Genomic DNA, 129,668 nt, shown 5'->3' on the forward strand with positions numbered 1-129,668 from the left:
GGGCAGGGCTTGTGAAGCAAAGGTTAGGGGAGTAGCCAAGATGTAACCTGTAACAGGGCCAAGCAACACCCCTTCTCCTACTCCTGGTGCCCAAAGACTCTAGTTGCTGGCAGCTTTTCTTCATTGTTCAATGTTACAAGCTGAGCTTTCCTACAACATTGTCCTAAAAGTCACCCAAGAAAGCATCAAATTTAGAAATTATTTCGGATTCTCTGCCTGTGTTCTGCTGCCTCCCAGACTCTTGGGTTACTCAAGCACCGGCCCCAACATAGCAAGGTGTTCAGAAGTACCTTTTTCTCAGTATCAACACCCGCTCCTTTCGAAGGGAAGTTTTAGGTGTGACACTGGTCCCCAAGGCCACCAGGAAGCTCAGAGCAGATCCAGAAGCTTTCTTCACTCCAGAATAGTGAGACCAACAGGGGTCACATCTTGTAATACAAATGAATGTGGGTAATAACATTAATGTGGAAACAATGGTCTTACTCACTTTCCTGTAGCCTTTGACCCTCTGTGCCCTAATCAACTATGTAAAGATTACCAAAATAAAAGAATTTTATTTATTTTTTTAAAGATTTATTTATTTTTCTTACAAAGTCAGATATATAGAGAGGAGAGACAGAGAGGAAGATCTTCCATCCAATGATTCACTCCCCAAGTGACCACAACAGCCGGTGTTATGCCAATCCGAAGCCGGGTACCAGAAACCTCCTCCGGGTCTCCCATGCGGGTGCAGGGTCCCAAAGCTTTGGGCCGTCCTCCACTGCCTTCCCAGGCCACAAGCAGGGAGCTGGCTGGGAAGTGGAACTGCCGGGATTAGAACCGGCGCCCATATGGGATCCTGGCGCGTTCAAGGCGAGGACTTTAGCTGCTAGGCCACACAGCCTAGCCCAATAAAAGAATTTAAAAAAATGAATGTGGCAGAGCACATAAAGCCACCACCCGTGATATTAGCACCCTATTATGGCTTCAGGTTTAAGTCCCAGCTTCTCCACTTTCCACTCAGCTCTCGGCTCGTATGCCTAGCAAAGCAAAAGAGGGTACCTGGCCTCTGTACCCACATGGGAGACTGCAAAGAAGCTCTTGATTCTTGACTGTGTCCCTATCCAGACCTGGTTGTTGCAGCCATTAGGAGAGTGAACCAGCAGATGTAAGATCTCTCTCTCTTTCTCTTCCTATAACTCTGCCTTCCAAATAAATAAATAAACCTTTTAAACGAAAAGAAGATGTGTTTAGCAGAACCCAGTGTAGTTCTGTCCAGATGGGATTTAGCCATCTCCAAGTCTTGAAGTGAACCAACCAATTGGTGCCTGTGGGAGGAACTTCACTGCAGCAGAGGAGGTGGATTCCTGTTTGCCTATCAGGTAAAGCAGTTCCCACCCATTTCGGCTGTATCATATGGCTTATTGTTGTATATCCCCACATTTGGGCAGGTCCAGGGGCCAGCCGTGTTGGGCATGGTCTTCCATACCACAGCTGCAAAAGCTAATTTTCTGTTTTGGCTGCTTCAACACCCATTTGAGAAATAGGAAGAGCTTCAACCAATTGTCATGATTTTCCTGGCCCATTTTAGCTAAGGTTATCTTAATGGTTTGATTATTTTTTCTTTGTTTGTTTGTTTTGTCCCTCTCCCCCCCACCCCCAGCTCTCCAAACAACCAGGGACTCCACGAGTGTGTCATTTCTGACTTACCCCTAGGGCTTGGGACAGGATCTGTTATCACCTGGTACAGTCCCAGGCAGAGCAGCCAGGCCTAGGTCAGACTAAAGCCAGGAACTTCCTGCAGGTCTCCAACAACGGAGACCTTGTCGCAGGCGCGCAAGAACCTGGGACATCCTCTACTGTCTTCCCAGAAGCATTAGAAGCGAGCTGGATCAGAAGTGGGGTAGCCAAGACTTGTGTTAGCCTAACCTGCTGCACCACAAAGCTGGTCTCTTAAAAGCTTTTTTAATTAATTGAGAGGCAGAGTGACAGAGAGAGGGGGATATACAAAAAATCACATTATGTTCCATCCACTAGTTCAGCTCCTCAGAGGCCCACAACAGTCAGGGTTGGCCTGGCCAAAGCCAAGAGCCCAGATTCCTTTCCAGGTCTCCCATAGAGGTGACAGGAGTTCAAGTACTTGAAACATCTTCTGGAGCCTTCCCAGGCACATTAACTAGAAGATGGATCAGAACCAAAGCAGCTGGACTGTGAATCAGCTCATCGATAGGGAATACAATGTCCCTAGCAACAGGATAACCCACTGTGCTTCATCACTGGCTTTGTACATCTTTAGGGCAATAAGTGCATTGTTTTCTATTTTATCTGACCTCGAGTCACCATATATACATTTTCTCTTTACTGTGCCATCCTCTGCCGTCTCCTAGGGTGCTCAGTAGTAGGAAGCTAGAATGGGAAGAGGGGCCCAAGCACTTCTTGGAAAGTTCTGAACTTTCCCAGGTGCATCAGCAGGGAGCTGGATAGGAAGTGGAACAGCCAGGACTCTAATGGGTACACTTATGGCATACTGGCACCACAGGTGGAAACTTTACTCTCTCTGCCACAATGCTGACACTTGAAGAATATTTTAATCAGAGACCTTCTTTTTGGAAAAAAAAAATATATATATATATTTATATATATCAATCACATATTCTAAGATGGTCCCTTTTTCTAATTATAATACCCTCAAGTATTTGTTCATACTTTTCCCCATATGTTTTTTTAGATTTATTTATTTTATTGAAAATAAAAGAGGCAGAGAGGAAGATCTTCCCTCCGATGATTCACTTCCCAAGTGACCACAACAGCTGGTGCTGCGCCGATCCGAAGCCAGGGGCCAGGAACTTCTTTCCAGGTCTCCCACACGGGTGCAGGGTCCCAAGGCTTTGGGCCATCCTTGACTGCTTTCCTAGGCCACAAGCAGGGAGCTGGATGGGAAGTGGAGCTGCCGGGATTAGAACTGACGCCCATATGGGATCCCAGCACGTTCAAGGTGAGGACCTTAACCATTACGCTATTGCGCTGGGCCCGAAAGGTTTTTTTTGTTTGTTTGTTTTTTGTTTTTTTACTTTAAAGTCTTTTAAAAGACAGTTATGGGGCCTGGCACGGTAGCCTAGTGGCTAAAGTCTTCGTCTTGAATGCACCAGGATCCCATATGGACACAAGTTCCAATCCCAATGGAATCGGATGAAAGAGGTACACTCCTCTGCTACACTTCCAGCATGGCCCAGGTGGTGCTGAGCATCCTTCTCCTGCTGGGAAAGTTAACTATGGAAGCAATGGTGAGGGTGGAGGGCTTCGAGGCTCCTCTGTGCCAGCAGCTGAGAGTTCAGGCTCCAGGCTTGGTGCCAGAAGTGGCCCCACTCTGTCCCCATGACTCCTGCAGGTTTAAGAGGTCCGCTTCCATAAGAGGACCCTCAGGTCTCCTTTGGGTTCAGGAGCATGAACACTGTTTGTTTTTTAAGATTTATTTATTTATTTTTAAAGATTTATTCATTTTATTACAGCCAGATATACACAGAGGAGGAGAGACAGAGAGGAAGATCTTCTGTCCGATGATTCACTCCCCAAGTGAGCCGCAATGGGCTGATGCTGCGCCGATCCGAAGCCGGGAACCTGGAACCTCTTCCAGGTCTCACACGCGGGTGCAGGGTCCCAATGCATTGGGCCGTCCTCAACTGCTTTCCCAGGCCACAAGCAGGGAGCTGGATGGAAAGTGGGGCTGCCGGGATTAGAACCAGCGTCCATATGGGATTCCAACGTGTTCAAGGCGAGGATTTTAGCTGCTAGGCCACCACTTTGGGCCCTAGATTCACTCATTTATTTATTTTTAATTTGAAAGGTGGAGTTACAGAGAGAGAGATACCTAAATGGCTGCAACAGCCAAAACTGGGCCAGTCTGAAGCCAGAAGTCATGTGGGTGCTGGGACCAAGCACTTGGACCATCTACCACTGTTTTCCCAGGCTTACTAGCCAGGGAGCTGGATCAGAAGTAAAGCAGTGGCGCCTGGTGCAGTGGCCTGGCGGCTCAAGTCCTCTCCTGGAATGCACCGGGATCCCATATGAGCAGTGGTTCTAATTCCGGCTGCCCTGCTTCGCATCCAGCTCCCTGGCTGTGGCCTGGGAAAGCAGTCAAGGACAACCCAAAGCCTTGGGACCCTGCATCACCATGAGAGACCCAGAAGAGCTCCTGGCTTCAGATTGGTTCAGCTCCAGTGACGAGTTGCAGTTACTTGGAGAGTGAATAATTGGACAGGAGATCTTCCTCTCTGTCTCTCCTCCTCTCGCTATATATCTGACTTTGCAATAAAAATAAAAATCTTAGGAAAAAAAAAGAAATAGAGCAGTAAGGACTCGAACTGCTGCCCATTCGGGATGCTGGCGATGCAAGTGGAAGCTTAGCCTAGCATTCCATGCTTTGTTTGTTTTACTTTTCATTTGGTTTTAATTTTTTTTTGTTTTAAAACTGTGTTAGTGATGACGTTTACAGAATTGATCAGGGTGGAAAACATCGAGTATCAGGGGATAGTAAGTGAAACCCCTGTTTACACATTTTCTTCTTCTTGTATATGGGGGAGAGGAGGATACAAGAGGAAAAACCACACCCAGTTCCCAACCGCTGCATTAGCCCGGGGATTGGGGAACTGCCACCTGACATCATCCCAGGTTACCCACTGTGGAGCATTTTCTGGGGGTTCTGTTCAGGTGTTTCCGGTAGTTCTGCGGATATTGCCGCTCCTCAGGTGCAGAAATCTTTCCAAGTCGATTGGCTGTCATAGTCTGCCTCTGAGTCTTCACTAGCCCAGAAATTTGTGTTAAGTTTCACTGGAGTAGTTGATGAATTTGTTCTGTCCTCCATCCTGGTTTTAATATTTATTAATTTATTTTCGCCTGTTCGAAAGGTAGCATGACAGAGCAACAGCAAGAGACAGTGCATTTGTGGGTTCACTTCCCAAGGCCCACAATAGCTAGGGTTGGGCCAGGCTGAAGCCAGGAACAAGGAGTGCTTTCCAGAAGTTCCATCCACATCTCCCATGTGGGTGACAGGAGCCCAAGGACTTGGACCATCATCTGCTGCCTCCCAGGCAAGTTAGCAGAGAGATGGACAGGAAGCGTGAAGTAGCCAGGCACTTCAATATTAACCAAGGGTGTCTCCAACAGGGGCTGCATCTGTTGTACCATAAGGCCTGCCACCTGCTGTTCATTTTTATCAGGTGTTACACAACTCAGAATTAGAGCAGTGAACTCAAGCCAATTACCTCTCCACTAAACAAGGTGTTCCGCGAAACAGTCCCCAGCTGGCCACTTCAGCTTTTAGGTCAGCAGCTGAGGGGCGCCAGGCACCAAGCAACACTGCCCCCACTGAATGGACAAAGCAAATAAGGGGGCAGTGAGAGGCTTTAGTTCCCCAAAAGAAAGTGTCTTCCCTTAGGTGGAGTTAAATGAGGGTCTAAGATGGACCCAGGCAAGAGGGGGAAGCCCCTCCCACTCCTACAGCGCAAGCGACGCACATTTGCATACAAGACACGCCCCCAACACGTGGCGGCAATCTCCTGCCCTGGGCAGAGCAGTTAGTATCAGCACAAGGAAAGTGCAGCTGAAGTCATGAAAATCTCACTCCTTACAGCTTTAATCTACTCCGTTTGTTCATGTTTGTGGTGGTCTGGCCCTCTCCACGATGCAAAGTTGCATCATAAACTTTGCCGGAACATTCTCTGAAAGTCGAGCTCAAAGAGAACATATGTTTAGCACATTGTTTCCAATTCTTTGCCTGTGTTCCACGTCCTCTTTTTGTCTCCATCCTGTGCTCTTGGTTACAAGATCGCTGGGGAAGTTGTGGGGGGTGGGAGGCTGAGACCAGGGCTGCGGCCTGTGGTGTGGGATGGGCAGTGGGGAGTCGGAATGGAAACTACAAGGACTCTAGGTGACTGTGAGAGCCGCACAGATGGCCTTGACAGCAGAAAGCACAAGGAGAGTGACAGACACTGCACATGCCACATGAGCAGCCGTGTTCAAATGTCCACTTAGAAAGCAGGTGGGACAAAAGCGATGTTCCTGCCTCAGTGGGAAGAAAAGTGATGTGATTCATTCCAGCTCATAGCACCTGAAGCAGTCGTTCTTGGGTAAGCCCAGACTTCCAGGGTCTTTCCTGGTTTGCCTCCCTTCCTCTTCTGACCTGGTATTGGTGATGAGGCTGGCCTAAGTGGCCCAGGAGGTAGAGCCAGAGCACTGCCCTCCCCCTCCCCCCCAGGCTACAAGAGTCCACCTTGCCCCACTTCTTTAAGCTTTCCCTCTGGCTTCTCCGCCCCTCACAGGTCGCATCTTTCCTGGCTCACAGGTTGCCAACTAGAACTACTAGAGCTACTCAGGGGTTTTGTAATTTTTGTTAAAGATTTGGTTATTTTTGTTGGAAAGGTAGATTTACAAGAGAGGGACAGAGACAGCTCTAACATCCATTGGTTCACTCCCTAAGTGGCTACAACAGCCAGAGTTGAGCTGATTCGAAGCCAGGAGCCAGGAGCTTCTTCCTGATCTCCCACTAGGGTGCAAGGTCCCAAGGCTTTGGTCCATCCTTTACTGCTTTCCTAGACCACAAGCAGGGAGCTAGATGGGACAGCTAGGACACAAACAAGGAACCATATGGAATCTTGGCGCTTGAAGGGGGAAGACTAGTCAATTGAGCCATTGCACTGGACCCACTACTTAGCTTTTGAGGGTGCAAATGACTGCCCAGGAATTCACATGGGAGTGGGAGAGTGTAGAGGAACAGAGTGCCAAGATGGCGGGAGGGTTGTAATTCTTCACCTACCCCTCCAAACATGGAGTGGGGATGAAGAAAAGGAGGGAGTTCCAGTAGCCACAGGGAGAACGGTTAGGGTAGAAATGGAATGGACAAATGACCCCCAAACACGACAGATGGAAAGCTCCCCATTGGACTCCAGGGAGGTGGAACTCTGGATGTCGAGTGAGAAGCAGGAGAAGAAGGAGGAGGAGCGTGCAATTAGCTTAAGATTATAGTCATGATCTTGCGAGGTTCTAGCGTCTTCCTGGCAACACAGAGGCCGGGTGGCAATGAGTGGCAATCTATTTGTGTTCTATTTGCATTTCATTTGCATGTAAGTTATTTCCCCTTCAATTGTCCCCTTCCCCCTTCTCAGTTTCTTACTCGGGAGTCTTGGTCAGCCTCGAAGCGTACCCCAATTCCTCCAGCCATTCTCTGACATCTCAGACCTGCCTCTGCACCCCACTTCAGTACTTTTCCATCAGTCTCCCCAGCCCTTAACGCGCCCCAGTTTCACTGTAGCGCCCCTAACTCAATTCTGGCCGGCTGCGTTCGAGGAGCCGCGAGGTCTGCGCCGCCTAGTGGTGGGTCAGAAGGAGGCTGAGGGCGCAAGAGGCTCTGCTTCGCCTTCTCCGGGACGTGGAGTTTTGGAAAATGTTCCCCGGAGCTTCCTGAAGCTAAATTTACCTCCCCCGGTCCTGGGGGGCGCAGAGATCCCGGCGGCGATTAGCGCCGCGCCGCAGCCGGCTGCAGCCCAGAGGCCCGGAATAGGCGCGCAGTTATAAATAGTGCCGCCCGCAGGTGTGGGGGGGAGTCGGCGAGAGGGGGGTACCCCAGGCAGCCACGGTCCCTTCAGGTGGGTTGGGCGGTCGCTGTGGGGGCGCTGGGGGGCGGCAGGTGGGGGGAGGCTGCGGTCTCAGCGCCCCCAGTGGTTTCCTGGGCGGCGGGTTTTTCGAGGGAAGCGGAGGCAGCCGAGGGGAAGGGGGGGAGCGGAGCAGAGGAGGGCGCCTGGTGCAGCCCTGCGCTCCGCCGGCAGCTCAGCGACTCCTCCTTCTGAGAAAGGCCCCCCGACCCAATCCGGCAGGAGGTACTCTGTGCAGAAGTTCTCCTCTCTCTCCGCTGGGATCCCTCCCTTACCCCTGGCGGCTCTGCAGGCATCTCCCTCTGGCGCACGTGGCCCAGCCAATCCGGGAACCTGGCCGCCACTCCAGGTCGCTGTCCCCCCACCCCAGCCCTCTCAGCCGGGGCGCTTTCTCTCTCTCTCTCTCTCTCTCTCTCGGGGTGAACACCTCACACTCTTTCTGGATAGTTGCACACCTTGTGCTAATCTCCCCAAATATTCAGGGCCATATGGTCAGGGGGCAGCTCCGGGACGCACCCCTGCCTATCCCCCCCCCCCCCCCCGCAGGCCCCACACCGGTCCTCCGGCTCTCGGTTCCAGGCGCGCCTGGTGGTGGGGGCGGCGGCCGCCGCAGGCCCCTGGGGCCCGGCCGGGGTTTCGTGAGAGGGGGCGGGGCCGCAGCTGGCGATTTTCGGCCGCGGCAGTCTCAGTGGTTTGGCGTGATAAAGGGTTGGGAGTTGGGGCGGGGGAGAGGTGGGAATTTCAAGTCGGGGATCCCCCCCCACCTATGACCTGTGAGCGGGGAAGAGCTACTTTGCACCCTTAGAAAAGAAGGAACAGGGTAGGGGGGGTCACACTGCGGAACTAGCAATAGTGTTCCAGGACTTGGAAGTGACATGGGGAGTGGCAGGTTGTGTTCCCGCCAGACCCTCACACTGACCCCCAGGCACGGCCAGCCTAAGGAGACTCCATACCTCAGGGCCGGTGCCAAGGCTGCTGCCCTTACATTGCCACTGGAGGCTCTGGGTCCCTCTCCCGCCACCCATCCTAGTCCTCCCCTTTCCATTTCCCTTGCGCATCTGACACTGCCACCTGGCCGCCACCGGGGGGGCCTCTCCCAAGACCAGCGCGACCCTTACGACGACCGGAGGAAGAAGGGTGGTGGAAACCTCAGCCAGGACCCCACCCGCTCGGGCCCTCAGGACCAGAATCTGACCAGCGGGGCCGAGCAGAAAACCCGGAGCAGCGATCAGACTGGGACCCAAGGGGGACAGGGAGTGTAAGAAAACCAGGAGCGGAATCTCCCAGTCGGAGCGCCCCCAAGCCTGCCACTTGCCCCCTCCTTCCTCCTGTAGCCCCCCTAATTCTCCAGTGAGATAATGTCTGGGGTGGGGGGCTGTTTGGTTTGGCCTGGGCCCTCAGGGGCGCCTCACACTTTCCGCCCCTGGCTGGGGCGCAGGGCAGCGGCCCCGAGGCTGAGTCACGGCCCGGGAGAGAGGGAGAAAGAGGGAGGGAGGGACCCGGACTCCGCCCCTCCCCCTGCGCGGGGATCCCGGGTCAGTCCGGGTGAGGGCCAGGGCCCCCCTGGCGCCGCCCATTGTGGTCCAACAGGTTGAGCTGGTGTCCCGCGGAGCCACCTGCTGGAAAGGGAGGGAGGCCCCCTGCGGAGGGGGTGGGGGGTGGGGAGGGAAAAGCGAGTCCGACCCGGTTCGGCCTGGCCCGCGACTGGGGCGCAGAATCCAGCCTGAGGGAGCTGGACACGCGTGGGAGGGGCCCTCCGGGGTATGCAGCGCCGCGGGCCCAGCTGGAAGCCTCCCCTCGCTGGATACTTTTCTCCCAGTTGGGGGACGCTGGAATAGGAATCCTGCTGGCCGTCCACTTCGCACACCCACACGCACAGACATCCTAAAGCAGCCGGGTTTCTCAGGAATCCCTGTCAAGAAGTCCCTGCTGCTGCGTGCAGACTCAGTTTCTCCACTTCGGGAGCAGGCGAGCCGGAGGCGTGGAGCGGGGCGCACGCCTCCCCCACCCCAGCGCGGGCCGGGCCCCGCCCCTCCGACAATGCCAAGGCCGCAGCGGGCACCGGCTGGAGCGCGCGGCGCGGGCTGCCTGCCCAGGGCTCGGGTCCCTCCCCGCGGGGCGCCGTCACGCGTGGAGAGCGACGCTGGGTGCTCGGAGCCTCAACTCTGCTCCCTCTGAGGAGGAGGGGGCGGGGGGGCGAGCTGATGGCCTGCTGCCCCCTCCCCCTCCCCCCTGGGGCCCTGACCTGATTATAGCCCCTCCCGGGACCCCTTCCTTTCAGACCCCACGTCCCCATTTCACCCTCACTGAACCTATCCCGAGCCGCTCCTAGCCTTCCCTCCTGAGGTGCTGACTCTACAGAAGCCCCTCTAGAAGGAGACGGAGCCCCGCAGGCAGGCGGGTGTGTGTGGGGGGGTGCGTCGTTCCCTGGCCGCTGCGGACACTGCTTCCTCCACCCCCCCCCGTCCACCCGCCCCCTCCAGGTTCCAGGCCAGCCCCCGGCTCCGCCCCCTCCCCAGACGGACGCGAGGCGGGCCCCACTTGGGATGGGCGGGCGGTCAGGCCAATGGGCGGGCAGGGCGGTGGAGTGCAGGAGGCGGGGCGGAGCAGCAGCAGCAGAGGGCTGGATGGGGGTCGGGGGCGGAGCTCAAGTTAAGGTGGACTGGGAGAGATAGGGGCAGGAGAAGACAGAGAAGGGGCGAGGGACCGCGGCAGGTGAAGGGAGAGAAGAGAGAGAAAGGAGGAAAGAAAAGAGGGAAAGGAGGAGGGTGGGAAAAGCTCGGAGAGCGAAGTAAGAGCTCGGAGAAAGGGAGAGGAAAAAAAAGGAGGGAGGGACCCATGTGTTCCCTGCGGGGACTGGCTGGACGAAGGGGTTGAAGTTTATGTCCTTATTGGGCGGAGGGAGGGGGGCCTGGGGGGGCGGGTGAAAAACCAGGAAGTGACAGAGGGTGTTGCTAAGGGCTGGGGGGGAGTTTGGGGGGTGGCAGGGGGCGGGGGGAGGGAGGGGAGGGATGGGGGGAAAGCAAGCAGGAGGACAGGTGAGACAGCAGGACAGGTGAGGCGGGCCCCGAGGGGGGGGCGGGTGGGAGCCAGGTGAATGTACGGCTCTCGGCGGCCGAGGGGGGGCGGGCGGCAGGAGGAGGCAGAGGGCGGCGGAGGAGGAGCCCCCCAGCAGCGAGAGGCTAGCGACTGACCGCGGCCTTCTGACCAGGACCGGAGCAGGGCCCCAAGCCCCCGGGCCTGGCGGGGGACGCGCTTCTCCCAACATTCTGTGCTCGAGCAGCTCCAGCCTGCGGAACCCGACGGCTGAGAGGTGAGTGTACCCCACTTTTGCCTGCTAGCTTGTGGGGTCCCCACGCCTGGAAAACGACTGCAGTGTCCTTCCAGCGTCCTAACCGTGGGACCCCCACAGACGCACGCATGCAGTCCATATTCCCACCACTGCCTCTCCCCCTCACACGCACACACTCCTGGGGGCTCGTGGGATTGGGTCTGAACTGGGAGGAAAGGTAAAGAAGGAACTTAGGGCCGTTCTCCAACCCTGGGCGGAGGGTCCCCAGAAACTTTGGCTGCACTTGTAGAGGTCAGACCCGTGGGCTCCGGGATGGCAAGGGGTTAGAGGCAGCCCCGAGCGTTCCCCTCCAAAGTCTTCCCTTCGTGACTTGCGAGGGAGACCCCAGGCTCGGCCGAGCGGAGGGAATGGAAACGCTGACCGACTCAATCTAGGACAGCGCCGCACCCCACTCCCGGCTCCGCGCCCCCTTGCGCGGTGGGTTGGACCCGGGCCAGTCGCAGGGTGTGGGGGGGTGCGGAGGAGCCGTGGCTTGGGGGAAAGTTACCGGCTGGACTATTCGGTTTCTTGCGCTTCCAGAGCCGCACGTTCTCGCTCCGGCGGCGCCTGCGAACGACCCCTCTCCTCCGCCTCTCAGTCACACTGCCCCTCTCCGCCTTCAGGCTCCAATCCGGCCGCCACCTTTTCCAAGCCGGTTTATGCCCCCCCCTCCACCCCGAGAGCGAGGCTGGGTGACTAGGAAGAATTTTTCCGACCTACCACGCGTCCCCCACCGGCGCCGGCGCACCTGCCCCTATCGGAGTGGGGGGTCGCTGCGGTGTGGTGCGGAACCTAGTGTGCGCCGCCGGCCGCTGCCGGTTACCATTCAAATGGGTGGGGGGCGTCGCTTTCCATTCCCAGCTTTCCTCTCCCCTCCTCCCACCCCACCCCAAGTAAGAGAGCGACGTGTCCCGGCCAGAGCGAAGCGAGGCGGGCGGGGGGGGAGTGTGCCGGGAGTGGGGGGGCAGCGTGGGCAGCGGGTTGTGCCCGGACACGTGCCTGCCCAGGCGCCCCGGCCCTGCTGGTGTTTGGAGAGAGGGCGGGTCCTCTGCCCCCCCCCCCCGCTCCGGACAACCCCCATGTATCAAAGGGCGGCTGAGACGTGGTGAGACCTCGGGGCGCCCTGGAGGGTGGGGTGGGGGACCCGAGAGCCTGGGTCCGGAGCTGGGGAGGGGCAGAGGCGCCGGTGCTAGCTGACCCACAGGAAACGAGCGCTGCTGACCTAGTTTGGGACACCGGAAGTGGGTGCTGGGGAGAGGGGGAGACGGGCAGGCTGGCCTGGCTTCCGGGCCAGGTGGAGGGCGTTCTTGAATTGACCCCCGCCTGAATGCCTCGGAGACCCCTAGCTGCAGCTGAGCATGGGGATGAGTCAGCGCCACGATTCCCCCTTCCCCCAACTTATTCCTGAAGGAGGGAGACCGTTTATCAGAGAGGGGCTAGTGTGTGTGTGTGTGTGTGTGTGTGTGTGTGTGTGTGTGTGTTGGGGGGGAGGTCAGATTGGGCAGTGAGGGGTTAAAGCAAGCTAGGAACTCTGTGTTCCCCCAGAGAGAGAGAGAGAGAGAGAGAGAGACTGTGTGTGTGTGTGTGTGTGTGTGTGTTTGGGGGGTTGAGGCCTGGCAGATGATGGGGACTCCTGCTGGCCCCCCTCCACACACATACATACACCAACTGGTTTGGTCACCCCTGTACTCTTCTGACACAGGCAGCGGAGGTGGCATGGGGTGGGCACCAGGTTGAGAAGAGAGAGTGGGCATGAGGAATGTGGTGTTGGGCTGGAAAGAAACCTATTTGTGACGCGGTGCGGGTGCGGTGGTAGTTACTGTTCCTCCTTAGTGGTGACTGGGGACAAGGACAGGGGGCTCCCCCTGGAGCAGCTGATGAAACCAGGAGAAATCTCTGTCAGGGCTTCTGGCCCCCGGGACCCCAGCTCCCGCAGCGTGCCTCTGTGCCATGGTTGCTGTGGGCACCACACAGCCTGCTGGCACCCCCAGACACTGTCCTCTCTCCCTCGGGTACCACATTCACCTCACCCCCCAGCTGGAGAGCGGGGGTCAGGAAGGGGTTAATACCGGCAGAAAGGGGCTCTAGGGGGCAGAATGAAGGCAGTGCCCACTGGACACAGGTGTCAGGAGAGAGGCCTGCTGTCATGGGGCACACTCATCACCCACTCAGTCCTGGGTAGCAGACAGGTGCTGCACTCTTCTGCCCTTCCCCATGGTGCCCCCTGGCACCCAGGGCCCCCAGCTTCTCCTTGGCCTGGTGCCCGCCTCGGGAGGGCGCGGCGGGCAGCGGGGGCTGGGCTAACAATGCACCATCGGGCCCTTTGTGTGCTTGCACTTGGCACCCTGGGGAAGGGTGGGGGAGGGGGCCCAGCGGGCATGGGGGGGGCGGAGCGCCTCTGGGGTGGGGACAGTGAAGGCTAGGGGAGAGAGAAGCAGAGAATGAAAGCAGGTGGGGAGGAAAGGGAAGTAGGTCAGATAGGGGTGCCAGCCCCCCATCCCAGGCTACCACCGAGAGCACCAGTGGGCCCCTGATCCTATGGCTGTGTGGATGCCATCAGGCTGGGACTCAGCACAACCTTCCCTGGGCATTGGGCTCAGGAGTCAGCTCCCAGGGGACTGCTCAGATGGAAGAGGTCCGGGCCCCCAGGACTGCCCCCTGCTCTTAATGGCTGTGAGACCGAGTTCTTGTGGCCCCAGGCTGAGGCCCCGAGATGGGGAGGAGTGAATGGACTGCAGGCAGGGCACTGTCTACTGCTAGAAGCCTCTAGGCCTGCTCTGGAGCCTCCTGCCTCCGGCTGCTTGGCTCTCTGACCTCCCTGGCGTGAGTGTTAAGGCTAGTCCCTGCCACTGGGCCTTGGGGCCTAGGCCTGCTTTGGCCTAGGGCTGGAAAAGGAGGGTGGGGGAGGAAAGTGGGAACAGCATACGGATAGGACCCTGGCATGGGGTGTGCCCGCCCTGGCCTCTCCCCCCTCCTTCTGCTGAGTAAACTCGTGAGTAAACTTGACGTTTTGCCCGGACAGTTTGAAGTTGCCTCGCCATTCCCCCCCCACCAGTCCTGCCAACACATAAGTGGCTGGGCGCCAAGGCGGGCCTGGGGGGACTGGGGGGAAGGGGATGGAGCTGCTGTCCTCCACCCTCAAGGACTCTGAATGGGTCAAGGAGAACGACCTCCCACCCAGCCATGCCTGGGTCTTACTTAGTGCAAATCTTGGTTGCTGCCTGGCAGCATGTCCCAGAACTGAGGGAGCCTCCTCTGCCCACTTCAGATCTCTATCCCCAGCTGCCACCTGCGCCCCTAAATAACTATCTTTGCTGTTCACATGACACCTGGCACAGAGGTCGGAGGTCGGGGGGGCAGGAAACTACCTTTGGCAAACCCGTCCCCTTCCCCATGAGGTAGGAGAGGCCTGTCCTCCTTTCTGTGTCCTGTAGCCTCTCAGCTGCCGTGGCCTCTGCCCTGGAAGACCACACAGCCCCCTCTCCCAGCTGCTTCCCTTGACTTTGCACCTGGGCCTAGCCCCACATAAGCCCTCTACTCACCTCAGGCTTGACCCTGAACTCCCCCAGGCCCTTTCTCTGCCTGCCAGCCTCCCTGGATCAGGTCAGCCTTCGGAGCCTCCCAGCCAATAGATAACCTTGGCCAGATCCAGGGGGCTGGGAATGCCACAGGTGGCTTGGAGTCGCTGACCCCACAGATACTTGACATCACTGATTCCTCCCCATGCCTCCCCCAGGTAACCAAAATGGCACCGGGAAACGCCTTCCCTGTTCCTGTCAGACCTCAGAGTGGGGCTCCCCTAGGCCCTCGCTTTCGACCTCACGTCTCTGGCTTCAGTTTCCTTCCTGTTTCCACCCCCCCCCAACTCCTCCCCACCCATATGCCCCTTTCAACAGACATCCTCTCCTTCCTTCCTCCTTTCTGCTCCCTTTGCTTGGGATCAGAGGGTCTTCTCTACCACCCCCCTCCCTGACCATGGACCTCTGAGCCTTTAACCTCTTCTGAAATCCAGTCCTCTTGCAGATTTGTGACTAAGTTCCTCTGACCACTCCACTCTTGTCTGCAACGCTTTGGGGAAGAGGAGAACCCTGGGCTGCTGAAGGGAACTACAACTCCCAAGAGACAGAGTGCAGCTGTGGTGCACCCTGGGAGTTGTAGTTCTCCAAGAACTCTCAACCTGTCCAGAGTTTGGAACTAATTCTTGAGGAGGGTAAAAAGCCAGGGCTGGGATGGATTTGTAAAACAAATACCCTATGGGGCTCGGCAGTGTGGCCTAGTGGCTAAGGTCCTCGCCTTGATCCCATATGGCCGCTGGTTTTAATGCCGGCACCTCCACTTCCTCTCTATCTCTCCTCCTCTCGGTATATCTGACTTTGTAATAAAAATAAAAATAAATCTTAAAAAAAAAAAAACAAACAAGTACCCTATGCACCTCTGCGTCACATCCCCCCATACACTTGGTTCTTGTCATAGAGTTCCTGTGTGACACCACAGTTCATCTCCCTTGCTGAGACATGCTAGCCATCCTCACCTAATGGCCCCACCCAAGAGATGCCCACACCCTGCCCTGCTGCCCCTGGCAGAGGTGGAATGAGGGGCCCCTGTGAACTCCCTCCCTGCCCCCTGCCCTCTAGGCCAGTTCCCTCCCTTTATGGGGATCAAAGGGCAGAGAGGAGCTCCACCCCGCTGCTTCGCAGGCTACAGGCTCTGGGGCTCTCAGCAATGGCTGGGACTTTGGTGCCCAGCCATTGGCTTGGGCAGGGGGAATGCCGGGAGCTTGGCGCCGGGTGGCAAGGAGACACCGTCCCCCACCCTGGGGTGTGGAGCCTCCGGTGACTGCTCACAGGCCGTCTGCAGCCTTGCCTTCTCGCTTCGTGCAGGCCTGGACCGACCCGGTGCGCCCTCCTTCTAAGAAGGTGGCTTGGGGACAGGGTCTTGGGGGCCTTATCTACAGGGCCACGGGGGAGTCAGGGAAAGGAGGAGCCTGAGCCCGCCTGGCTGGCACCACGGTTCAGGGTGACCCTCCCCCACCCGAGGCCCACAGTTGGCATGGGGCGCTGGGAGCAAGGGGGGGGTGTAGAAGGGAGAGGAGGCAGGACTGCCAGCATCCTGGTGGGTAGGTGCCAACCGGGCCGGGAGCTGGTGAGGGGCAGCAGGCCAGCGGCATGGAGCCAGCAGCTGTTGGGGGGAAGAGGGGAGGGGACACTGCAGGGGGCATTTCTGTTGTCCCCACCCTTTGCCAAGCAGGACTTGGGACAGCCAGTGTCTAGGAGACACTAGGTTGCCCCTCCCTTCAGGAACAGAGGACCCCAGGAACTGTCGGAGAGGAACTTTGTGGCCCACCCAATTCTGGGCTCCAAGCCCTCCTGAGTTGCCCCTCAGGCCCAGGCGGGTCCCACCCAACCGGCCAGGGTGGCAGAGGCTTGCGCAAGGGGTGGGGCTAGGCGCTTCCCAGCAGATGCCCCCTCCTGACTCCTTCCTCTTTCGGTGCCCACAGCTCCCCCCATCCATCCTCCCCCACCACACACACACACACACTCGCATGTGCTCTGGCCAGCTCTGTCCCCCTGATCCCCCTGGCCACTGGGGGCTGGCACAAGTGTTGTCCCCTGGCCTGGTTGGCAAGGGGCTGACGCCTGGGTGAGGAACTGTGGTATGTGAGTGGGTTTGGGGTGAGGCTACAGGGAGGGCGGGGTGCCGCCTTGCCCAGCCTTTGAGGGCCCCAGCCCAGTATGTGTTGGGGGGTTAAGGGAGCCTAACAGGGGTCTGGAGAGGCTGCTTGTGGGGCCTGTCCTGTATGCCCTGAAGGAGTAGGACCTGGGCACCTGTCACCTCTGGCACTGGCTGTCCAGGGCCACCTCCACCTTCCTCCCATCCCCTCCCCTGCCGTCTTCCTTCTCCTGGTCCCACCTCCAGCCAGCCTCTCCCATGACTCCTCCTCACCTCTGTCCTCCTGGACTGCCCCAGTTCCTACCTTTCCTACCCCTCACCTTTTTCCCCTTTTAGGACAGTCAGGACAGGTGGGGGTGTGGGTGGGGACTACAGCACAGGGGCGCCTGGGCCCTCTCCCACGCTGCCAGCCCTCTAGTAACCCCTCCCTCCCAGCTGGAGGGAGGGGGGACAGCACCCAGAGGGTTAAGGCTCTGGGGGGAGGGGCTGGGCCAGGTCGTGGGCGGCCCCTTTGAAGGAGGGAGCTGGAGCAGCGGGGAACAGCCACCCCACCTCCCCCCAGCCTGGCCCTCCCCAACCCCTCCCAATCTGCTGCCCCCAGGGGCCAGGAGGAGTCGCAGGCAAGGCCCCTCAGCTTTCAGGTGAGTAGGCCTGGACTCGGCTCCAGCTGGGCTGCAGAGATCAGGCCCCAGGGGAGGCTCGGAGGCCTAAAGTTGGCCAAGGGTCAGAGGGAAGCAGGCCAGGACAAGGGTGCCCCCGCTGTGCCAGGGGAACCAAGGTGCTTCAGTGTTGGGGAGCCTTGGAGACCCAAACCAGGGCAGGCTGCAGTAGGGTCCTGTAGGAGACGAGTGATTGCTGGGCTCAGCCAGGGGCTTGGCCAGGCTGGCAGGGAGCCGGGCTCCGGGGATCGGGCTGGGGTGTCCTCTGGGGCTGGTGGGGGGCTCAGGTTTCTGCCGGCGGCTTGGCAGGTGTGGGGTTACCAGCCGGCTCGGTTACCCAGCTTGAGAGACACTAGGCTGGGTGTGGGGGGGAGGGGGTGGGCACAGGGCAGACCCTGGCACCTTGTGCAGTCTCCACAGGCCCCATGGGGAGACGGCACTGCCCAAACAGAACTGACTGGCAGCCCTGTTGGCCAGGGTCTGTCAGGGTCTGTCCCAGTGGACGGTCGGCTGGCCCGGGATGGGCAACCTCTGGGGAAAGTCCAGCAGCAGCTCCCAGACTGGAAATTCTGACGGGCAGGCAGGCCCAGGTTGTCCTCTCTACCCCACCCCACATCCGCTCTCACCGTGCACCCCCCAACCACCACTCATCCTCCACAAGCTGGCCCCCAAATTTGGCCCCCTTCTCCCCCCCTCCTCGCTCCACTGCTTCTTCTAGAAGTGGGGATGTGAGTGTCCGGAACACGACCATCTATCTATCTTTTAGCAAGACCAGGCCTCGTGGAAGGCAGGCCCTGTTCTCCTGTGATTGAATTCCTCCGCACTTGCTTCCCCAGGCCTGCCTGGGACAAAGGTGAGAGAGGGATGCTGGGGTCAAATGGAGAAAGCAGCAGAAGAGAAAGGAAAGGAGATGGGGAGGAGGCCTTGCCTACATGGATAGGGACGCGAGAGTGGCCCAGGAGGGCCGAAGGACGGGAAGCCCGAATGGGTCTTGTGGAGGGAGGATGAGAGTCACTGACAACATGGAGGGACCAGAAAGGGCACTGAGAGGAGAGTTGGCCAATGCGCTGAAGTGCGGGGCATCCAAAGGTGGAAGGCAGGTCACCCTATTCCTTCATCCGCCATCTTTTCTCTCTCTGTCTTCCTTGAAGGGTCGGAACTGGGGCTGTGGAAGGGGGATATTTTGTAGCAGTGAAGTCTCCCTCTTTGGGAGTCCCGACACCAGGATTGGGGGATTTTTTTTTCGGGGGGAGACTTAACCCCCACAGCACCGGGAAGCAGCCGACTCCCCTTGCCTCCTTCCCCCTTCGTGGCTTGCGGTCTCTCTTCCCCGCCTCGGCCCCCAGGAAGTGCGAGTACTGGGGGTGGTGAGGTTAGGAGGGGGGGAAGCGTCACATGGGGGATGGGGAAGGCATGTGCAAGCTTGGAGGGGCTGGGGCAGGGAGCGAGGGCTCTCCCCCAGTGCCTCTGGACAGAGGAGCTATCCTTTCCAAGCCCCTCCCAGTCCTCAAGTGCGGCCCAGTAACCTGCCTTCCCAACTGGGCCACGGAGATAGTTGCATGGCCTCTGGACCCCAGGGGTCCTGGGAAGGGGTGAGGGAGTTGAGGAACAGGAATTCCCGAGTATGCCTCCCACCCCACCCCACCGCTCCCTCCCCAGGACCTGGGGACTGGCTGTCTCAATTGTCCCCACTCTCCTGGTCAATTGTCCCCACTCTTCTGGTGGCTACCAGGCCAAAATCCTAGCTTCATGCAAACATAGCTCCAAAAAAAAAAAAAAAAAACAGGAAGAGAACCTGAGGCTGGAGTTGGGGTGGGGGGGTGGGGGTAGAGAGGAGAAAGCAGTCAGGGGGAGGGGTGGCCAGCAAGGCGCCAGGAACGCTGGGAAGGGCCTCAGGTCTCTCTGTTCCCGGCCTCCATGCCACAACCCAGCAGGACGATGTCCGCACAGTCCTCAGCCTCCCTCACCCTGAGCAGCCGCTCCTGGAGATGCCTAGCCAGGCCCCTCTCAGGCTCCCTAGTAGAGCCTAGAGGTGGGGGGCCTTGGAGCCTGAGGCTAGGGGGTGGAGGGGGGCACCCCAAGTGCCTGTGTCTAGGCCTGTATCTATTTTCTCCTCTGCTAATCCTGGTTCCGCCTGCTGCCCCCCACACTAAGCCTCACTCCCCTAATCCCCAGGGTGGGGGGAAGGGGGACCAGCTTTGCTCAGCTGCCCCCATTCAGGGCCTCTGAGGCCTGCCCTTCAGCTGGCTCAAGCCCACAGTGTTGGCCTTGGTGCCCCCCAGCCCTACACTGGACACTGCCTGAGGTCAGCACCTGGAAGGAGTTCCACTCTCCTCTTCCTTGCCAAGTCAGGGCCAGTGCCCGCTGCCTTTTGATGTCCTGGTGGTGCTGGACACACCCTGGCAGGTGCCGCTGAACATGAGGGGTAGGTGATAGGGGCTCTTGCCTCTGCCCCCTCCCACCTTACTTACCTTAAAGTCTTCCCCCAGCCAAAGATGGGACAATCTTGACTCAGGGCCCAGTTTCAAGAGAGCTGCCCACCGGCTTGGCCGGTTGAGCAGGCCTGACAGTGAGGGGAGCCTGGGGGTGTGTGTTGGGGGGAAGGTGGCAGGAAAGAGGGGAGTGAAGGGGTGGGGCCCCCACTTCTTCCCCCTACCAGACAGACCAAACAGACCTTGTCTGGTTCCCTGGCACAGCTTCGCCCCCACCACCACCCCTGCCAGCCACCATACACACCCATGCCCACAAGGTCTTAGCAAGAGGGGGCATGCCAGGCTGGGTGGGGATGGGCGGCCTTCATGGGGCATCAGGGGGCTGGGCTTTCTGGGATGCAGAGGGGTGGGAAGGGTGCATAAGGCACCCTGGCACCAGGGTCCCACCCTGGCAGAAAGGGGAGGCCTCTACCCCAGCCTTCCTGAATGATGGGACTATGAGTGTCCCCTTGGCCTGGTTGGCAGCAACACAGCTCCAGGTGGCACCTCTGTTGGTATGGGAGCCAGAACCCTAGCTAAGGGCTAGGGGAGTTTCCCAGAAGCTGGGAGAATGGCATAAACACCCTCTCCTTCCCACGTGTGCCCTCTGCCTCTCCCCTCTTCTTCCTCAGTACCTTTTGGCCATGGGCATTGGACTTGGGCCTAAGGGGTTAAACACCCACCCTTGCCCAAGCCCTGTGTGAGTTGCGTGGTGAACCAGCCTGAGCCTGTGACCTGATAGTGGGGTCAGCCAATCAGCTCCCCCGCCACACCAAGTTGCCACGGAGACCAGCCCTGGGGTGGGAGAAAGGAGGCGGGCTTAGTGGTGGGAATGGGTGGGGTGGGAAGGAGGGAGAAGGAAGGGGTGAGCCATGTGCCTCCGGGTGCCCAGCTGCCAGCCAATGGACACTGAGGACAGCCCCACCCACCCACCCCCCTTAGTGGGCACAGGAAGGTGCCCACTGTTGCTTGAGTGGCAGCCTGGGCTGCCCACCTGGTTTCTCTGTTTGCTACTGAGTCCTGGGGCCAGCAGTACAAGCAAGAGAATCAGAGAGGGCAGTGAGAGGTGGTAGACTGCAGGCTGCCCGGGGAGAGAAGGGGTTTAGGGGTTTAGGAACTCGGGGTGGGTCAAGGCTGCCTAGGTGTGGCTTGCAAGCAGACACATGTGGGAGCGGCTCTCTTAAGGCTTGGGTGCAGGAGCCCCATGCTGCCCTGAAGATGGCAGGTGCCGAGGCAGGCAGAGACAATGCAGTTCTTGTGTCCTAAAGAGGAAATTGGTGGATCTGGACTCCCCCGATTCCTCCCTCCCCTAAAATAAACTTCTTCTGGTCAACGGGCTGAATGGGACAGTGACAGTGTCATTGGGACCTGACCCAAACACCGTCCAGGCCACTCTGTGAGAGCAGAGATGAGGGACTGGCCTCTTCCAGAAAGGAAGTGACTTGGCCAAGGTCGAGGAGTCCTGGCCTGCTGGAGCTCTGGATCCCTCGGGGCTGTGTGTGAGGGAGGGAGGGAGGCAGATGTCCCAGAGGCCACCTGGGTAGTGGAATCTGCCCTTAGGCCAGGTCAAGACCAGAGTCCCTACTGCGCAAGGGCAGACATTGGCCATACCTGGTCCCATTTAACACTCCCAGCATCCCCAGGAGGCAGGTGGAGCTGTCCCAAGGGTTACAGATGGGGAAAGAGGTGCAGAGTTTTAGAGTCCCCAGGCAGCACAGGGAGCCCAGATTTTCTCAGATTCCATGGCTGCCTACCTCCCGGTGGCTCCAGACCCACAAAATGTCAGCGCTGCAGGGCTGAGTCCTTGGCATTTCCATTCCCACCCCCTCCTGGTACCATGGAGAAAACTGCAGTAGAGAGAGAAAGGACTTGCCCAAGGTCATTCGGCAAGATAGCAACAGAGCCAGGCCAGAGAAGCAGGTCTTTCCATTGGCTCCCCCACCACCACCACCATTGCCCCAGGGGTGGGGGGAGGGGGCAAAGGGGCTGACCTGGCCCCTGCCTACCTTGGGACTGTTGGCTGCTCCAGGCCTTGGGAAGGGGGGAGCCAGGAAGAGCAGGGCGGGTAGCACCGTGGCTCTCTTTCTGGAGAGGGGACTGTCTGGGAATGGGGAGGGAGAGGTGGCAGTGGTGGCTTAGGGGGGAGGGGGAAACCCTGGAACTTGCCTATTGGCAGTGGGGGAGGGGGCAGGGGTGATGCTTATCTGTGCGGGGCAGGAAGCACGCGCGCCAGCGACACCCCAGCAAAGGGTGGCTGCTCCTTGGCCCCCATGGGGGAGGGGAGGATGTGGGGGGAGGGATGCTGGGAGCTGTGTTTCCCGTTTGGTCTCTAGATTGGGGTATAGTGGGAGGGGGTGATTGAGAAGCCTGGGTGAATTTTTTGGTGCCTTGGGGAGACAGAGTTTGGGGTTGGAAGCTACTGTTGGCTCCCGGCTCTCTCTGTTTTACATCCTGCTTCCAGTATGCTAATACTCTGGGACAGGAGCTGGAGGTGTACACACACCTGGCTGTACAGGACCCTCAAGAGACGCCAGTCCAAGGTGAATCTGAACACTGGCTGGCTGGGGACAGGCTCTAGCTGCCAGCCTGTCACCCCACTGTTGAGATGCCTGAGGGCAGCTTCAGTACATTCTGCAGGATACCCCAACTTTCTCCCAGTCCAGTGCTTTCCCCAGAGCCAATAGAGCACACAGAGCTCTAGGGAAGGAACGTCCGGCGAGGTGGGGCTCCTGGCATCCCCTGCCTGGCTCAGAACTTTGCACACATATAACCTGCAGGGCCGGTGCGCCTGTCTGACCACTGTAGGGTCACTGTTGGTGAAATCAATCTTATTCCTATAGGGTGAGGGGAGTCGTGGAACAAGAAGTGGGTGGAAGGTACTCAGAAGGACCCCTGGCCCAGGGGACCCACTCTAGGTGACATCATCCGTGGTTGGCACACCTGCTCCCAACCCACCAGTAGAGCTGTCTTCATCTTGTGCTCTGCTTACCCTCGCAGGAGAAGATGGGGAGCCCCGAGGATGACCTGATTGGAATCCCATTCCCGGACCACAGCAGTGAGCTGCTCAGCTGCCTCAATGAGCAGCGCCAGCTGGGCCATCTGTGTGACCTTACCATCCGGACGCAGGGCCTGGAGTACCGCACCCACAGGGCTGTGCTGGCCGCCTGCAGCCACTACTTCAAGAAGCTCTTCACTGAAGGTGGTGGTGGCAGTGGCACCATGGTGGGAGCTGGGGGCAGTGGGACAGCTGCTGGAGGTGTGGGGGCTGGCGTGTGCGAGCTGGACTTTGTGGGGCCGGAGGCACTAGGTGCCCTGCTCGAGTTTGCCTACACAGCCACGCTGACAACCAGCAGTGCCAACATGCCGGCTGTGCTGCAAGCCGCCCGGCTGCTGGAGATCCCCTGTGTCATCGCCGCCTGCATGGAGATCCTGCAGGGCAGCGGCCTGGAAGCCCCCAGCCCAGATGAGGATGACTGTGAGCGAGCCCGCCAGTACTTGGAGGCCTTTGCCACGGCCACGGCCACCCCGGCTCCTCCGGCCTCAGCCTCAGGAGTTCCCAACGGTGATGAAGAAAACAGCCCTTCCCAGGTGGCCCTCCCGCCACCACCACAGCCCCCACCACCTCGGCCCGTCGCCCGTCGTAGCCGCAAGCCCCGAAAAGCATTCTTGCAAACCAAGGGGGCCCGGGCGAACCACCTTGTGCCCGAGGTGCCCGAAGTGCCTGTCCAACCCATGACCTACGAGGAAGAGGAGGTGGCAGGCAGAGTGGGAGGCAGCGGGGGCAGCACGCTGGGAGAAAGCTACAGCCCTCCTCCCACAGGGGCTGCCTCCCCTTCTGAGGGGCCCCTGGGCTATGAGGCTTACGAGGGTGAAGAAGAAGAGGAGGAGCTGGTCTACCCTCCAGCCTATGGGCTGCCGCAGGGGGGCGGCCCACCGCTGTCCCCCGAAGAGTTGGGCTCAGATGAGGATGCCATCGACCCTGATCTGATGGCTTACCTGAGCTCCCTGCACCAGGATGCCCTGGCACCAGGCCTGGACGGCCAAGACAAGCTGGTGCGCAAACGCCGCTCACAGATGCCCCAGGAGTGCCCGGTGTGCCACAAGATCATCCATGGGGCAGGCAAGCTGCCACGCCACATGAGGACCCACACAGGCGAGAAGCCCTTCGCCTGTGAGGTGTGCGGGGTCCGCTTCACCAGGTGAGCACCAAGCGAGGAGGGCCCACTTAGTGCACCCCCTACCCTACCCCGGTGGAAGGCATGGGGACACGGTAGAGGGACTAGGCTGGGTGTGGCATTGAGGATAGAGACCAGAGGGGCAGAGCCAAGGGGAGCAGGTCAGGGGCCCAGTGGAGTGGGGGGAGAGTCGGCCAGGGTGAGGGTGAGGAGTAATGGCTGAGCTCCATCCTGAACCCTGCTTTCCCCCTCTGCACCTGTCCACTACAGGAACGACAAGCTAAAAATCCACATGCGGAAGCACACAGGAGAGCGCCCCTACTCGTGCCCACACTGCCCGGCCCGCTTCCTGCACAGCTACGACCTCAAGAACCACATGCACCTGCACACAGGGGACCGGCCCTATGAGTGCCACCTGTGCCACAAGGCTTTCGCCAAGGAGGACCACCTGCAGCGCCACCTCAAGGGCCAGAACTGCCTGGAGGTGCGCACGCGCCGCCGCCGCAAGGACGACGCGCCGCCCCACTACCCACCACCCTCCGCATCGGCCCCCTCCCCTGCTGGCCTCGACCTCTCCAATGGCCACTTGGACACCTTCCGCCTTTCTCTGGCTCGATTCTGGGAGCAGTCGGCCCCTACGGGGCTCCCAACCTCCACCCCAGGGCCCCCTGATGAGGATGAGGAGGAGGGGGCACCCGCCACACCCCAGGCCGAAGGTGCCATGGAGTCCTCTTAAAGAGGGACGAGTGGCCAGGCTGGCACAGCACAAGGTTGGGAGGGGAGGGGAGCATCCATGCCAAGCAATGGGAGCATGCATGTGGAACAGACAGAGCTGCCGGCAGGCGTGGGCACGGAGCCTGGCTCGTGGGTCCCGGAGCCCTCATTCCGGTCGCGCACTGAGGTCTTGAGGGGAAGTGGGCAGGCAGAGAGAGGCTCCCCGGCTGGGGGCAGCTCCCCCTCAGGAGTGATCCAAATGCTAGCACAGCTCTGTGGTGGCAGTGGGCTCCCTGCGCCCCAGCTGCTCCCTCAGCAGTACAAGCAATAATGTATTTCTGATTTGTGGGGGGGTCCCACTTTCGGCTATGCGGGTTTCTAGGGGGTGGAGGCTTGGGACCACATTGCCCCCTGGGGGTTTTGGCTGAAAGGGGGTGAAGGACTGCCCCCCTTCTCTCCCAAGACCCCTCCTTCCTGGTTTCTGTTCCTTTTTCCTGGCAATGAATTCTGCAAAAGCGGGAGGTGGCGAAGGAAGAAGCGTAGGTGAGGGGAAGCAAGGTGGAATCTGGCAAGGGTGGGGGTACTGGGCCTGTAAGGAAGGAGCCATCCCAGGCCCCTCCGCCCTGCTCCCTGCGCTGAGTCATGGGGTCCTGGAGAAGGGGGCGGGGTGGCCTGATTGGCTCGCCCGCCCCTGGGGGCAGCGGGAGGGGCCCCGCCCAGCTAGGGGAGCCGCTCGGGCTCCGCACCCCTCCCCGCCCCTCCCCTCCCGCGTCCCGGGGCAGGGAATGTCTTGTTCCCGCCGCTCCCTCCCTGGGGCCAGAGGGCAGGGCGGTCCGGGCGGGCGTCTTACCCTCCTCTCCTCCTCCCCTACCTCCTCCCCGCCCAGGTGCGAGCCGGAGCCGCCGCCGCCGCTGCCGCCACCACCACCGCCGCTGCCGCCCCTGACTCACGCCGCCCCCGGGCTGGCGGGGCGCTGGGTGTGGGACGGGGTGAGGGGTTGGGGGGAGCCTTGCGGAGAGCGGGCGAGCCGGCGCCCTCTGGTGGCCGTGCCCTGCGCGGGCGAGCGCCCCCGGCGGCCTCTGGCCCGGATCCGCCTGCGTCGTCCTCTGACCCGTGCCAAGCAGTGGCTCCCGGGAAAGTGGCCTGCAGATCTGTGGTGGGGAGAAAGCCCTTTCCCACCGTCTTCCCTTTCGGGCGTGGAAGACTTGTGCCCACCCTCTCCTCTGAGGAGTGAATCCACCCCCTCTGTACATAGCCTCTTCTGTTGGTCTCGTTGAAATCTAGTCTCAGATTTTTAACTACCCAACTCTGCTGGGGGGTGGGGGAGCATCTCCCTCACCCCTTTCCTCGCTGGGTGCTGGACCCCGTTGCGGCCTGGGCTCTGCCTTGCACTATTCCCTCCTCCCTGGCCTGGCGGTCCCTCCCCCTCCTCCAAGGGGCAGGTTCAGGGGCCCGGTGCTCTTTCCCTCTCCCTCCCGTGTGCCCCCATGCCCATTTGCACAGCTGCCCAGGTACCCCCTACCGTGGGTAGGGGTCACAGGGAGGGGGTAGCGGGACCAGTCCCTGTATCTATTTAAAAAGTGATGATGTAATATATTGGGGTGGGAGGAGGTCGGGTCACCCTGGGCCTCATCTTAGCATTTCAGGTGATGGGGCAGCTTCAGGCCGGGGAGACCTGGGGCATGGCCCCAAGAGTGGGGACAGTGTGGCCTCCCCTCTCCCTACCTGTGGCTTTCCCAATCAGTGCCTTAGGGGGGGGTGTTTCTCCCCCTCTCCTGTTCCTTCCCCTCCCCCCACCCGCACCCCCCCACCTCGGGTGTAAGCAACAGGATGAAATAATAATAATTTAAGATTCACACTTGTGTCCACTTTTGGTTCTTTTATTGGAGGGATCAGGGAGAGGTGGGAGATGCAACGACTGGGGGTTCTGAAGTGGAGGAGACTGCTTTGAGGGTTGTGGGCTCCTGCACTGCTCTTGGGGGCTCAGGAGCTGTGGGGAGGCTTGTGGGATGCTGGCCTTCCAGGAGAGGCTGCTGCCAGTGTCGCCTCTGCCAAGGCCCCTGCCCCTCCTCCCGGTCACTAGAGAGAGGAGGAGACCACAGGCCAGTCACCATGGCCCTGTTTTCACAGGTGCACTCCTGCCCTGGCTGCTGGGGCCTCTGGCCCTCGCCCAGGCCCAGGTAGAGCACACACAGCAGCCTGTGGCTCTTGAGGTAACCTGCTGGTTTGGAGTGGTGCTGAGGCCACACAGCTGGGAAAGGTAAGAGTTGCCCATGGTGAGCTCTGCCGGTAGGGCTTCAGTGGGCCCTGCTGGTCGCTTCTCCTTTGGCGTCCATCGCCCTAGGATGTGCCTGCTGCACAGTTTTCTAGGCAGCCCTTGAATACTGGTGGTGGCTTCCCCACCTCACTGCCAGCCAGGCCTTGGTGTGTGTTCAGAGTTTCTGGCTTTCACCGCAGCACCATCTCTCCAGTCCTCCCAGATGCTCAGCTGCAGGCACCCAAGCTGGCCACCTGTTGGCCCAGCTACCTCCTTGGCTGCCTGAGGACACAACCACCTCTGGCCTGTCCTTCCTTAACCTCCTTGCCCTAGAAACCTTCATCAATGACCCTTCCAATCCCCTTACCACCACCCCATCTTCTGCTCCTTGGCCACTCACAGGCTTTCTTCACAGTGCTTGCCTGACCATGGCGGTGACTGAGGCCCGCCGGCTCTCCCAGCCCTTTCCCTGCTGTAAGAGCCTTGCTGAACTCCCCCTCCCCCCGCAGGCCACTGCCTCTTGTTCTCACATCTTGCATCAGGGTCCAAACCTCAGCTAGACTGGCCCTGGCCAGCTGCTGCTCCTCCCCCAGGCCAGTCATCTCAGATACTACTTCTTTTCCCAACTTGTCCTTCCCCTGAGCTGCCCAGAACTCACCAGCAGCCCTCAAATCCCATCCGCAGCTGTCACGCTGGCCAGAAAGAACCAACACGGAACCAAGCGCATGCAGTGGCCGCTCGTAGTTTTCACCATTACCAGGGCCTCCGCCGCCACCTGGAAATCCCTTGGCCTCCCCCACAGGCTTCTCTGCTCGCCCCGCAGCAGATATTTCCGCCTTCGCCACCCACTCCTGGAAACCTTTATTCCACTCCCAGCCACCCCCTGTGCTGTCCCAGCAGGTGCCCCGGCCTCCCACGCCCCTGAGAAAAAGCAAGGCCACCAAGCTGCAGCAGGCTCAACTCTGCACACAGGAACCTGGATCTCCACTCCTGCCTCAGGCCAGCCGGCTGATCTCCAAAGCCACCCTGTCCATCCGGCCCTGGAGGCCAGACCCCTGCCTGGATCTACTGATCTTGAGATGGAGACAAAGCTTTCAGGGGCAGGCATTTGGCCCACCTGTTTAGGTGTTGCTTGGGATGCCTATTTCTACTGTATTGCCTGGGTTTGAGTCCCAGCTTCACTTTCCCATGATGCACCCTAGAAGGTGGCAAGTAGTGGCTCAAGTACTTGGGTCTCTGCCTTCCTCCCCACCCCTCAGACATGAGAGCCTTATGCTGAGTTCTCTTGTAGCTTTGGTCTGCCTCAGCCCTGGCGTGAGCATTGTAGAAGTGAGCCAGCAAGCAGAATGTACCTCTGTGAGTGTTTTTTTTTTTTTTTCCAAATAAATGAAATAAAAATGTAAAGATTAAATATCTTTTAGGACCCAGCACAATGGCTCAATTGCCTAATCCTCCCCTTTCAAGCACCAGGATCCCATATGGATGCCAGTTTGTGCTCCAGCTGTTCCACTTCCGTTCCAGGTCCCTGCTTATGGCCTGGGAAAGCAGCTGAGGATGGCTCAAGTCCTTGGGACCCTGCACACAACCACCTGCGTGGGAGACCCAGGAGAAGCTCCTGGCTTCGGATCGGCTCCTACCTTTGGATCAGCTTAATTGTGGCCATTGGGGCCGCTTGAGAAGTGAGCCAATGGATGGAAATTGTTTTTCAGTTTCTTCTCTTTGTAAATCACCATTTCCAATGTAAATAAATATTGCAAAGGCAGATGTAAAGAGAAAAGGAGAGACAGAGACGATGAGATCTTCCATCCCCAAATGGCATCAATGGCTGATCCAAAGCCAGGAGCCAAGAGCTTCTTCCATTTCTCCCACATGGGTGCAGGGCCCTAAGGCTTTGGGCCATCCACTAATGCTTTCCCAGGCCATAAGCAGGGAGCTGAATGTGGGGCAGCTGGGACTAGAACCAGTGCCCTTATGGGAGGCTGGTGCTTGAAAGTGGAGGTAGCCTATTGAGTCATAGCACCAACCCCAAAAGTAAATATTGACAAAAGTGTCTTAGTGCTAGGCCCCTCCAAGTTCCTCTCACTCGTATGAGGCTAATTCCCTCCTCTTCGTTCTCAAGCTCCTCCTCCTCTTTTTAAAAAAGACTTATTTGAAAGAGTAACAGAGAGGGAGAGATAAAGAGAGATCTTGATTCACTACTTCACTACCCACATGGCCACAACACTCACGGGCTAGGCTTGGCTGAAGCCAGGAGCCAGGGACTCCATGCGGGTCTCCCAAGTGGGTGCTCAAGCACTGGGGCTACCTTCTGCCACTTTCCCAGGCACATGAACAGACAACTGGACAGGAAGCAGAATGCTCTGACGTGAGCTGCTGATGTCCCAAGCAGCAGCTGAATCCACCGCACCACAAATCCAGCCCTGATTTCTGGGTCCTCTGTGCCATGCACTCCTCACCCCACCATGGTCTGGTCCTGGTCTTAAAGAACATTCCCCGAGGAGGAGGTGTTTAGCCTAGTAGTTCAGATGCCTGGAGAACCGGGGTTTGAAATGAGTTTCTTGACCCTAGCATCTCGCCAGTGTAGGTCCTAGGAGGCAGTGCTGATGGTTCAAGTCATTAGGTTCCTGAAGTCCCTAAAAGACACCTGGGTTTTGTGTGTGTGTGTGTTAAAGCTTATTTATTCAAAAAGCAGAGTGATGGGGAGAGAGATTTTCCATTGGCTTGTTGACTTCCCAGATGCCACACACGTGGGACTGAGACTGGGTCAGGTTGAAGCCAGAAGCCAGGAACTCCATCCAGATACCTCATGTGGGTGGCAGGGATCCAAATGCATGAGCTGTCACCTGTTGCCTCCCAGGATGTGCAACAGTAGGAAGCCCGATTGGAAGTGAAGGCGGGACTCTATCCCAAGCACTCCAGTACGGGGTGCAGTGACCTAAACATCCATACCGCAGCACCCTCCTTGAAGCACTGCATCGGGTGCCAAAGCTCCCAGTTTTAGTCCCAGCCCAGCTCCAACTCTTGTAGGCATAGCAGGAATGAGCCAGCAGGTGGAAATGAGCTCATTCTCTCCTCGGTCAAATCAATGAACAGTTTTAAAATGCCCCCACCCCAGTGCTCTATCCTTTGCTGGACACAGTGGCCAGCCTCCAGTCCTGTTTGCAGTTGACTCTTCTCATGGTTCTTGCATGTGTGACACTCCTGCTTCCTTGAGCCCGTTTCTCCTTAGTTTGTGATTGAGCTCCCCCAGGGTTCTGTCCCATCCCCCAGGCCTTGCTCCTGCCATAACCCCCTGCCTTCAGGATGATCTAGTTCTTTCTCTAAGTCAACAACCAACTCCAAACACACCTACGACCCAGAGCCCTGCCCCCGGGCATCTGCAGCTGGCTGCCCTGTGGAGACCTCAGAGATCTCCAATCGGGCCATCGTCTTTCCCAGAGCTGACTCTGCCCTAATGTTTGCCTGACCCAAGCACAGAAACCCAGACTGTGCTCAGTGCCCGGGGTGCCTGTGGCCATCACTGACTGTTCTCAGGCTAGAAGAGAGACCCATCCTCTCCGTCTCCTGCTCTGGCCAGCCCGGGTTCTGTCGTGTTGGTTTGCGGCACAGGTAAATGCGGTTCTTTCGGGCCTAAGGTCTTCAGATGGCCAAGGAGGCACTGACCCACCTCTCTGCAAGCTCCACTTCCAAGTCCTTCTCCCAGCCCGGCCCGAGTCTCCACCCAGATGGCAGGCCTGGCCTGGCTTGGCCTAGCTGTGTGTCTTTATTTACCCTTCTGAATGTCTCACATTCTCCAGGCCTCTCTGGAATGCTTCCCTGGTTTCTCAGTCCTACAAGCTACCAGCCTGCCCCAAACCCACTGCCTTTGCCACCTCTCCCGATGGTGATTCTACTAGAATGTGTTTTGCATCTCCTGGGCTGTCCCCACATCCCACTGAATGATGTCCCTGTTCCCCAGCACTCTGCCAGCTTGAGCTCCTTCCTTTCCCTCATCTCCACCTGCCCCCACTCCAAGCCCACGTGACCTGACAGCCTCCCAGGGCCAGCTCCTGCTGCTGGCGGCTCACCTGGACTCTGTGGAGCTGGAGTCCCCTGCGAGGCCTCCTCCGAATGCTTCCTGGAGCTGTTGCCGTAGCCACCGCTCCTGCTCAGGGTCCTTCCTCCCAGCAGCAGCCAGCCAGAGCCGGGGGCCCTCCTCATCACTGGAGTCCCTGAAAAAGCCTGGGGACTCAGTGACCACCCGTCGGTGTCTGGGGTGGAGGTGTGGGGGAAGAGGAGGGGTGGCTCCTCTCACTGCTTGTAGGGATTCCATCCAGCCATCCCGCCCTGTCAGAGGACTCACAGCTCCAGGTCCAGGTCCCCCTGGTAGGAGAGGGGAGCTGTGCACACAGAGCAGGTGTTGTCCAGCAGGCGGTAGCAGGTGTGGCAGTAGAGGCCTGAGTGGGGGAGCCCAGAAATTGGAGCTGGCCCATCCCACTGTGCGCACTGGCTCCTAGCCCCTCCTCCTGAGGGCACCTATGCAAGGGAGCATCCTAACCAAGTGACAGGCATAAAGAGGAAGCTGCCTGCTGAAACGGCTTGTCCACTCCTGGAGGAGGTGGGCAGCAGGGAGGGAAGAGAAAAGGGCCCCCCGCCATGTGCTGAGACTGCATAACAATGTGGGGAAGGCCATTCTCATCCACCAGAGAGGGGCCCCCTTCCCAGCGATCTCACCGCGGCACCCCGGGGTGCTGCAGGAAACAAAGTTCTGCATGTCCTCTTCACCCTGGGGCTGCCCACAGCCCAGACAGTACACCTGCTGCCGCCGGTAGTGATTGGCAATCGGGCTCAGGCAGGGGCACCTGAGGAGCAGGTGGCAGACACTAAGCTATCCAGCCCACCAGCCTCACCCTCTTTGCAATCTAACCCCTGGCCCTCTGCCATGGAGGCCTTTCTCCCTTTATTCCCCACCCTAAAAATACTCATCCTGGGGCTGGTACTGTGGTATAGCACGTTAAGCCTCTGCCTGGGCACTGGCATACCATATAGGCACTGGTTCGAATCCCAGTGCTCCACTGCAGCTCCACAAGCTCCCTGCTTGTGGTCTGGGAAAGCAGTGGAGGACAGCCCAAAGCTTTAGGACCCTGCACCCATGTGGGAGACCCAGAAGAAGCTCATGGCTGTTGCTTCTATTTGGGGAGTGAATCAGCAGAAGGAAGATCTCTCTAAATCTGCCTTTCAAATAAATAAATAAAAAAGAAAGAAAAGTTCTTATACTGCAGTCTCCCTCTCCAGGCAGGACTAGCATGCAGGGGCCATCTTCAATGCATGCCCTCCTGACACTGAGGGCAGATGTTGATCCACTCTGACCCCTGGCTCTTCTGTCTGCTCTCCCCTCATCCCTGCAGGGAAGGGGCAGTGGGCTCACCAGTTGGCCAGCACTTGCACCGTGCTGGCATAGCCCTGGTCAGCCGCACGCCGTCTGACTGTGCGACGCAGGGCATCCAGCAGGTTGGTCCGGCGGCTCAAAAGCATGTTGTAGAGATAGACAATCCTCTCCTGGGGTGGCGGGGGCAAGGGGGAGGATGGGGATAGCATCCCCTGTGCCCACCTCTCCTGCCTGTTCTTTCCCTCCTTCCAACCCTTATGAATCTCTTGAGGCCTGGCTCTGGCACCACTTCCTCCAGGAAGCCCTAATGATTTCCCCAGGTGGAGCGACTCACTCTCTGCTCTGGGTTGCAGCCTTGAGACTATGTCTGGCTCAGCCTGGTGTTCTGGGATGAGCACAATAATGGGTACCCAGGGGTGCTCAGGTAGTGGGCAGTCCCCATTCACATCTCAACACGCAGACACAGCCTCCAGACCCACAACATTTGGAGCAAGCTCCGGCTCAGGAAGCCCTGGCCTCACAAGGCACCATTTCTCCCAATCAGCCTGTACCTGGGGCCTGACCACCTATAGTGCAGGTGACTTTCCTTGGGATTTCCAGCCCAGGAGAGAGGCCTGGGGGCTACTGAAGGGTTCTGAGTTCCCCAAGTCAAGGCCGCCAGCCAGAAGCTCAGCCCACCCCACCCCACGGGCGGAGGGGGCAAGGTCAAGGGCTCTAACTCCCATGGAAGCCTCACCTGCTCCCGGGAGGGGTAATAGGAAGCACAGATGACCCGCCGCAGCCGACTGACGTAGTGGCCAAACAGAGTGACGAAGAAGCACAGGCCATACATGGTGCCTGGAAGCACACAAGCTTGGAGCCCAGTCCCAGCCCTGGCCCCAACAGCCCTGCGGGCCCCGGGGCACCCTCAGGGGCATGGCAGATACCAATGGCAATGTAACCGGAGGTGTCCGGTTCCGACGGCTGTAGGAGGCAGCGTCGGGACAAGATGCTGACGTTGCTTTGTTGGAGGACGTCAAAGGCTGACACCAGGTCACGGAAGATGCTGCTGGTATAGCCAGCTCCCTCCACGTTGATGGTCAACAGCACAGGGCCTGGCACAGGGAACACCATGTTAGGGTTACCCATGGCAGGTGCTGGCTCCACCATATAGGAGAGCAGCCAGGACACTCTACCTCCATATCCAAACTGATGACTCCCTCAGACTCCCCAGCACAGTGCTCTGGGCCTACCTGGGCCCAGTGGCCCCCAGTCCAGCAGGACCACCTGCCCAGGCTACCAGGTCTGAGATGACCTTAGCAGTTCATAAGTCAATCCCTTTCCCTCCATGACCACCCAGAAATATTGTTATTTTAAATTTGTTTGGGAGACAGAGGGACAGAGAAAGTTTCCATTTATTGGTTCACCATTCAAAAGCCTGCAACAGCCAGAGGTGGGCTGGGCTGGAGCCAGACTTCCAGAATTCATCTTCCCATGTGGGTGGCAGAGACCCTGGCACTTGAGCCATCACCTGCTGCTGCTCAGGGTGCGTATTAGCAGGAAGCTGGATTGGAAGCAGAGCTAGGACTTAAACCCAGGTACTCTGATTGATACACAGGTATCCTGAACAACATCTTAACCACTCCAGCAAACATTGATTTGGAATTTTGGCCTGGGCATGCACCACCACAGACCCGGCACTCAGCACTTGGTTCTTAGGGGTGTTTTTGTGTTTCTCGGTCATCCTGCTGGGGCCGTGGAATACAGAGAGAGTCATTCTCTCCCTTGACCAGTGGCCCTGGTCAGCAGTCTAGCAGGCGCTTGACACATACAATTTACTTTTCTCCTTACAGCACCCCACAGAAGTGGTGACTGTGAGGATTCCTGAGTTCAGATGTAGAACCCTATGTGCCTCTTTGCAAGCCACCAACTGATAGGAGACTGAGGTGGGACACAAACCCAGGCCACTGGGAGCTTGTGTCTTGACTGTGGTGTTGTAACCTTGAGCTGGACACGGGCATTAGCAGGCAGCGGACAGGCTGACAGAAGGGAACAGTCAAGGACGTGCGGACAGCAGGCAACCCCCAGGAGTCAAGGTGGGACTGAGGGAAAGGCCTGGGTGTGGCCGGGCAGGCGCAGATGGTGCAGGTGCTTACTGCGGGCCACGATTTCTCCCTGCAGCTGGTACCGGGCAAGGTCAAGCACCCAAAAGACAGCGTAGTCCAGGAAGACGAGCAACATCACCAGGAGGAGGTGCCGCATGAGGTTGAAGATCTCCAGGATGTAAAACACCTGCTCCCAGCGGGTCAGGATGATGGAGCCTGCATGGGCTGGGCTACTCAGGAGGCTGTTCCCTGCTCTCCTTCCCCGACCAGACCCCAGCTTGTGTCCCTGCCTGGGCTTGCTCGTGCACTAGGAAGAGGGAAAAGAGAGGCAGCTGGGAGGCCCCTTGGGCAGGCAGGGCTGGAAAGCACCCCACAGGGGCAAGGGGGGCCTGTGGCTGCAGGTGCAGGTCTGGCATCTCCACCTGGGCACCCCCAGCACCAGGAGCCCTCCCTCCTGGGTGTGTCCCTTCCCTGTCCAAAGAGTCCCCCCAGCTTCTCTGCCCCCACACCCCCAAATCCACATCCATCCCCTATCTGTACTCCCGACAGCCTTGGCTTTCAGCACCCGCCCTGACTCCTGAGGGCTCCCCAAGGACAGTGTCAGGGCTTCCCACCCACAGGGCCTGAGGTGCTCTCAGGTTCCAGCACAGGCCTCAGGGAGTGGGGCTGGGGGCAGCTCACCCGGTTGGATGTAGCGTCCAGCCTCATGAGCAGTGAGCGGCAGCACTGTGGGCAGCCCTGCCATGGAGCGCATGGCTTCCATACGCAGGAACCGCTTAGTGATGTAGACATTGTCAAAGTCGTCCCAGTTCAGATAACCGTAGCGGTAGTACAGGGCCCTAGGGAGTGGGGGGGGGGCATCCTGAGTGGCTCTTCTTCCCCCCTGCCACATTCTGGGGGTGCCCGTGGCAGCCCTGGTCAACACTCACTGCAGGTAGAGGAATGTGATCAGCAGGGGCATGGTGAAACCCATCAGCGACAGCACCTCCCGCGCACTGTACAGCTTCAGGCTCACGGCCTCACGCAGGTCCAGGGCCACCTGCGACAGGCTCCGTGAGGCATTCAGGTCCACGGAGAAGTAATGGGTGGTCGTCATGTTGAATTCAAATTCCTTCCGCACCCTGTTGATGAGCTGCATCACAGCTGTGGCCGACAGGCAGGGGTGAGCCGGGAGAGAGCCAGGAGCCAGCAGAGGTGTCCCTGGGGGCAGCCAGAACCCTCACCCCTAGGGTCTCCATAAGGGAGTGTGGCCTTGAGCCCGGCATGCCCCAGCAGTGGCCTCAGGGACCTGCGCCAGGGGTGGGAGGTGGAGACCCTGCTTCGTAGCAGCCCAGTTTTGTTGAGCCACCCCCATCCTGGCTGAACTAGGGTTTGCCGTCTGGACCACTATGGGGACGTTGGACTGTAGCTTCCTGGTAGTACTTTCTGAGGCAGTAGATAGGAGCACTCGGGGCTGGTGGTGGTGGAGAAGAGAGGGAAGCCCCTGGGGTGCTGCCTGTGGCTTGCTCACGAGTACGGATGGTCTTGCGCAAGAAGGTCTGGATGGCCCTGGGGATGACGCAGAACACCTGCACCACTGAGCACAGGCACCAACCCAGTCAGCGGTGGGGATCAACACACGGCTTGCCCTCACCCACAGGCCCTCTTCTCACAGAGCCTGCTGGTCCCTGTCTGGCTGTCTTGGGCGGCGGTGAGGGTGTGTGTATTTGTGTTGGAAAGGGGCATCTCAGTAGGGCTTCCCTGCTTGCATCCCAGCCTCCTTACTGGCTCCCTCTTCAGCCCCTCCCCAGCCAAGCCCCATTCCCGCTCACAGCTGGCAAGTCCACAGAGGACCAGCTTAAAGGGCATGAGCACGTAGCACAGGTGGTAGGCACGGGGTATGATCGTCATGCATTTGTCCTTGGCGTTGTCAAAGACCTGTGCGCATTTGGAGTACGGGTTGCCCAGCTCCGAGTTGCACACATCACCGATGTGCAGCAGCCAGTACCACACGTTGCGTAGAGCCCTGACTGGACAATCAGGGAGTGGGGAGGATAGACTGGCACCCCAGGGCTGTGGGCACCAGAACATGCCAGAGCACGCCAGAGCACACTGTGGCTATGGCTGGGTGAAGGACACATGCCTTCTGTACCCCAGCCCTACACCCCTCACCCCTGCCAGCAGGAAGGGGCCACCCACAGGGCTGCTTGATATGCTCACCCACGTGCTTCACACCATCCATGATCGACCGGAAGAACTTGCGTACTCGGTCAGCCACCACTTTGGCCCGCCGGGCGATGGCTTTAATCTTGTTCAGGGCACCTGGAGGCATAGCGGGGCACAGGGGCAGGTGCTGTCCTCTGAGAGCAGGAGCTGTCCCCCCAGGGCGCTGGGGTCTGGGGGCTGTGGGGCAGAGGGAGGAGGCCAGGGACCAGGAATGGCAGGGCAGGGGGCAGCGAAGAGGGACAGGACAGGGATGCAGAGTAAGTGGGGCCCAAAGCTGCGTTTCCAAGCCCAGAAACTCTGTAAGTGATGCGGTCAGCAGGCCTTGGGAGGAACGAACATGGGACAAGGGTGCACGCCGGCCAGTGGGAGACGAGGCGGCTCTTACTGACAAGGGGCTGCTTGGCCCTCTGCAACATCTCGGCGGTCTGGTTCAAGGCCAGCTCTGCCCCGCAGGCCACAGCCTCACTGGCCTGGCTGAAGTTGTGCAGGGTGTTGGCACAAGGCCCCTGGAGCACCAGTCCAAAGGCAGCCACCAGCAGGAGCATCCGGCCCTGCCCTGGGAGGAGTTAGAGATGCCATTACCAGCAGGGACCCTCTCTCCTGCCATCCCCACCCAGTAGTTTCATAGCTTGCCCTCACTCCCTGTGGGTGCCAGACTCACTGGAGAAGGCCTGGGGCAGCAGGAGCAGGACAGTAGCTCGGACCTGGCGGGAGAAAGCCATGCCCAGGCTGAGGAAGGCAGCCATGGTGAGGGTTCCCACCAGGCAGCCCCAGGGGCTCAGCCCCTCCACCAGCAGCTCCAGGAGCCCGTAGATCGTGGCCAGGGTCAGGCCCAGGGTGAAGCCCCCGGTGCTGCGGACCACATCCCGTGCCAGGCTGGGCTCCTGGACCACCCAGAAGTGCATGGCGTCCTTCTTGGCTTTGGGCATGGCTGCAAGGGCCAGGGGTAGCTGTGCCCACCGTCTCCAAGAGAGACTCTGGGGCCGCCTGGAATGTTGTGCCACAATCCAGGGTTCCGGTGGGGCTTGTAGTACACCGCTGCCCTGGGAACCCCCAAGCCAGTTCTGAGGCTCAGAGTTGTGGGGGGACAGGTGAGGTTCGCATCTCCTTCCCCTATCTCAGAACCAAGACGGAGTTGCAAAGGTGCAGATCTCACTGCTGCATCTCACCAGAGCCTCACGATTGAGTCTTTCCTCAGGCAGACTTCGGAGCTGAGAAAGGGCTCCCCGGGACAGACACATGGACACTGACCACGCACAGAAGGGAGCTTGGCGGCCGAGAAAGAAGCTGCCTCACACCAGTGCGTCCACCCCAGTCCCTGCCCTCCAGGAACCCCCTGCCATTGTCTCAGGGTGCCCTGCCTTCCAGCCTTCCTGCCCAGTACTCCCCTCCAACCCAATTTTCTCCTCTTCACTCCTTCACACCTGCCCCATACCCCAGGGGTCCCTCATCCCCCTGTCCAGCTTCCCTACCAGCCCTACCAGCCCCAATCCACTACTGCTCAGCGCCCCAACACCAACGATGGGCTGCTGAGGCAGCTATGTCACCCCCCCAAGCCATGCACAGGCTCCTGAACTGGGGGCTGCCAGGCCCCTGTGGCCGGTTCCTGAGGCGTCAGCCTGGCGAGTTCCCTGTCACCACCTTCCTGCTGGGGGCAGGCACCGGGGGGCTCCTGGCTGTAGGTGAGTATGGAAGCAGAAGGCCAGGGCTGGGCAGGGGCTGGGCAGGGGCTGGGCACGGGCTGAGCAGGGCTGGGCAGGGGCTGGGCACGGGCTGGGCAGGGCTGGGCACAGACTGGGCATGGACTGGGCACGGGCTGAGCAGGGCTGGGCACGGGGACTGGGCAGGGCTGGGCAGGGGGACTGGGTAGGGCTGGGCAGGGGGGCTGGGCAGGGCTGGGCAGGGGAGCTGGGCACAGGGACTGGGCAGGGCTGGGCAGGACTGAGCAGGACTTGGCAGAGGCAGGGCAGGGTTGGCAGGGGCTGTGTCATCTCTGGACCTGTAACTTGACCCTGTGCTCTCAGGCCTCTTCCAGCTCTTGGTGAACCCTGTGAACATTTACGAGGAGGAGAAGATGGTAATACTGTATAGCATGGTAGGTGAGTGCTGGGCCAAGACCAGCTGGTGTCTGACCTATTGCCCTCTTGAGGGGGGTGATTCAAGGAGAGGAAGCCCCTCCTCGTTTAAGAAACAAAACGCAGTTCTCGCCTCTCCAAGGCTGTCTCCCCCCACAACCCATGTGATATGCTTCTAACCCCCACCACCCTCCTTCTCTCGCTGGGCTTCCACAAGGTGAGTACTCAGGGAAGGCTGCTTGGAGAAGGCATCTAAATGGAGACTTTATATCATTAAGTGCTGGGCTGCAAGAGAAGAAAGCCCACTTCACGTAGTTGAACCATCCAGAAAGTTGATTAGCTCAAGTAGCAAACAGGTTCAAGGCCAAGTGTTCTCAGAGTCTGGATCAGCCAGCAGCTCAGTAACCCCTCCAAGGTCCCAGGCCTACCGGTCTACCGGCCTGAGCCACAAGATGGCTGTACCTACTCCAGGCATCACTCCTTCACGCAGCAACATCAAAGACCACATCCTTCTTTTTAAAATTTATTTTTACTGGAAAGGCAGATTTACAGAGAGGAGAAAAAACAGAGAGAAAAATCCATAGATTGGCTTACTACCCAGATGGTCACAATAGCCAGAGCTGAGCCTATCTGAAGCCAGGAGCTGGGAGCCTTTTCCATGTCCCCCACGCAGGTGCAGGGTCCCAAGGCTTTGGACCATCCTCGACTGCTTTCCCAAGTCACAGGCAGGGAGCTGGAAGGGAAGTGGAACAACCAGGACACAAACCAGTGCACATATAGGATGCAAGTACTTTTAGGATTAGCCACTTGAGTCATTGCCCCGGCCTGACCACATCCTTTTTCAGCAATACAGAAAACTTCCTGTAATCTCCCCCAGTAGACTCTGTCTCTCACATCTCTTTGGCCAAAACTGCAATATGGGGGTCAATACTGTGGTTCAGCCCCGTTAAGCCACTGCCTTGTAACATTACATCCCCTATGAGCACTGGTTTAAGTCCAGGCTACTCTGCCTTTGACCCAGTTCAGTTCCCTGCTAAGGTACCTGGTAGAGCAGCAGAGCGTGGCCCGAGTACTTAGAGTCCTGTTAGCCACTTGGGAGACCCAGATAAGAGGGTCAGGCTCCTGGCTTCCACATAGCCTTGTCTTGATCATCACAACCATATGGGAAGCAAACAGCAGCTAGAAGAGCACTCTCTCTCTCTCTGAAAATCTACCCTTCAGATAAATATAAATCTTTAAATTTTTAAATCTTAATAAATAAATAAATGGACTGCCAGGCGTGGCTACTCCAGAACCTATCCCAGGCAAAGGGAATAGAATCACCAAGTTTACTCAGTGAATTCTGCTGTCTTTATTATGATTATGTGGCTCCAGCCAAAATCAGGAGCCTGGAACTCCTTCTGGGTCTCCCACATGGTGGGTGCCTGAGGCCCCAGGGACTTGGGCCATCTTGCGCTGCCTTCCCAGGAGTATTAACAGGGTGCTGGATCAGAAGCAGAGCCACAGGAATTCCAACCAACGCTCCAATCTGGGATACCAGTGTGGCAGTTGGCGGCTTAGCTCACTGTACCACAAAACTAACCCCGGACTTCTGTTTGATATCAACAGGAAACTACTTTTTCTTTGGCCACGTTGCTCAAACATGTTCTTCCACTGGTGGCTTTTTACGTGGACTTTATCTTTCTGGTCATTTTCCTTTAGTAGGCCTCATTTTGCTTCTGTAACAGAGACTCATTTTCAGGGGGCAGTGACCAAGTGCAGTCTGCATCCAAACCCTAACCTTGCAGTCACTCTGCAGTAACCCCGTCACCATCCCCACCCCCACCCAGGCCTGGGCCTCAGCATGGGGTCTGCAGCGGAGAAGGGGGGAGGGGTGGCTTGGTTTGTGCCCTCATTTTTTTTCTTTCCTCCACTTCCTTCCCTTTCTGGTTCTTCTGATATCAGAAAGGGGATTAGAAGAATGAGAGGAAAAGGGACAAATAGTCTCCAGTCGCCGATGCTGTTGGGACTCTGGTCTTTCAGCCCAGCTGGGCGGGCCTCCTGGGGCCTCCAGGGACTGTGACCCCAGCCCTGCCCAGCGTCCGCCTCCTGTGCCTGCCTGCTCCAATTGCCTCTATCCACTCCCAGAAAAGCTGCTTGTCTGGTCTCTGGACATGGCCTGGCTGGGGCCAAGTACCAGAAGCAAACAAGTCTCTACTCAGGGTGAGCCCCAGGCAGACACCTGCCGCCCTCCCAGGGCTCTGGTCAGCATGTAGGTCAGCTATGTGTCAGCCACTGTCCCCAGCCACAGTCCCTGGCCAGTAGGCCTTGGCTGGCTCGGACACACCTACATTCATGCCACCAAGGGGGGCGGGGCAGGGCCTGGCAATCTCCCTCAAATAAAACCCAGTTTGTGCCAGCCAGGGACAAGGCAGGGTGGCACCCCGACGATGACGAGGCTGGCCACAACCCTGTAGGATGAGGTAGAGCCAGCCATGCAGAGAATGGGGGCCAGAGGGAGGGCAGGCTCCTGCTGAGGCTTGAAAGTCAGAATGGGCTTAGCATGTCCCAGGTCCCAGGAGGCAGCGGTGAGGGCTGCTTGAGCCGACAAGGGGCAGGTGGGCACCCTATTACTGGGTCTGGAGAGCCTGCGATGGGGTGGGGACCTCACCCTGGTGCAGTGGAAAGGACTCCTGAGCTGACCAAGGCTTTGACAAGGTCACTCACCTTGGCTGCCCAAGGACGTGGGCGAGACAGCTGTCGCCCCACTGAAAAGGGCTGGGGACTCTGGGGACAGGAAGGGGGCACTAGAGGGCAGCCTTGGCCTTGACTGGACACATGCCCCTCCCTACATGAGGCATCTTCTAGCTGCTTCCGTGCCCAGCTCCTCCTGCTCCCTGGGCCTGGAGTGCCCACGTTGCCCCGCCTACGCATCTCCAGCCCCCTTGCCCACCACCCTCTGCCCCTCCACCCTGCCCCTGCTGGCTCCCAGGGCCCCGCCAGCACCTCCCCTTGTGCTTGGCACATGCTGTTGCTGTCATCTGTTTACTTGTCTGTCTCACTCCCTGGATAATGAGCGTCCCACAGACACCACGGGGAGACACACGTGGAAGCGCGGGGAGACACACGTGGACATGCGGGGACACGGGGATGGGCCAGCCAGTGCCCTGGGGGTCGGGACCATGGGGCTATGCAGGCTTTGACCTGTCCTGTTTCTGGAATGTTCTCTTCTCTCTCTCTCTCCCTCCTCCTTAAACACCAATGGCCAGTGTGAGTCCAGCGGGGACACAGGAGGTGTAGGCTCTCCTACCTTGCCCAACACAAACACACACACACACTAATATACTCTCCCCTGCCAACCACCAGTCACCTCTCTGTGCCCTGCTGGGACCAGCAGGTGGCTGAACGCTGTATCAGGCTGCAGGATGAATGAAGGCGTGCCCAGGGAGCTTGGTCATAGCCAGAGCTGACGGCCACATAATCGGGCTAACGGTGGTTCCCCCATGCAATGGAGGGCTTGTGGCAGCTCCCGTCCTGTGCTCTTCCACAGGTTTGGGGGCCGTGGGCTGGGGCACCTCCCCTCACATCCGCTGTGCCAGTATGCTGCTCGTTCCTAAGATGCTGGGCAAAGAGGGCAGGCTTTTTGTCCTAGGGTACGCCCTGGCTGCCATCTACGAGGGTGAGTGAGTGTGTGTGTATTCCTCGGTCAGTGACCCTGGGTGGGAGGTAGCCAGGCAGGGGGATGTCCAGTGGCCACTGGGCCTAGGGAAGAAGAGAAACTAGAAGCTTTTTTACCCCAGCTGCTCTGACCTGCTGTGTGTCCCTGAGAAAACTCCTCTCTCTGGTAGGGAAAAAAAATTCAAGGATTGAGCCACAGGTGCCTCAGCCCTCATGCTGCCACAGCTCTGGGGAAAGGGAGGGTGTGAGAGAGTAGCAGGCTGCACAGCCCCGTGACCCTCCCTTCCCCGGGGACCTCTTTCTACAGGTCCAGTGGCCAACCTGCGGCACAACCTCAATGAAGTGGTGGCGTCGCTGGGCTGCACCGTGGAGCTGCAGATCAACAACACACGCTTGGCCTGGCGCACATCCACCGCCCCGCTGCGGGCCGTGTTCAAGGACCTGTTGGTCAGCAGGGGCCCACTGTCTGGCTGTCACTCTGGGCCTAGTTTCCATTCCAGCATGGGATGTCTTTAGAACTCTTCCTGGTGCTGGCCTGAGGCACTGAACGTTAGCAGAGCCATCCCCCTCGTCTCCCAATACTGGGTGAACGATATTTGATTCTGGAAGTTGGGAACCTTGGCCTTGAACCCTTGGAAGCCTTGAGGAATGGGAAGTTTGGGAATTGAGTCGCTCCAGGGCTGGAGTTTGGGGGTTGGTTAGGAGGACTAAGGGAGGGGTACCTGGGGGCCCCCCGGAGGAAGGGGCGTTCAGACAGTAGGATGGAGGGTTGAAACCAAAGGACCACTGAGAGGTGAGGCTCTGGGCTGTGAGCGAGGGACCCAGGAGAGGGGCAGAGTAGCCCTGGGTGTGAGCTAAGGTCATGGGATGCAGGGCACAGCAGGACAGCGAACCCAGGCGTGTGTGTCTCTGGGCCTCTGCTGTTGGGGGGGGAGACCTGGAATGAGGTCCAGAGCTTGACCTGGGGCAAGGAGAGGCAGGGAGGGCAGGTTTCAAGTGCTGTAGCTCTGAACCTCTCCCCCTCTCACCCCTCCACCACCAGAGCAGCAAAAACGCCCTGAGAGCAGAGACTCGCAACATCTCCACTTCCTTTGAAGAACTGGACGCCCAGGTGCGCGGCGAGGACGGCTACACAGCTGAGGAGGCCGCTGGCACCGCGGAGGAGGCCTCAGCCCCAGGCTCAAGGGCCCGCGCGCTCCCTGTCTCCCGACTCCGCCTCTCCACCCAGCAGATGTACGAGATGAAAACCAAGCTGCGCTGCTACAGTGAGAGGAGTCCCTGGTGGGCAGTGGAGGGCCCAGGGTGGGGTGAGAGGTCGGCAGAGGCGCTGGGACTTGAGACGCCGCTTCTCCCTGTAGACATAGTGAACAAGGCCATTCTCAGCTGCCACGGCTGGTTCACTCAGAAACACCAACAGTGCCTGCAGCGCATCCAGGTCCCACTCCTCAACCACCTGCTCTGCCTGCCCATGAAGTTCAAGTTCTTCTGTAACATTGCCAAGGGTCAGCGCAAGAGTGGGAGGGCAGGGAGGACTGGGCTGGGAGCCAAGTCCTTGGGGACTGCTAAGGGTAGCTGTTTTGGAGGAGATTTGAGGTCTGAGGATCCAACACTGCTCACCGCTGACTGGCTTTGGGGCAGAGCAAAGCTCTGAGTGGCAACTCTCCCTCAGAAAGTGGGTGTCTTCCAACATTTGAGAGGATCATGCAGGTGAAGCGGGGCCAGAGCTGTCAGAGCTTGTGGCCTGTTAGCATCAGTGTTTGCCTCCTCCAAGAAGGGAGGAGAGGGCAAAACATGGGGCAGTAGAAGTCACAGGCCAGGATACACAGAACACCTGGAGGGGAGCTGGCTGGGCTGGGCACCGGGCCGCCCTCACCACCCAGCCTGTCCGCCAGTGATGGGGGTTTGGTGCCGCAGCCGCATCCCAGTGGAAGGGAACTTCGGGCAGACCTACGACTCCCTCAACCAATCTGTGCGAGGCCTGGACCATGAATTTTCAGCAGACATTGACATCAAGGTGCAAGCCATGCTGAATGTGGGGTGGGATGGGATGGGGGAGGAGGGAGCTTTAGGGGACAGGGCTGGAAGAAGGACAAATGTGATGTGAGGGAGGCCCAAAAGGGTGTGAAAGAGGGGTGCTGGGTGGGGGACCGTGCTGATGCTGGGGCTGGTGGGTGTGGGGTGGGGCTCAGCAGCACACATAGGCTTAGCCAGGGCATGGAGTGTAGCCAGGCAGTGTTGGGGTGGGAGAAAGAAGGGACCGCTCCTGAGGGTCCTGTGAAGTTCTGGGTCTTGGAGGGGTGTGTGCGGCGGGGAGAGGCATGGCAAAGCAGCCCGCTCGGCTCTGTCCTCCCCCACCCAGGAAGAGAAGCAGAGCGGGCTGCTGGGCCTCAACATGAGTTGGCAGCACGTGAGCACTGAGGTGCGGGACTACGTGGAGCGCCAGGAGGCCCAGCTGGAGTGGGCCCTGAGCCTGCTGCACACACTGCTCTCCTGCGCCTTCCTGCTGGTCCTGCATGCGTGAGCCTGGGTCCCCCTACCAGTCACAACCCCTTCCGCTGGGGTTGGGGAATGATACAGGGAACTGTGTGTAACATGGCCATTCTGTCCCTGTCCCCAACCCTTCCTCGCCACCCTGACATTTCTTCTTGCCTGACTTCTCCCTGTTGCCTCTGACTTGGCACCATTTTTATCGCCCAGTTTGGCATTCAGTCTCCCCCGCCCTGCTGCGCTGGCAGCTACTTGCCCTCCGTTTAGAACAAAGTCCTCAACTCCACCCAGCCCGGTGGCCACGGCCTGCTGGGCTCCTGCTCTCCCACTGACCTCAGGACCCTGCCACTTCCTGTCCCCACCCCAGTGCCCGAGATGGGTAGGGGCTTGGGCTGCCGCCCCCATGCTGTTGGTCCTGGAGTGAATACTGGGTGGATACCCAGGGCTTCTTCCTGCCCCCCAGCAGCTCCTGGTCTCTTGGGTGGGAGAGCACCCCTGAGGCAGCCAGCTCAAAAGTGATCTGGACAGATGCTGGAAGCAGGGACAGAGGCAGCACCCACAGGAGCACAAGTGGGGCGCCCCTTGCTGAAAATGGTCAGGGTGTTGTGCTGACATGGATCCTGGTGTGTGCGAGGCATGGGGGGCAGAGCCTGGCCTGGAGGGTTGGGCCACAGTGGCGATGACCAGAAAGGGCCGGAGAGCCCAGTGGCGAAAAGGCTTGGTTATTTTCAGGATGGATGGATATGGGAGGGGGAGGGGAGGAGTTGTGGCAGAGGTTAGGGAGCCCAGCTGGGGCGGGGTGGGACAGGAGATGGAGGCGGAAGGGGAAAGGTACAACGGGCCTCAAAGCCAGCTTGCGGGAGGGGAGGAAGGAGGCACGGAGTCAAAAGCCACTTCCAGGCTTTCAGCCTGGGTGAGGTCATTGGCTAAAGGGACCCAGCCAGTGGGAGGGCAGGCCCTGGCTCCGGAAGCCCAAGCACCTCCGAGGTGTGTCCACAAGGGGGCGCGCACAGCCTGTTTTTGCATCGGTAGCTCGGTAGCTGTTTTCTGTCTTCAAGGCAAAGGTAAAGGAATTTTACAGGGTCCCAGAACCAATTGCACTGGAATTTAAAATGTCACACGTCACAGCGCTCATTTAATGTATTTTCACAGTCTTAAATGTTTTCAACGACTAGTGTGTCTTTCTCTGGAAACTGAAGCATTATGGAAGGGCTTCAAGATTGACATGGGAGAGGTGCACACAGGTGCACACATCTGTGCACTCACAGATGCACCACTGTAGTGCTACAAGGTAGCCAGGAAGGAGGAAGGTGACTGGGGACATGAGCTGTGCCTGCAGTCTCCCAGGGAAGTGTGCTGTGGGCAGAGCCCAGGGGCAAGGACTGGGGGTGCTTCTGCAGTCACCCAGCTCTGTGCCTGCGCAGGGCTCTCACGTACAAGGTGCCAACCTGTCCTGGTTCTCACGCACACATGCCTCACTCCTAGGCAGACTGCCCAAGCCCTCTCTCAGCCCCCACCTGGTTTCCCCCACACACACACCTTCCACTGCCCAACGGGAAGGGAGGCTGTGGTCTCCTCACTATCACCGTTGTCTAGCACAGGACCCAGTGGATGGTGGTCAGTGGGTTGGAAGCCTGGGCCTCACGGAAGTCCATGGCTAGGGCCAACTTTGTGGGCATCCCATATGGGTGCTGGTTCATTATCCAGCTATTGCACTTCTGGCCCACATCCCTGCTGGTAACCTGGGAAAAGTAGCAGATGATAGCCCAAAATGCTTGGAACCCTGAACCCTAGTGGGAGACCCAGATGAACTTTAACAGGTCTTGGCCTTTGTGGCTATCTGGGGAGTTGAACTAATGGTTGGAAGATCTCTCTTTCAAATAAATGAAAAAAAGTTTGTTTTACTTTCTTTTTTTTTTAAGATTTGTTTTATTTTTATTGCAAAGTCAGATATACAGAGAGGAGGAGAGACAGAGAGGAAGATCTTCCGTCTGATGATTCACTCCCCAAGTGACTGCAATGGCCGGTGCACGCCGATCCAAAGCCAAAAGCCAGGAACTTCCTCCAGGTCTCGTACACAGGTGCAGGGTCCCAAGGCTTTGGGCCGTCCTTGACTGCTTTCTCAGGCCAGAAGAAGGGAGCTGGATGGGAAGTGGAGCTGCCAGGATTAGAACCGGTGCCCGTATGGGATCCTGACGTGTTCAAGGCGAAGACCATAACCGCTAGGCCATGCCACCAGGCCTGAAAAAAAAATTTTTTAACATATTTTTTCAAGATTTATTTAAAAAAATTTAAATGGAAAGTCAGATATACAGAAGGAAGAGACAGAGAGGAAGATCTTCCATCTGCTGATTCACTCCCCAAGTGGCCACAAGGGCCTGAGCTGAGCTGATCCAAACCCAGGAGCCAGGGGCTTCTTCTGGATCTCCCATGCAGTTGCAGGGTCCCAAGGCTTTGGACTGTCCTCGACTGCTTTCCCAGGCCATAAGCAGGGAGCTAGATGGGAAGTAGAGCCACCAGGATTAGAACCAGCGCCCATATGAGATCCCGGGATGTGCAAGATGAGGACTTTAACCACTAGGCTATCATGCGGGCCCTGAAAAAAAATTTTTTTTTAAGGGGCTTCCATGGTTGGGGTGGGGGAGGTGACCCTTCGAAAGGTGACAGCGCATCCACCTGTCCCCAGCTCCTTCTCCTACATGGACAGCTATAATCACGACATCCGCTTCGACAACATCTACATCAGCACCTACTTCTGTCAGATCGACGAACGCAGGAAGAAACTGGTGGGTGGGCACAGCCCTGTCCTGCTCCCGTGGATGCCTAGCTGTGTGCCCTGTGCAGTCTGGCTGAGGTCCCCAGGAGGCCAGAGGGGATGGGATTAGAGGCTACCTCTTCCAGCATGGACACATTTCCCTCTAAGGGCAAACGGACTCTACTGCCGCTCCGTAAAGCCGAGGAGAAAACCGTCATCTTTCCCTGCAGGCCCACCATCCAGGGCTCTGAGATGGCCAACGTGGTGAGCAGGAGAGGGGGGAATGCCAGCGGGGGTGGGCAGGGGCAAGTGAAGGCCTGGGCTCTGCCCTGGAGTACCTGCCGAGCCCTCCTACTCCTCCCTAACCCGCCAACTCCTGCTCTCTGGGGCAGCTGAGAGAGCTCCTAGAGACACTGCCGGTCCTGCTCCTGCTGCTCCTGCTCTTCGGGCTGGACTGGGCCCTCTACTCCATCTTCGACACCATCCGCCAACACTCCTTCCTGCAGTATTCCTTCCACAGTGAGCTGGGGCCGCCTCCAAGCTCTGGGCCGGAAAGACCTTCCCCACCCCTAGAACACCAGTACTGCTCCGCAACTCCCCCAGGGAATCTCTCCCTGGCCTTAGCCCTGTGGGCACCTGACCGCTGTTGCAAGGCCTCAATCTCCCCTTTGCGACAGCGAAGGGCTGGTTGGGTCCCCTGAGACACACTCCCAAGCCTTGGCCTTCCCCACGCTCCCACTCCCCCTCCACTGAATGCCCCACTGCCCTCTCTGGTCCCAGGCAGCCATAAACTGGAGGTGAAGGTCGGGGGAGACTCCATGCTCGCTCGACTGCTTCGGAAAACCATTGGGGCCCTGAACACCTCCTCGGAGATGAAGATGGAATCCAACAACATGCGTAAGTGAGGGTGGGGCAGAAGATTTCAGGGTGACAAGGTGTGTGGTCTGGGCCTTGGTGTTGTAGAAATAGGAGTCAGCAGGAGTTGGGAAAAGGGTCAGGAGCGCACATGGGAAGGCTTGGAGGGCTGGCTGGAGGCAAGCTTGGGCCAAAGGGGGCTGGGAGCTGCGGCTGAGGTTTCCAGCACCTTCTGGAGCAGTACTGGCTCACAGAACTCTGTACAAGCCACAGTCCCAGTCACCCCAGCCCCGCTGAGCAAATAGCCACAGGTGCCTCCTTGTGGCTACAGCCCTGACACCACCGACCTGCGGGTAGGGGCTGGCAGGTGAGCTGAACAATGTGGGGCCTCCCAAGCCCGCAGCTCCCCCCACCAAGGCCTGCCCCTCCCGCAGCCTGTCTGCCCCAGCCTGTGTGCCTAGACGCCAGGGCCTACTGGAGAGCTGTGCTTCCCACGGGTCTGCTAGCGTGCCTCTGCCTGGCCCAGGCCTTTGCCTACCGACTCCGGCGGGTCATCGCGGCCTTCTACTTCCCAAAGGTGTGGCCCTCCTGGGGGCTGGTAGCCTCCCCGCACGTCCCCACACATCCCCACACCTCCCCACACCTCCCCACACCCAGAGTCCTCTCCACACCCGACCCTTGGCCTGCAGCACACTCACTGTCCCCACAGCGGGAGAAGAAACGGGTCCTGTTCTTCTACAACGAGCTATTGAGAAAGAGAGCGGCTTTCACCAAGCTCAGGCGAGCTGCCATCCTGAGGAGGGCGCGACAGCAGAGGGCTCCGGCAAGTCCTGGTGGGGCGCCGCCCCTGACCTCAAGTCCACTGGAATACAATGCAGACCACGGTCCCCTCTCTCCGCCCCCTCCCATCATCCAGTTCCTTGAGGTCAAGGTCAGGTTCACTTCTATTATAGTCCAAGCTTCAGCCCAGCTTGGGGGTGCTTGGGGACCCCAAGGCAGACAAAGGAACCAGCTTTGATGCAGCCTGTTCCAAGAGGGGCCATCAAAGAGAGCTCAGCAGAAATGGGGTGCCCAGTCAGAGGAGGAAGTGCCAGCAGGTGGACTGGGCAGATGGCATGGGGACAACTCGGCCCAGAGAAACAAGTTTTAATCCATACTCCCTTGATCAGCGGTGTGACCTTGGCCATGTCCGCACCAGACCCTGTCTGTCTGAGGCATCGGGAGGCTGGAAAGGTCCGCAGGGCCTCCTCACTGGACACCAAGCTGTGGCACCACCAGGGCCAAGACTCTCCCTGCCGTGTGGTCTTGAGCGTGCACCTGCTGTGTGCACTGCCCTGTGTGCCTTCCCCCTGGAGCATAAGGGGTTAACCCTTTCTTCTGGTTACTGCAAGGTCAGGTCTTCCGGTGGCAGGTTCCTGTCCTGGGTATTGTCACTGGGTAGCCCTGGGGAGGTGCCCACCTAGCCAAGGTTTTCTCACTCTACACAAGATGATCTTATTGACAGTATCTGTCTTTGAGGGTTAATGTTCCCATCAGGTTCATTCACCTAAGGCAGCCTAGCAGGAAGCCTCCATCAGTGTGATTTCATCCTTCCCCCACTACCCACAGTCATTGGTATTGCTTCACTTCTTCCGGAGTGTCCAGTCTGCTCCCGCCTCCCCATGACGTGTGTGCACAGGGACCAAACCAGCAGGCCCAGAGGACACTGATGGCAGGGCCCTGGGGGCCGGGTGGGGGGCTGTGAAGAAACCAGGACCCTGGGCGAGGCATGCCGGAGGCCCGGGACTGGGGAGGAACTGTGGGAAAAGTCACGAGGGCACCCCAGGAGGCCCCTTGTCTGGGAAGGGGGAGATGAAGATGGTGATGGTGCTGGCCTGTCGCCCAGGTCTTCACCTCAGGGCAGGCAATGGCGACGCAGATGGTGTCCTGCCGCTGCACAGCGCCTCCTTCCGCGGGTGCTGGCTCTCTCCCCCGTCCCTCCCTCTTCTATCTTTCCCTCTTTCTGGCCCTCCCTCCCTCTCTCTCTTCCTTTTTCTCTTCCTTTTTCCCTTTCTCTCTCTCCCTCTTTCTCCCCGTCTCCCGCCCCTCAGGACCCCATCGCCCCCTCAGGACCCCATCGCCCGCCCCTCAGGACCCCATCGCCCCCTCAGGACCCCATCGCCCGCCCCTCAGGACCCCATAGCCTCCTCAGGACCCCATAGCCCCCTCAGGACCCCATTGCCCGCCTCTCTGACCGCCCCCGCCCCGACAGCGCCACCATGTGGTGGACGTCCTGCACCGCCGCTGCCCGCTCGTGCGCCGCTGGCTGCGCCGGCGCTGCGTGGTGTGCCAGGCGCCCGAGACGCCCGAGTCCTTCGTGTGCCCGACGCGAGACTGCGGGACCGTGTACTGCCTGACGTGCTGGGACGACATGCGGCAGCGCTGCCCGGTCTGCACGCCCCCGGAGGAGCTCTCCTCCTCCGCCTACAGCGACAGCAATGACGACACCGCCTACGCCGAGTGAGGGGCGTCCGCCTCAATAAACCTGCCTGACACTCTCCCGCCGTCCACCTTCTCGGGGCCGGGGGGTGGGGGAACCAGGAGAGCCGGGCGGCTGCCCCACGGGGCGGGAGGGGCTTCTGCTGGATCTCCAAAGGCCGACTGAGCGGCAGGCACGAAGCAGACGGAAAGGCAGCGAAGCTGACTGCTTAGGGACCCGCGGTCAGAGCGATGTTCGAGTGGGAAGAATCCGGTCTCCGCGCCGGCCCTACACAGCTGGGGGAAAGCGGCAGTGCGGACCGAGGCGGGCCGGGGGGCGGGATCGGGGCGGGGCCTCGGGGTTTCGAATCCACAGTGGGCGGGGCCTCAGTGGCTTTAGGACCCCCGGAGGGGGCGGGATCGGGGCGGGGCTTCGGATCCACCGGGGGCGGGGCCGGGGTGAGGGCGGAGCCTCGTCGGCTTTGGTACCCGGAGAGGGCGGGGGCAGGGGAGGGGCCTCGGCTGCTTTAGAACTTGGCGGGGGCGGGGCCGGGGTGAGGGCGGAGCCTCGGCGGCTTTAGGACCCCGAAGGGGGCGGGATTGGGGCGGGGCCTCGGCGGCTTTAGGACCTCGGCGGGGGCGGGGCCCGATGGGAGGCGGGGCGGGGCCTGGCGGCTGCGCGCAACTACCAGGCGTTCGGAGCCGACCCGGCCGCCGCAGCTCGTCCGCGCGGCCCCGCACCTGCCGCCCTCCCGGCCCCGGGGCGCCGCTGCCATGCGGCTGGCGCTGCTCTGGGCCCTGGGTCTCCTGGGCGCGGGGAGTCCTCTGCCTTCCCGGCCGCTTCCAAAGATAGGTGAGTGTCTAGGCGGGAGGGAGGTTAGGGAGAGGGGCCGGACTCGGAGGAGGTTAACCGGGAATTGAGGAGGCATTGGGGTCCTGGGACCGTCCGGGGACGTGGGCAGAGCTCACCCTGTCCAGAGCGCTGCCTGCGCTGTGCTGCTGCCCTGGGCCTGGGGCCAGTGACTTGGCGATGGAGTGGAGCGGGAGGAGGGGGGATGCCGGTGCGCCAGACTGGGTGGTCCCCTGGCGTGATCCCCGCACACACTTTGCGGTTCAGGTGCCGGGCATCGCTGGTGCTGCTCGGCGCCCACGCGAGATCCTAGAAAAAGCAGCGCTGCTGCCTGGGCGGACGACTTCGCTCCTCTGGGGCCTAGCTGGCCGTTCCAGCTGGTGCCAGGGCGCTCGCGGGGCGCAGGAGTCCGTCCAGCCACCCCTCTCCGCGATGTCAGGCCGCGGTGGGACAGGCCCGCGGCTCGTCCTGGTGTCATTGCCACCAGAAGCAGCCCGGCTGGGCCGGGAGGGGCCGGGAGGGGCCGGGAGGAGGGAGGCCGGGCCAGGAAAGAGGCCGGGACACATCAACTCCTTCTTGGAACTTTCACTTCCCGCTGCTGTCTTGGGCCAGGGGGCTGAGAGGGCCGGCGGCGGGAGTGGACGTCCGGAGGACAGCGGACCACTGTTGGGGGTGTGGTCGGTGCGGGGAGGAAGCCGCGGCTGTGGGGAGTGGGTGTGCCTGGTTGGGCGGGGAGGGGTATTTAGGGAGATGGGGGTGTTTGCTCACCCAAAATGGGCGTTCCCGCTTCCACATGGCGAGGGAAGGGGAGGGTGGAGGGCGGCTGGGCACACAGCCACAGGGCTGCGCCCAGTTCCGAGAGGGCGTTCCTGGGGGGACAGGAGGAAGGGTTCCCAAGAGACAGAATCTGGAGTTGACCCAAGGGGGCCAAGAAGAGGCTGCAGACTGAGCAAGCGGGGTTCTTAAGTGACTTGGCCAGCAGCTGGGCTGGTGATAGGTGGTGAGTAAGCCTCTCCCTCCAGGGTTCTCCGTGTAGTCGCAGCGTGCAGAGCAGGGCCCATTCGGGCACAGCAGGGCCTTGACACTGGGTGCCACGCCCTCAGCATTCTCCTGGGGTGTCCTGGGCTGCAGGTGGCACGGGGGAGCTTCTGTCCAGCGAGGAGGGGGAGCCTTGGAGCAGGTCCTCGGACAGACCAGCCATCAGCCTAGGGGAGGCACTACAGGTGAGCGCCCCCTCCTGCCCATGCCCACCTGGTGGCAGCCGGCTGTCTCAGACCAAAGCCCACCATGCTGCAGCAGGTTCCTCCTGGGCTGGCTGCCTCTCTGTTCCCACAACCCTGTACCTGGCTTCACTTAGCACACACACCCCATGCACATCTGTCCACCTAGCCGCACCTACGCTCTCCACCAGGAAAGTTCTCTGTTGGGGAGAGGGTCAAGGCCTCCCCAAACCACCACCCCACTCCACACCGCTGCCCCACTCTACCGCTGAGTCAGAGGAAGGGCTGGGGCCCTCGCGGGGACCTCCACGCTGCTTCCTCTCTGGGCAGGAAGCCGAGAAGGGACGGCTCAGACACCTTCCTTGACCTCCCCCCGCCACCCCCCAGAACAATGCCCCAGGCCAGGCAGAGCTTCCTGGTGCCTCCCTGGGGAGCCCACCCCCCCACCCCCCCACCCCCCACCCCCACACTACCAATGATCTAATCCTCGGAGCTCTCCCAGGGGTATGAGGCTCCTGGTTGGGGTGCAGGCACTGCAGGCAGGGCTGGTGAGGTGATGTGCCCCCTGGTGCCCGCCCACAGGGTGGCCTGCCTGAGGACCTGAGAATCAGCCTGGAGCTGGACGGGGAGAATCACGTCCTGGAGCTGCGACAGCACAGGTAAGGCCGAGCAAACAATCCCAAGAGGTCCTCATCAGGGCACGGAGAGTTTTGTGAACCTGCCCGAGGTCACAGGGCTGACCTGTGTTGAAAGCCAGATGGGCACGCAGAGGGCCCGTTGTGCTCCAGCCACCCTTCCCAGCCGCAGGCCTCCTACCTGTCACTGCATCCCACAGTGGTGAGTGTGACATTAGCCTCTTCTTTCATCCGCAGGAATCTGGTCCCGAGCCGCCCCGCGCTGGTGTGGTATCAACGTGACGGCACTCGGGTGCTCAGTGAGGGACACACTCTAGTGAGTTGGACCCCTGGTTCCCTGTTTCTGGCTGGGAGTAGGGGAGAGGGCGGGGGTGCCTGGGGCTGGCAGCCCTGGAGGAGCTGGGCAGACACTGCACATCTTGTCCTGCAAGCCAGACCCTGGGCTCCAATCTCAGTATTGGCTTCAATGTCTCTGCTCTAGGAGAATTGCTGCTACTGGGGACTGGTACAGGGCCGAGCAGGTTCCTGGGCCTCCCTGTGCACCTGCTCTGGGCTCAGGTATACCGGGTGGAGTCCATGGCAGCAGGGGGAGAGGGCATGGGGATCCCAGGTGCGGAATGGAAATGTTTTCTGACTTCTGGTCTGTCTTCCCAGGGGATTGGTAGTCCTGTCTCCAGAAAGAAGCTACACTCTGGAGCTGGGACCTGGGGAATTTCAGGGTCCTCCCCTCATCTCCCGCATCCAAGATGTCCTCCTGCCGGGCCACGCCTGTGCTTCGAGCTTGCGCGCATCTGCCTCCACTCCTGCCCAACCCCTGCCAGAGCTCTCCAGTGGACAGCGCCACGGTCGCCGGGTGAGGGGGTTCATCGCCGGAAAAGCTGGGCTGCCGGAATAACCAGGGCTGACCCCCAGGTGCTCAGGGCTGTTCATTCATGGTGAGGAGGGTACCTGCTCATAAGGACCCTGCCAGGCACTTTGCTCTTCCTGGCAACCCTGAAAAGTAGGTGCTGTCAGGAGCTCTGCGTTAGTTGGCAAACCACTTCAGAAGGTTGGGTGAGTTGCCCACGGCTGCAGCTACAGCACAGCCTGCTGGGACTCAGGAGCCAGTTCACCTCATGTGTCTCCAGAGACCACTCTTTCTCAAGGAAATAGGAAAGTACCTCAAGAAAAGTAATTGCAGTAGCTGGCCCAGTGGCATATCCTCCGCCCTGCAGTGCTGGCATCCCATATAGGTGCCAATTTGAGTCCCAGATGCTTCACTTCATATTCAGCTCCCTGCTTGTGGCCTGGGAAAGCAGTAGAAGATGGCCCACGGCCTGGGAACCCTGCACCTGGGTGGAAGACCTGGCAGAAGCTGCTGGCTCCTGGCTTCGGATTAGCTCAGCTCTGGCCATTGCAGCCACTTGGGGAGTGAACCAGCGGATGGGAGATCTTTCTGTATCTCCTTCTCTTTTTAAAAGTGTATGTTTATTTTGGTACAAAGTAATTTGAAGACCATGTTATTATTTTTTAATATTTATTTTTACTTGAAAGAGTTACAAAGAGAGAGAGCAACAGAGACAGAGGGCTTTTCCTTCTGCTGGATCACTGCCCAAATGGTCATGATGACTGGAGCTGGACTGATCTGAAAGCAAAGATTCAGGAGCTTCTTCTGAGTCTCCCACGCGGGTGCAGGGTCCAAAGGCCCTGGGCCGCCGTCCACTGCTTTCCCAGGCCACAAGCAGGGAGCTGGAAGGGAAGTGGAGCAGCCAGAACTTGAGCTGGTATACTTATGAGACGCTGGCACTGCAGGTGGAAGATTAACCTGTATACCACCACACTGACCCCCGTGTGCCATATATATATTTCCATGAATTTTGTTTTATTTTTGTGCATTTTTTAAAGATTTATTTATTTTTATTGGAAAGCCAGGTTTACAGAAAGGAGACACAGGAGAGACATAAAAAAAGCTCTTCCAGCCACCGGTTCGCTCCCCAAGTGACCACAACAGCCAGAGCTGAGCCAATCTGAAGCCAGGAGCCAGGAGCTTCTTCTAAGTCTCCCATGAGGGTGCAGGGTGCCAAGGCCTTGGGCTGTCCTCTACTGTTTCCCCAGGCTATAGGCAGGGAGCTGGAAGGGATATAAACCGGCACCCACATGGGATTCTGGAGCATGTGAGGCAAGGACCGTAGCCACTAGGCTAACACGCTGGACCCTTTTGTACAGGTTTTATTTGAAAGACAGGAAAGAGAGAAGACAGTTAAGATAGCTTACTCCCCAAGTCACTCAGACTGGGCCAAGAACCAGCAGCTAACTGTGGGTCTCCCCCGTGGGACCTAAGCCTAAGTACTTGCACCATCACGGAGTCCCGGGGTGCTCATCAGCCGGAAGCTGCGAGCAAAGGTGGAGGTGGGACTTGAACCCATACTCTCGGAGATGGGGGAGATGGGAAGCAGGTGTTCCTGACAACCCTTCCCTCCACATTCAGAGGACCCCTCCAGCAGGATTGTTCACTGTGAAGCCATAAAAAGCCAATTACCTGTTATGTAAAGTGGGGCTAGTAGAACTCATTTAAAAGGGTTGCTGTGAAGAGTAAATGCAAAGTGCTTAAAACTATGCCACACGCACGGGGGATTTGCTAGTGACGATGATTTATTTTTTCTTTTTTAATTTGGAGAAAGCACTGGCCAGCTTTGTCATCTGATTCTTTGTACCCTGTGGTCATGTCGCCAGCCTCTCTGGATCCCAGTGGTGGCTCCTCTGTGTGACCACACAGGGCGGGCGTGGACAGGCTCGGTCAGCCCCACGTGGGTGCTGGCTCCCCGCGGGCAGACTCATCTGATCCTTCTCCTTCTTGCCCATAGCGGAGGCGCGACGTGATCACAGAGACCAAGATAGTGGAGCTGGTGATCGTGGCCGATCATGCGGAGGTGAGTTTACCACTTCCGCCCCCAACAACCCGACCACCCCTCTGCGGCCCAGCAGCATGTCACCAGCATCTGTCCCCGCCCCTGCAGGTCATGCGGTACCCGGACTTCCAGCAGCTCTTGAACCGCACCCTGGAAGTGGTCTGGCTGCTGGACACAGTGAGTGCAGGCTGGGCAGTGGTTCCTGCTGACTCCCTCGCCCTGCCCCTCCCCCTCCTCTGAGCCCAGTGTGTCTTTCAGTTCTTCCGGCCGCTGAACGTGCGGGTGGTGCTGGTGGGCCTGGAGGCCTGGACCCAGCGTGACCTAGTGGACGTCAGCCCGGACCCAGCTGTCACACTTGACAACTTCCTCCACTGGCGCCAGGCAGACCTGCTGCCTCGATTACCCCATGACAGTGCCCAGCTGGTGACGTAAGGGCTCCCGGCTCAGTCAAAGGGGGCCCCGGATTCACCCTGACCTGGCCAGTTCCTCAACTCCCTACCACACACCCTATGACCCATGTGGTCTTGACCCTGACCTATGACCTTCTGACCTCACAGTGCCACCTTGTTCTCGGGGCCTCTGGTGGGCATGGCCGTCCAGAATTCCATCTGCTCTCCTGACTTCTCAGGAGGTGTCAACATGGTGAGCTGTCTCCCGCGCTCCTGTTCCCTTTCCACTTCCTGGGCTGAGGCAGGGAGGGCGCCATCAGAAGCCCAATGGGCTCCGATGAGCTCCCAGGGCCATGCGATCAGGGAGGAGGGAACAGGAGACAGGCTGGGGCCGCACCTGCAGTGTCCCTTCCTGTTGCCAGGACCACTCCACCAGCATCCTGGGAGTGGCCTCCTCCATCGCACACGAGTTGGGCCACAGCCTGGGTCTGGACCACAATTCACCGGGCAATAGCTGCCCCTGCCCGGGACCAGCCCCAGCCAAAGGCTGCATCATGGAAGCCTCCACAGAGTAAGGGTGGTACTAGGAGAGGGGGTGGCACAGGCGGCCCCAACTTGCCCTGCTCCCTGCCTCACTCCACCATCCTCTCCCTCCTCAGCTTCCTGCCAGGCCTGAACTTCAGCAACTGCAGCCGCTGGGCCTCGGAGAAGGCCCTGCTGGACGGGATGGGCAGCTGTCTCTTTGAGCGCCAGTCTAGCCTGCCTGCCATGGCTGCCTTCTGTGGAAACATGCTCGTGGACCCAGGCGAGCAGTGTGACTGCGGCTTCCCAGATGTGAGCCTGCCCTCCATGCCCTGTTCCTCTCAGCCCTCTCCCAGTCTCCTGACACAAAGGGCCCTACCCACCACCCCTGGGAAACCCAGGAATCCTGGGTGGAGCTCTATAGAGCCCTAGGTCCTCTTGGGTGGGTGGGGTTGTCTGATCTCCGGGAGGAGGGGCTGGAGAGAGAGTCTGGCACTCAGCACCCTGTGCCCATAGGACTGCACAGATCCCTGCTGCGACTCTTCCACCTGCCAGCTCAGGCCTGGGGCACAGTGTGCGTCAGACGGCCCCTGCTGTCAAAACTGCCAGGTGAGCACAGAGAGGACCAGTTCCCCCCACCGCCCACAGCCCTCCCCTGGGGCTCACCTTGACTTGCCCAGCACCCACTCTGATGCTGACTCTCCCCACAGCTCCGCCCTGCTGGTTGGCAGTGCCGCCCTCCCAGAGGCGACTGTGACCTGCCTGAGTTCTGCTCAGGTGACAGCTCCCAGTGCCCCCCTGATGTCAGCCTCGGGGACGGCGAGCCCTGTGCTGATGGACAGGCTGTGTGCCTACATGGGCGCTGCGCCTCCTATGCCCAGCAGTGCCAGTCGCTCTGGGGGCCCAGGGCCCTGCCTGCCATGCCACTTTGCATCCGCACAGCCAATACCCGGGGCAATGTGTTTGGGAGCTGCGGGCGCAGCCCCAACGGCAGCTACATGCCCTGCACCCCGAGGTAAGCAAGGAAACCCTGCCTCCTGCTCTGGGCTGGCTGGAGCCTTGGCCCAATGTTCGCTCTCTGTCCCTGTTTGGGCGCTACTTGATTGCTATCCTGCAGCAAAGGACTTGGTGAACAGGGCTGATAAGAATACATGTGGACTACCGACTGATGGTCAATAGCTGACTGATGGTCAATAGCCGAAGTTTATTAGTGGCGTCAGGCTTTTATAGATTGAGGGTCACATGGGATAAGGGAGGAGGTATTGAGGAGCTTGCATAGTTCTCATAAGTCTGTCTAAAGAACCCATCAATTGTTTCCACACCCTTGTCTGAAAATATCTGTTTGTTTTGTATAACCAATCAATTGTGCCCATTCAAATGATGTCCACTCAATTGTCCTCCTACACCCCAACAACCTTATGTATCTGTCTGCCCACCTCCAGAGACGCCATGTGTGGGCAGCTGCAGTGCCAGGGGGGCAGGACCCAACCCCTGCTGGGCATGGCTCGAGAGTGGCTCTGGGAGATACTAGAAGCCAACGGGACTCAGCTCAACTGTAGTTGGGCACACCTAGACTTTGGCAGCGATGTGGCCCAGCCACCCCTGGCACTGCCCGGCACAGCCTGTGGCCCCGGCCTGGTGAGTGGGCCTGGGTGATGGTGGGAGAGGCTGGCTGGACAGATGCCATACGGAAAGCAGCTTTGCCCTGGAGCCAGCGCTACCGCTGGGTGGCTATGCTGTCTTCTCCTGTGACAGCAGCTGTGGCCACCCAGCCTCTGACCCTGGCTCTTTTGTCCTCCCAGGTGTGTATTGACCGCCGGTGCCAGCCACTGGCTCTCCTGGGAGCGCAAGAATGTCGTAGCAGCAGATGCCACGGACACGGGGTGAGCTGATACAGGGTCTGGGGGTGTGGCAAGAAGCTCAATCTGATTCCTTTAAAAACTTTTTTTTAAAGGTTTATTTATTTTTTATTAAAAAATCAGATGTACAGAGAGGAGACAGAACTACCCATTGGTTCACTCCCCAAATGACTGCAGTGGTGAGAACTGAGCTGTTCCAAAGCCAGGAGCCAGGAGCTTTCTCTGGGTCTCCCATATGGGTCCAGGGTCCCAAGGCTTTGGGCCAGCCTCTGCTGTTTTCCCAGGCCACAAGCAGGGAGCCAGGTGGGAACAGGAGCAGCCAGGACTAGAACTGGCACTCATATAGGATGGTGGCACTGCAAGGCAGGTATCAGCCAGTTGAGCCACTGTGCCAGCTCTTCCATCTGGTTCTCATTCTGGCTTTGCCATTTAAAGCTGCAGGACTGGGGCAGGTTCTGTTTTTTTGTTTGTTTGTTTGTTTTCCTTAGAGATCTATTTGAAAATCTGAGATACACACAAAGATCTTTGTCTGTAGGTTAACTGCCCACATGGCTGCAAAAGCCAAGGCGAGACTAGGCCTAAGTCAGGGGCTTCATCTGGGTCTCCCACATGGGTAGCAGGGGTCCAAGGACTTGGCTGTCACCCATGGCTCTCCCAGGCACATCAGCAAGGAGCTGGATCAGAAACAGGCCAGTGGGGACTCCAGCCAGTGCTCTGAGCTGAGACGCCTGGCCTGTGGAGCAGGCACGATGCTGGCATCCTCTGACGTCCACTCCCCGGGTTTCTGGGAGAGGTGTCGGGCGGGGAGGGGGGGCTCTAGCTCCACACCAGCAGGTGGAAGGGCTCAGTGAGGGTCCATGTGCTCCACTTCCTCCAGCACGGGCAGGAACTCTTTCTGTCATTCCCAGCCGTGGACACTGGGGACCTGGGGCAGCCCCAGGGCTGAACGCTCCTCACCACCATCCTCTAGGTCTGTGACAGCAACAAGCAGTGCCGCTGTGAGGAGGGCTGGGCAGCCCCTGACTGCACCTCCCGGGTCCGAGGTAGCACCAGAGTGGGGGCAGGAGCCCCAGAAAATCTTTTCCTTCCCCCCTCTGGGCCCTCTGTTGTTTCGTTTGTTTGTTTTGCTTTGTTTTAATTTAGCTCCTCTGTTCTGACCCACCCACTTCTAGACCTCAGAACCCGCTGTCTTCCCTGACCACCTGGCTTCACTGTCTGCCCCCTGCTCCCTCCTGGCAGTGGTGGGGGTGGGATGAAGCTCTTGGCTTTGCCCACCTCTGAACCCCACCACTCTCACCCCCACAGCCACCAGCTCCCTGACCACGGGGTTGCTCCTCAGCCTCCTGCTGCTGCTGCTCCTGCTGCTGCTGGGTGCAAGCTACTGGCACCGTGCCCGCCTGCACCAGCGGCTCTGCCAGCTCAAGGGACCTAGCTGCCAATACAGGTGGGCGTCACCTCTCTGCTATTCCCTTCCACTGGGGGACACACCGCATTCTCCCCCACCTCTGCAGCCCTAGCCACTCCCTTCCAAGCCCCCCCACCTCGCTTCCTGCCACACCCACATACCTGCTATCCCCCATGCAGTGTCTGGGGTCCCAGGAGCCCCATGTGAGCCTGGGGGCCTCCCTTAAACCAACCCCCGTCCTCCCCCCCCACCTCCTTTCCACCTAGCCCTCATGTCCCCTTAGTTCCAAGGTGCATACCTCTCCAGGGTCTCTCCCTCACTGCCTTTCTTTATGCTCAGGGCAGCACAGTCTGTTCCCCCAGAACGACCAGGACCCCCACAGAGGGCTCTGCTGATGCCAGGCACCAAGGTGAGTCCTGGACACTGCAAGAGAAGGGGCGCTCACCTGAGCTGGCCTCCAGCATGGGCCGTAGGGGAGACATCAACCAGCCTCGCCCAAGCACCAGCCCATCGGAGTCGGGGCCAGCGCTGCCCCTCCCAGGGGCTGAGGCCCAGGGCAGGGGTCTTGCAGCTTGGAGCAGGGAAGGGCAGCCCCTCGAGATGGAGATGTACGCTGAGGCCCTTGAGCTGCCCACCCCAGGGGTTTGGCAAGGTGGTTGCCCTGTGGTGGGCACAAGAGGTGTGCCAGGCCAGAACAAGACCCAGGTCACCTTAGGAGGAAGGGCTGGTGAGTGCCCATGCGCTGAGCATTCACCCACCCCCACCCAGCGTCTGTCGGGAGGCAGAGCACCTGCAGAGGTGACACGTTGGTCAGCCTGGTCGATGCATGCCACCCATCACTGCATGCATGGGCCCCGCTGCACAGCCCTCACTAACCCCTACCTGCTCCGTCTGTCTGTCTGTCTGTCTGCTCTCCCTCCCTCCCTGGGCTGTCAGCATCTCTTGCTCTCTCATCAGGCCAGCGCCCTCGGCCACCCAGGGCCCCCTTCCAGGCCACTGCCGCCTGACCCTGTGCCCAAGAGACTCCAGGTAAATCTGGGCCAGGTCCCACGCGGGGCAGATGGGAGGCTTGGTGCCCTACTGCAGTTGTCATCCCTGCTCCCTGCCGGATAGGTGACCGGAGGTGGGGGGGGGCCCTCAGCCTTCTGACCTGGGAGCCCCAGAAGCAAGAGATGGTGAGCTTCCTGCCTTGGTCTCTACCGCCATCTGGTGGTCAGCGGCGGGAGTGCAGCCGGCGGCCAGGGACTCAGGGCCGACTCACATCTTCCAGCTCACTTGCTCAGCATGCGCCCCCCCACCCCGACTCTGTGTGCATGCCCCCCACATTACTCCCTCCCGCGCCCCGACTGACTTTTCACGTTGTCCCCGAATTCCTCCGGGGAGCTCCTGCATGCTCACTGCCCTCAGCTGTGCCTTCACAGCCACTGCCCCTCTCTCTGTTCAGGCTGCACTGGCTGACCGACCCAATCCCCCCACCCGCCCGCTGCCCGCTGACCCGGTGGTGAGGCACCCGAAGGTAACAGTGGTGGGAGAGAAGGGCACAGCCTCTCCTCCCCCTCCCCTACCCAGGGCTGTGGTGCTGGTCGCTGTGGTGAGACGCCCCCTCTGTGCCTGAAGCCACAAGGGCAGGTGGCACCTTGAGTGGTGGCAAGTTGGTTTGGACTGCTGGTGCCGTCCGAGAGCTGGTGTTCCTCATGCCGGTACATCGGGGTGGGTAACATGACAGCCCCAGATCCAAGCTGGCCTCCTGCCTTCCCCCTTCCTTTCTCAGCCCCAGGGGCCTGCCAAGCCGCCACCCCCTAGGAAGCCACTGCCCGCTGACCCCCAGGACCGGCGCCCATCAGGTGACCTGCCCGGCCCAGGAGCGGGGCTTCCGCCTGCGGTGACCCCTTCCAGGTATTAGAGGCTTGGGTGCTGCGGATGGATGGGCGCACGGTACGCCAGGGCTGGGGAGATGAGGGCAGGGCTGACTTTTTTTCTTCCCCCTCTCGGCTTCCTGCACCCCAGGCCAGCTCCCCCTCCCCCAGCCGTGTCCTCGCTCTACCTCTGAGCTCTTCTGCTGCCTCCAACCTGGACTTGGGACTTCAGGAAAAAAAGAGAGAGACTTAACCCAACTTGCCCCCTTCTTCATCCTCCCTCACCAAGGACTGAACCTGCACGCGACAAAAAAAAACAGGCGTCTTAAGACCTCGGGCGCCGTCACCCCCCGCTGAGCAGCATCCCCGGGGAGCCCGGCCACGCAGCTGCGGCGGGAGAGGGTCCGGCGGGAGAGGGGCTTGGCGCGCAGCCTTGGGGCGGCTGGGCGCAATAAACGTGGAGCTCCGGAGCGCGCCTCGGCTCTGCCTGCGGTCCCGGGGGCGGCCGCCAGGAGGCGCCGCCGCCTCAGCCGCGGGCGTCCCCGCCGCGCCACGCCGGGTCGCCTCCCGGCGCCACCGCGCACAACGCGGGTCCGCGCTGCGCCCTTGGCCACCGCCAGGTCTCCCCCCACCCCGCCCCGCCCGGTGGCCAAGCGGGCCCCTGGGGACGGCTGTCGACAACCGGCCGAGCCGGCGGGCCTGTTGTCCCCGCCCTGGGGCCGGTGGCTGGGAAAAGTGTGTCTGGCCGGTGCCCACGGAGCTCGGGAGCCAGGGCGGAGTGGGGCGGCGGCTCCCACGGTCCCAGGGCCGCGCACCTGCCTCTTCCCCCCTTCCCCGCCCCCACCTGAGGGCTCGAGAACAAAGGTGCTTTGTAACCGGCCGCCGCCGTTTCCTCGCCTCGCCTTTGGGACTCGCTGGGGAGCCCCAGCCCCAAACGGCGTGGGTCCGCCAAGGACGCGGCGCCCACCCCCGGGGGGACTCCACGGAGAGGCCAGGGGCTGGGAGGTTGCGGGGGGCGGGCGTGTCTAGAAAGCTTTGTTCCTTCCCGGCTTGCAGGAAGGGCGGTGGTATAGGAAAGCGACTGGGTCTCCTCAAATCCGCGGCCCTGCCTCATTTTCCCCAATCTTGGCCCTTCTAGGTGTGTACCCCTATTTTGAAACAAACTTCTAATAAGGATTTCTGTCCTGGACTAGCGCGGACGTGAAGGGCATGATCTCCCTTGAAAACAGAAAGTGGTCTCAGTGGACTCGGTCCCTCCTCGGGGCACGCCGCGGCACAGCCTGTGGACGCCGGCGTGGGCTGCGCCGGGCGCACGCTGCGGTGCGCCAGGGGTTAACGAGAGTTGGCTCTGGGGGAGAGAGGCGGAGACGCGCTGCCATTGGTGGAAAGTTATCCAGGGGTGTGGCCTGGGAGTCTCCGCACCCCACCCCACCCCCTTTCCGCCACCCCCACCTCTCTCCACTTTGTACCTTTCTCGCCCCGACTGAGAAGCGGGCCGGGACCCGCCGGGCCCGAGCCGACCGGACCCCGGGGGCGATGCGGCTGCTGCCCCTGCTGTGGACCGTCCTCTGGGCCGCGCTCCTCGGCTCCCCTCTGCGGGGAGGCTCCAGCCTCCGCCACCCCATCTACTGGAACTCCAGTAACCCCAGGTAGCTGGGCCGAACCGGGCGAGCGGCCGGCCGGCCAGCCGGGGGGTGGCGGGAGAGGGCGAGGCGCGCTCTCGGGCCGCGCGCGCGCGCGCCCGCCTGCCATCCGCTCCGTGCGCGGCGCCGCCGGAGCCCGGCCGCGCGCCGGGGCTCCTTTGTTTGAGCCGGCGGGGGAGGGGGGAGGGGCGAGGCGCGCCCCGGGGCTCCCCCCCACCCCCGGCCGCCCGCACGTGTTGCGGGTGGGTGGGTGGAAGACCCCAGCCCCGAGGGCGGGCGCTGGGATGAGGGCGCGTGGAGCTGGAGGGCTGGAGGGAAGGAGGGGGTGCTGGGCTCGGCCTGCACGCCGGGCCCCGCCCCCCTCGCTTGGGTCCGGGGGCTCCCGGTCCTGAGGCAGGCCGGAGCTGGGGGGCGGGCCGACCTGGGCTCTCTTGTGCAGTGGAAGCACCGGGCTCACTCTCGGGACCTCCCCTGTGTCAAGGCACCTCTCTGGGTATCTGTGGCTTTCATCTCAGGTCTTTATAGCCGTCCTGCTATTTCGGTGCAGTCTTGGTCCTGCCCTTCTAGGTGAATCACCTTTGACCGCCCCGACCTCAGTTATGTCATCTGTTAAATGGGCTAATAATGCCTGGTACCCGGAGAGGTCGGGCTGCTAGCTGAGAGCGTGCAGGCTGCATAGACACCTCTTTCTACTGAATCTGTGATTCTTACTGCTTCCATCCCCTCCCCAGTTCTCCCTGCCTCGCGCGCCTTCCCCATCTGTTTTCCTTTTTGATTTTCTGCTGGATGCAATCTGTGGCTCTGCGTTTGTTCACTGGCTACATTTAGGGAGCGCATCCTGTGTATGGGACCTTTGCTGGCCAGCCCGGGATTTGCAAAATGGGGCGAGGGGGGTGGACCTGGAGACTCCTCTCCCTGGGAGTCCCCTGACCCCGGGAGGGGGCTGGGTAATGACCTGTCATTACAATACCAATACTGAATGATAAGGGCTATTGTTGCCCTCGGGCAGCCGAATTCCTCTCACTGTTCCAGACCAGTGCTCCTGAATCGTGTGGTTCCTAAAGCGCCCACCCGAGGATCCCGGCTCATCCTTCAGTGCAGGGCTTTTTTAGGCACGGGGGAGGGGGGGACAAAGCACAGAGACCGCGTGGTGGAGCCTTGACCGAGCCCAGGAACCTGCATTTCTGATCAGAACTCCTGCCGCAGGTGGCCTTCTGGCCACCCATCAAGGGGCCACTGGGGACTTGCTGAAGTCTGGCTCAGCCTCCTGTTGGGGGGGTGGGTACGAGAGTGCGAGAGGAAAACAGCGTTTGGGACTTCCCTCCTGCAGCCTGCTGCCCAGAGGTGGCTGGCGGGTGAGGGGAGGCAGGCCTGAGAAGGCTGAATGTGGAGGTAGTGTGTGCCTGGCACTTCCTCGCCCTGGCAGGGAAGGAACGGAGGCACCTGGCAGCGGCTCCCCGGGGCGTTCTTTCCACCACTGGGCTAAGGGCTAAAGCTCATGCTGTGTCTGTTAGGAAAGATGTTGGTCCCCGTCCCTTCCTCTTGCGTCACTGTGTGTCATTGCACTGGGGGCCCCTGGTGGGTGGGTGGGTGCCATCGTTAAGCCTGGTGGTGTGGGTACCACAGTCCCTTGACCTCTCTGAATTGATCACAGTTTGAGTCCTCTCAAGAGTTCAGGTCAGGCTGGTGGCGACCTCCAAAAGGGGTGTCCAACTCCCCCCCACCTGGCCATGCTGGACAAGAACCCCTTCATGCTGTCCCTCCCTCCCATCCCCCTTCTGCCCACAGGCTGCTTCGAGGAGACGCTGTGGTAGAGTTGGGCCTCAACGACTACCTGGACATCTACTGCCCACACTATGAAGGCCCCGGGCCCCCCGAGGGCCCCGAGACCTTTGCCTTGTACATGGTGGACTGGCTGGGCTACCAGGCCTGCCGGGCCCAGGGGGCCGGGGCGTTCAAGCGCTGGGTCTGTTCCCTCCCCTTCGCCCCCTCTGGCCCTGTTCGCTTCTCGGAAAAGATCCAGCGGTTCACCCCGTTCTCCCTGGGCTTCGAGTTCCTGCCTGGAGAGACCTACTACTACATCTGTAAGTAGCCAGATGCAAACACAGCCCCCCAGGGTGGGGAGGGGAGCTCCCGGCCCTGCCACCTGTCGGGGCTGGGTCAGGTGAGAGCATTGCCCTGCCACTGCAGCAGAGGGGGGCGGGAGGGGTGGTGGAGCCCAGGGCTGGGCAGCCAGAGCTTCCGTAGGAGCTGTAGGAGCTGGGGGCATGGACGAGGCTGAAGGTGTTGGTGGGGGGAGAGGGTTTTGAAGCTTTCTGGGATGCTAAAGACAGAGAAGCTGGGGGTTATCTGAGCCCAAGGGTGCAGTGCCCTGGGGTGACTTCTTGCCCCCTCCTGTCTCCTCCAGCCGTGCCGACCCCTGGGAGTTCTGGCCAATGCTTGAGGCTGCAGGTGTCTGTGTGCTGCAAGGAGGGTAGTAAGTAGCCGGGCTTGGGAGGTGGAAGTGGGGGGGGGCACGCAGGGAAGGAAGTAAAGAGTGGACAGACATTGTGAGTGGATGCCCTTCCCTCACTTAGCTCTATGGGGTCTTCCACAGCACCCCTTATGGAGCGGGGTGGAAGGAGCGTGGGGTCGACTTCCCAGCCTGGTCATAGAGAACTGATGGTTTCTAAGGGAATGTAAGGGCAGACTCAGAAAGTCCAAGATCATTGGTCCTGGGAAGAGACTGGCTGGTCGCAGAGACTCCGGTGTATAGGGTGGGGAGGCTGCTGAGGAAGTGGGGAGGCCCCTCCAGCGTTTCTTCTTCCTGTCTCAGAGTCCGAGTCTGCCCACCCGGTTGGAAGCCCTGGAGAGAGCGGCACATCTGGGTGGCGAGGCGGGGGCACTCCGAGCCCCCTTTGTCTCTTGCTGCTGCTGCTGTTCCCGATCCTGCGTCTTGTGCGGGTCCTGTGAGCCCCAGATGAGGCCCGCATGCTTTCAGAGGAGTACTGCCACCTGCACTGGAGGTGTCCAGTGAGCCAGAAAAGACGGCACGTCGCTGGGGGCCCAGGGGGTCTGCAGTGGCTCTCACAGGATCCCGCCCCGCTGAGGAGGCACATGGGGGGAAGCTGCAGACATCCGGGGATACCCTCTGCAGATAGGACAGGACAAGCCTCAAAGCCATGCCAGCCGCTCACTTTCATATTCTCATCTCAGCCCCCACCAGGAAGAGTGGGTTTGGAGGAGTAGAACTCCTGAGCCAGCTACGGGCCAAGGCTGAAGACCTGGCGGCAGGTCACTGCTTGCCTTGGGACCAAGCAGCAGTCCACAGAGCTGTGCCCGTCTCCTGCCTGCCGCCACCACCACTGCCCCCATCGGGAAAGGGGCAACGCCTTGCCCTCCTTGGGGGGGGCACTGATTTGTCTTCTGTGAAGACGGACTTGCCATGAGGTTGAATTTCATGCCAGTTTGTATTTTTATAAGTGTCTGGACCAAACTTTCAATAAACCACCACCTTTTCGTTGCCCTCCCCAGCCTGCTGCCCCCTCTGGCTGCTGCCCTGCTTGTCCGGACTCCCTGCAGTCTTTGCTCCCAGCCTGGCTTGGTCTGACCTCCCCATGCCAGCTGTGCCCAGGCCATGGATGACAGGCCTTGGTGGGCACCCCTCTGGGTAGGGTAGGGTGAGTGCCAGCAGCAGCTGTGGAGTTTGGCACCCTCTGACACTTCCCCTGGAGGGGGCAGATGCTCCTGTCAGCCCACCTGTTCTCAGGGGCCCTGCCCAAGCCCTGACCTCACCAAGCTGGCTGGCTGGCTGCTGGAGCAGAAGCAGGGGTGGTAGGGAGGCATCCCTGGGTATCAGGATGCCTGGGTCCCTGGAATGGACAGCCCTCCCCCTCCCCAAGGGCGCTCTGGGCGGTGCCCAGCCTAGAACTGGGAAGGTGGGTCAGATCAAAGCCTGCTTCCCCAGCGGCCTCTTTGTTCTTGGCTTTTATAAGGAGGAGGGGGTGGGGCTGAGGAGGGAGGGCCCCCCTAATACTCCCCACCCTGCGCACTGACCCTCCCACCTCTGGTGGGCGAGGCTCGGACCCACCAAGCCCACCGGGACCCTCTTCGTGAATGGTGCCCTGGATGGAGACCAGATAAAGGGGCACCCTTTCCTTGCAGCTGCGTTCTGCCCGCCCTGGTGCCCCCGCAGCCTCCCCTGGCACAGAGCCGGCCCGCCTGGCACAGAGCCCGAGATCGATAGGTGGATGTTGTGCTGATTAGCTCGGCCGGCTGCGGCAGCGAGAGGCAGCGTGTGAACATGGAGGGAGGGGAGGGGCGGGCGGGAGAGGGTGTGGACGCCAGGGGTCCGGAGACGCGCGATTGCTGCCGTGGGGTGGGGTTGCGAGTCCTTCCCCCACTCCTGCAGGGCCTGGGTCAGCCTGGGTCCCTCTCGCAGGCGGCGGGGCTCGCCCAGCATCCAGCACTGACTTGGGCTGTCACCGTTGGTGTTGATTCCCTTGTTCTGGCTGAGTCCTGGGGGTGGTGGGCAGGGAAGGACTCGAGGTCACCCCTCCGGGCCGATGGCCACTTTGTGTAGGGCTCTCCCTAAGGCCTCTGTCTGGGGCGGGGTGTGGGGGAGTCGGAGCTGCAGGAGCTCTGGGCTGGGCTTGTGGTCCAGGGTTCGAGTTCCATCTTCACCGGCAAACGGGGGGGGGGGGTCCATGTGTTGCCATGGAAACCGCCGTGCGGACGCCTCCTCGCTTCACAAGAGAGAAAACGTCCGTGGAGCCGACCAGGGGTGGCTGGATACTGCAGCCCCAGCCCTGGATGGCGAGCCGCGATGGGTGGGGGGCGGAGGGAATCGCTCTGCGTTCCCAGCGCCCTTCGTGGCGGCCTCAGGCGGATGCGCTCGCTCCCGAGGCCGGCACTGACACGCGGATCCGCTGCTGATAAGGACGCATGTGCGAAAGGGACGCGGGGCCGGTGGCCTCGGCGGTCTCTCAGACACACGCCCTTTCCCAGCCGCGCTCCCTCGACAGACACCCGCCCTACACCCGGCAGGTGCGAGCGCGGCTGTGCTAGGGAACCGCCGTTGGGGGCTGCTCTAGGGAGTGAGGGGGTCGACGACTCCGGCCTGCTCAGCCGCCAGCATTGGGGCCAGTGGACCCTTCCCACGGACGGCCTGGGCCCGGCGCAGGTGGCTGATTCAGTCCAGGGCGCGGCCTCTTGGAGAGCGGCTGGGATTCAGTCCGCTCCTGAGGCCGGAGTCGGCCGCGCACCCAGCCCGGAGCCCCCAGGCGTGTTCCAGGGCGCGGTTCCAGATGGCTGGGTAAGCCGGCAAGTTTTGGGCGTCACCGGCCTCCCCTAAACTCAGCAGCGCTAGATGGCGGCTCAAGGTGGGGCCGTCAGTTTGCTGAACCTGCTCTGGTCTCTCCCCAGCGGAGGCGAAAACCCCACCTCCGGTACTGAGAGCCGGAATTCCAATCTCCTCGACCCAGATCCTGCTCCATGCCTTGCACCGCTGCAAGCCTTCCTTTGCCCCTCGAGACTAAATCCTGCAGTTCGGGTCTTTTTCCGTGACCTCTCCCCATTTCCTTTCTTCTTTTTTCTTTCTTTTCTCCTTATTCATCCACTCAGCATGTGCAGCAAGCTCCCAGCGTGCCCTTCTCTGAGCCAGCTAAGAGAGCTGGGGTCGTCGGGGGATCCCCAGCGGTGACGCAGTCCGAGAGGGGACACTCAGGCTTCCAATAGCCAATAGAATCCCGGGGCCTGGGGCATGAGGTCATCAGCGGTGATGCCCATTGGCTCGAGCCTGGAAGAGGCAGGGGTCCCCATAGCGACCGACGGTGCGTCCCAGTGCTTACAACTTGGGGAGGGATCCTAGCCCCAGCTGCTGTGGCAGTCAGGTGGATGCTTGGGCACGGCCTGGGAAGCTGGGTGGGGCTCAGCCTCCCCAGGCCCGCGATGGTAGCCCCACCAAGCTCTGAAACTAAGAGAGATGGTCAACGCCCCTTGACCCAGGAAGGTTACAAGGGGTTATTGGCAAGGGCCTGGGGTTCCTGGGTACAGAGCTGTCGCCTCGAGGAATGTCACTTCTGAGATCCTGGTGTTCATCTGCATATCGTCTGCATCTCATTTACATTCTCTTCATTTAAGGTCAAATTGGGCAGACATCTCCACATCCCCAGACCTGTCCCTTGTCTGTATCCGGAATCTTCTCCCCGTTTGCCCTCTAATCTCGCTCTCCAGTCGTCTAGCTCCACACCCCACCCCTCCTCCCACTCCCTCCTGTCTCCCCAGAGTGGGAAGGGGAGAGGATATGGATTTGACCTGTCCCTCTGGGTCCTTGCTGACAGATGAGGTGAGCTGGGCTGTACTGCCTGGAGACTAAATTGGCAAAGCAGCGGCAGGGGGGAGGTGTCCCATTCTCCTCCACCCCCCAACATCTGCCAGTTGCTCCGCCACTTGCTGCATGGAGGGTCTCCAGAGCCAAATCACCCACACGCCTGGCAGGGTGCTGGAACTCAGGAGGCCCCTTTCTCGTGAGGGGCAGGCCTGCCCACCTGTCTGGTGCCAGGGCAGCTTCCTTCCTCCAATTAAACACTAATGAGGTGCCATTAACCCCTACCCTGCCTGCCAGCCCTCAGGTGAAATTCAAATTCATGGTTGCAGACTGAGGAAAGGCGGGGGAGGAGGGGAGGCAAGGAGGACCTTTGAGGAAACTGGGATCAGTCCACGGATAGTCCTGGGTACAGGGGTCCCCATCGGGCAGAGCGTTTTTATCCTGTTCAGCGATGTGATTATCGCTTATTGAGTGCCTTACCAACTCCTACCAAGGACCAGGCTGCTGCTCACAGGCTGGGGACCCCCACTTGCACAAGACAAGAACCCTTTTCCTCAGGAAGTCCAGACAACCCAAGGAGATGGGTTGGCCGGTGCAGAATGATAGGACCAGGGGCAGGTGTCATGCAGAAGTTATGTATCCGATGCCGTGGGGACACCGGGGAAGAGGGGTCATGAGCTGAGGCTGCGCTTCTGAAGGAGCAACGGTTCGCTGAGGGACGAGCAGTGCTGCTATTTGGCCATGATGCAGGTCCACGCTTCGAAACAGCTGGGGCCTGCCCTCCGAGGACCGCCCTCCCAAAGGGAGGGGTGTGTGTGTGTGTGTGTGTGTGCGCGCACGCTGTCTGGGTCTCCCTGTGTCTGGAATCCCTTTTCCTGAACACACATTGTGGTTTGAGTGCAGATCAATGTTTGGTGTAAGGCCCTCCTGTAGATTGGTCTGAACCTGCCCAGCCCAGGGGAGGGGAAGTGGGAGAGCTAATGTTGGCTCCTCAGCAAGGGGTGGGCAGGTCCCGTCTTCACCCCTGGGAGCCCAGACCACAGACCCCCAATGGCAACAGGCTGGCCCCCAGGGAAGGCCAAGGGCTGGGTGCCTGGAGACTGTTGGGTGTGTCCAGGCCACCAATCCTTCTGCTCCCCCTTCCTCAGTGGGAGACAGCAGGATGAAAAGAGGAGACTCACAGCCACTACTTCCCACCAAGCACCCAGCACCACCCCCTGCCCCGTCCCGCCTGCTCCTGCTCTGTCTACAGAGAAGCAGGCCGGCTCAGACCTGTCTGCTGGCTTCCTCCCACAAGGAGCGGATCTTTTCCAGGGGACACGAGAGGGCTGGGGAATGCTGGGCCCTACTGGGCAGCCGCCAGGTGCTCCACCCGGCCCTCAGACTCTCCAGCGAGGATTCTCCCCACCCCCTCAGGGGTGCCACTTTGCAGGCCTTCTTGTGTGTGTGTGTGTGTGTGTATACCTAGCCAGCTCCGCCAGGAAAACCCTCTACAGCTAGAAGGTAAGGTGGGGCAGGGGCTCTGGCCATGGCTATGACCTTAGCCATGGCTCTGACAGGTGGGTTGAGATGGGGGGACTGCTCAGAAGCTTCATTCCCCCAGTTCTTGGTTCTCTCTGCCTCCTTGTAGTCACTTTCTAGCCAGCTAAACTTTGGGGGTAAGGAGAGTTGTGGGGTTCAGAAGCAGCTGTGAAGTCTGAAGAGAAGATCCAGACCCCCTCCTTCCACATGGTCAGCCAGGGGGCTCCTTTTCCCTATAACAGCCCTGCCCCTCCAGCTGGTCCTTTCAACCCCGTCCCTGCTCTCCCAGTCCAAGCCCCTATCCCCTCCCCCTGCTGGCTTCTGCGGAAGCTTGGGAATGAGGGAGAACAAATGGACAACCTCTTAATAATCATGTTGGTGAGGCCTCCATTAATCAAGCATCTCTTGGGTCCTAAACACTGTGCTAAGCGCTTCCCAGACATCATGGATCTTGATCCACCCCACATAGCTCTGTGAAGAGAGGTGGGGGAGGGTGTGGGGGCGGACGGTATCATGCCCATTTCACAGATGAGGAGTTAGTCTCAGGGCCAGTGCCTGTTAGACCTGGAACTTGAACCCAAGGCCATGCTGCTTGCTCTGCTGTCCCCACAACATCCTGAGGGGACACACATGCCCCTCCTGCAGATCCTCAGGGGCTGGCCTTCTTGGCCACTAGCCTTGGCAAAGGGCTCAGAGATGGCTGGAACCAGAAGCTATTGCATCCTGACCCCACCTAGCCAGTCCTGCCTGCTGGTTCCCAGCGTCCTAGGCTGCACAGCGTGCATTCTGCTCCTGCTATCGGCATGTGAGGTTCCATGTCACCTTGTGGCCATCTGAGCACAATGGAGCCACACGGGCACCACCCCTGGAAGTCACCAGGCACACGGGTGGCCCTCCTTGCGAACACCCAGGTCCAGTGTTAGCAGGGGCTCCAATGGCCCGCCCCCTGCCCCCCACCCCAAGGGCATTCGTGGGCTCTGGGCAAGGTGCAGAGCCTGTGAATATTTCATGTCCAGAGCCGGCGGCTGCCTCTCCCGCTCACACGCGTGCCGGATCTTCCCTCTCACAGGCTCCTTGTTTATTTGTTTAATGAATTATTTATCCAAGCCCCCTCCTTCTTCCCTCCTGGCCTCCCCTTCCCCCAGGCCCTGGCCTCCATGATTTATTGAACACAGCTCAACTCTGTGGTTGCCACTAGCTATCCGGGGAGCTGCCATGGGCCACACTGTCTGAGGGATCCCGGCTGCCCAGGGCCCCTGGGGAAGCAGGGCAGAGCAAGGGCCCATGCGGGAGAGCCCCCAGCAGGTCCTTGAAAGGCCCTGGCAGTCAGCAGGATTGGACAAGCTTTAAGAGACCTTGGGATAGCAAAGCCGAGGCTGTGGGGCCAAGGCAGGAGGCTAGGGGCTCTACAGAGGGGGAAGACCAGCTATGACATGTACCCTGTTCTGCAGAGAGTGGGGCTGGGGTCCAGTTGTAGGTACCAGCATTTCATACCTGCCATTGTACCCATTGTGGGGTGTGACATCAAGAAAACTAGGCTGGGGGTCTCCTCCAGCTTTGTACTTCCTGTCAGTTGGGAAATCACAAGGCAAATGTCACAGTGGGAGGCCATTGTATCTCACATGTGTTTGATATGTGTGTGTGATTACACAGAAGATGTGTCTTCTGTGGGTTAAGGTTAGGAGCAGTGTACTATAAACAAAGACCTGGGGGGGGGTGTCCCGCACAATGGCTCAACTGGCTAATCATCTCCTTCAAGTGCTGGGATCCCATGTAGACTCCAGTTCGTGTCCTGGCTGCTCCACTTCCCATCCAGCTCCCTTGTGGCCTGGGAAAGCAGAGGATGGCCCAAAGCACTTTTGCCACCTCATCCACATGCAAGACCCAGAAGAAGCTCCTGGTTTCCCAGCTTCAAATCGGCTCAACTCTGACTGTTGCGGCCCTTTAAGAAATGAACCAGCAGGTGAAAAATCTTTGTCTCTCCTTCTGTCTGCAAATCTGCCTTTCCAATAAAAAAAAAGAAAAAAAATCTTAAAAAAAAATTTTTTTTGAAGGCCAGATCCCACCAACAGGCTTGTGTCTTGACACAATCTGGATACTATGGAGGGCAGCCAGGACTTTCAGGTCAGGTCCCAAGCATCCAGGCATGTGGCCACATCTTAGGCACAGAGAGCTGGTCCCCAGGGAACCATGACCCATGGATAGGCCTGAGACCTGTGTCGAAAGCTGTATCCTATGGCTGGAGCTGTCTCAGCCAGCTGTACAAAGAGCTACCTAAGGAGCAAGGTGGCCTAAGTCCAGCTATCCACTGCAGTGGACACAGATTCTTCTGAAAGGAGCAGCCCCTTGGCTTTTGCACAAAGCACCACCCACCAAAAAATGCATGCAGGAGTCCAGGTCTGCAGGAAGGGGTGAGCTTCAGCTCCCACCAGGACCCATGTCAGCGCCCAGCCCTGCAGACACACACCCAGATCCCCCAGACACAGGCCTAGGCCCTACGGAGTGTCTCAACTGAAAACTCAGAAACTTAAACCCCAGGTTGGCCCTGGGCTTGGTGGGTTAAGCTGCTGTCTGCAATGTCTGCATCCCATAAGAGCGCAGCCAGTTAAATCCCAGCTGCTCTGCTTCCAATCCAGTTCCCTGCTGATGTGCCTGGAAAGGCAGTGGAAGATGGCCGAATGTTTGGGCCTCTGTCACCCACGAGAGAGACCAGGATGGAGTTCCAGGTTCAAGTATCAGTTTTTGCAGCCATTTGGAGAATGAATCAGCTGTTGGGAAATCTTTCTCTTTGTCTCTACCTCTCTGCAACTCTGCTTTTCAAATAAATAGGTAAAATCTTAAAACAAAAAAGCCAGTGCTTAGACAAGGTTAGAGAGCTGTTTATTTCCTATAGGGAGGGCTCCAGACATAGAGGGGAGTAAAGTGGTCTGGATTGTATTCTTTTTTTTTTTTTAAGGTTATTTATTTGAAAGACAAAGCATCAGAGAGAGAGAGAGAGAGAAACAGATCTCCCATGTGCTAGTTCATTCCCCAAATGGCCCTACCAGCTGAGGCTGGGCCATGCTAAAGTCAGGAGCCAGGAACTCCATCTGGGATGCAAGTATTTCAGCCATGCTCCACTGCCTTCCCAGTCTCGTTAGCAGGAAGGCAGGTCACGAGTGGAGCAGCTTGGACTTGAACTGGCCTTTCAAGCAGTGGCCTCACCCACTGCATCAAGGTGTTGGATTCCAAGAGGAACCTCTGAACACTTTAAAAAGGGCCCAAATGCTGGGGCAGGAGGCAGATTCCATAAACAGGAATCAAGTTTCCTAAAGGGAATCCCAAGCCCTAGATGGAATATGCAGGACTCCCGCTCCCCCGAGGATGTGGGCAGCTTCTCTGTCCACTGTGGCCCCAACGAGAGCCACCTGCCTGTGTGCAGCAGGGAGAAGCAGCTGGGATTCACAGTTCTTGGAGGAGGCAGAGGGCAGCATCTGGGGGATGGAGATGCTCCATCTCCTTGGGTATGTGGAGTCAGGGGGCAGGGAGAGCTGTTTGCAAGTCCCCCAGCTCCACCCCAAGGGGCCCAATTTATTTTCTTGCTCCTGAGAAGGGAGAAGGGATCTCCTGGGGTGCAGCAGTGCCCAGAGGGCCACAGCGTACCCTTGCCTGGCAGCAGCAGCCAGGCTCACATGGTACTGCCTCTCCCCTAAGCCTGCATCTGAAACCCACTGGTAGCCAGCACCCTGCCCTGCCAGGGATCGGCAGAATGGGGCAGAGTGGGGGCTGTCATCCTGTCTCCTCAAACGTGGAGCGAAACTGCATCCTAGGCACAGGTGGTTGGCCTGGTTTTTAAGAATGCAGTCTGGGACTCTCACCTAGCCAGAGCCAGCAGACACAGCGGTGGCCACCCCCTTAAGTCTGGAGTCTACTGGTTTCCTAGCTCCGAGGAAAAGAAGTGTGTGTGAGAGAGGATGCAGGGGTCTGTGTGGGGGTGTGTGCACGTGTCTGAGCCTCTGAGCCTTACTGCTACAGAGCTGCAGCCGGCTGATGGCACCTTGACCCCTGTGTGCCCTCTGGGACATCTGTGTGCTCACCTGTGGGTCAGGTGCGCGTGGTGCCTTATCCTTCACCTCTGGGTGCCTGCCCAGTGTGTGTGTGAGATGTGGGTGCTGAGTGTCCCCAGTGAGGACAATGACTGCCATGACCCCCCAGAGGCAGCGTCCGCAGGAGTAGGAGTGAGAACACCTTGTGGCAGCACTGCCTGCCCTCCGGAAAGGGCCTGTCTGGTGCCATGAGAGAGGAGCCCTTTGTGCCCAGTCCAGGAAAGCTGGATCTCCCCTTTGCCCACTCCTGTGCCCCAGGCCCCGGCTGTTCAGCCTCATTAACATTCTTGCGGGGTGGGGGGGAGGGCTGAATGTCTCACTCCATCCCCTGGAAGACAAGCCTGGGGCTCGCCTGAGAGCATGAGGCTACCAGCTGCCTGGGTCCTTGGTGCCAGCTGAGGACCTCTCCACTACCCCCTGTGCCCTGACTCCTCACGCAGAAGGCAAGAGGGACGTGGAAGGAACACAGGGCCATACTGTTGGCAAAGCAGGGATGAGCGGCGAGTCCTGACAATCAAGAGGTGGACACCGCTGTGCAGCCTTCCTTTCCCCAGCTTCTTGGTTCCCCTCCTTCATCTCATCCCAGAGGCGCCGGCTCACAGGAGACCGAGATCTCCACCCTGGTCTCCCCAATCCCTTTCTCCTAGGAAGCCAAAAGGCCCAGTTGCAGCTGTAGCAAACCGAACCCAGGGGAGAGACGCAAGGCGCGCGCCGGGCGCTCCCGAGGGGGCCCGCGCGGGCGTCACCTCCCACGCGCCGCGCGCTCCCGAGCTGAGCGGGGCGGGGCCTGGCGGGCGCGCGCCAGGGGCGGGGCTCGGGCGCGCGCTCGTGAGGGCGGAGGGACGGGCTGTGGGCGTGGCCTGAGGCTGGGGGCCGGCGGCAGCGGGGAGCTCGCAGGCGGAGAAGCCGGGAGCGCGGGGCTCAGTCGGGGGGCGGCGGCGGCGGCGGCTCCGGGGATGGCGGCGGCTCCGCTGCTGCTGCTGCTGCTGCTCGTGCCCGTGCCGCTGCTGCCGCTGCTGGCCCAGGGGCCCGGGGGGGCGCTGGGCAACCGGCATGCGGTGTACTGGAACAGCTCCAACCAGCAGTGAGTCGGGGGGCCTCGGGAGCCCGCGCGTCCCGCGTCCGTGAGAAGGGGGGAACCCGGGGTGGGAGGTCCTGGGAGACGAGGGGAAGAGGGGCGCACGCCAGTAGCGTCAGTGAACTCGGGGTGTCTGCGAGGCTGTTGGGATGGAGCGCTCGGGCCGTGAAGAGGCGGCTGCTGGGGGGCCTCACCCCATCTTGGCTACTCGCCACGGTGCCGCCAGAATAGTGTCCCTGTCCCCCAGCACCCCCACTCTGCCCCAGCTTCACTCCCTTGGATCAGGCTGGGGTTTGAGGATACCGGTGTGTTGGCCACAGGCCGCCTCATTTCGGGGGCCCAAGATGACCTGCTTTTCGCCCACGAGGGTTTCCAGGGGTTCTATTTAGGATTCCCGATTTCCAAAGTGAATCCAGAGCCCAGGCGGGGAGTCCAGCCTAGCGCCTCCCCCGGAACCGAGACGCCTGCCTGCCTTGGGCTGCCTGGGCCGCGCGGATGGATGCCGGGCTGGGGCGCCGAGCCGGAGGGGGCCAGGTCGGGGTGCCGCTCGGCGAGGCTGGGAACGCGGGGTGCCGGCGTTGTGTCACACACACGCACACCCTCGCCGGGGTTGGGGACAGGCGGACGGCTCCGGGTGTGAGCGGGCGTGCGCGCTGTCACTGTGCGTGTGTCAGTGTGTGATTTGTGTGTCTGCGTCGGCGGGGTGGGGGTTGGTGGGGGCGGCGGGAGCGGGGAGGGGGCTGCGGTCGGGGTCCGCCGCGTGGCCGGCCGCGTCTGGAGCCGGGGGCCTGGCCGGCGCCGCGGCGGTCGGGGCGGGTGTCGGGGCGGCCGTGCGGTCTCCTCGCGCGCGCGTGTGGCGCGGCGGCCGGGTGCCGGCGGGGCCCTGGGCACGCGGCTCAGTCCGCGCTGCCCTTGTCCTCCCCGCCCGGCCGCCCAGGCTCTCGCCCCGGCCGCCTCACTGTGCGTCTGTGTGTTGCCGGAGGAGGGGGTGCTGGTGGTGCTGATGGTGGTGGAGGGAGACCTCCCTGGGGACATGGGTGTCACTGTCACACCTGCCCTGGCGGTGGCGACAGCGCTGCCACCGCGACTCCCCACCGGGGTGGAGTGGAGGCGATCTGGGGAGCCCACCAAGACCTCAGGGGAGAGGACCGGGCGGCCGCGACCCCCAACCTTCCGGGGGAGGGGCTGCCGCTCACCGCTCCGCTCTTTGTTGTTTGGGGCTCCGCGCTCCCCCACCCCCCCGTCACCCCGTCTCTTCTCGCGCCCAGGGTGTCAGACTGGGGGTGGGGATGAGCCCATGACGCCCCCTTCTCTCGCTTCCCATGGAAACCTGGGGGGTGGGGATGCTGCCCCTCCCCCCAGGGGACTCTAGGAACTCTGGGGGTGATGGAGGTTGACTCCCCTGCCCTATGTGGCTCGTTCTCCATCCCCTTAGACCCAATTATGCGCCGCCCCCCTTATCCTCGCCCGCCCGGCTAGAGTCTGGAGGGCTCGCAGGTGAGGGGGCCCCGGGTTCCCCGCCACCCCAAAGACGCGTCCACGTTCTTGGGGGAAGCCGGAGCCGAGTGGGTGCGGGAATAGCTTTGGCAGAGTGGGAAGGGGGGTGAGTTGATAAGCTTCCCCTCCCCCGCATACACCTGGGCGCAGGTGAAAGCTCCCGGAGGGGGTTGGGGAACCGGGGTTCCGGGAGCCTCCTCTGCCTGCCAGACTCCCGTGCGAGCCTGGACCGGCAGAGGGAAGAGGTGGGGGTGCGCACCGGGCCAGGAGGCCGCCGCCGCCGCCCCCGCCTCGCCTCCCCGGCCTTTGTTGCCGCTGCGCCCGGGCTCCCCGGCTCCCTCACTGCGGCAGCCGCGGCCCCATAAATCGTGCGAGCGACGTGCTCCGGAGCCGGGAGTGGAGAGGGCCGGGGAGCTGGGGGCGGGGCCGGGCCGAGCCACAGGCGCCCGCGCCCCCTCCCCCCAGTCACGTGAGCCGGGCGCCCGGCTCCCACCTCGCGTCACGTGCTGAGGGTCTCTGCTCCTTGGGGTCACGTGGGGGAGGGTCCTGGCGACCCCGCCTCCGGGGGTCACGTGGTAGGGTGCTGGGGGGACACGTGCAGAGAGCCTCCCTTGACACACCTGCTGGGGGTTTGGGGGGCAGTGCCCCGCACGCGCGGCGGCGACCGAGCCCTCCACCCTCGCCCCCCGACAAGCTCAGCCCCTCGGTTTAGGTGCTGTCCGCCCCCAACGCAGCTCAGAAAGTAGGGATGGTGCCTGGCAGCGCGTCAGTGCTAGGCCGAGGGGTTCCCTCCTCGCCTCCGAGCTCGAAATGGAGTTTGGAAGGGGTCCCCTCGGCCTGCGCTTGGCTTCTGCGAGGAGCGGGGCAGGGGTGTGGGCGCCTCGGAAAGCCTTGGGGACGCATCTCCACCACCATCACAGCTGCCGCCTTCGTCCTGTCCTGCCCGCTTCGGCTGTGGGCCTCGCTCATTCACACGTTCCTTTCAGCAAATATTTATTGAGGCTCTACTACGTTCCTGGTGACCTGTATCCGTGACCCTCTCCCGGCTGCCCACTCTCTGCCCTCACCCCTCCGTAGCCACGAGTGTCTCCCGGGGTTCTGTCCTCGCCTCAGCCGTGCGCGGGTCTCGCCGCCGGCTCGGCCTTCCGCAGCCCTCGGCGCCCTCTCTCCTGCCGTGCACTCCCACTCTCCCTCTCCTCCCTCCGCGCGCACCGGGTGCGCCCCCTCTCCCTCTGTCTCCGCGTCTCGCTGTCGGCGGGTCCTTCGCTCCTCTCCGCCGCTGCAGATCAATAAACCTTCGCCGCCGCCGCCGCTGCTGCTGTCGCAGGGAGGAGGGGCGGGGGCGTCGGGCGCGCGGCTTCTCTCCCACCCCGTCGCGTCCAGGGCGGGGAAGCCCCTTGGCTCAGACTCGGGCCCTCGCGGGGGACCCGGGCGCCTGGGGTAGGTGCGGGGGTGCCGGCCCGCGAGCGTACCCGCCACCTGCTCCCCCACCCACCACACACACCCCCAGCCGGGCCGCGCGGACCCCACGCCGCGCACACGTGGTCCAGCCTCGCCTGCCGGAGCGGGCGGCGCGCAGCCTCGGGGACGCGCGTTCAAGGGAAGAGGAGGAATCGGGTCCGGCCGCCTCTACTCCCTGAACTCTGGGTACGGGCGTCTAAGATGCGACTGGGTGCAGAACCTCTTGGGACCCCGTTGCGTACTCCCCGGTCTCGTTATGCGCCCTGTTTACCTGCCCCTAATTGTCCCAGGGGAGTGTTGCGGGGGAGAAGTGTGCCTAGCCAGGCCCCTCCGAGAACGCAGCTCTGAGTGGGGCCGGGCGCGGGAGGGCAGGCACAGAAGGAGTGCCAGAGGGGGGTCCTGGGCACTAGGGACACTAGCTGCAAAGGAGCAGAGTGGACACTGGCTTTCCGCGAACAAGAGCGATGGGAGGGCAACGGGGGGGGGGGGCGCGAAGCCGGTGGAGAATAAGACTTGTCGGAGGGGCTGGACACAGCCGAGTCCTCGCGGGGGTGCGCCCTGGAGGCGGGGTTAGCTGCTGCTGTGCCAGGGCCTGGCAGTGGTGGGGCGAGACCGAATGACAAATTCAATTAAAGTGCCTAAGCCCAGCAGACAGGTCAGGTCCCCCAGGACTTGTGGCTGGCAACTCCTTGTGCCCAACCCTTCTCCTCCCGATGCACCCAGCGCTCCCTGGGCTTGGCCATCCACTGGCAGGTCCCTCTGCCGCATTGCCCATCCTTGCGGGTTATTGAGGGGGTGCGGAGGAGGACGGGGTCCTGCTGCCCTGCACAGGCACAGGCAGGAGGTGGCCTCCCTTGGCTGGGGGGCGGGGGTAGCAACCTTATGTCAGGCTAGTCCCGCCCAGTTGGGAAACCCAGCTAGCTGTAGCAATAGCTGCAGAGCAGGGAGGTGGGTGGTACAACAAGGAGGGGCTCCGAATGGCACTGCAAAGAGGGTTGTGGCCAAGGACAGAAAGCTCCAGTGTGGCCTTGTGGAGGCTCCAGGCGGCCAACTAGGGCCCTTCCCCAGAGCCTGTGGGAGGAACAGCAGGCTTTGGGCCCAGGGAATGGCCGGGTAAGCCGAGGGTGGCAGCGGCTGGGAGGCAAGCCTGGTCTAACCCGTTTTCCTGCTCCCAGTGCCCCAGGCCGCGACTCCTGCCCACCTCAGTGCCAGGGCCAGGGAGGGGCCCCAGTGACCCATCACTCCCATGGGAACCGAGTGGGACCGGTGGCATTCCTGATGACTCAAGGAGGCTGTGCCCGTTCTTCCCAGGAATGCCCAAACCCTAGCTGTCACCTGCCTGCTCCATGGGGAAAGCTGGCAAGGGGCTGCTGGGGGAGAAGGGAGCTGGCTAAGCTGAGCAGGGGAGGGGAGGGGAGAGGAGGGGCGGGACCCTCAAGGGCCTACCCCAGGCAGGGCCTCCCAGTTCATTTCCCTAATGGATCTAATTGCTATGTGGGGAGCAGGGTGGTGCCAGGAGAGCCAGCCCCTCCCCCAGGGGTTCCCAAGGACCCCAGCGGTCTTCATCCCTGTACTAAGTGGGGACCCCAGACAGGGGACTGGTTGCAAGGGACCCCGCATCTGTGTCTGAGTCCTAGAGAGGCACAGCCATCTTGCCTGGGCACCAGGCCTACTTCTCTGCCTTTCCTGGTTATGGGGAGGGAGGTGTGTAAAGAGACAAGTTTGGAGTGGTTGGCATGATGCCACGTGGCACCTTACTGCAGCGTCTCTGTCCTCCCTGCTCTGTTGCCTCAGGTTACTGGGGATCTGGCTGTCCGTGGCTGCTGGCGTGCGGGTGGATGGGTGGGCTGCCAGGCCAGCAAGCCTGAGACTTGCCGGGTCAACCAGTACTGACCTGTGCTTCGGCTCACTCGCAGCTTAGAAGTAGGTGGTGAGCACATGTGTGTGCGCCACAGAACCTGTGCATGTATGTACAGGAAATCGCCCTGCAGGTGTGAGCAAGGGCAGATCCCCTGGCGAGGGCCGCAGCAGAGCTCGCTGGGAGAGGCGTTGGAGGTGTGTGTCCCACGGAAGGGAACCCTCCCGCTGGCCTCGCGTCCATCCCGGCGACCCCTGCTCCCAGTCGGTGAATTATGGAGGAAATCCGGGCCTGGGTCTGGGAGTCGCTAGGGCCTGCGCCGTTTCTGTGGCAACCTAGGCGCACGTTCCCTCCTTCCCTCTGGAGGCGGGCGGGCTTCCCTGCGCTTCTGCTGCCCTCTGGTGCCCACCCGAAGGAGGACAGACCAAGAAGGCGAGCAGGGGAGGGCCCGGGTGACAGTGGGGGGGCTGAGAAGGGAGGAAGCCTGCAGGAAAAGTGGGGCGCCCCGGGGACCCGGGGGCAGGTCCGAACGCGGGCTGGCTTGCGGGTTTCTTCTCTCTGACCTGCTTCCTTCCGCCCACAGCCTGCGGCGAGAGGGCTACACCGTGCAGGTGAATGTGAACGACTATCTGGATATTTACTGCCCGCACTACAACACCTCGGGGGTGGGCCCGGGGGCGGGGCCGGGCCCCGGAGGAGGGGCGGAGCAGTACGTGCTGTACATGGTGAGTCGCAGCGGCTACCGCACCTGCAACGCCAGCCAGGGCTTCAAGCGCTGGGAATGCAACCGACCGCACGCGCCCCACAGCCCCATCAAGTTCTCGGAGAAGTTCCAGCGTTACAGCGCCTTCTCGCTGGGCTACGAGTTCCACGCCGGCCACGAGTACTACTATATCTGTGAGTGACAGCCGGGGGCGGGGCACCGAGGGATGTGTGTGAGTGACAGCCGGGGGCGGGGCACCGAGGGATGTGTGTGAGTGACAGCCGGGGGCGGGGCACCGAGGGATGTGTGTGAGTGACAGCCGGGGGCGGGGCACCGAGGGATGTGTGTGACAGCTGGGGGCGGGGCCTGGAGGCCTGTGAGTGACAGCTGGGGGGAACTGGAGGCTGGTGTGTGAGTGACGGGGGTGGGGGGAGCTGGAGGCCTGTGTGTGAGTGACAGCCAGGGGCGGGACCTGGAGGCCTGTGTGTGAGTGACAGCCGGGGGCGGGACCTGGAGGCCTCTGTGTGAGTGACAGCTGGGGGGGACCTGGAGGCCTGTGAGTGACAGCTGGGGGGGGACCTGGAGGCCTGTGTGTGACAGCCGGGGGCGGGACCTGGAGGCTGGTGAGTGACAGCCGGGGGCGGGGCCCGAGAGATGGAGTGTGAGTGACAGCCGGAGGCGGGGCACCGAGGGATGAAGTGTGAGTGACAGCCAGAGGCGGGGCACCGAGGGATGGTGTGTGAGTGACAGCCGGGGGCGGGACCCAGAGGATGGTGTTGAGTGACAGCTGGGGGAGGACCTGGAGACCTGTGATTGACAGCTGGGGGCGGGACCTGGAGGCCTGTGTGTGAGTGACAGCTGCGGGGGGGGTGACCTGGAGGCCTGTGTGTGAGTGACAGCCGGGCGCGGGACCTGGAGGCCTGTGTGTGAGTGACAGTTGGGGGCAGGTCCAGGGGCTGGTGAAGGAACAGGCTCCTCCTCAGGAGGCGGGAGCCTGGCAGCCTCAGGGTTACCCAGAGGCTAGGACAGGGTGATTCACCCAGTGTGGTCCGTCACTCACTGTGAGGAACCTTGGGTGTCGGGGCTGATGGCCCATCTGGGAGGAGATGGCTGGGGGAGTGTGTGGAGGGCGGCCCCGCTCATACCCCCGTCTCGCCCGCAGCCACGCCCACCCACAACCTGCACTGGAAGTGTCTGAGGATGAAGGTGTTCGTCTGCTGCGCCTCCAGTGAGTCTCTGCTGGAGTCGCGCCCCCGTCCTCGGCTCCCCTGCTTGGGGCTCCCTGGCTTCCTGGGGGCGGGGGCGGCGGGCAAGGCGAGGGGGCGGCTTGCTCCCCAGCTGTAGCGGAGGGAGGGGACCTTGGCCCTGACTCTCCCCTCCTCTCTCCCCGCTCCCACCGCACCCCGCAGCATCGCACTCCGGGGAGAAGCCGGTCCCCACTCTCCCCCAGTTCACCATGGGCCCCAATGTGAGGATCAACGTGCTGGGTGAGTCTGCGCAGCGCCCTCTGGTGGCCACTGCTGGAACCGCAGCCCCCTCCCCCTGCCTGCTCACTCACCTGGCATGCTTCTTTGCTCCTGGGGACCCCAGCCGACCCCCCTGGGTGGTCACGCCCACCGCTGCTGCCGCTGCCGCGTGCCCCTGCCCAGGCATGCGACCCAAACCTCACCTGTCTGTCTTTTCATCTGTCCACAGAAGACTTTGAGGGAGAGAACCCCCAGGTGCCCAAGCTTGAGAAGAGCATCAGCGGGACCAGCCCCAAGCGGGAACACCTGCCCCTGGCGGTGGGCATCACCTTCTTCCTCATGACACTCTTGGCCTCCTAATTCTGCCCCCACCCACCCTTGGCGGGGAAGAGATGGGGCAGGGCAGGGTCGGGAAGGAGGAAGCAGGCCTGCCAGGCTGTGGGGCCTGACCCATCCCCTCGGGGCTTTAAAGTGGGGTCAGTATGGTACATCTGTGCCCACCCCCTCTGCCCTCTTCCTCCCCAGGAAGGGCATGGAAATGAACCAGGTGAAGGAGGGACAGCCACGGCTCCCGAGGGCCTGGTGGCTCTGCAAGTGTTTGGTACCAAACTTAGGGGCCATGAAGGGAGCGCTCAGGGGGTCCGCCCCCCACCAGAGTGTCTCTCCATCCCCTGGCACCCTCCCCCTGCGTCCCCCCAGACAAAGAACCACGCCCCAGAGAGAGCAAATGGAAGCCTGGGCAGCCCCCGCAGCCCTCTCTTCTAGGGGCTGAGCCTGGGGAGGGGACTGGATGGGTGGGGGGCAGCCGTGGTCGCCACCCCCGCCCCTGTTTACAGCAATAAGTACGTCCTCCCCCCTCCCCCCACTCCCACTTCCAGGATTGTGGTTTGGATTGGATCCAAGTTTACAAGCAGACACCCCTGGAGGGCGGGCAGTGGGCAGGGGCGGCAAGGTGGGCATGGGGTGCCAGGCAGGCATGTACAGACTCTATAGCTCTATATATAATGTACAGACAAGAGTCCCGCTCCCTCCCCCGGCCTCCCCTCCCCCCCCCAGGCTAGACTCCTCACCCCCCAGGCTAGGCCCTCCCCACCCGGGGGACCCCCTGGCCCCTCTTTCGTCTTCCGTGAAGACAGGACCTATGCAACGCACAGACACTTTTGGAGACCGTAAGACAACAGCGCCCCCCCTTCCAGCCGGGCCCTCGCCCCGCCCACCTCTGTGGTCCCCACCCATCCTCCTGGGCCTTTTTCAAGTGCTTTGGCTGTGACTTTATACTCTGCTCTTAGTCTAAAAAAAATAAATAAACTGGAGATAAAAATAACGGCGTGTGTGTGATTTCCAGGAGCTACTGGGCTTCTCTTAAGGTGGGTTAAACCCCATGGGGTGCAGGAAGAGGGGGAATTCTGGGACCCATATTCCCTCCAACACAAACATATATGTACACGTATGTACACACAAACACACATGCATGCACACACATGCCTTGATCTGTGGCTTCGCTCCTCTCTGAAAGGGGAAGCACTGTGTGGGGAGATGGTTGTGTCTGGGTGATGGGGGCGCGGGGCCCTTACCCTCTGAGCCCCAGGTATTCCATGAGAAAATTCATGCAGGGAGCCAAGGGCACCGGCTGCCTGCCCCTCCGGTCTATAAGCGCAGTTGCTGACGGCACTCTGTGGGTTTCCTGCGGGAGGCGGGGCATTGTGACAGGAGTTACGCCTTCTGTCCCCTGTAGCTGAAGTGTATTAGTCACTGGTGAATGTGGGCAACAGGCTCTGGTGGGGTTCATGGTCTGGTGACTTTGTAACCAATAGCAATGACAGATGTTTTCTTCATTGTGGAGCATCAGTGCCAAGTACCGTTTCGGCCCATCACAACTTGGAAATGCTCGCAATTGTTTGTCCTCCATGTTCTCCATGTGTTATAAAGGAACACATATGTGAACACACATATATTACTATACCCAAATGTAAAGGCTTTGATCACTGTGTTTCAATATAATTAGCTTCTTTTGTAACTCAGTTTTTAAAGAAAAGATTTGATTTCGTTTTATTGGAAAGTCAGAGAAGGAGAAAGATCTTCCATCTGCTGGTTCACCCCCCCAAATAATCACAATGGCCGGAGCCGAGTAGTTCTGAAACCAGGAGCCAGGAGTTTCTTCCGAGTCTCCCACGTGGGTGCAGGATCCCAAGGCTTTGGGCTGTCTTCTACTGGTTTCCTAGGCCACAGGCAGGGAGCTGGATGGGAAGTGGAGCAGCCGGGACACACACGTGCTCATATGAGTTGCCGGCGCTTGCAGTGGGAGAACTAGCCAATTGAGCCATTGTGCCAGGTCCTCCTTTGTAACTCTCCATAATTTACTCATTCTCAAACACCATGGCTACAGGGCTGGAGTTGCTTGGGGCTAAGCCACACATAAGGATGGCACTGCCATCGCTGGTGTGTGTGTGTGTGTGTGTCGGGGGGACATGGAGCAGGCAGGCACGTGATGGGCCTGTTGGGGGAGTAAGCAGGGGAGGTGGGGGCAGCACAGGGGGGCGCTGTGTGAGGGAGCAGCCACAGAGATCGCATCCCTTGGGGTTTGCTTGCTGAGCCAGAGTGAAGGCCCTCCTCTTACCAAGCTGCATACCCGCGGTCTCTGACTGGCACTGTGGATGCAGGCGCCTATGCCTCCGCCAGCCGCCCTGTGAGCCTGTCCACTCTGCAGGGGAGATGGTGTCCTAGCCGGGCTCTGTAGGGTGTAGGGAGGGCTGGTCACTGAGTTCCTGCAGGGTCCTGGGGGAAGTGGGGGGCTGTGCAGAGCCCAGGGACAGCACAGCCTCTGCTCTCAAAGGAACTGTCATCTGGCGCATATTGATGTGAGCAGGAATCACTGGCACACGTAATGGCGTGTAATAAATCAACACTCACACCGTGTGGCTGCCGGGCTGTGCCTGATGCCTTCAGGATCCGGGAACAGCCAGGCTGGGGGAGGGGTAGAGGGAAGGGACTAAAAGCTTCCAGTGTCCAGAACCCAGCACCTCCTTCATATGGAACTCCGTGCCATCAGAAGGTTCACAGGTTTGGGTGCTATTGTTATGACTGTTTTTAAGATTATTATTTTGAAAGACAGGCTTTCCACACACTGGCTTACTCTCCAAATGGCTGCCTGGAAGAGCTGGGCCAGTCTGAAACAAGGAACCTGGAACCCAGAGTGTCATCCGGGTCTCCCACCTGGGTGCAGGGATCCCAAGAAGTTGGTTCTTCTTCTACTGCTTTCCCAGATCCGTTAACAGGGAATTGGATCAGAAGTAGAACAGCTGGGACTTGAACCTGCTCTCGTACAGAATGCTGGCGTCATAGGCAGTAGCTAAACCCACTATGCTACTGTGTGGCTGAGCTTGTTCTTTCTTAAAGATTTAACTTATGGGCCCGGCACAGTAGCCTAGCAGCTAAAGTCCTTGCCTTGCACGCACCAGACTCCCATATAGATAACGGTTTGTATCCTGATGGCCCCGCTTCCCATCCAGCTCCCTGCTTGCGGCCTGAGAAAGAGTCGAGGACGGCCCAAAGCCTTGGGCTGCTGTACCCATGTGGGAGACTCAGTAGAGGCTCCTGGCTTCAGATCGGCTTAGCTCTGGCTGTTGTGGTTGCTTGGAGAGTGAATCAGCAGACAGAAGATCTTCCTCTCTGTCTCTGCTCCTCTCTGTATATCTGACTTTGCAACCAGAGTTGGAGAGGAATAGAGAGAAGGGCAAGAGAGATCTGCCATCTACTGGTTCACTCCCGGACGACACAGCAGCCAAGGCCGGGTCTGGCTGAAAGCAGGAGCCAGAATTTCTTCCTTTCTTTTCTTCTTTTTTAAAAATTTTTGTTTATTTAGTTATTTATTTTTTATTTTGCTTTTGGGAGCCAGGAATTTGTTCCAGGTCTCCCATGTGGGTGCAGAGTCCCAAGCATTTGGGTCACCTGCTGCTTACCCAGGCTCATTAGCAGGGGAGCAGCTGGGACTTGAACCAGCACTCCTACGGGATATTTATATTGCAAGTGGAAACTTAACCAACTATACTGCAATGCTGGCCTCAAGCTTACTTTTTTTTAAAAAAGACTTATCTGTTTGAAAGGCAGAGTTGGGAGAGAGAGAGAGAGAGAATTTCTTCTGCTACTCACTCCCCATGCTCACAGCAGCTGGGGCTGGGCTGGACTGAGGTCAGGGGCCAGAGCTCAGGAGCTCCATCTGGTGGCAGGAACCCAAGCTGTTGAGCCATCACGCTGCCTCCCAGGAGCTTTACCAGGGAACTTCAGGGGTGGAAGTGGCCCTGGACCGAGGCACTCCAGGATAGGATGTGGTTATCCCAGGCAGCGGCTTAACTCCCTGCACCACAACTCTTGCCCCAAGGCTCCCTGTTCTGTTACCACAGGTTTGGGGCTAGGAGGCTGTGTCCGCTGACCAGGGTCATGCATTAGCGCTGATGTCCCAAAAGGGGGGAGTATCTGTCATTGTCCCCTGATGACCGGAACCTTCCCTACCTGGAACCTTCCACACAAACCCCAGCTGTCTTCCCTCAGGTCTACAGCCTGCCCCCTACACCTCCACCACTTGGTGTGTTGGAGCAAGACGCCAAAGGCTCTCAGATCCAGACTGACCTCTCTCCGTTTGCAGCAGGGGACCCTGAGCCTGGAGAGAGCAGGTGGCAGCTTCATGGCCACACAGGTGTCCCTGGCAAAGAAAAAATCAGAACTCTGGTGCCCAGAGCACCCTCACTCTCCTCTCACTCTAGCACACCCCCAAAGAAAGTCATAGGTTAGTTCAGGAATTCTCTGGACACCCCACATTGCTCACCCAGGAGCCTTGGAGGTCTGGCCCAGTGTGTCTGGCAGATTTCAGAGCTTGCCAGGACCTACCCTAAGGCAAAGCTTTAGTTTCCGAAGCACATGAGGGAAATCAGCACACAGGGGTATGCGCCATACAAGCCTCACAAAGCCATCTGATGTGGCCCTGCCAAGCAAGACTTGAAACTCAACGAATCTGGGGCCAGTACAATGGCTGAATTGACTAATCTTTCACGTTTAAGTGCCAGCATCCCATATAGGTATCAGTGCACGTCCAGGCTGTTCTACTTCCCATCCAGCTCCCTGCTTGTGGAGCAACAGCAGAGGATGGCCAAAAGCCTTGGAAACCTGCACTCACATGGGAGACCTGGAAGAAGTTCCTGGCTCCTGGCTTCAGATCAGCTCAGCTCCAGCCACTGCAGCCATTTGGGAAGTGAACCAGCAGATGGAAGATCTTTCTCTGTCTCTGCTCTCTGTAAAATCTGCCTTTCCAATAAAAATAAATGAATAAACAGATCTATAGCACCTGAGTTTTTGTGTGGCCTGCTAGTGAGGTTATAGACAGCCACAGGACACACGTGTTCTGTCATGCTAGATGCAGGAGACCCTGGGTGTCCTTACCTAGACCCAGATGCCCCCTGGAGCAGGGCAAGGGAAAGCAAGCAGAGGGAAGGGCAGAGGAAGACACACAGTCCTGACTGAGGGTGGAGACAGAGCAGAGCGGCTCAAAATGCTGGGCAGGGCAGGCCAGGGTGCTGCCAACTCTACCTATTGTTGCCCCTGCACCTGGGACACCCCTGAACCTGCTGGGGGCCACTAAGTGCTGCCCAGCGCCTGTGCATCCTGTTGGGCCTGCCCCAGGGCACAGGGTCCCTGCAGGGCAAGTGCAAATCAAGCTGCTGCTGTGCCACCTCCAGCTGGGTGCAGCAGGCTCCAGGCGATCAGCACCCGCCCCTGGGCTGGCTTCGCCAGGCTGCCTCAGCAAGGACAGCATGCAGGAGGGTCACAGGCAGGAGACTGGCACACTGGCCCTTGGCTTCCTGTCTTCTCCAGGGTGAGGGACCACAGCAGTGACTAACAACCCACGGAACCCTGATCTGGGGAGGGGAGTGAGCCTCACAGACAGCCCCGAATCCTTCCCAGACGTTGGTGGAGCAGTCACTCCAGTGGAGTTTGAGGCATCCTGGCTGGGGTTTAAAGGTTTATTTTTTATTGGAAAGTCAGATATACAGAGAGGAAGATCTTCTGTCCGCTGATACACTCACTAAGTGCGTCGCGCATGCAAGGTGAGGACCTCAGCCACCAGGCTACCGCCCCGGGGCCCCAGAGGTGAGAAGCTGCTCAATGCCTGCAAGTCTGCCAAACGGCCACCAGGTGGCACAGCACCTGGGCTGGGGCCGGCCAGAGGGCACCGAGCTGGGCAAGAACTGGGGGCAAGGGCCATTGCAAGGAACAGGACTGCACTGTGGCGGCCTCGCTCCCGCCTCGGATGCAGCCCACTCTTCAGTCCCAGCTCTGCTGTCTGCTTCTCTGCCCAGTTAGAGATGCTGTGGGCTGGGGAACACACTTGGACCGTTCACATCTGTCCCACCAAGAGGGACTCAGTGGTTTGGTTGGTTTGTTTAGATTTGTTTATTTATCTGAAAGGCAGAATTACAGAGGGAGGGCATGAGAGAAGGAGACAGAGAACCACCTGCTAGTTCACTCCCCAAATGGCTACAGCAACTGGGTCCGGGCCAGACTGAAGCCAGGCGCCAGGAACTCTGTCCAGGTCTCCCATGTGGGTGGCGAGAGCCAAGTACTTGATCCATCTTCTGCTCCGTTCCCAAACACCTTAACAGGGAGTTGGATTGGAAGCAGAACAGCCAGGACTCAAACCTGTGCTCTGACATGGTGGCAGCTTAACCCACTGCACCACAGTGCCTATCCCAGCCTCCACGTTGTTCTTCACACTCTTCGTCCCATCTGCAAACCAGGGGTCTTAGGGCATGATTTGGGCTGAGTCCGTGGGTGTGGATGTAGACTAGACAGATGTGGTGATAGGACCAGGAGGAAGTGTGGCTTGGAATATAGGACACAGCTGGGACACAGGTTGCTGTAGGAATCCCATGAGGGAGGTGGTGGTGACACAGGCTGTGTATGTATGACAGCAGGGACAGCTCAGATGTGTCAGAGCCGGGTCGGCCTGTGACGCCCTGGGCCGGGGGTAGCTGAGCAGACAGGGCAGGGCCTGGTGCAGTGGCTGCTCTGGGCTGGGCTCTACCAGGATCAGCAAGGAAAAATTCTGGCCCCAGGAACTCTCAGGGCCTCTGCCAAGCCTGGCTATAAAAGGGTGGATCGACTGGTCTGCAAACCCAGGAGCCCTGGCTGGGGCTCAACTGGTCAGGGGGTCCCCCCTCAACGGCAGCTTAACTCTCCCAACAGACTCTTGGGCTTCACACTCAGGCTCCCCCTCAACCGAGTCCGCACACTTCAGTTCACACCCACTCACAGAAGCTTGCAACCTTTCAACCCCACACTGGCCAGCAGGCCTGCGGCTTGGGGAAGGGGAGGGCAGGAGGACAACCCCGCAGGGATCTCAGCCAAGAAAGCCAAGGCTTTGTTTACACAGCTGAAGTGGGCCGGTCCCAGCAGCACACCGACCCTACCCTCCATCCCCTAACCCGACCGAACGCACCACACTCGCTCCCCCCACGGCCAAGGCTGCGTGGGGCCAAAGCTGCCCTCCCCCCACACACACACGGAGACCAACACGAGCCAATCAATGCGAGCCCGCACAGAGGGGCTGGGGCTCCCGGGCAGCTGGGGTGGGTGTGGGGCGCACAGTCACACACCTGTGAGGGCTGGTGTCCAACGACGGAGGGCTGAGCTGCGCACGAGCCCCACTAAACAAACAGCCGTCCGAGCTGGGAGGGGCAGTGGCCAAGCCCACCGGGCAAAGTCTGTCCCCTTCCCCCACGTGGCGGTGCAGAGGAGGCAGGGAGGCAGGGGGCGTGTGGCACGGCTGTGCAGGCCACTGGGAACCTGCAGGGCCCGCCAGCAGGTTACTTGGGTGCCCTCTGGGGCCTGGCACCACCTAATCGGATGGTGGGAAATGGGGTGTGTTCTCAGCAGACCCCTGGCCAGCGAGCTAGGAGGACCTTGAGCCCTGGCGGGAATCCAGCTGGCTCTGGACTGCATCCTCACAGGTCCCTGCCCACCAAGCATGTACGTGGCGCTCCCTAGAGGTGCTCCCAACCACGTGCACCTGCAGTTGAGTGGACCTCCTGACCTGGGCACACCGGCGAGGGCCCACGCAAGGGAGTGGATGGGGTGGGTCTGAGCCGTCCCGGAGCCTCCTAGGGCCGTTGGGGAGAGAGGGGGGAGGAGCCAGGGAGACTGCGGCCTGCCAGGAGCCTCAGAAGCGCCCGATTTTCTTTTGGCCAAAAGCACTTAAACCGAGACCTGAGTTAAAAATAGGCTGCAGTGACCGCCAGAAGGTAGCCAGAGAGGAGCTTCTTCTCTGCCAGGACTTATTCCATCCCAAACATCTGCAGGGGCTTCCCGGGGATGGGCAGCCCACCCCAAGGCTGCTTCTGTAGCACCAGTAGTCCTTGCGCCCCTGGCCACCTCCTGGGATCTTGATGACTTTCAAAGTGGCGTTTGCATTTTGTCCTGTAGTTCCTTTAGGGATACAGGATGCCTTTTTTTTTTTTTAAAGTTTTATTTATTTATATTGGAAAAGCAAATTTGAGGAGAGAAGGAGAAAGAGAGAAAGATCTTCCATCCACTGATTCACTCCCCTAAGTGGCTACAGTGGCCAGAGCTGAGCTGATCTAAAGCCAGGAGCCAAGAGCTTTTTCAGGGTCTCCCACACGGATGCAGGGTCACAGGGCTTTGGGCCATCCTCGACTGCTTTCCTAGGCCACAAGCAGGGAGCTGGATGGGAAGTGGAGCTGCCAGGGTTAGAACCGGCGCCCATATGTAATCCTGGAGCTTGTAAGGAGAGGACTAACCAATTGAACCATCACTCCATTTCTGCCTTCCTCCCGTAATGTCACAGTGCTTGGCAGAATCTGCTTCTGTCTGTCCATTGCCCATCCAGCTTTTTGTGTTCCCACATAACCGCCTAAACGTTGCTGTAAATCCTCAGTAAACTTGCTTTGATTGTGACTTATCCCAGAAGCAGAAACAAGAACAGAGAGTTCTCATCTGTTGGATCTCCCTCCAAATACTTGAAACAACAGGCTGGACCAGGTTCCAGCTGGGAGCCAGGTGCTTCCTCTGGGTCTCCCACATAGGCAGCCAGGACCCAAGTTCTTGAGCTGTCCCCTCTGCCGACTGCCACCCAGGGCGTGCATGACAGGTAGCTGGAGCGGAGCGGGGACTCAAACCCCAGCTGTCCCACTGGAGGGAGGTGTGCTGGAGCCCCAAGGGGGGAGGGTCCACCCACCGCCCTCACCATTGTGCCAAATGCTCGCACCTCAATCTTTCAAATACATCAAGATAAATTCAGTTCTTTTTTAAAAAATTAGTTCCCATGTTTTTCCACATATTTACCAGTTCTGGTACTTTTCACATCTTTGTAGAGAGATTTCCATCTGGTATCATTTTTCCTGTGTTTGAAGGACTTCAAAACATTTCTCTCCCTGTGATTAATTCTTCCAGCCACCCCGTGTCTGAAAGCATCTTCATCCCATCTGCATATTTGGAAGCTGTCTCCGCTGAATTCTAGGATGACAGCCTGTGTCTTTTGGCACCTGAAAGGCATGGAGGAGTGGGTCTTTAATTCAGCAATGGAGACACTGCCTGGGAGACAGTGTGGCCGCATAGGCCAGCATCCCATATGGGTCTCAGTTCATGTCCCGGCTGCTGAACTTGCGATCCTGTCACCTGCCAGTCCCCTGCTTGTGGCTTGGGGAAGCAATGGGGGATGGGCCAAGTGCCCGATCCCTGGCACCCAGGTGGGAGACACAGAAGTTCCTGGCTCCTGGTTTTGGTGTGACCCAACCTTGATCATTGTGGTCATTTTGGGGATTAAGTAGCTAGTACATGAGAGAGCTCTCTGTCTCTGTCCCTCCTGCTCTGTAACTCTGTCTCTCAAATGATTTTTTCTTTTCTTTTTTTTTTTTTAAAGATTTATTCATTTTATTACAGTCAGATATATACAGAGGAGGAGACACAGAGAGGAAGATCTTCCGTCCGATGATTCACTCCCCAAGTGAGCCGCAACGGGCCGGTGCACGCCGATCCGAAGCCGGGAACCTGGAACCTCTTCCGGGTCTCCCACATGGGTGCAGTGTCCCAAGGCATTGGGCCATCCTCGACTGCTTTCCCAGGCCACAAGCAGGGAGCTGGATGGGAAGTGGAGCTTCCGGGATTAGAACCGGCGCCCATATGGGATCCCAGGGCGTTCAAGGTGAGGACTTTAGCCGCTAGGCCACGCCGCCGGGCCCGATTTTTTCTTTTTAAAGATGCTTCTTGGCATCTCAGTGCATGGGTTTGAGCCATAGCATTCAGCTAAACACAATCCAGCAGGTGGTCGGTGGGTGGAGACTCCAGCACCTGCGGCCCTGTCCCTAACATGGGAGACCCAGGTCATGCTTGGGCATCTGACTTCCACCCTGCCCAGCCCCCAGCTAGTGTCAATATTTGGGGTGTGTACCAGTGGGTGTCTGGAAGACCTCTCTTTCTCTCCCTGCATTTCAAATAAAATAAAAATAAATAAACAGAAAGCAAAAGCAAACAAATAAAACGGAGACATGGCCCCACGGCTGTCGGGCTGGGGATGTTTCTCACAAGATGACTGTGTCTGTTGTCTGTTTTCTTCTGCCCTCTGCCCTCTGCCCTGACGCCCTCTCCACAGGCTGCCCTGCTCCCAGCCCTCCCTGGGCTTGGGTAGCGATTAAGGAGGACAGTGACATGCCTCCGGGCAGTGTCCTTAGAATTGCCTGTACTTGGGATTTGTGGTCTTTGACATGTGGGCATATGGTGGTCATCAAACTGCTATTTCCTGGCGCTTATTTTAAAGATACATTTCTGCTATTCACCCTCCATCTTTCTTTGTCCCCGAGAGCCATACAGGCTGTTCCAAGTTAGTACTTAACTCATTGGTTCTCCAGGCTTATGACTGTTTTGTTTTTAAAGATTCATTGATTTATTTGAAAGGTAGATTTACACAGAGAGAGAGAGATCGTCCATCTGCTGACTCACTCTCCAAATGGCCACAAATGCCAAGACTGGGCTAGGTGCAGCCAGGCAACCAGGAGCCAGAAGCCACTTCTGGGTCTCCCACATGGGTGCAGGGCCCAAGTTTTTGGGCCATCTTCTGCTGCTTTCTCAGGCACGTCAACAGGCAGCAGAACTGGAAGCAGAACACCAGGACACGAACTGGCTGGCACCCATAAGGGTTGCTGGACTTACAGGCCAAGTCTTACCCCATATGCCTCAAGGCTGGCCCTGAGGTTTATGGTTTTGTGGTTTATTATTATTATTATTATTTCAAATCTTTTCTGCAGCATAGAAGGAAAGAGGAGGGAGGAATGGAATATGATTATATTCTTAGAAGTGTTCTTTTGAGCCATTCAAAATCTGTTCCTATACTAATAAAATATATAAAAATTTTTCTGTGTTTCACTTGGGCAGTTTATTTTGTTGAATCCTTAAGTTCATCTATCTTTTCTGCTTTAATTTCATCCAGAATATTTTTCTTCTCAGACATTGTAATGTTCACCTCCAGAACATCAATGAGGGTCTTAGTTTGTGTCTTGTATCTTTCATCATGTTCTCCCTTTTTAAAAAAGGTCTATTTATTTTTATTGAAAAGTCAGATATACAGAGAGGAGGAAAGACAAAGAGGAAGATCTTCCAATTGCTAATTCACTCCCCAGGTGACCACAACGGCCAGAATTTAGCTGATCCAAAGCCAGGAGCCAGGAGTTTCTTCCAGGTCTCCCACACTGGTGCAGGGTCCCAAGGCTTTGGGTCGTCCTGGACTGTTTTCCCAGGCCACAAGCAGGAAGCTAGAAGGGAAATGGGGCCACTGGGATTAGAACCGTCGCCCATATGGGATCCTGGTTCATGCAATGTGAGGACTCTAGCCGCTAGGCTACCGCACCAGCCCCAAATAAATCTTTAAAAAAAAAAAAATTCGAAAGAAAGAAAGATCTTTCATTGTTGGTTCACTCCCCCAAATATTTGCAACAGTGGAGGCTGGGTTAGGTTGAAGTCAGGAGCCAGGAGCTTCTTCTGGGTCTCCCATGTCGGCACAGGGGCCCAAGCACTTGGGTCATCTTCCAGTGTTTTTCCCAGGTACATTAGCAGGGAACTGGATTGAAAGGGAAGCACCCAGGACTCAAATTAGTGCCCAAATGGGATGCCGGCATCATGGGCAGTGGCATAACCGGCTTCACCATAGCACCAGCCTCTGTCTGGTAATTCTTGATTGGTGCTGCATTTGTTGCTCTTGGAATATTCCTAGGCTTGCTTGGAGACGCAGTTGTCACTTAGCAACGTGAATCATGGCTAGGTCTGTTCCTAAGTGTCACGTAGCAGGACCCAAACAACATTTAGTCTGGGCAGGCTTTGGCCCGGCCACGGAGGTGATATGGTCCCAAGGGCTGGACTGTGCCGGGTGGATCAGCCAGCACGCGGTTAGGAGGTTGGGACCACGTGACACTTTGAACGGGTCGAGTTTAAAGAATGATTAACTGTAACAAGCAATTGAAGTCAGGAGGGAGGGGTCAGTGGGAAAGAAACAAAACTGTGGACTATACAGGCACACCCCATAGCAGGGGCTGGGACTGACTGGCCCGGTGCACGGTGGCCCGCGGAGGCAGGAGCCAGCCACCTTGCAGCCGCTCCGTCTCCCCAGCGCCCCCTGCTGATGGCCGAGCGGCGGCGCGCCAGCTGGCCGCGCCGGACACTGAAGGGCTGGTGGCTTTCCAGAGCAGGCGAGCAGCAACTCCGAGCTGCTAGGCACCGCGCGGGAACGGCCAGTTCTCCGCACCTGGGCTGGGAGGAACACAAAGTCTCCCTGGCCTTGGAAGGATTAGGCTGGACTCCGGGCCTGGCCGGTCCCTACCCTGAGCTGCTATCCTCAAGTGTGCTGGCCACGATTGTCCACAGGGATGCAGCCCAAGCCTGAACAGGACCTCTTGTAGATCCCCACAACACTCTGGGCGCAATTCGGAGCTCCCCCTTGCTCCCCTCTCCTCTGCCGGGCGTCAGTGCCCTATTCCACCTAGGGTCTGTGTCTGTAGCTACTCAGATGTCTCTGTGCCTTCTGGCAGGAAGAGAGAAGGGGTTACCTGGACCCCCCGCAAGGCCACAGTCAGCACATCATTCTAGAAGAGGATTTCAGAAATACGGGACTTTGCTTTTCAAAAAGAGCAGGCTGGGTCTTGAGTCGTGGGCCCCTCCTGCGGCAGGACACACACACACAGAGTCCTGAGTGTGGGATTCTGCAACCAGCCCCCCCTTTGTGTTAACAGGGGAGCTTTCTACTGTAACATGTACACCTTCCTTTTTAATTGTACACAATTAACTTTATGGTATCACGGTCACACCTCGGGCAGTTTAAACAGCGTAATAGCCCTCAACGGCCCGGCCTCGCCCCTCCCCAGCCCCAAGGGGGCCTCCCAGCAGCCTGATTTTCCAGTTGTTTTTTCATGTTTTCATCTCTCTTTTCTTTTTAAAATTAATTAATTGATTTGAAAGGTAGATTTACAGAAAGAGGGGGGGAGATTCTATCAGCTGATTCACTATACCAAAAGGCTGTAATCACCAGGGGGAAGTTAGGAGCCTGGACTCACAATTGGGTCTCCCACGGGGGTGCATGGACCCAAGCACCTGGGCCACCCCCATTGATTTCCTGGGTGTATTAGCAGCAAGGTAGCTGGGAAGTAAAGTAGCTGTGAGTTGAACTTACGCTCCATGTGGGATGCTGCTGTGGCAAGCAGCTTAACCAGCTGCACCTCACTGCCTGCTTCACTCTTATATTTTTTACAATATTTAATTATTTTCATTTGAAAGGCAGATTTACAGAGAGGAGAGTCAAAGAGATCAATCTTCCATCCACTGGTTCACTCCCCAAGTGGCTGCAATGGCTGGAGTTGAGCTGATCTGAAGCCAGAAGCCAGGGGCTTCTTCCAGGTCTCCCACAAGGGTGCAGGGTCCCAAGGTATTAGGCTATTCTCTATTACTTTCCCATGTCACAAGCAGGGAGCTGGAAGGGAAGTGGAGCAGCTGTTCCACAAAGCAGCGCCCATTGGAATGCCAGTGCTTAAAAACAGAGGATTAGCCTGTTGAGCCATGAGGCTGGCCCCACTCCCGCCAACCTTCATATTTCCAAAGGAAGCACTGTGCTAGAGTGCTGTCGCTCTTTCCCTTCCTGTCTTGTGTCTTGAGTGCGAGACAGACTCCATCACCTTCTCCCAGAAGGTGGAGATGTCGGTTCTCAGTGTTGCGCCTCCCCACGAAAGGATGCAGGAAACCCAACCCACCCTCCTGAGAGAGCTAAGCCCGGATTTTGGGTTATTCAGTCCTAAGCAATTCGGTGATTGTGAAACTGCAACAGTTATTCTCAATTGCACCGTACACTGCTCTGCACTCCATCCTGTTTTCACCTTTTGTTTTCCTTGGAGTTAATAATTAACCGGGAAGACCAACCAGCCAGCGGAGAAATGGGACAAGAACATAAACTGCACACAGGAAGGAAATGCAAATAGCTTTTAAATTTTTAAAAAGATGCTCAATCTCACACAGAAGATAAATGAAAATTAAAACCACACTGCCATAGCGTTTCTCATTTATCAGCTTGGCAACACTCCAGGAGTTTACAACACCGGCTGCTGAAGGGGCTGTAGGGAGCAGGCGTTTTCCGACACTGCCGCTGGGAAGGGAAAGTGGTATAACTCACACGGAAGGCGGGGGATGGGGGCTGGTGATAGCAGCAGCATTACAAATGTGTTTACCCTTTAACCTGGCAATCCCACTTCTGGGAATTTGTCCCGCAGCTCTGTCTGAGCCTATTAGAAATGACGTGCACAGTTATTCAATGTGGCACTCGCTCACAATAGTCAAACACTGGACGGGACCCAAGCATTCTCCTATAGAAGGCCGCTTAAATAAACTAATGTACGAGCACACAATGGGGCACTAAGCCATTTGACAACACATGACACAATGACGAAACGGTGGCGTGGAAAGACCCCAGTGTTTATTGTAAAGTGGAAGCGGCACAGCTCAAGAACAAGGGTTAGAGTACGTTGGAGAAATGAAGCGTTTATTTGAAGTCACTTGCAACTTGTTAAATACCAAAAAAAAAATATATATATATACTGGATAGTGAGACAAATGTAGCTCACACTGCAGAACTACACATGTAAGACTTGTGACATTTGAGGTTCACACTGCAATACAGTAGGTTAAGCCTCTTCCTGCGACACAACATCCCGTATGGGCACCAGTTTGTATCCCAGCTGCTCCACTTCCCATCCGGATCCCTGCTTGTGGCTTGGGAAGACAGTCGAGGACAGCCCAAAGCCTTGGGACCCTGCACCCACGTGGGAGACCCGGAAGAAGTTTCTGACTCCCATCTTCAACACCAGCTTGATCCAGCTTCTGGCAGCCACTCAGGGAGTGAAACAGTGGCTGCAAGATCTCTACATCTCTCTTCCATTTTTTAAAAAAGATTTATTTTTTTTTAATTGGAAAATCAGATATACAGAGAGGAGGAAAGACAGAAAGGAAGATCTTCCATCTGTTGACTCACTCCCCAAGCGGCTGCAATGATCGGAGCTGAGCCGATCTGAAGCCAGCAGCCAGGAGCCTCTCCTGAGTCTTCCACGCAGGGGCAGGGTCCCAAGGCTTTACACTATCTTCGACAGCTTTCCCAGGCCACAAACAGGGAGTGGATGGGATGCAAGGCCATCAGGATTAGAACTTTTGCTCATATGGAATTGTGTGCAAGGCAAGGACTTTAGCCACTAGGCTACCTCACCAGGCCCTACATTTCTCTTCTTCTCACTGTAATTCTTCCTTCCTTCCTTCGTTCCTTCCTTCCTTTCATCCTTCCTCTTTCCCTCCCTCCCTGCATTTCTTTCTTTTCTTCTGAAAGATTTATGTATTTATTTTTATTGGAAAGACAGATTTACAGAGAGAAAGATCTCTGTCTCTGATTCACCCCAAGTGGCTTCAAATGGCTGGAGATGAGCTGATCCAAAGTAAGGAACCTGGAGCCTCTTCAGGGTTTCCCACGCGGGTGCAGGGTCCCAAGGCTTTGGGCCGTCCTCCACTGCTTTCCCAGGCCACAGGCAGGGAGCTGGATGGGAAGTGGAGCAGCTGGAACAGGAACCTGCACACATATGGGATGCGAGCGCAAGCAAGGGGAGGATTTAGCTCCTGAGCCATCGCAGCAAGTCCTATAACTCTTCCTTTCGAATGAATAAAACAAGAAACTCAATCTGAACTCAGAATGGTGATGGTGAGAGGCAGAAAGAAATGGGAGAGCGTGGATGGAGGAGTTCAGATCAGTGGGTATCAAATCAGTCAATGGAGTGCTCAATTTCTGGTGTTGCCCAGCACTGTGGGGGAGAGCGGCCGTGGAGACAACCTGGCAGATGCTGTGGGAACCAAGAGGAGAAAGCAGCACCAAGGCCCCACTCCGGAAGTGATGTCAAAAAGGAGGAAACTGCTTCCTTATTTCCATCTGTGTCCTTTGTATACATGTGTTGAAAAGCCACTCGGGGACCCACAAATGGGTACACATGCAATGTTAATAGAAATGTTCAAATTATTAGTTGCTAAATTTTATAGTATACATTTTATAAGCACAACTTGTAGAAGAGCCACTGGAAACACATCAGAGAAGCTAATAAAAACAGCAGGGCCTAGTGCAGTAGCCTAGTGACTGAAGTCCTCACCTTGCATGCATCGGGATCCCATTTGGGTACTAATTCCAATCCTGGTGGCCCTGCCCTCCCATCCAGTTCCCTGCCTGTGGCCTGGGAGAGCAGGGATGACCCAAAGCCTTGGGACCCTGTACTTGCGTGGGAGCCCCGGAATAGGCTCCTGGCTTCAGATTGGCTTCGGATCAGCTCAACTCCGGCCATTGCAGTCACTTGGGGAGTGAATCAACAGACAGAAGATCTTCCTCTCTGTCTCTCCTCCTCTCTGTACATCTGACTTTGTAATAAAAAAAATAAATCTTAAAATTTAAAAAGAAAAAACACTGCCTTTTGAAGAGGGATGGTGAATGGCGTCATTTCTCACTTACTGGTTCACTCCACATTGCCCACAATGGCTCCTTAGAGATTCCTCGCGTGGGTGTTAGGAATCCAGTCTTAGCAATCCCAGGCACCTCCCTGGTCTGCACTAGCAGCAAACTTGGGCGTCTCAGTCACTCAGCCAGAACACCTGTGCCCATCATTTTTTTTTAAAGATATGATTTACTTTTTAAGTTATTTTTTCTAATATGAAACTGGATTTTTCATATGCTATATTCTTTGAAGTTTGAGAACATAACATACCCTTATAGTATAATTTTTGTGAATAGTTTGTCATCTATTAAGATGCTCACATGGTATTTTTCTCATTCTTGATACTATTGATATATAATTTTGCTGTTATTAAAAATTTATTTAGTTTACCTGGAAAGTCAGAGTTACAGAGAGAGACTCTCCCAGTTGCTGGGTCACTCCCCAAATGGCTGCAATGGCCATAGCTGGTCTGGTCAGAAGAGCCAGGAGCTTTTTCCAGGTCTCTGACACGTAAGAGATTCAAGGACTTGGGGTGTCCCTCTGCTCTCCCAGGCCACAAGCAGGGAGCTGGATCAAGAAGCGAAGTGGCTGAAACAGGAAGCGGCACCCATATGGGATGCTGGTGCCAAAGGAAAAGAATTAGCTCATTAGGTCATCACATCTGTCCCAAGATTTATGTATTTATTTGAAATTAATTACAAAGAGGGAAACAGAAAGATCTTCCTTCCACAGGTTCACTTCACAAATGGCTGCAACACCAAGGTTAAGCCAAACTGAAGCCAGAAGCCAGGTAAAAATTATTTTAATGTCAGAGAATTTTACTTTTTTGTTGACTATAATCTTATGTTGATATCATGAATTATATCTTTTTTCCTCCTGAAAAAATTGCATGAGCGATGGTTGTTTTATGCCATTTAAAGGCTGAAAGAGTGCTTTGTCCTAAACAACAACAAAAAAAGGAAAGCACTTTTTCCTTAAAAAAACTCCCAACAAATTTTCATTTATCTGAAAGGTAAAGTGACAGAGAAGAAGAGAAATGATGACAGAGATGAAGAAATCCTATTTCCACAGGTTCATTCCTTGAATGACTGAAACCAGACCAAAGCCAGGAAGCAGGAGTTCCATCCAGGTCCCTACGTGAGTGCAGGGCCTCCAGCGCTTTAGCCATCCCCTGCTGCTCTCCCAGGGACATCAGCAGGGAGCTGCACCAGAGGCAGAGCAGCTGGGACTCAAACTGGCATTCTGTGAAGGGAGTCCTCCCTCACCACACATACGGAGGGATGACTGCGTGTCTCAGCATGTGGCTGGCTGTGTGCAATTCTGCATGTGCGTGCGCATGACTGTTGTGGGTGTGGTGACAGGCACATACCAGTCCATGTTATATCATGACTGAGTGTGTGTGTGTGTGTGTGTGTGTGTGTGTGTGTGTAGAATGGCAGGCATGCTAGCCTGAGTGTCAGAGCATCTGTGTGCACTTGCTGGCAGGTGCACGGCTGCATCAGCAGGAAGGAGCCCTTGCCCAAGGCACTTCGAAGGGAGCTGAATGTGCATTTGGGAGGACTTTTCCAGACTGAGTCCCCCCTCGCCCCCAGTGCACATTCCCTGAGCCTGGGGGTGGTGTAGGGTCAAGAAGGCCAGTGTGATGGGAGAGCCGCGAGCTGGAAAAGTGGGGTCAGATTGGTGCAGGACAGGGGCCAGGGGCTCGGGGGCGGGGCACAAGAAGCGCCCGCAGTTCCTTCTCAGTGTGGCTGCAGACGCTGCGGGGTGTGGCCAGGCAAGCAGAGGCAGGTACACTGGGCAGGGTCTCCACTCAGAGTGAGGAACTGGGTGCAGGGGTGAAGATGGGCACTGTGGCCTATCCCAGGGAGGGGCAAAAGCAGCTGGGCCCAGGAGGGAGAGGTGGAGGAGAGCCGCTGCAGGTGGACTCCCCCTGAACCCAAGGGAGACCAGGTAGGACTTGCCTAGGCCTGCACAGTGAGGCACAGAGGGCAGAAGAGCAGTGCTTGCTCTCGGTTGTTTTGGCGCTTTTGTTTCCGCCATGAGGTAGTGTCATTTTCTGAGGCACGACATGTTGCATGGGAGGGGTGGTGGTGGGGGGTGGTCTGGTTTTGGGGGTGCAAATACAGGGGTGCCAAAGCTGGCTGTGGGGTAGCCATCATGACGCCCTGATGCTCCCTTGCGTCCCCTATCAGGAGCGCCTGGCTTGGTGTCCACTGTTGATGCTAATTTCCTGCAGATGTGCATCCTGGGAGGTCCCACGCAATCACCCAAGTCCCTGGGGCTGTGCCTGCCACAGGGGACACCCAGCTGGAATGCCCAGCTCCGTGCAACCTGGTGTTTCGTGGGCTTTTAGAAAGTGAAGCCGCAGATGGAAAATTTCTCTTTACTTCCCTCTCTTTTCTCTCTCTCTCTCTCTCTCTCTGCTTTTCAAAGAAATGTTCAAAACAATACAATACATGTGGTGTGCCAGTTTAACCATCCCAACATCCTGGCGGAAGCGCTGAGTAGGTAGCAGTTGGCAAGAATGAATGAGGGCCAGAGTAGATGGATTCGGTAAATTCTCCCTGGAGTCCAGCAGGGCCAACAAGGTGGAGTAGCCGCTTATAGCTCCTGGGGCAGCAACGGAAAGGAGCTGGGGTCTTCCTCCCTCTCACCACTCCCTCCCCACCTGTTTACAGCCCTGGACCACAGCCTGAGCCCTCCCCGGTGTTGCTGGAGCCAACAGAGCGGCTTTGGGCAGGACTTGGCTCCACCAGCTCCCGGCTCCGTGCTGCTTCCTCTCGGGACACTCGGTTCCCACTCCCCATCTGCTGTCCAGCTCCCAGAAGGCTTGGAGCGTTCACAGGATGCGCTCTCAGGGGGCCCAGCCGCAGGGGAGCCACAAGCTCAGTGGATGAATCAGCGTTGTGTTTCCAAGCGTGGCTTTGAGAGTAGGATTGTATGATTAACCCTCAAGTTCCCCACGTCTTTGAAGAACCAGATTTGAGCGACCCCATGTACAAAGCTGGGTTCAAATCCCAGCCCCACCGCTTGGAGGCACGTGAGAACCTGCTAGCCTCACTCTGCCAGGGGGAGGCGCTCCTTGTTACCACAACCACAGGCTGCTCCCTGTGGTTCCTCGCCCCTCATAAAACCAGCTCCCCAGAATACAAATCAATTAGAATGACAAACCAGATTGATCCCAGTACAATGGCTCAACTGGCTAATCCTCACCTCCAAGCAGAAAGTTCTGGTAGCCCATATGGGCACTGGTTTGTATTCTGGCTGTTCCACTTCGCATTCAGCTCCCTGCTTTTGGCTTGGGAAAGCAGTGGAGGGTGACCTAGAGCCTTGAGACCCTGCACCAGCGTGGGAGACCCAGAAGAAGCTCCTGGCTCAGCTCCAGCCATTGTGGCCATTTGGCGTGTGAATCAATGGATGGAAGATCTTTCTCTCTATCTCATCTTTTCTCTATAAATCTACCTTTCCAACAAAAATAAATCTTTAAATAACAATAATAAAATGGGGAAGCAGAGAGACAAAGTGGGATGGGGAGCTGAGAGGGTGCCAGTGCACTCTTGAGGGAGGATCAACCCCGGCTCAGGGCTCCACCTGCCTCCCTCCTGCTGTACCCTTTCCTTCTTTCTGTCCTGAACCTGGAGGTGCCTGGCCCTGCTGCATTTGCCAGGAAGTAACATGGGTCCGCTAATTGAGGATCCAGGAACAAAAGGAGTCACATTTCCATTTGGTGACCCTAAACCTGTCCTCACCCCAGGAGCCCCCAGGAGTGGGTGTCTGAGCTCCCACCTCAGAGAGCTATTTCATCACGCCTGGTGTCCTCTGTTCACCTCATTTCCAAACTGAAAAAAAAAAAAAGAAGAAGAAGAAGAAGAAGAAAAAACACAACACTCCTGTGGGAACATAGGTGTCCCTGAGCAGGCAGCACCAGCCACCTGCCGCTCAGCACGCACAACCTATGCATCACCCATAACACCACACCTGTGTCGCGTCAGGGAGGACTTTGCTCTGGAATGAGTTTCACAACACTTCAAGCAGCGGTGCTGGAGGGATCTACAACAGAGAAAGCAGCATTCTAGAAATTTCTAGACGTTTAGAACATTCTAGAAGTTAAGCCACTGTCTTGGTCTTGAATTAATGCGCCGTGCCTGTAATGTGGTTTAGCACTTGGGACACAACTGCCAAAGCCAGTTCTGAACCTGCCCCAGATGGCTGGCACTAACCCGCTGTGACTGCACGAGGACACCAGCTCCTGGTGGACACGGAGGGATCCTCCAGCAGGTGGCATGAGGCTGCTAGGTGCCTGGTGTGTGGTGGATGCCCAGCAAGTGGGCGTTGCTACTGTGGCTAAGAAGTGAGAGTGGTGTCAACCACAAAGGGCACCAGAGTTCAGAGGGTGGAGCTGTTACTGAATTCTCCTTGGGGGGGGGGGGGCATCTGCAGTTTGAGGTGGTATTACCAGTATTACGGTAATTACAGCTGTATCTGCATTTCAGATCAACGGGAAGGTTGTTGTGATAGTACTACATCCCCAACGCTGCCTCAGACATGCTTTTACCAAAACAGCATTCATGTTTCTCTGGGATTCACATTTTTCTTGGCTATCCTGTAGTTGTATTACCTAAATCCAAGGATTTTTTTCAAAAGGTGATTTATTTATTTGAAAGGCAGAGTTACATAATGAGGTCTGCCATCCACTGGTTTACTCCCCAGATGGCAGCAACAGCTAGAGCTGGGGCAGGACAAATCCAGGAACACTATCTGTGTTTCCTCCGTGGGTGGCAGGTACCCAAGGACTTCAGTCATCCCTTGTTGCCTCTCAAGCACATTAGCAGGGAGCCCAGGAAGCAGGGCAGTGAGGACTCCAACTGGTATGCTGATGCCAAGTGAGTGTCCCTCTTGGCAGTTTAACCCACTGTGCCACAATGCCTGCCCCTGAATCAGCCTAAACATGAAGAAAGAGCACCAGAGACAGGCTGCGAGGGGAGGCTGAAGATGAACATGCCAGGCCAAGCAGGAGACAGGCAGGCATGTGCCTTCCACCTGCCAGGTGCTGAGCTGGGCAGCTTGCAGGAGCAGCCCAATCCCTGACCTTACCCTTCATCTCCTCTCTGTGCATCACCCAGCATGTGGTAGGCCGTTGGGAGGTGCAGTGGCACTTGTCCCAGGCACTCGGCCCAGTCCTCAGCATTCTCAGAGCCCGGGCTCCAGCCTTCCTTTCTGGCTTTTTTACTTGGTTTTGCAAGCTGCAAGCAAGAGCTGCACTTCTAGGCCACCTCTCCCCTCGTTGCTTCCAGACCAGATGAGGGTGCATCTGGGGTTCCTGTGCAGGATTCAGATGAAGCCAGCATTGCTTCCTCACCCCACACGGGCAGGTCTGAGCTCATTCCAGAGCCACCCTGGGATGAGTATCCAGTCATGGCAGGGGCACCACCCTTTGTGCATCTCACGCCATGATAGCCACACTGACCATAAATCTTCTCCTCCTGCTCCCAGATGCTCTTCCCAGCCAAGGGTTTCCTAGCAGGAGAGACACAGACATCTGGACAATAAAAAGAAAACCACATTGTCTTCAAATTATATGCAGAAACCCACCCATTCTAAACGCAGCCCAACCACATCTATCCTGTAAATGATGCAAAGTTCAGAGTAGCAAATTTTTTTTTTAAAGATTTATTCATTTTATTACAGCCAGATATATACAGAGGAGAGACAGAGAGGAAGATCTTCCGTCCGATGATTCACTCCCCAAGTGAGCCGCAACGGGCCAATGCGCGCCGATCCAAAGCCGGGAACCTGGAACCTCTTCCGGGTCTCCCACGCGGGTGCAGTGTCCCAATGCATTGGGCCGTCCTCAACTGCTTTCCCAGGCCACAAGCAGGGAGCTGGATGGGAAGTGGAGCTGCCGGGATTAGAACCGGCGCCCATATGGGATCCCGGGGCTTTCAAGGCGAGGACTTTAGCCGCTAGGCCACGCCGCCGGGCCCCAGAGTAGCAAATTTTTAAAAATGAAAAAAATCTGGGTGATGGCTCTTTTGTGAAAAAAAAATTCATTTATTTATTTTCCCCAGCTGTAGGCAACTGCCTAGGTTGCCTTGTACCTAGGCAAGTGTTTCGCTGCAAGGAGAAAAGCAGCCAGTAGCTGGTTGGCGTTTTGGATCTGGTTGATGCCAACTTTATGTTAATTCTGTAAGTGTGCCAGCATAGTTGCCTGCCTATTCTTTTTATTTATTTCATTTCATTTCATTTCATTTCATTTCATTTCAAGATATGGGTGGGAGGAGGGCCTGCATGCTGATTCAATTGACTAATCCTCCTCTTGCAAGCACGAGATCCCATACAGGTTCTGGTTCATGTCCTGCCTGCTCCATTTCCCATCCAGCTCCCTGCTTGTGACCCGGGAAAGCAGTTGAGGACGGCCCAAAGCCTTGGGACCCTGCACCCGGGTAAGAGACCTAGAGGAGGCTCAGGCTCCTCCATAGCATGGTGGAAGATGAGGGAAGCCAGGCCGGAGTCACACTGTCCTGACCCCCAGCATGCTGCCACCCTGACCCCTGACACGTCACCATGCTGCAAGAGGCCTGCAGATTACCCATGGAAGGGGATCTCAGAACGTGTTGGAGTAGGGACCACTGAGGGCATGTTGGACAGGTAACGAGTGACTTTTGGGGGCTTCCATGGACTGGCCTATTGTATTCACAGGTAGGTAGGTAAGGGAGCTGAGATGGGGTGGTTGGGGTGGTGGTGGTGGGAAACCAAAGTGCATTTCAGGGTCAAGCCAAGGCACCCTCCCATATGGTAGATGTGGGAGACCTGGGCTGGGTTAAGTAGCATTGCTGGTACACAAGAAATCTGGAGCTGGATAGCATACCTGGCTGGGCTAGGCCACAGTACCTGCCCACAAGCATTGGAACAGGGAGTGGGCCTTGTCAGGCTGGGCAACAGGACCCACCAGAATGCAAGAGCACTGGGTCTGGGTGCAGATTCTATAAGGAGTAATGGGTTTGCTTCTGTGGGACTATAGCACCTACTGGTTTGCACAGGGAGTTAGGGTGGTGACATGTTGAGGCAGGCTGGACCATGGAACTTACCGACACAGGAGCCAGGAGGTCAGGCTGGGCCAGGCTGCAGCCCCATTGGCACATGTAAAGGCTGGGATTGAGAGCCAAGCAAGGCTGTGGCACCCACCAGCACTGTGAGATTTGGGGCTGAAAGCAGGCCTGGTAAGGGAACTGAAGGAACTCCCTTGCTAGGTTTCAGCTCCCACTGTGGAGCACAAGAGCCAGGGCTAGTAGTGGGTCAGGCCACGCCAGGCTGTAGCACTCATTGGCGTGTGTGGGCTGGATCTGGAATTGGGTTGGGTTTGGGGGCAGCCTTGACTGGGCCATGCTACAGCACCCACTAGCATGCAAGAGAACCAGGATGGAGTGTGGACCATGCCAGGCTAGGCTAGCCTGCAATAACTGTCAGCGAGGGTTGAGATTGGGGGCAGGCCTGCCAGGCTGGCTCAAAGCACCTGCCAGCCATATCAGAACTGGGGCTGGGAACAGACCTGGTAGCAGGAATTTTGGGACTCTCCTAAAAAGCTGAAGCTCTCATTGGTGAGTGCAAGAGACAGGGATGAGGTGAACCAGGCTGGACAAGGCTATAGCACCCCTCAGCATATGTGTGGGCTAGGTGTGGGAATGGACCAAACTGGGCTAGACCCCAGTACCCGCTGGCACTCAGGAGAGCTAGAATGTATGCATAATGGGCTAGGCTGTGGCACCCACAGTCACACAAGAGCAGGAATAGGTGTGGGCTGGTTGGGACAGGCCACAGTACCCATCGCCAGTGAGTGCCAGGACTGGGGGCAGGCTATGTAAGGCTGAGCCGTAACCCTTGCAGGCACACAGGAGATCTGGAGCTGGAAGAGGACCTGTTAGAGGAACTTGGAGAACTCTTCCGCAAGGCTGAAGCTTCCACTGGTAAGTGTGGGAATTGGGGCAGAGGGTAGGCTGGTCTAGGCAAGGCTATGGCACCCATCGGCTGGCATATAGGTCATATCTGGGGATATTCCAGGCTGGACTAGGCTGTCATACACCCAATGGCAAGTAAGAGAGCCAAAATGGGTGCAGGCCAGCCAGGCTAGGCCCTAGCATCCACCAACAAGTGCCAGGACTGGGTGCGAGTCATGTTAAGATTGAACCACAGTATCTCCTGGCAAGTGCAAGTTCTGGGGCTGGGAATGGGCCTGGTAGGGGAATTGTGGGCACTCCCCTGCTAGGCTTCAGCTTTCACTGGTGAGCACAAGAGCCAGAGCTGGGAGTGGGTCAGGCTGGATGAAGTTACAGCACCCTTTGGTATATGTGCTGGCCAGATCTTGGGGTGGGTCGGACTAAGCTAAGCCACAATACCTGTGCATATGCACAAGAGCCAGATGGCATGCAGACCAGGCTGGGGTAGGCTGCAGCATATGCCAGAACACACAGAAATCAGGGCTGGGGAAGGGTCTGGTGGGAGTTGCTGAGGATTGCCCTAACTAAGCCAAGGTACCTGCTGGTTAGCCTGAGGGTATGTCTGTGGCAGGCTGGGATAGACTAGGCCACGACGCTCATCAGTTTGCATGAGAGATGGGGCTAGGGGCAAAACTGACCAGGTAGCTTCTGGTATGTGTGTTGGCTGGTACAAATGACAAATCACACCTGACCCTACACTGGCGCACACAGATGTCTAGTTTGAGGTCACCCCAGGCAAGATTTCTAGGGGGACTCTCAAACTAGACCACTAGTCTCAAACCCTGGTCACAGAGAAGATCACAAGATATGTACTGTGACCTTGAAGAGGATGTATCGGGACTGAGGCTCCCTAGTTGTTGATGTTTGTGCAATGGACAACATGCCCAGCTGCACACAGGGGATATGACAGTCAATTCCTCTAGGCCATCAGTGGACATCAAGTGCCTTGTCAGAGGATGGCAAGCAGAACAGGCTAGACAATTCTCCTGGCCAAGCTTTGTAATATGTTCCTGGTCCTATGGATGCAATAAGGTGGACTGGGTCAGCCAACAGAACTTAGAAAGATTTTCTCAACTGTGGTGCAGCAAAACCAATGACATCTCAGAACTATCAAAAACCACTCAGGGGGGCCCAGTTGTGTGGCCTAGCGGCTAGAGTCCTCGCCTTGAACGTGCCAGGATCCCATATGGGCGCCGGTTCTAATCCCGGAAGCTCCACTTCCCATCCAGCTCCCTGCTTGTGGCCTGGGAAAGCAGTTGAGGACGGCCCAATGCATTGGGACCCTGGACCCGCGTGGGAGACCCGGAAGAGGTTCCAGGTTCCCGGCTTTGGATCGGCGCGCATTGGCCCGTTGCAGCTCACTTGAGCCCCTGCACCCACGTGGGAAATATAGAAGAAGCTCCTGGATCCTGGCTTCAGAGTGGACCGGCACTGGCTGTCATGCCTCTTTGGGGAGTAAACCAATGGATAGAAGATGTCTGTCTCTCTCCATCTCCCTATCTCTTGCTGTACCTCTCCCTTTCAAATAAATGAATAGTCTACGGCCATACCACCCTGAACGCGCCCGATCTCAAATAAATGAATAACTCTCTTAGAAAAAGGAAGACAAAAGCAAGGGCCAGTTGCATTCAGTAAACATGGACTTAGACCCGACTCCAGGCACAAAACCGCCTGGAAGACAGACAACAACCACCCAGACCCAGCGCCAGTGGCCACAGGCTTTGTGTGTGACAGGTAAGGGATGCATGACCCACCAGATTTCAGAAGGCAAAGTGCAAAATGAGCATTGTCAAGCACAACATGCCAGGCCTGGCACGGTAGTCTAGCAGCTAAAGTCCTCGCCTTGCATGTACCAGGGTTCGATATGGACACCAGTTCTAATCCCAGCAGCCCCACTTCCCATCCAGATCCCTGTTTATGGCCTGGGAAAGCAGCCAGGGATGGCCCAAAGCCTTGGGACCCTGCATGGGAGACCTGGAAGAAGCTCCTGGCTCCTGGCTTTGAATCGGCTCAGTTCCGGTCATTAAAGTCCCTTGGGGAGTGAATGGAAGGAAGATCTTCCTCTCTGTCTCTCCTCCTCTCTGTATATCTGACTTTGTGATAAAAATAAATAAGTATTTTTAAAAATGTTTTTGAAAATAATAAAAGACAACATGCCAGGGGATTAGTTCACACAGCCCAGGGTAGCAGGGTGGGACAGATGCCTGGCGGCCTGGCAGCTCAGCTGGGGGACAGTGGCGGCCCAGGCAGGGAGGGGAAGCGGGCCAAGCGAGGTGCGAGGCCAGACGGGAGCTGATCGGGTCCTCTCACCAGTCACCCGAGTGTTGCTCCGTTCTAATTATGATGCGCTGTCAACCATGATCACACCCACCCCCTTCTGAAGCGAAAATCACATCCTGCCTGATTAGCCCTGGAGGCCTTTAATGAATTATTTATAACAGTGATTTTTTTTTTAAGATGCTAATTTCCCACACCACACGGGCCTCCCCATGTCCACAGGCCCCTTACATGCATTCCAGCCCCTAGAACACACATGCCAGTCCCAACAGAGTCCTTTTCTGCAAATGATTCCCATCATGGGCCCTGTGCGTCTGTCCTTGCTCCCTTGTTAACACACACAGGCCAGGGCCACACAGGCACACAGATCACAGCTCCCCCCATGCCCAGCGCCAGACAGGAAACACGTTGGGAGGGTTTTAAACCATTTTAAAATGTGCCTTCAAATTTTACAACCTGCTTTACTCGCCTGAGGGAGGAACCAAGCCTCTAATATAAACATCACCCAATAGGCCTGGCCACTGCCCCCCAGCTCGAGGAGGCTGGGGGCTGGGCCTCCATGGGGTTCTGTGTGTTCTGCGTTTTGTTTCTTCTGTGGTCCTGGCTTTTTTGACCATGTTTATTTGATTGACACTCCTGGTAGCCGGGGGCCCACAACCACCTTGTCTCTGTCAACCAGGCCTGGTGCACAACCACCAGCAGGCCCTGAGTGGACCCATGGGGAAGCATTTCCAAGCAGGGGCTTCCTGGAAGGAGTGGGCACATTAGCTGTGGGGCAGACACACCCCCCACCCTGAAGGGGGAGGCTAGCACAAATATACCTTCAGTGCCTTGACCTGGGTCTCCAGAACACAGTCCAGTCACCTTACCTTCTGTCCTTTTCTCAACAGCTAAAATCTGGGGTCTCCAATTAATCATGTTTGTTGTTGAATTCATGTTCTTTGTCACTTTTTTTTTTTAAGATTTATTTATTTTTTTGGAAAGTCAGATATACAGAGAAGAGGAGAGACAGAGAGGAAGATCTTCCATCCGATGATTCACTCCCCAAGTGAGCCGCAACAGCTGCTGCTGTGCCAATCCAAAGCCGGGAACCTGGAACCTCTTCCGGGTCTCCCACATGGGCGCAGGGTCCCAAGGCTTTAGGCCGTCCTCAGCTGCTTTCCCAGGTCACAAGCAGGGAGCTGGATGGGAAGTGGAGCTGCCGGGATTAGAACTGGCGCCTATATGGGATCCTGGCATGTTCAAGGCGAGGACTCTAGCCACTAGGCCACGCCGCCAGGCCCTTCTTTGTCACTTTCTACAGTAGCCTAGTAGCTAAAGTCTTGCCTTACATGTGCCAGAATCCCATGTAGGCATTGGTTTGTATCCCAGCTGCTACATTTTCCTTCCAGCTCCCTGCTTGTGGCCTGTGAAAGCAGTTGAGGATGGTCAAAGCCTTGGACCCTGCACCCGCGTAGGAAACCCAGAAGAAGCTCCTGGCTCCTGGTTTCAGATCATTCAGTTCCAGCCATTGCAGTTACTTCAGGAGTAAATCAGCAGATGGAAGATCTTTCTCTCTATATCTCCCTTTCTCTATAAATCTGATTTTCTAATAAAAATAAATACATCTTAAAAACACACACAAAATCTTAATGTGTGTGTGTGTATATATATATATATACATATATATATATATATGACTTCCATATATATACATATATGAAAGGAAAATTTACAGAGAGAAGAAACACATAAGGTTTTCTGTCTACTGGTTCACTCCCAAAGTGGCCATAACAGCCGGGACTAGGCCAATCCAAAGTTACCCTCATGGGTACAGTGACCCAAGCACTTGGGTTGTCATCCACTGCTTTCCCAGGCCATAGCAAAGAGCTGGATGGGAGGCAGAGCAGCCAAAACATGAACTGGTGCCCATATGGGAATGGTGGTGCCACAGCGTGGAGGATTAACCTGTTGAGCCATGGAGTTGGCTTCTTGTGACCTCTTCTGAAGTAGCATTTTCTTACAGTCATACTGCATTTTAAGAACAGTAGGCTCTCTAGGCTGTCCCCACAGGTCCCACACACTCGGATTCAGCTAACTAAGGATCTAGAATATTCACAGAAAACAATTGCGTCTGTACTCCACCTGTTCTGGCAATTTGTCTTGCTAGTATTCCCTGAATGATACAGTGTAACTGTGACTTCCATAACAGCCACCTGACCTAGATTGGCAAGCGCTCTGGAGATGATTTAATCTATGTGGAGGCTGTGCAAACATGTGTGTGTGCCAACAAGGAAGGAGCTGAGCACCTGAGGCTTTTGTCGTCCAAGGAACTAATCCAACACGGATGCCAAGAGATGACTGTATGGAGGTCCATGAAGTTTTTACCAGAAAAAAAAAAAATTGAGAGAAAGAGACAGCAAACAGACAAAGATATTCTATTCATTTTTTCATTCTCCCAAATGTCCAGCACAGCCCAGACCGAGCCAGGCCAAAGACAGGAGTGTGGAACTCCATTCACATCTCCAGTGTGGGTGGGAGGAACAAGAAGCATCAGAGATGTGCTTCCTCCAGAGATGTGCTTTAGAGGGAAGCAGAACCAGAACTGGAGCAGCCAGGACTCTAACCAGGCACTCTGATATGGCACACAGGAGTCCCAAGCAGTTCTCTCGGGGCCCATCGCATTGATGACTTGTGACAAAGGCATACCCTCTGTAACCACCACTCGTAGCTGGATAAACAACATTTTACTCCCCCAGGGAAAGTTCCTGTTGTCCCTCCAGCCAGCAACCGCCCTACCCACCCCCAGGCCCGTCTCGGTTGACCATGAAATGCTGTCACTGTGAGAATCTATGACTTCCTCCTGGAAGGGACAGTGGCTAGCTAGAGTCTGGTGCTGTCTGTCCCTGGCACCTATCTTGCCCTTGCTTTCCCCTCCTCCTGCCATCCTCTGCCCCCACCATTCCACAGAAGACACTCGGGGACATTGGTTTAGCTGCCAGAAGAAGGAGTAGGGAGAGAGTTTCACTGAATGTGCTTGCATGGGGTCAGGATGAAGTGGAGGGAAGACGGTCTTGAGTATGTGTTTGGGCTAGTAGAGGGCACATGACTGGTTCTGAAGAGGGTCACGGCCTGTCAGAGTCTGACTCCAGCCCTGAGTTAGAGAAGGACTGCCCTGAGCCTGTGCCGGGCCCCACTACAGCCAAGGTGGACAGATGGGCAGTTCTGCTCCCAGCCCCAACCCTGCTCTCTCAGGCTTCTGTCCCCTCGGGCAGGGCTGGTTTCTGGCTTTGCCTAGCTTTTAGCAGAAGGCCTGAGCTGGGCTACCATCGCTGGAGAGACATGCCACCAGAGCTTGTGGGTTTGTACGTTCTCTGAGGTCTGAAGGGGGCACCTTGTGCAGAACTCAACTTCCCAGATGGTTAAGAGGGCTTGCAAAGAGTTTAGTGACAAGGCGCTCACCCTCAGAGGAAGGTAGTGATCCTGCCAGAGCACAGCAGGGTGGCAGGCAGCACACCTACCTTTGGCCCAGCCCCAGGGAAGCTGCCCCGGGGCGGAGACCTGGGGTCCTGTAAGTAAGGCTGCTGTGAATGAAAACCAAGGAGCTGACATACCAAACCGTGACATGGGGACACACGGTGGCCTTTCCCAGGGACCTGCTAATGGAGAACTTAGGAGCAGGTGGACTCCCACTGCCCCACTCTCACCAGCAGGAGGCCTCTGTGCCCAATAGGGCAGCTGGGCACTGTAAGGACAGATGTGTTCCCTGGAAATCCTCCAGAAAGGGTCCGAGGCAGGGCCAGCGGAACCACGAGCCCTCTGTTCTGTGGCTGTGAGAGGTACCGTAATAGTGGTTGGGCCTTCCCAGGTGACAGACAGGCCAGCCGTGTCAGCACCGTGTCATCCTCCCTGTGGTCCTGCACTTGCTCTCCTTTTACAAACAAGGGGGCTGAGGCTCAGGTGGGATTGGCCCAGGGTCATGACCAATGCTGTACAGACTCCACAACTGGGTCAGCTTGCCCAAGCACAGCAAACATCCCTGACGTCGGAGTGCAGGAGGAAGTTAGTGTTGGTTTGCACGGCACAGAGGGAGGATGCTTATGGCCAGCCAGTGCTTCACGCCTGGGCTCCTTGAGGCGTGAGGGGCAAGGGATTCCCCGCCCTCCCCTTTTTTTTTTAAAGATTTATTTATTTGAAAGGCAGAGGTACAGAGAGAAAAGGAGAGAGAGAGAGATTTTCCTTCTGCTGGTTCACTCCCCAAATGGCTGCAACAGAGCTTGGACAGTCCAAAGCCAGGAGCTTCTTTCGGGTCTCCTGTATAGTTAGTAGGGTTGGGCCATCTTGCACTGCTTTTTTCCAGGCCATCAGCAGGAAGCTGAATTGGAAGTGGAGCAGCCAGTACTCCTAGTGACGTGACACCCTTATGGGATACCAGTGCTACAGTCAGAGGCTTAGCCTACTATGCTGCTGCATCAACCCTGTATTTTCAGTTTTTATTTATTTGAAAGGCAGAGAGACAGAGACATACAGAGAGAGAACTTCCACCTGCTGGTTAATTCCCCAAATTCCTGAAACAGCCAGGGCTGGGTTAAACTGAAGGCAGGATCCAGAAACTCAATCCAGATTCTCCACATAGGTGGCAGGGATCTAAGGACTTGAACCATCACCTGCTCCCTCCCAGAGTGCACAGCAGCAAAAAGGAATTCCAGGATAGAGCCAGGACCCTGGAAGCCAGTCACTGCATTATGGAATGCAGGAACCCCAAGCTGTGTCATTTGTAAAAGAGTTAGTTAATTGGTTAGTTAGAAAGGAGAGAACGAAAGAGCTATTCTGTCTGCTGGTTTATTTCCCAGATAGCTACAAGAGCCATGTCCAAGCCAGGTCTAAGTCAGGCTGAAGTTAGGAGCCTGGAACTCAAGTCTCCCATGTGGGTGCAGGGACTCAAGCACCAGTCCATCTTCTGCAGCTTTCCCAAGTGCGGCAGCAAGGGGCTGGGTCAGAAGTGGAGGCACATGGGAGTCAGACTACGGATCTATGGTAGAAAGTGGCTGCATCACAACATCTTTTTATTTATTATTATTATTTTTTTTTATTGGAAAGGCAGATATACAGAGGAGAGACAGAGAGGAAGGTCTTCCGTCCGATGGTTCACTCCCCAAGTGGCCGCAACAGCTGGAGCTGAGCCAATCCAGAGCCAGGAGCTGTTCCGGGTCTCCCACACGGGTCCGGGGTCCCAAGGCTTTGTGCCGTCCTTGATTACTTTCCCAGACCACAAGCAGGGAGCTGGAAGGGAAGCGGGGCCGCCGGGATTAGAACCAGTGACCATATGGGATCCCGGCGCATACAAGGCAAGGACTTTAACCACTATGTTATCGCACCGGGCCCCAACATCTTTTTATTTTTAAAGATTTGTTTTTATTTAAAAATCAGATTTACAAAGAGAAGGAGAGACAGAGAGAGAAGGTCTTGCATCCTCTTGTTCACTCCCCAGATGGTCACAATGGCCTCTACTTAGCTGATCCAAAGCCAGGAGCCAGGAGCTTCTACATGGGTGCAGGGTCCCAAGGACTTGGGTCATACTCTGCTGCTTTCCCAGGCTAAGAACAGGGAGCTGGATCAGATGTAGAACAGCCAGGACATGAACCGGCATGCTTATGGGATGCTGGCACCATAGGGTAGAGGATTAGCCTGAGTACCACCATGTCTGCTCCAGTACCACGACACCTTACTGGCTTCCCCAGATGCCTGCCCCACTGTAAGGAATGTTGCAGACTGAATCTGGGCTTGAAAAGTACGTGCACGGTCCCCTCACTCCTTCCAAGTTCCTGGTTGGAACTTCCTTTGATTAGTCAGTAGTGCCGTGTGCTTTCGGGAATTCTGATGATGGTAGAGTGGGCTTTTTTGTCCAGGGGCTACAACAGGCAGCATAGTTACTTTTTACTCAGTTCCAGGAAAAAAAAAATTTTTTTTTTCAAGATAAAAACAAGCACCAAGATGTTATCTATAGAGGAGGAGAAAAATGACCTCACAGAGTCTTGTGATCCAGGACGGTGGGGCCAGTGGCACTGCTCCCTCGGTTTAATGAGTCCATTTTAGCCAGAGGTTGATTTATAGTCACTGAAGCAGGACAAGGAAACTGTGCTGAAGGAGGGCCACGGTGCCAGCAGGAAACAGGGCCTGATGGCGTCTCAGAGCCAAGGCACCACACAGGTGCTCAGCCTCGGCAGGCATTGACTCCTGGGTCGGTCCCCAGGGCCAAGTTCTTGGTCTATGTGAGGCTCCCAGGGCTTCCTTCCAACTCTTTCTCCACCAACAACCCTGGCTGAACCCACCCTGGGAAGCAGCTGCTCCCCCCAACCCTGTTTTATCACAATGGACTCTCTCTCTCTCTCTTTAATGATTTACTTCTATTTATTTGAAACGCAGAGTGATACAGTCAGGGAGAGACACACAGAGAGAGAGATTTTCCATCTGCTGACTCATGCCTTCAAATGACCACAATGGCCACGGCTGAACGAGGAGCCAGGAGCCAAGAGTTTCTTCCGGGTCTCCCATGTGGGTACAGGGGCCCAACCACTTGGACCATCTTCCATTCTTTTTCCAGGTGCATTAACAGGGAGGTGAATTAGAAGTAGAGCAATCACAAATCAAACCGAAGCTCATGTAAGATATTGGCCTTGCAGGCAGCGGCCTGGCCCACAGTGCCTCAGTGCAGGTCCCTCCACCCTTACCGCATCCATTCTCACCAATCCTGAGGCCAATGTCCTCAGTTTCCCCAGTATCTGCAGGTTTTCTCTCCTTACCTATACCTAGGCCCAGGGTTCCCCATCCCCCTCCAAAGAAAAAAATCTTTCCTGGCCTTCTGCACTTCAGCCCTAATCCTCAGCTTCTTCTCCACCCTTCCTCCTCCTCCACTCCTCCTCTGGGAATTCCCAAGCACTTGAGCACTAAGCTGCTGATGCGGCTTCTGCCCACCTCCCCTCCCCCCCCCCCCCCCCCCCCCCGCTAGTGGACTCTTCACTCTTTTCCGTCTCCCAAGCGGCAGATCTAGGCACCATCACCAATTCCCTCTTGCCAGGGATAGAAATTGACTCTAGGTCACTTCAAGTAGAAAAAGCAAGTGTCAGAAAGATGTTCAATTATTGGGACACTGGGTGGAAGAGCAGAGAACCTGCCTTGCAGGGGTTGGCAGGAGCGGGGGCAGGCAGGGCCCTGGGGAGCCCGCCCAGAGAGGCGGCTGCTGAGCTACCCAGCAGACTGCGTCCTTGGCTCGCCTTCTGCAGACCTATCTGATTGAGCTCTCGCACCAACAAGGAAATGAAGCACTTTATCTTCAGGATTTCGTAACCCAGCTTCCCATGAAAGCTCCTGGTGCAAAGGAATCCACATTGCCCATCCTGTCCTCCTCCCCCATATTCCAACAGCTTCAGCTGCCCAGAGAGAATAGAATGTTCTAGAATATTCTTGCATCATTCTGGTATGTCCTCAGGGGCCTGCATCTGAAATCAGCCCAGTGGTGCCTCTGTAGGAGCAGCTATGGGCATTTTTCACAAGTTGGAAGAAGCCAGGTGGGTTTGCCTCAGATTCTCTGGCTTCCCCTCCTCCTGGCTGTGCAGCCTCAGAGAAGACATCTGCGTCTCTGGGCGTTCCTGAAAGAGATGAAGTGCACTAATGCAGGCAAAGTGCTCCAAATGAGCCTGCGGGCGGGGGGGGGGGGGGGGAGCGTCCAGCCAGCTAGCCAGCTGCTGCGTGTTCCGCTTTCCCCAGGGACACCTCTCCCATTATCCACTCTCCTCTCCTCGGCTCCTTCCTGAGGCCAACCTTACTAGGAGATCCTTGCAGGACATCTGTGTGTTATCTGAGACCCCTCCTGGGCAGTGTACTTCTCTTGTACTCCCCACCCCCACCACCTGGCATTCCAGCAGCTGCTGCACCACCTCCCTGGGTGGCCCTTGGCTCCCACCCCTATACCCACCCTGTCCCCTCTACAAGCTGGGTCTCCCTTCAGAGCTTCCGGGGTTCTGCTACCACCATTACTTAGTCAACTTCACATTCCTCTTTAAGACATAGCTCAGGGGCCCCGCACGATGACCTAGCAGCTAAAGTCCTCACCTTGAACACGCCGGGATCCCATATGGGCGCTGGTTCTAATCCTGGCAGCTCTACTTCCCATCCAGCTCCCTGCTTGTGGCCTGGGAAAGCAGTCGAGGACGGCCCAAAGCCTTGGGACCCTGCACCCATGTGGGAGACCCAGAAAAAGCTCCTGGCTCCTGGCTTCGGATCGGCTCAGTTTCGGCTGTTGCAGTCACTTGGGGAGTGAATCATCAGACGGGATCTTCCTCTCTGTCACTCCTCCTCTCTGTACATCTGACTTTGCAATAAAAATAGATAAATCTTAAAAAAAAAAAAAAAAGACACAGCTCAGGGCTCTTGGGACCCAGCCAGGCATGGGGCTGGTGGATTCCATGATGCCAAGGCCATGAGGAACAAGAAGGGCAGGAGAAGGCAGGGCCAGCTGTACTGGGTTCAGGGGATGAATGTAAGCAGCAGCAAGAAAGAACAGGCCCCAGGACTGAGCCTCTCCTCAGTCCCTTCATCACCCTACAGATACAGGGCAGTGTGGCCTGCGGGATTCCTCTGGATGTAGGATACTCTTTGCCCACCCTTCCCATCAAGGAACCCCTCAAAAGCCATTTCACCCCATTGTCTCTGTCCCTACTGAACCCCAGAGCTCTTAGCCACTGGATTTCTAAGGCTTGCACAGCTTCCTGTGTGCTCCAGCCAATACGCCATGCTCCTGGTCCTCCTTCCGCCAAAACCATGTGACAGGATACACAAGCTTCTCCCCCAGGCTCAGCACCGGGTGCCTTGAATCTGTTATTTCATTTGTTCCCTCTACCAAGTTCATGAGAAAGGTAGCCTTGCCCCAGTCTTACAGAAGGAAAAACTGAGGCACCAGAAGGTCACACCACCAGGTACCCAAAGTTCCCACCACCAGGCACCCAACCCCAGCTGCCTTTGCATAGTGTTCCTGTTCAACAGGCTGCTTTCTCTGGGACGCCCTGTGGCAACCAGCAGTAGCTGAATGAACCACTGTCTGGACAGCCAGCTCCTGCCGGGACAGGCCAGGGCAGGCTCAAGCCCTGCGGGACCACACTGCTGAGCTGGTACTGCAAACTCCTTCCGCTTCTCTCTAGAATCCTGCACCACCCTGTGTGCCCTCCTCTGCTCTCCGGCTCTGGCTCTGGAAGGAGTTGTCCCAGTCCTGCCTTGTCCCTTTACCAAGCACTGTCTGGTGGCTCACAGCACATTTGGGAACCTGGAATATTCCTTTCTCCCTGGGGGTGGGGGCGGGGAACAGTGAGGTGCAGAGGAAGGGAGGTCCAAGCTCCCCAGGGTCCCCTCTGGGCTCTCTCAGCCTCTTCACCTGCTCTGCGCCTGCCTCTGCCCACCTCACACCACACTGTGCTCTGTAAAGGCAGAATGATGCATGATAAAACATACAGCTGGAAACTTCAAGGTCCTAAAAGGTTACAGGAGCTTGAGGGATTCTGAGCTGGGCTGCTATCTCTCAAAAACGTACACTGTATAAACACACGGGGCCCTGGGAAGGAAGTGAGTTAGGTGACTTCTTGGGGCTCCCTCCTTCTTTAAAAATGTGTCTTTTTTAATTGTATAAATTATTTATTCATGTTTATAAATATTTTATATTATATTATTTATTTTAAATTATTATTTATTTTTGATAATTTTTACATATTTGATTAGGGTGCAAAGGGTCAAGGGTTAGAGTAAAGTGGGTGAGGCCATTATTTGACATTCTCTTTTTTCCTTCCTGTATCTGGGGAGAAGGGAGAGATGGGGGAGAAGACATACCCAGCCTCCCAATCATCCCAGGGTCTCCGATGTGGGGCATGCTCCGAGGGTCCTGTGCAAGTGGTTTTGATAGTTCAGCAGTTCCATATTGCTGCCGATCTTGCTACTCCAATCATGATGAAATCTCTCCAGACTCCACTGACTAACATAGTCCACCTAAGAGTCTACGTTTGCCCAGGTATTCACTGCCAACTCTTGGCAGGGGTAGTTGATCGATTTGTTTTGTCCTCTGTCCTCTGTTGTGGTACCAGGTGTCCTCTGCAGGCTCCAGTGTACTCCCATATCCTCCATGTGCATCTGGATATGCTGTTCACTGCTCCATCTAAGCCACTGAGGAAGCCCAGCTCTGACACATGGATTCCATGGTCAGACCACAGAACCTGCAATTTCCTCCATGGTTGGAGTTCTGAGCCCAGTGGTTCAGTTGGGGGGATTCCTAAAGAAACTCCAGTTAAGGTGATCCCAGACCTGATTCTTATATGTGCATGCCAATGCAGAGTTTGGTACAGTCTGTCACTCAAATCAGCCTACACGTACACTGTTAGTTGCAATTGCTGGGTCAGTTTTGTCTCCAGCCCTGTCTTCTACACAAATTAATGAGTGTTGCAGTCCAACCCGATCCTGCCCACCACACACTCGGCCCCCATGCAAACCAGTGGGAGCTGAAGCCTAGTCAGAGTGACCTGCAATAACCCCCATCAGGTCTGCCCCCTGCCCTGGTTCCTGTGCTTGCCAGTATATATAGCAGACTGGTCCTGTCCCACATCCCATTCAGCTCTCATACATGTCAATGGGCATTGTAGCCTAGTTCAATCCAATCAGCCCCACTATCCAGCCCACACATGTGCTGGTGGGTGCCACTCTTTGTCTAGCCATGCTTGTCCTAGATATAGTTCTCATGCTCACCAGTCACAGTGGCAACCCAAGAGGGAAGTGCCCACTATTTTCCTATTGGGCTCACTCCCATTCCTGGATCTTGTACTCTCCAAGTGGTACTGCAGTTTAGCTTCACAGAGTTTTCCCCCCATGCTAACAGATGCTGCAGCAATGCCCAACCAACCCTTACCTACTCCGGCTTATGCACGTACCAGTAGGTATAGTCCGCCCAGCCTGGCTTATCCCCGATCCAGAAAGCCAATAGGTGTTGTAGCCCTGCCCGGCCTGGTCTGCCCCCAGTCAAAGCTCTAATGTTCACCATTGGGAATAGTGGCCCAGCAGGGGAGTTCCCTGCAGCTCCCCTGCCGGGTTGTCTTGCTCTCCCCCAATCTCACATGTGCTGGTTGGGTGATGCGGCCCAGTCTGGCATGGCCCACCTTACCTCGGCATTTGCCAGCGGGTGTTATAGCCTGACCTGGTCCAGCTGGATCGCAGTCCTAACTCTCACTGACAGGTACTTGAACCTGGCAGCCTAGCCCGGCATGACCTGCACTCCATCCTGGTTTCTGCACTTGCCAGTGGGCTATAGTTTTCGTGGCCGTGTCTGGTCCACTCCCTTCCAAAACCAACTCACACACTTGGGACAGATGGAGCTACCCTGCTCAGCCTGCCCAACACCTAGGCCTGGACCATGTGCTCATCAGCAGGAGCTATGACCCACTAGGGAAGTTTCCCAATTTCCCTACTCCCAAACCCAGATCTCACACATGCCAGTAGGTGCTTAGCCCTTACCCAAGATGGCCTGCCTCATCTGTCCTGGCCTTTGTATGAGCTGGTGTGGCCTGGCCCTCCCCATCCCCTATTTTAGGGTGCTCATGCAGGTGTTGCAGTCTGGACCTGCCCCACTTGTTCTCAGCCCCAGTACCAGTGAATATCGGTAAGTTCCATGGTCATGCCTAGCTCAGCCCATCGTCATCCCAACTCTCAAGCTAATCAGCAGGACTTGTAGTTCCATAGGGTTGGACCCACATATCCCCAACAGAAACCACCCCCCCAGACCTGGTTCTCTTGCATGCTGGTTGGTGTCATGGTCCAATCTAATGTGACTCATCCCCTGATCTGACACTCACTGTCAGGTACTGGGATCTAGCCTTGCCAGACAGGCCCCCAGCCATAGCTTGCATGTGTGCTGGCATGTGGTGGTCAGCCATGTTCCATGCTAACAAGTCTAACCCAGGACTCCCATGTGGGCTGGTGTATCAGTCTGACCCATAAAGATCTTCACGTCTCTCCCTCCAAATTACCAGGTCTAAGTCCCCTCGCTTACCTGCAAATACAGTGGTACTATCATTGGGTGTCCCTCAGGATTCATTCCTCACCTGGACTGTGCCCACCCAAAATGTGTATTTCTTTACTGTTGCCAGCCCCGCCCAGTTTTCTTTCTGAAGCCACTGTCCCAACCCAAACCACAAGAAGAGCTTCTTCCTGGCCTCGGGTTCAGTTAGTTCTTCTTGCCTCTGGCACCACAGGCCAAGAGAAATTATTCTTGCAGATACCAGGTCACCATGAAGTGGCCTGGGGAAGCCTGGACGCCTCCCCTAGGAATTCTGCTGGACCCTCAGATGCCGTGGTTGTGTTGCAGATTCTGGTCACCAACAATGTCGCCCAAAAGTCATGCACCTGCTGACAGAACTGGTGCCTTTGGGGAGCAGAGCAGGTGCATGGTTGGGGCCCAGTGAGTCCCTGGAGGGCATGTTAGCTGGGAAGCTACAGGAATTTCCTCCCTCACTCCCTCTCCCTCTTTCTCAGGGGGACCTGTTTTGTGTTTTGTTTATTTGACAGGCACAGAAGGTGGTACTCCCACTAGGCCAGTCACTGAAGAGGCCTGCTTCCCACACTGGAGTGCCTGCATTCCAGCCTTGTCTTTCTGCTCATCCAGCTTCCTGCTGTTGAACTCGCTGGGAGGCAGCAGATGAAGACTCAAGTACGAGTCCCTGCCACCAGTGTGGGAGATCCAAATGCAGTCCCAGTTCTGGCTTCTGCCTGGACCGACTAGGCTGTGGTCAATTTGGCTTTGGGGCAGAGGGAGCAAGAGAGCTAACAGAAGACATTTTCTTGAGCCTGGCACAAGGTTTGATTGGCTAATCCTCCCCCTTGTAAGTGCCCAGGGATCCCATATGCATACCAGTTCATGTCCTGACTGCTCCACTTATCATCCAGCTCCCTGATTATGGCCTACCAAAGCAGTAAGGATGGTCCAAAACCTTGAGACCCTGCACCCACATGGAAGACCTGGAAGAAGTTCCTGGCTCCTGGCTTTGGATTGGCTCAGCTTCTGCCATTGTGGCTACTTAAGGAGTGACCAGTAGATGGGAGATCTCTGTCTTTTCGCTCTGTAAATCTGACTTTCCAATAAAAATAGCATAAATAAATCTTGTTTATTTTTTATATATTTATTGTATTTTTTATTGCAAAGTCAGATATACAGAGAGGAGAGACAGAGAGGAAGATCTTCCATCCACTGATCCACTCCCCAAGTGACCACAACGGCCAGTTCTGCACCGATCCGAAGCCAGGAGCCAGGAACTTCTTCCTGGGTCTCCCATGTGGGGGCAGGGTCCCAAGGCTTTGACCCGTCCTTGACTGCTTTCCCAGGCCACAAGCAGGGAGCTGGAGGGGAAGCAGGACTGCTGGGGTTAGAACTGGCGTCCATATGGGATCCTGGTGCGTTCAAGGCAAAGACTTTAGCTGCTAGGCTACTGCGCCGGGCTCAATTAAAAAAAATTTTTTTTAAAGATTTATTTATTTTTATTGGAAAGTCAGATATACAGAGAGGAGGAGAAACAGTGAGAAAGATCTTCCATCTGATGATTCACTCCCCAAGTGAGCGCAACGGGCCGATGCTATGCCGATCCAAAACCAGGATCCAGGAACTTCTTCCAGGTTTCCCAAGCGGGTGCAGAGTCCCAAAGCATTGGGCCGTCCTCGACTGCTTTCCCAGGTCTCAAGCAGGGAGCTGCCGGGATTAGAACCGGTGCCCATATGGGATCCTGGTGCATTCAAGGGGAGGACTTTATCTGCTAGGCCACGCCGCTGGGACACAATAAAAAAATTTTTTTTAAGAAAGTATCTTTCGGACCCGGTGGCGTGGCCTAGCGGCTAAAGTCCTCACCTCGAACGCCCCGGGATCCCATATGGGCGCCGGTTCTAATCCCGGCAGCTCCACTTCCCATCCAGCTCCCTGCTTGTGGCCTGGGAAAGCAGTTGAGGACAGCCCAATGCATTGGGACCCTGCACCTGAGTGGGAGACCCAGAAGAGGTTCCAGGTTCCCCGCATCGGATTGGCATAGCATCGGCCCGTTGCGGCTCACTTGGGGAGTGAATCATCGGACAGAAGATCTTCCTCTCTGTCTCTCCTCCTCTCAGTATATCTGACTTTGTAATAAAAATAAAATAAATCTTTAAAAAAAAAAGAAAGTATCTTTCTCATTCTGCCTTTCAAATAAATTAGAATAAATAAATAGACATTAAAAAGAGAGAGATAAACACAAGGATTCTCTAAGCCACCAACTGACCCCACCATTGCCCACAGAGACATAGTGAAGCCTAGTGCCAGGAACTGATCCCAGGTCTCTCACGTGGGTGGCAGGGACCCAGGCACTCAAGCCAACATCTGCTGCCTTCCAGGAATCTGGATCCGGAAGAGGAGTCAGGACTAGAACACAGGCGCTCTCAGAATGGGATGTGGGAGGCCCATGCACCAAGCACGCACCTAGAAAAGATTTTCTTCCCACTTAGGAGTGCAGAAAACACAGGTCTTTGCTGATGCTGTGAGCTGCTTGTTGTTTGGAAAGTGAGCCCTCTGATTTGAGCTACTGGCAGGTAAGTATTCCAGCGTCACAACCAAATCACCCTAATGGACACGAGGCACTCCCCCTTCCCAGGACCCTGTCCCCCCTCTTCTGCCCACAGCGCCAGCCTGTACTCCCCCTGCCTTTTCAGTCCAGGCCTGGCCTTCAGCCAGTTGCTCTGTCCTCTGCCCCTCCTCCAACCCAGGCCACCCTTACTCCCCCTGGGACTCCTGCCTGACAGGCAGGTCTAACCAGCCCAAGCTCTGGCCTTCCTCCCGCCACCCCCATGCCACTCGCCATGGTGATTTTCCTAAAATGCATATCTGATTGTATTTCCTCCTTAAGCAGCTGCAGGCTAGCAGGTAGTGTCCAAGGTCCTTTGTACCGTGGACTGTGCACCACCTCTACCCAGCCTGTCACGGGGTACGCACTACACAATTTGTCACCCTCCACCTGTGCCCTTGGTCCCTACATCCCTGAATGGGATTTGTCTGATATCCTCTAAAACCCATTTCTTTTTTTGTTTGTCTGTTTGTTTTTAAAGATTTTTATTTTTATTATAAAGTCAGATATACAGAGAGGAGGAGAGACAGGAAGATCTTCTGTCTGATGATTCACTCCCCAAGTGAGCCGCAAAGGGCCAGTGCGCGCTGATCCGAAGCTGGGAACCTGGAACCTCTTCCAGGTCTCCCACACGGGTCCAGGGTCCCAAAGCATTGGGCCATCCTCAGCTGCTTTCCCAGGCCACAAGCAGGGAGCTGGATGGGAAGTGGAGCTGCTGGGATTAGAACCGGTGCCCATATGGGATCCCGGGGCGTTCAAGGCGAGGACTTTAGCCTCTAGGCCACGTCGCCGGGCCCTAAAACCCATTTCAAAACCTTCCTTCTCCGAAGTCCTCCTCCCCACACCAAACAAATGGACGGGCCTGTTGTGGGTTTGTTGCGCCACTCACATCTCTGTTAGAGTGCTTATCTTTTGTTTTAATTATGCACCTTCCCTGGTAGACTAGACTCCTTCAGGGCAAGGATATTTGTTAGTGTCCCCAGGACCTTGGCACAGACTTGAAGATGAATGATTAGGCAGTGAGTAGGCTGCAACACAGCCCCTCCCTACCCTCGGCTTAGTCACCCCTCCCCCATCCTCCTACTTCCCACCCCCTGCTTGCCCAACCTCTTCTTCCCCAAGGGAAACCTCTTCCCTAAGAGAACCTCTTCTCCCCACTTGCTTCCCTGTGGAGTGGGAAGTGAGGAGGGGCAGAAGTGATCATGTCAGGTCACCGTGACCCCCAGTAAAAAGCATTGGACTAGCAGATCTGGTTCTGGTCTGGCAGTGTCACAAACTTTTCCCTAAAAATCTTCACATCTATAAGGGTGGACACCCCGTGCAGGCTCTGAGAGACAGCCAGGCCCTGGCCTGCTGTCCCCGCCCCTGTCTCAACTCACAGCCCGGTCTCCTGTAGCTGGGTGTCACATACATCCCTGTTGAGTGGAAATCAACCCCAAAATTGTTATTTCTATTTTAAAAGATTCATTTTTTTATTGGAAAAGAGGATCTACAGAGAGAAGGAGAGACAGAGAAAGAGAGATCTTCCATTTGCTGATTCACTTTCGAAATAGCCATGAAGGCCAGAGGAGGGCCGGTCTGAAGCCAAGGAGCCAAGTGCTTCTTCTGGGATTCCCTGTTTGTTGCAGGGTCCCAAGAACTTAGGTCATTCTGGGCTGTTTTTTCCAGATGCTTTAGTAGGGAGCTGGGTGGGAAGTGGAGCAGCAGAGACTTGAACCTACAACTATAGGGGATGATGTCTTTACCTGCCACACCACAGCACCTGTCGCTGTCCATTCCTAACTTAATTTGGATCCTGGGATGCAGCAGCTAATGGCTCAAGCAGCTGGGTTTCTGCTATCCACATGGGATTGGGTACCTGGTTCCCAGATCCAGAGCTGGCCATCTGCAGAGTGAACCAGCAAATGGGAGCTCTCTCTCTTCTTCTCTCAAATAACTTATATATATAAGTTATATATATAAAATTGAGCCCTGCACATGACAGACATCTTCTAAATCTAGCCAACAGAACTTGGGCTGGTGGGAGAGGGGTGAACATGCCAGCATCTGCCGAGATTGCCCCATCCCCACCCTCCTGGGCTGTGTTCTCCAGCTCCTGAGTGCGCACAGCTCAGTGGAAAACAGAAACTTGAATTTTCACAGTGACCTTGAGCAGAGCTTGGCAGAGCATGGCAGAGCGTAGCTCCATGCTCAGGTTCTGTCCCTCCTCTTGCTGCCTCACCCCATTACCCAGAAATGCCCTCTGGGGCTGAGCCAGGTTAGACGCACCCTGGGGCCCTCGGGGCTCTGGCTTTCTCCACCCCAAACCGCAGAGCACCCAGCAAGCAATCCAGCAAGCAACCCAGGCAGGACACAAACACTGCCTCCACAGACGCTCAGCTCCTCCCTCCAGCGGCAAGGCCTCCCCCAGGGCACTTAAAGGGTTAACCCTGCCTCTCAGGAATTCCCAGACAGGACTCTGGAAGGGAATTTCACAGACAGACAGACAGACAGACACGTCAGCCAGCACAGATGTTCGCCTGGGGGCGCACAGCTTTGCGCTGTGAGAAGTGGGCCCAAAACAAAACTGAGACCCGCCTGGGCAGGCTAGCGGGGGCGGGGCTGGACAGGGTTAGGGGTGCGGGTGGGGGACGGGGCCCAGTGTGAGGTCTGCGAGTGGAAATCCCTTCTATAGTCCGCCTGCAACTTCGCTCCCGGCCCACCAGGCGTCGCCGCCCTGCAGGCAGGCCCTGGGCCAGGCCAGCGCGTTCCGGGTCTGCTGTCTGGGCCCTAGCACTTGGCTGCTTCCTCGTGCCCTCGAAGTGTTTCCCAGCAGCTCTCGAAGTCCCCGAGGGCAGAAATGTGATCGCAGATTCACTCTCTTTCGGGTTCCATCGCAACAGCGGGCGCCTGGGGGCACTGCATTTGGGCTGATGAAGCCCCACCCGCCCCACAAAGTAAGGTGGGTCGTGAAGAGCATGGTTCAAGTCCTACAGTGGGAGCATCGGAAACAGCGCCAAAACAGGGAAATGAGGGTTCTGTGTCCCCAACCCAGTCAGCTCCAGCCCTAGACGCAGGCAGGGCAGGAGCTGACATAGTTCTGCCAGGCTGGGCCCAGCGAGCCCAAACCTGTCTGGTCCAGCCATCATGGCGCAGGACCCCACACGCACCTGGGGTGACCCAGCAGCCTGAGACACCAGGGGATCCAGGGCAAGCCCATGGCCACCCCTCCCGTCTCTAGCCCATCTACAGGCGTCGCTGGAGAGCACAGGTAAGCACCTTGACCCAATAGTGATTTTACTCGCTCCATCAGTACTTATCTACCAGCACCACAGATGCTCGAGGCCCGGGGCCAAAACAAAATCCCTCGGATCCTAGGGACCCCACACCTGCCGGGAGTGGTGTACGTGAGAAGCTTACGCTCAGGTGTCCTCCCGAGTGAGCCAAAGGCGCGTGAGGTGCCGCCCAGGGTAGACTTTGGTCCCTGGGGGAGGAGTGGGCCACACCTGGAATCAACGTGGGGCCAGGCACGTCGCCTGGGGCAGGTGCGCTCAGGGGTGACAGTGCCACGAACCCGGCCTGACCTGGCCGCGGGGGTTACCTGGCCCTGCACCTAGTTGGCGCTGGGCATATA

At 57.7% G+C, this 129,668-nt stretch overlaps 5 protein-coding genes across 21 annotated transcripts; 4 read left to right on the forward strand and 1 right to left on the reverse strand.

Moving 5' to 3' along the window:
* The first annotated feature begins 10,650 nt into the window (after positions 1 to 10,650).
* On the forward strand, positions 10,651 to 25,051 carry ZBTB7B (zinc finger and BTB domain containing 7B). 6 transcript variants are annotated; one of them, XM_058660371.1, is made up of 4 exons: positions 10,651 to 10,680; positions 10,837 to 10,938; positions 22,754 to 23,955; positions 24,202 to 25,051. In XM_058660371.1, exons 3-4 carry the CDS (start codon positions 22,760 to 22,762, stop codon positions 24,665 to 24,667), a joined length of 1,662 nt encoding a protein of 553 aa, XP_058516354.1. In that variant the 5' UTR covers positions 10,651 to 10,680; positions 10,837 to 10,938; positions 22,754 to 22,759; the 3' UTR covers positions 24,668 to 25,051. The 6 variants fall into 6 exon arrangements, with proteins under 6 accessions (XP_058516354.1, XP_058516356.1, XP_058516353.1 ...); XM_058660373.1 differs by lacking the exon at positions 10,651 to 10,680 and adding an exon at positions 18,052 to 18,138 and having other exon boundaries at positions 10,723 to 10,938; XM_058660375.1 differs by lacking the exons at positions 10,651 to 10,680; positions 10,837 to 10,938 and adding exons at positions 15,918 to 17,267; positions 18,052 to 18,138.
* A 1,486-nt stretch (positions 25,052 to 26,537) lies between these two features.
* DCST2 (DC-STAMP domain containing 2) lies at positions 26,538 to 37,529 on the reverse strand. The gene is made up of 15 exons (XM_004589214.2): positions 37,221 to 37,529; positions 36,945 to 37,115; positions 36,554 to 36,655; positions 36,166 to 36,363; positions 35,865 to 35,930; positions 35,284 to 35,497; positions 35,036 to 35,193; positions 34,406 to 34,570; positions 33,197 to 33,364; positions 33,007 to 33,107; positions 32,310 to 32,440; positions 31,616 to 31,743; positions 31,245 to 31,338; positions 30,970 to 31,113; positions 26,538 to 26,724 (listed from the first exon to the last, which is right to left on the reverse strand). The coding sequence occupies exons 1-15, from the start codon at positions 37,486 to 37,488 to the stop codon at positions 26,538 to 26,540; spliced, it is 2,295 nt and encodes a 764-aa protein (XP_004589271.2). The 5' UTR covers positions 37,489 to 37,529.
* A 56-nt stretch (positions 37,530 to 37,585) lies between these two features.
* On the forward strand, positions 37,586 to 50,925 carry DCST1 (DC-STAMP domain containing 1). 3 transcript variants are annotated; one of them, XM_004589215.2, is made up of 16 exons: positions 37,586 to 37,859; positions 38,116 to 38,241; positions 38,584 to 38,658; positions 42,164 to 42,292; positions 42,599 to 42,738; positions 43,334 to 43,556; positions 43,650 to 43,793; positions 44,184 to 44,305; positions 44,651 to 44,808; positions 47,465 to 47,564; positions 47,702 to 47,797; positions 47,926 to 48,052; positions 48,314 to 48,430; positions 48,823 to 48,965; positions 49,098 to 49,211; positions 50,640 to 50,925. In XM_004589215.2, the coding sequence occupies exons 1-16, from the start codon at positions 37,799 to 37,801 to the stop codon at positions 50,889 to 50,891; spliced, it is 2,127 nt and encodes a 708-aa protein (XP_004589272.2). In that variant the 5' UTR covers positions 37,586 to 37,798; the 3' UTR covers positions 50,892 to 50,925. The 3 variants fall into 3 exon arrangements, with proteins under 3 accessions (XP_004589272.2, XP_058516359.1, XP_058516360.1); XM_058660376.1 differs by lacking the exons at positions 48,823 to 48,965; positions 50,640 to 50,925 and having other exon boundaries at positions 49,078 to 49,852; XM_058660377.1 differs by lacking the exons at positions 48,823 to 48,965; positions 50,640 to 50,925 and having other exon boundaries at positions 49,098 to 49,852.
* Positions 50,926 to 51,513: 588 nt separating this feature from the next.
* On the forward strand, positions 51,514 to 62,904 carry ADAM15 (ADAM metallopeptidase domain 15). Of its 6 annotated transcripts, none has more exons than XM_058660378.1 (23): positions 51,514 to 51,698; positions 52,827 to 52,918; positions 53,498 to 53,574; positions 53,788 to 53,866; positions 54,032 to 54,108; positions 54,205 to 54,403; positions 56,394 to 56,459; positions 56,547 to 56,615; positions 56,697 to 56,866; positions 56,996 to 57,080; positions 57,250 to 57,398; positions 57,487 to 57,661; positions 57,866 to 57,958; positions 58,060 to 58,364; positions 58,792 to 58,987; positions 59,152 to 59,232; positions 60,179 to 60,251; positions 60,514 to 60,652; positions 60,953 to 61,022; positions 61,550 to 61,642; positions 62,058 to 62,129; positions 62,385 to 62,509; positions 62,621 to 62,904. In XM_058660378.1, exons 1-23 carry the CDS (start codon positions 51,620 to 51,622, stop codon positions 62,661 to 62,663), a joined length of 2,607 nt encoding a protein of 868 aa, XP_058516361.1. In that variant the 5' UTR covers positions 51,514 to 51,619; the 3' UTR covers positions 62,664 to 62,904. The 6 variants fall into 6 exon arrangements, with proteins under 6 accessions (XP_058516361.1, XP_058516362.1, XP_058516363.1 ...); XM_058660379.1 differs by having other exon boundaries at positions 61,571 to 61,642; XM_058660380.1 differs by lacking the exon at positions 61,550 to 61,642.
* An 855-nt stretch (positions 62,905 to 63,759) lies between these two features.
* On the forward strand, positions 63,760 to 85,412 carry EFNA3 (ephrin A3). 5 transcript variants are annotated; one of them, XM_058660387.1, is made up of 5 exons: positions 63,760 to 64,118; positions 82,503 to 82,816; positions 83,785 to 83,850; positions 84,032 to 84,109; positions 84,318 to 85,412. In XM_058660387.1, the coding sequence occupies exons 1-5, from the start codon at positions 64,006 to 64,008 to the stop codon at positions 84,446 to 84,448; spliced, it is 702 nt and encodes a 233-aa protein (XP_058516370.1). In that variant the 5' UTR covers positions 63,760 to 64,005; the 3' UTR covers positions 84,449 to 85,412. The 5 variants fall into 5 exon arrangements, with proteins under 5 accessions (XP_058516370.1, XP_058516367.1, XP_058516369.1 ...); XM_004589218.3 differs by lacking the exon at positions 63,760 to 64,118 and adding an exon at positions 76,906 to 77,109; XM_058660384.1 differs by lacking the exons at positions 82,503 to 82,816; positions 83,785 to 83,850; positions 84,032 to 84,109; positions 84,318 to 85,412 and adding exons at positions 65,901 to 66,196; positions 66,520 to 66,585; positions 67,308 to 67,611.
* Positions 85,413 to 129,668: the final 44,256 nt, after the last annotated feature.

The sequence above is a fragment of the Ochotona princeps genome, chromosome 2 (genome assembly GCF_030435755.1).
Source record: "Ochotona princeps isolate mOchPri1 chromosome 2, mOchPri1.hap1, whole genome shotgun sequence".
NCBI classification, from domain to species: Eukaryota; Metazoa; Chordata; class Mammalia; order Lagomorpha; family Ochotonidae; genus Ochotona; species Ochotona princeps.

What these genes read in the sequence shown, in the direction of transcription:
- ZBTB7B (XM_058660369.1), top strand. Translation starts at nt 15,723, where the DNA reads ATGCCGGGAGCTTGGCGCCGGGTGGCAAGGAGACACCGTCCCCCACCC. An exon ending in TGCGCCCTCCTTCTAAGAAG is followed by an intron (nt 15,873 to 22,753) that starts GTGGCTTGGGGA and finishes TTACCCTCGCAG; the next exon opens with GAGAAGATGGGGAGCCCCGA. An exon ending in TGCGGGGTCCGCTTCACCAG is followed by an intron (nt 23,956 to 24,201) that starts GTGAGCACCAAG and finishes TGTCCACTACAG; the next exon opens with GAACGACAAGCTAAAAATCC.
- DCST2 (XM_004589214.2), bottom strand. Translation starts at nt 37,488, where the DNA reads ATGCCCAAAGCCAAGAAGGACGCCATGCACTTCTGGGTGGTCCAGGAG. An exon ending in GGCCAAGCAGCCCCTTGTCA is followed by an intron (nt 36,656 to 36,944) that starts GTAAGAGCCGCC and finishes CTATGCCTCCAG; the next exon opens with GTGCCCTGAACAAGATTAAA. An exon ending in GCGCAAGACCATCCGTACTC is followed by an intron (nt 35,498 to 35,864) that starts GTGAGCAAGCCA and finishes TGTCGGCCACAG; the next exon opens with CTGTGATGCAGCTCATCAAC.
- DCST1 (XM_004589215.2), top strand. Translation starts at nt 37,799, where the DNA reads ATGGACACTGACCACGCACAGAAGGGAGCTTGGCGGCCGAGAAAGAAG. An exon ending in CGGGGGGCTCCTGGCTGTAG is followed by an intron (nt 38,242 to 38,583) that starts GTGAGTATGGAA and finishes CTGTGCTCTCAG; the next exon opens with GCCTCTTCCAGCTCTTGGTG. An exon ending in CGCGACAGCAGAGGGCTCCG is followed by an intron (nt 49,212 to 50,639) that starts GCAAGTCCTGGT and finishes CCGCCCCGACAG; the next exon opens with CGCCACCATGTGGTGGACGT.
- ADAM15 (XM_058660378.1), top strand. Translation starts at nt 51,620, where the DNA reads ATGCGGCTGGCGCTGCTCTGGGCCCTGGGTCTCCTGGGCGCGGGGAGT. An exon ending in TCAGTGAGGGACACACTCTA is followed by an intron (nt 53,867 to 54,031) that starts GTGAGTTGGACC and finishes TCTCTGCTCTAG; the next exon opens with GAGAATTGCTGCTACTGGGG. An exon ending in TCTCAGGAGGTGTCAACATG is followed by an intron (nt 57,081 to 57,249) that starts GTGAGCTGTCTC and finishes TCCTGTTGCCAG; the next exon opens with GACCACTCCACCAGCATCCT.
- EFNA3 (XM_004589218.3), top strand. Translation starts at nt 76,982, where the DNA reads ATGGCGGCGGCTCCGCTGCTGCTGCTGCTGCTGCTCGTGCCCGTGCCG. An exon ending in TGGAACAGCTCCAACCAGCA is followed by an intron (nt 77,110 to 82,502) that starts GTGAGTCGGGGG and finishes TTCCGCCCACAG; the next exon opens with CCTGCGGCGAGAGGGCTACA. An exon ending in TGTGAGGATCAACGTGCTGG is followed by an intron (nt 84,110 to 84,317) that starts GTGAGTCTGCGC and finishes ATCTGTCCACAG; the next exon opens with AAGACTTTGAGGGAGAGAAC.